This window comes from Pipra filicauda, unplaced genomic scaffold, assembly GCF_003945595.2.
Source record: "Pipra filicauda isolate LSUMZ 115617 unplaced genomic scaffold, ASM394559v2 scaffold524_size386432_pilon, whole genome shotgun sequence".
In the NCBI taxonomy this organism is placed as follows: Eukaryota; Metazoa; Chordata; class Aves; order Passeriformes; family Pipridae; genus Pipra; species Pipra filicauda.
The window spans coordinates 214,227-349,417 of NW_024104670.1; the positions used below are offsets into that span (position 1 = coordinate 214,227).

The following is a 135,191-nucleotide window of genomic DNA, read 5'->3' on the forward strand; positions in this document are numbered from 1 at the left end:
AACCAACCGCCCGGAGAATCCAAGGAAAGCATCCTCGGCCCTGCGCTCTCCAGCCGGAATTTGGGATGCGGGAGCACTGGAAGTCTGAACACTTACTCGCTTTTCTTCTCCCTCCTGGCCAGCAGCCACTCCACGAAGTTCTTCTTGAGCATGTTGTCCATGGTGCGGCTGTAGTCGCTCGCCAGGGTGGCCTCGGAGTAGCGTCTCTGCAGCGGGCGGGCAGCGGGAACCCTCAGGCTAGCACTGGGAGGAGAGCCCGGGGGCAGACACTCTGAGTCCTGCTCTGGGCACAGGGAGTGAGTCCTGCTCTGGGCACAGGGAGTGAGTCCTGCTCTGGGCACACAGGGAGTCCTGCTCTGGGCACACAGGGAGTGAGTCCTGCTCTGGGCACACAGTGAGTGAGTTCTGCTCTGGGGGCACAGGGAGTCCTGCTCTGGGGGCACAGTGAGTCCTGCTCTGGGCACACAGGGAGTCCTGCTCTGGGCACACAGGGAGTGAGTCCTGCTCTGGGCACACAGGGAGTGAGTCCTGCTCTGGGGGCACAGTGAGTCCTGCTCTGGGCACACAGTGAGTCCTGCTCTGGGGCACCGGGAGTCCGGCGCTGGGCACACAGGGAGTCCGAGTCCTGCTCTGGGCACAGTGAGTCCTGCTCTGGGCACACAGGGTCCTGCTCTGGGGGCACAGTCCTGCTCTGGGCACACAGGGAGTCCTGCTCTGGGCACACGGGGAGTCCTGCTCTGAGCAAAGGTGCTCCCGGGGCAGGCTCGGGGTTGGGTCACACACTCCCCACAATCCCCGAGGGTTTGGGGGGCACTTTTACCCTCTCCCCTGGTCCAGGTGGCCGTTCCCACCCCGGGGAGGGGCTGGGACGCCCCTCATCCATTTTTCATCCAATTCCAGCTGGGATTTGACAGCTCAGGAGAACACGAGCTCTGGGCGTTTGCTGCTGCTCTGGAATCAGGGTGGATTTCCCGATTCGCTCCCCTCTGAGCTGAGGCACCGGCTGGGCTCGGGATCCCTCCTCCAGCGGGAAAGTTCCCCCGTGCCCTCGAGGGGCTCCGAGGGAATGGCAGGAGACAGGGATGACCTCGAGACCAGCACGGACAGAGCTGCTGGCCAGCGAGTTAGCAAAGGATTTCAGGGCTGAGCCGTTTTAGAGCCGTTCTCTGGGATTGCAGCAATTCCTGCTGCTCTAAAAAGGAGATTTTTAGGTCTAACAAGGAGGTTTTTTAGATCTTTTTGGGTGATAGTTGGAAATTTTCTATCAGGAGTCAGGGAAAGGGAGGGAAAGTCTTTGTTGTCTACCTGCTTTATGTACCTGGTCACGACTTCAGAGGCTTCCAAGAACTGGGTGCCCTCTGGCCCCACTCATGGGAGGTGATTACATCTTGTTCTTGTTCTCAGACAACCTTTCTCTCCCTGGTTGACTTCCAGCTTGTTCCTCCCAACCCACAGCCATGAAGTTTGTAGGGAAAACATGGGAGTTCCTGGCTCTGGCTCAAAGGCTCAGGGCTTTAGTTTGATCTCCCCCTTATCTCTTGCTCATCTCTGTACCCGGGATGTCTCTGATCCCAGATCCAGGACTCGTGTTCTCACCTACTCACCAAGATGCCAATGGAAAGAGTCCATTTGCCTCCAGAGGAGCTGGAAAAGGCTCAAAACACACCAGGAGCTTTCCAAAACCCTTGGAGAGTGTTACTCACCCCGAGACGTTCTCTTCCATCAAAACAAAGCCCAGGGAGGCGACGAGCAGAGAGAGAACCTTGAAGGACTTGAAGGACATTTTCCTGGCGGGTTTCTCTGTCCCAGAGCAGAGGGAGATCCCGGTGTCCAGCCCCTGGAACACACACGGGGGACAGGGATGAGGGGTGGCTGGGCACGTGCCTGTGCTTGTAAACGTGTCCCCTCAGCCCTCGAGCTTCCAGCAGCCTCCTCCAGCCTCCTCCAGCCTCCTCCAGCCTCCTCCAGCCTCCTCCAGCCTCCCAACCCCTCTCCTGCCCTTCCCAGCCCAATCCCTCTCTCCCTGCCGCCTCTCCTTCCCACCGCGGTGCCTTTGAGCGTCGCTCCCCTAAATTTTATTGTGCCCATCAAATTCCCGGTGGGTCGCACATTCCCGGGGGAAGGGCTTTGTCCTGCCCCATGTTTCCAAGCTGACCCCGTGGGTACCTCACTGTGCTCTCGGGGGCGGCTCAGCCTCGAGCCCGGGAATGGGAACGTCCCTGGATCAGGGAATTCGGCAGCAAGGACACCCTGCTCGTCCCAGCCCGCCCTTCCAGGGAGCCTGATCTAATCCCCGGGGGGGGGTTCTGTTAGGATGGATAATGCCTCGTGTAGGGACTGAGCATCAGTCCTGAAAAACACCCCACGGGCAGTGACAGGAGGAGATTCCAAGATTTATTGGTTTCAAGCTGTTCCTTGTCCTCGTGTCCACAGTCCCACAGCCCTTGGACATCTGAGCTCGTTTAATTGCTATTCCAGCCCTGCCAGTTCCACACAAAAACGGGTTTGGTCCTGGCTTGGGGATGTTTTGGTTGTCCCTCACCTCACCTTTGTTATATTTATTTATGGAGAAGAGGAGCTGCTGTTAACGGGGATAACGACACCGGGAAAGGTCCGGAGCAGAACTCCCGTCTCCCACCCCTCAGCCATTCATTCACACACGGCAGAACTTTATTCCTCTGGGTAGTTGTTTGTTCTCTTCCAACAGCCCAATTACGGTTTTGGAGAGAACAAGAATTTGCAAGTTTGGATGTTGTTGTTGTAATTTCGGCGTTCGTGTTTTTGTTTTTTTTTTTTTTTATCTCTGGAAAAATCGGGACATTTTTACAAATGTTTTCAGCCCTTCCTATTAAGTGAGAAAAACACTAAAGGAGTTACATTATCTTAGATACATCGAGTTCCTCTCAAAAGCAAGGTGTAACACTCTAAACACCGGCAAACCCCCTGATTTCTTAGAGCTAAAGAAACAGAAGACAAGTAGTTATTGAGTAACAAACACTGACCCAGAGCAGAGGTAAATTTGGTTACACAAAAAGCTGAGGGGTATTTTTATAAGAGCAGGGGGAAAAAAATTCATGATTAAATAACTGACGTTTCCCCTCTAATTTTTCTTTTCATTTCACATCTCGGTGATACAACTGAGGGTGTAACGATGGACCTGAAAATATCGAAGTTGTGCCAGAACAGGGCAGTTGTTTATGGAACCAGGAGAGGGAACGTGTGGTAGCCCTGATTTTAGGGAAGGGCAGAACTCCTCCCCTGCAGGATTCACCCAAACATTTCCATAGACTGTTGGAAAACCGTTTGGGGTTAATCTGTGGACACCCCCCTGGAGCAGCCGAGCTCTGCCTGCCCTGCCTGCTGCCAGTTCCCCGGGATCCCTGCCCTGCTTTGACCCCAGGATTTCGTTCCTCCCCAAAAAGAGGGGGATCTTTACAACCCCCAGGTCTCCCAGTCCCCTGTGTGAAACCACCTGCTGTGGGAAAAGCGTCATCCCTGATTTAGCCAGAGCTGGGGGGTCCCCAGAGCGACTCCAAAGCGATTCTTTCTCCCGGTTTCCCTGCGCAGGCACAACCCCCAACCTGTTATTTGCCATTTTCTCCCCCGAAAGAACCGTTTCCCTTTGCAGCCCGACGCACCCAAAGAGAGGCAGACACGGAATTCCTTACCTTCCTCCCTCCGTGGAGCTCCCAGAGGATTCCAGGTGCCGAGGAGAGCCTTTGGGGTGTTTATATCCCCTCAGCTGTGCAGGACCAAACCCACTTCAGGGGGCAAACAGGAAATCCAGCCCCTAATCAGAGCAATTCCGACCCACTTAGAGCTGCTTCATTGGGTCCATTGACCCCCAGAGCAGGGAAATAACCTTTTTAAATATGTTTACATTAATGGCAATTAAACCATCATGTATCACAACCCAGTTATATCACAAAATCAGCACTGGGAGCATAATGCACTGCTTTTAATTCCACGTAGCAACTCCTTCCATGGTAAAACCTCCCTTAATTTCCATCTTTTGCCACAGAGAAATCCAACCTGCTGCTTCTTTTTCTTACAGGAGGGAAGACTTTGCTAAAATCATTGGGTCCCACCATTGTTATTTTTGTCACCGTCAAGCCCAGGGGTCTGAAACTCCCCAAATCCAACATCTGCTCCCCAAAATGTGAGCTCCAAGAGGGGAACACTTGGGATGGAGAGCGGCAGGGAGGAAAGCAGTAGGAACTGGTGAGGCAGCCCTGGGTGACGGGGTGGAGGGTGGTGGGTGAGGGGGAGCAGCTGGACCTGAGCCCCCGGGGGGGTTTTCCTGCCCGGAGTGAGCGATGGAGCTTCCCGGGGGATCCGCAGCTGGGGGGGACACGGGGCAGCAGGGCCACCACCTCCCCCTGCCCCTGCCCAGCTGGATCCAGGGCAGCAGCTGCTCTGCAGATGTGGGTTGTGCCAGCGGAGCACGGGGGGAAATCCACTTCCAGCAGCTCTGCTGGGATTCCCTGCTCGGGAAAACGTTATCCCGGGGTCAGAGCTGGGGAGACAGCCTGGGGTCAGACCTGCCTCGCTCCCCCTGGAGCTCTCTGGGAGGGCTGGACCCATTTTAGCACGTGAGTCCTGGCTTGGGATTGCCACCAGGTGTGTCCCTGCTGCTGTGGGATCCCATCCCATCCCATCCTGCTGCTGAAGGAGCAGGGCAGGATTCCTCGGGTTTGCTCCAGCCTGACCCCCAATCCCGGCTCTGCTCCCGTCGCTCCCGCAGCGAGCGGTGCCCGTGGCTGCCTGTGCTGGCTCCCAGAGCACATCCCCAGCCCCAGCCCTGCTCCTGGAGCAGCCTAAACTTTTGGAGGAGGTTATCCAAGTTACAACCTTCCCCTCGGGTCTGCCAGCCTTGTTTTCCCGGAGCTGCTCGGAGCGTTCACCCCGCGCGCCCGGAGGAGGAGGAGGGATGAGGGATGTGTGGATCCTCCCAGGTTTGTGCTGGCTCAGCTGCATCAGGGATTTGGGTGGGAAAGAAGGATTTCTGCTTGACAGGGCTGAGCAAGAAGCAATTCCTCAGTGGAACTGCACTAATGGTGGCAAAACAAGCGTTGGTGGCTTTGGTGTGGGAGAGGGTTTTGTGGAGACACAACCCCGGTGGATCTTGTCCCGAAATCCAATGGGATGAGGTTCGTGTCTCCACAGAAACTCTACCCACTTTCCACTTTCCTTCTAAAAAGTCAGGGTTTATCTCTTTTGGGACAGAATATCAGACAGAGACTGGTTTCAAGCACTGTATTCCTGCCCCGGGAGAGCTGGGAATGGTCCCCACGCGGCTCTCCCGGCGCTGGCAGAGCCCGGCTCCCCCTGCTCCACAGTTACACAGCTCCCAGCCTCTCCAGCAGAACTCCTGCACCAATATTGCACCCAGATAAAGGCTCAGAAGGATGTTATTAGTGTAGATTAAGAGTCCAGAGCTATTAGGGAGTAATTACTACTTTCACAGCAACTACTTAACCCGTGGCTTAGTCCTTCAGCCACCAGACACGAGCCAGGGGCTGCAAAAGCTTTTCATCCAGGCAGGAACGTCGTGCCTGCAATAAATGGTGCCCTGGAACAGCTACAAGTGACCAATTTGCACTCCTGGCACAATTGCTAATCAATGAAATGGATTATCCTGATATCTTTATTATATGTATTCTGGGTCCTTCCCTCCCAGCCAACCCCCGTATCTGGTTTCTCCGAAGTGCAGCCTGTTTGTTTGCCTCTCATGAAGTGCCTCTGCCGGGTATAAAGTCAACAGGGTGAAAGAAATATCCAGCAGCACTAAATGCTGACCTGGGCTCTGCAGCTGTGGCTGTGCCAGGGCAGCTGCTGGTGCTGGGGCAGCAGCTCCACCCCGAGCAGGAGCTCCAGAGGTTTTGACTTCAGACAAAAAAACCCCAGACAGGCGGAATTTGGTTCCGAAGGCAGGTGTGTGTGTGATTTCCAGGGCTGGATGTCTCAGTGCTGAACCTCCCTGTGCCCCTCCAGCCCTGGGACGTGCAGGGCTGACAAGTGCTGCCCTCAGAAAGGGCCACGTGTCCGTGTCCCCGCTGCCTCCCCCGGGATAACCAGGGGTTCTCCCAGATCCAACCCCTGCTCTCCTCCAGCCTCAGCCCATCCCAGCCACAGCAGCACAACCCTCCTGGCACTGTCTGTGCTCTGCTGCCTTCCCACGTCATTCCCGAGCTTCAGCTGGATCCAGGTGGGACAGGGACACTTTGGTGTCCCCCAGCTCTGGGATTTGTCTCCCTGCCAGTTACCCAGGAGAGCTGGGGCTGCTCCATCCCCCCTCTGAGCCAGCCCTGCTCTCCTCCACACCACACCTGGCTGGGGGAGCTGGTGCTTCAGGAATCTGGGAATGTGTTGGGAAGAGCTCAGCTGTGTCCCTGGAAGGGTCCTTCTGCTCCGCTCTGAGACACCGAAACAAAACATCTCAAGGGCAGCTTTGATTGCAGAGAATTCCAAGTATTGGAAACCTCTGTAATCGTGGAAAATAGGGCTGGAGTGACCTGAGGGGATCATCCATTCCCTTCCCCGCTCTGACGGGACCGAGCTGACCCACTCCCCAGAGTTTTCTGGAATGGGAATGCCGTGACCTTCCCGAGAGATTTCAGAGTTCAGCTCTCACATCCCTCCTCCAGTGGCACCTCTCTCCTATTCCCAGTGGATGTGCTGGGCAGGATTTTCCCCTTCCCTCTGGAGCAGAGAGGGCTCTTCAGCTGCTGCTTTCCCTGGCACTGCTGGGGGCACCTCAGCTCTGCCCGGGAGCTTTGGGCTGATCCGACATTCCCGTCGTATCCAGCTGCACTCGAGCATTTGCTCCTCCAGTCCCAGGGAGAGAGGAAGGAGGGAATTTTAAGCTTTTCTCCCTGGAATCACAGAGGTTGGAGTATCATTCCAGCTCCTGATCCAGCACTGATTCCGTTCTGAACTTTGCTGCTGTCGGAGGCTCAGGGGCTCCAAGCTTTCCCTGGGAGCTCATCCCTCTCCCTGAAATCCCAGGAACGTCTCACAGAGGAGGAAACTCGTCATGTTTTGCTCTCACTTTCCCTGTTACACCTTTCCAGAGCAGAAATCCCAAACATGAGCTTGTTTCCCTCAGACCCTGATCCCACAGCCCGTGTCCAGCTCTCCCCTCCCTTCCCAGGGCTCCGTCCGGGCTCCCGTGTGGAATCTTGTGGCTCTCACACGGCAAAGGGAAGGGAATGATCCCCAGTGCCAGGACTCTGCGAGGGAAAAGCAACACAGGGAGAGCAGCTCTGGCTCCAGCTGAAGGCAGGGAGGGTTTGCCCAGCTCCTCATCCCATTCCCTGTGCTCATCCCATTCCCCGTGCTCATCCCAGCCCAGTATTCCCACTGAGCTGCGCTGGGGACACAAGTGATGCCTGGAGGGATTTCCAGGGATCTTTGGAGCTCCAGACAGCACTTCCACCACTTCATCCTCCCTTCTGGGTTCAGACCTGCTTCCCCCTCCGGTGCTGGTGGGAATGGAACAGGTTTTTTCCCAATGGCAACACCCCAGACATGTTTTTAAATGCCAATCCATCCTTTTTAACTCCAAACAATCCCGAGGGCCTTTTAAAGCTCCAGTGGTTGTTCTCCAGGAATTCAGCTCACTGGGGTGGATGTCTCGGAGCCTTCCTGGTTTCCAGTCCTTTGGGGAGGAAAAAAAAACCCCACAACAACTAAAAATGGGAACCAGAAAACATTGGGAATATGAAATTCTCCTCGCTGCACGCTCTGCTTGTTTGTTTTTCCCCAAATCCTCGTCGTTCCCCCGGGATCAGGGACCTGCAGGAACAGAGAGCACACACCCAGTGCCCACCTGCCTTTGGAGCTGAATTCTACCCCTCTGGGGCTTTTTGTTTGAAACATCCACACGGGGAAGGTTTATTTGGACCATCGGGCTGCGTCCAAAGGTCCCACAACCACAACTTCCAGCTCTGCTGTTGCTGCTTCCAGAGGCTGGAGAGATGATCCAGGTTTGCTCCAGCACTAAAACTACCTGTGCTCTACAGGCTTCACCTCGTGGCAGCTGTTTTAGTGGGGGAAAATATCCTTTATTCTGCCTGGGAGCAGAGGCAGAGGCAGAGGCGAGCAGCTGGAGGGGCAGGAGCTGCAGGGAATAACCAGTTGCTGCTCAGCCCCGAGCCTGCAGCAGCAGGACGAGGATTCCCCATCCCGGTCCATGGCCGGGCGCCCGCCCAAGTGGCTGGGTCAGTAACGTGGAATTATTTCCATCTCGTGCCCTTTCTGCTCTCCAACGTCCCTTTTCTGGCAGCACCAGGGGTTTGGGTCAAGGTTGGGATTGTGAAGTGACCTAAGTGTTTTTTAAAGTGACCCACAACAGAAAGTGTTGCTGTGGAGTTTCCCACCCCCCCGGGACACACTTGTTTTGGGTAGGGAGAATTAGGGAGAAAGGCTGTGGAAGGAGTGGCTGAGCTTTCCCTCACCTCCTGCTCCGGGGAGCTGGAGAAGTGGAGGGATGAAAGCAGAACCCGCCGCTCTCGGGGGGATTTAAACGGCAGCTCGGAATTGTAGGGCCCCCAGATTCCTCCTCGGTGAGCACAGACCTGAGATAAACCCATTTATTCCAATCTGGAGGGACTCTGGTAAAAACACCCCCATCAGCTGGAAGGAAAACGTTTAATCTGGGCTTTGGAAGTGCTGCAAATGTTTGCAGGGGGGTTCAAAGGAGCGGCTCCGACTGGAAACAAGGTCAGGGGGAGTTCAGCAACGGCAGGATCCATCCCCCACGAGGCTTCCCCAACTCTGCTGGCTCAGTTTATCGTCCTACCAAGACCAAACCTTTCCCCCCTCTGCCCCAGCCATCTGTAGGAGAAATGGCAGCTCCAGCTGCTCCTGGGGGGGGTTTGAGGAGGAAAAACCGAATTGACAGGTTTGGAAAGGTCTGTCCTGAGCAGCAGTGGCATCTTCATCCGAGGGAGAAACTCAGAATGGGAGGGATTATCTCAACAACAACTTTTCAGGGCTCCTCCTGATAAGGAATTTCCTTTCCTCACGTTCAGACTTTGCCACTTACACAAAGAAAATCACTGGAAAACAACCCCCACCCTCCCCAAAATGAACCATTTCCATTGTGTGTGGAGGGGGGGGGGGGAAATAAATGTGCTCCAAGCAGCTTTGTTTGGTTGCAGTTTGAACATTTCTGTGCGTGTTCACAACCCCCCCAACGGGGAATTGGTGCTCCAGGAGGTCTGGGAGGCAGGGCTGGGAGGCAGGGCTGGGAGGCAGGGCTGGGAAGCAGGGCTGGGAAGCAGCCCCAGCCCCGGAGCTGGGGGGGCTCAGCTCCCTGCCCTGCCCTGGTGGGAGCCCAGAGAGGAAAAGCAGCGGCTGGAGAGGAGAAGCCAAGGGTTGCTTGGTTGTGGTTTTCTGCTGGGTTTGCCTGAGAGGGATTCCAGGTTTTGGGGGGCAGCAGTGGAGGGTTTCTGGGGGTGGGAGTTGGCTGTGGAGGCAGAGCTGAGGGCAGTGTTTGCTTTGTTTTCCAGCGGAGCACTGACATGTTTGGGGAAGGGGCAGCTCCTGAGCGAGGTCCAGGTTTAACCATTTCCACCTTCCCTCCTCCTGCTCAACTTCCCAGCCCTCGGGAGCCAAAGGGCTCTTCCCGGGGCTCAGCCCCTTCCCTGGGGCTGGGGATGCTCCAGAGCTCCAGCAGAGCAGCATTCCAGCGCCACGGGGATGTTCCAGAGCCAGGGAGAACCAGGAGATTCCCAAGGATCCACCTCCAGCCCTAATTTTGTTTTAAAGCAAACCCAGGCGAGCTTTGCCCCTTGACAAATTTATCAACGCGGGGTTTGACAAACTGGATCTCAGATCTGAGCTGCTTTTTCCAGGCAGGAATATTTTCCACGTCGTAAAAACTGAACAAAAGGTGGTTTAAACTGGGATTCCACTTAAGGAAAGGGAAATATTTCCCAACTGTGACCCTGACTCTTTTTACCCTGTTGAGTTCTCACCTGTGTTTTTAAGGACAGCTTTGCTGCATATTCAGATTATTTCTGCTTGTTGAGATTTGATTGAAACAGGTTCTGTGCGAAGAAAATCCTTATTTTTGTTTTCCCTTGTGACCTGGGTATTTTACTGAGAACTTTCAGCCCTTATTTATTGGGAAACAATTAATAAATATTTTCAAACTTCTGGAAATGAAGATTTTTTTTCCCCAAAGTTTCTGAGGTTTCTGAGTGCATCTTTAATATTGTCCAAATTAAAACCTGGGGGTATGACCAGAGATTAAAAAATAATCACCTCCCCCCCCAAAAAAAAAAAAAATCAAATTAAAGAAAGATTTAAGTGATGACTGGGAGAAAAATAAGAGAATATAATCTGTTCTTGTTTGCAGCTAATCTGTCATAAAAAATGTTTCTGTCTTAGATATATTTTTAGATAAATTCTGCCTCAACCACACTTCAGCAGCCTGCAGGGATTACACATTTTTGTATCAAATCCCCATTTTGGGGAAATCTCAGCTTCACTTTTCACCACCCAGTTTCAACCTTCCCCCTCAAGAAATTCCCCCCAACTCCCAAGTGGCAACAAACCCCTCTCTGAACCCGCAGATAAATTGTGAGAACCCATCAGGACCATTTCTGGCTGACTCAGAGATTTCAACCTCTTTTAAAAAAAAAAAATCCCACTTTCCCCCCAATCGGTTCTGATGTGTTGAACCGTCAGCAGCTTTGTGCTGGTGGGAGAACGGGGCACTCAAACCTCAGCACGTTTCTGAACCCTCGCAGAAATCAACTTTTCCGGGGGGTTTTAACCCCTAAACCCTCGAAGCCCGCCCGGAGAAGCTGCAGGGGGAGGAAGAGGCCCCGGAGGGCTCTCCCGGAGCCAGTGCCCGGGGGCAAACTTGTTGCTCAGGCTCCAGAAATCCCACTGGAATTCTGCTGCAGTGGCTGGAAAGGTTGGGATCGGCCAGGAGGGAAGCGTTTCCTTTGGGGTGGGGAGGGGGCAGCGGGGCAGGGGCACTCCGGGGGGGTTGGGGGCAGCCCCCGAGCCCCAGCGCTGCCCCCCCCGCAGATCAATGATTTGGCCCCGCTGTTCGCATTCCCTGAATGCCTCCCATCTGCAGTCTGGAACGCTCCAGCCAGGGGCAGGGGGGACTGATCGCCCTGCTCGGCTCTCAGCTAAATTGAAGACTTCCCTCTTTGTTTGCACTTCCCCCCCCCCCTTTTTTTTTTTTTTTTTTTTTTTCCTTCGTTTCACCCTCGCCCGGGGTTGTGTCACATGGGGAAGGTACCGAGCAAACCAATGACAGCAACGACAAAAGATTCCTGCTCAGGGTTAGGGATGGATCCGAAGCAGAGAGGGGATCATTTATTTCAGCTCTGGTGGTTTTTTTTTGGGGGGGGGGGGGGCACAGCAGGAAGGTCCCTGCTCAGGTTTTCACTCAGGGAGGGCTTGAAAAACGCACTTTTCTGAGCTGCAGGAAATTCATTTCCCCACTTTCGTCGCTCTCCTCTTTTCACCTGCGAGTTTGGAGCTTGGATTACACCCTGGAAAGCTCAGGAACACGCGCGTGGAAGCAGCAGAGCCCCTCCAAAGGCTGGGTCGGTTTGGTACCTCCAGGGCAGCCGAGCGGTGCAGCTGGAAAGGATGGAAAGGATGGGAACCAAACTTTCCCTGGTGAGCAGCAGCCACGGGGTTTGAAGGCAAAAATCCCGGGATCAGAGAACGAGCCGGCTACAGGAGGGAAAGCTGAAGGCTTTTTTTTGCTTTAAATAACCATTTCCCAGGATTTTTATCATTCCTTTTGATGAGTTTCCGAGGAGGGGGCTGGAGCACAGAGCACACACACACACACAGCTTGGGGTTTTTTTTTTTCCTCCAGGTTTTCCAAAACTTCGGATCCGCGAGTCCCATCAAATTTATTTACTAACAAATTCCCCACGTGGCTCTTCCTCGAAAATAAAAAATAAATAAATAAAAAACCCCCAAAACCCATGCAAATAAAGAAATATTTAGCCGAGAATAAAAACAAGGAACTGCCCCAGGAACCCGGCACATCCCATCTGCGCCGCACCGAGGGAACGACCGGACCTGCGGGGCGTGCGGGGGGTCGCGGCCGCCCCCTCTTCCCCCCGAGAGCCGCCCGGATGCGGGAGGGGGGCGCGGACCCGACCGGTCCCTCCGCGGGCAAAAAAAAAAATAATAAAAAAAAATAAAAATTAAAATAATCGGCTCCTTGGGAATTTTAAAAAACGTTCGACAATTTTTTTGGTGGCGGGCCGGGGGAGGGGGCGAGCGGAGCCCGCGGGCGGCAGCGAGTTTTCCTCGTTAAGAGTTAATTGCGGCGCGGAGGGGCCGCTCCTGCCTCTACTTGCAGCGCGGAGGGAGGGGAGGAGGGTGCGGGGGGAGCCGCGGCCGCCCCCGGCCCTTCCCCGGCCCTTCCCCGCCCCGCAGCATCCCGGCCCGGACCCCCGGGGACAGCGGGGACCCTCCGGACCCTCCGGACCCCCGGGGACTCTCCGGCCGCCCCGTCGGGGAGGGGGGAAGGCGGGGGGGGCGGGCGATGGTGGCAGGGGGGGATCGCTGCTATTTTCGACCCATCGCGAGCCTAAAAATAAAAGTCTCCAGAAAAGGCAGGCGGGGAGGGAAGAAAAAAGGGGGTGGGGTGGGATGGAGGGGGTGGGGGGCAGCGCCGCTTCGAGCCCGTCGGGGAAGGAGCCGACCCTCCTCCAGCGCGGGGCCCTTTTGTGCCGGGAGGAGCCCCCCGCCCCCTCCGGCCCCGGCCCGGGGGCTGCACACGAAGGGCTTAAAACAATGCCGGGGACGAGCCCCCCGCTCCCCGGGCCGGGGGGGTCCCGCAGCCGCCCCGCCGGGCCGGGCCGACCCCCGGGGAAGGGAGGGGGCCCTTCCCCACCCCGGCCCCCCCCAGGCTCCCCCATCCCCGATCCCCTGGCGCCAGGGGACCTCCCGGCCCCTTTGATGCCGAAGTTTTTTACACCCAGAAAAATCCCATTGAGGCACCGGGGGAAAGGGGGTGGGGGAGGGGCGCGGTGGGGGGAGGGGCGCGGTGGGGGCGGGGGGCTGCAGCAGATGGGAAAGTGCCTCCGACGGGACGGGGCCGGGCGGGGGGGGAAGCCCCGAGCGGGACGGGGGGGGACGCGCCCCCCGCTCGGGGAAAGGGCAGGGACGCGGGGGGGGCGTGCGAGGAGGTAAATAACGTAGTATTTAAATTAAAATAAATAAATAAGTGGCGGCCGCCCCCTCCCCCCCGGCCCCTCCCCCCGGGGGCCGGGCCCTCCCGCATCACCACGTGGCTTCCTCCAGCAAACATTTTCACTCATTTTCCAGGTCGGTTTTATTTAGAGGCGGTGCCCCGGCTGCCGAGAGGCGTCCGGTGACACTCCAGTGCCACTCCGCCGACTTGGGGGCCCCGCAGCCGGCGCCACCGCCCTGCCCGCCGCCGCCACCCGCCGGAGCCGCCCCCTCCCCTCGGAACCCCCTCCTCCTTCTCCTCCTCCTCCTCCTCCTCCTCCTCCTCCTCCTCCTCCAGCGGCCGCCGCCCCCTCCCCAACGGCACAAAAATCCACTCCGAGGAAAAAAAAAAAAAAAAAAGGGGGGGAAAAAAAAAAAAGCGCGAGAGAGAGAAAGGCGAAGAGGAGGGAGCGCGGTGGTGCTGCTGGTGCTGGTGGTGGTGGCGGGGGGTGAAGCGGAGCCGCCCAGCCAAGCCCCCGGCCCGGCTCGGGGCGGCAGAGCGCGGCCGGAGCCCGACGGCGCGGGCGACACGGCGGAGCCCCCCCGAGCCCCGGCACCGCCGCCCCCCACCCCCGGCCCGGCCGCCGCCCCCTCGCCGCCACCATGAACAAGCTCTACATCGGCAACCTCAACGAGAACGTGACTCCGGCCGACTTGGAGAAAGTCTTTAACGACCACAAGATCTCCTTCAGCGGGCAGTTCCTCGTCAAGTCGGGCTATGCCTTTGTGGACTGCCCCGACGAGCAGTGGGCCATGAAAGCCATCGAAACTTTTTCGGGTGAGCCGCCTTATCTCGCCTTCCTCCCCCCCCCCCCCGCCCTCTTCCTCCTCTCCCCCTTCCCGCAGAGCTCGCCTCTCCCCCCCCCCCGCCGTGGTTCCCCCCAAAAATCGGGCGCTCCCCGGTCCCGTCGGGCCCCGCTTTTGGCCCCCTCCAAAAAAAGAGGGAAAACCCCCCCAAACCCAAACCTGCGAGCAGCGTGGGGAAAAGGGGAGGGGGAAGAGAAAGAGCGGCCTCCGAACCCACGCGCGCCCCCCCCGTGGGTCCCCCCGCCCTCCCCGCGGGTCGCGGGGGTCCCGTCGCGGCTCGGGAGGGGGGGTCGGGACTTTGGCCATTTTGATTTCGAACTGGGTTTCCTGGGGCATGTGATGTGTGGAGGAGCGCGAAGGTCGCCATGCTGCGAGCAGGGAGAGAGAAAGCTCCCCGGGAAGCGGAGAATTTTGAAAAATATTTGAATTTTGGATATTTCCACCCCCCCCTCCGCTCCTTCGCCCCCCCCCGCCCAGGCTCCTCCCGCCTCCCGCCGGGCTCTTCCCATCTTCTTCCCCCCCTCCGAAAAAAAGATTAAAAATCGTTAGAATAACCCGGCAGCGAGGAAACCCACTCCATTTTCCAAGAGAAATCCATTCCTGCCATGGAGTTACGATTTTTGAGCCTTTTAACGGGGGGGGGGGGGCGTGGGGAAGGAAATCTGCTCCGAGGACTTTCTCGTCGGGTTTAAAGAAGGGGGATTTAAATGAAAGAGAAAAATTGGGCTCAGAATGTTATTCCTCGTTTTCTTTCGCTCCGAGCAGGGTGAACTAAGGAATTAAATATTCCTAAGGAACATTGTCCAGGCTCACCACTCCCTCCCACCGCTTCCCACTTGAAGCCAGGCTTACATTTAATAAAACACACTTGTAAAGGAATCGGGAAACGTGTTTGTGCGTAGTTGGTCGTAATTTGGATTAAATTGGGAGGTTTCACGTGACTGCGTGTTATCCAAAGCTTTCTGCCCACTCCACCCAGATTTTCAAAAACAGGCACATTTTGTTTTTAGGAAAAGTGGAGCTTCATGGAAAACAGCTAGAGATCGAGCACTCAGTCCCTAAAAAGCAAAGGTAATGCAGCGTTTTCATTTGTTTTTATTATTCTTATCGTTTTGGGATTTCTGTCGGGGAGGGCGAAAAAAAAAAAAAATTCACACGATATAATGGAGGCAAAAAAAAAAAAATTATACCTAAATATGTGCATGTAAAATGAAGAGATGGTGGTGGTGGTTTGGGTTCAGAGACGTCCCCAGCGAGGCGAGAGGCAGTTTTAGGGCTCGATGTTTAATTAATTAATTAATTTAGAAGAAAACTTCCTCTGTTAAGTTTTTTTATTAAAAAAAAAAAAATGATTAAATGATTATTCCCCCCCCTCCCCTCGCTCGCCCAAGGTGATGGATGGATGGCTGGGGCGGTTTGGGTTGGGATTTTCAAACTTGTGGCACTGGAAGAATTTCCCAGCCTCTCTTGGCTCCTGTGCTGTGAAAGGGGTGAAACCTTTTTTGGTTTTTTTTTGAAGAAGAGACTGTGTGAAATTTAAAAAAAAAAAAAAAATTTTTTTTTTTTAATTTAAAACAAAGTGAATTTTGCTGAGGTTGGTTGGGGAGGACTTAAAAGAGAAGAATGAAAACAACATGGGGCTGGGCTCGCCGCGCCGTGCTGGGGAGGGATTTAAAGCCTCGGCGGCGCGGGGAGCTGGCCTGGCTCCCGCCACTCGGATTTTGGGGCGAGAACTGCCCCTTTTTGGGGCTTCCCGTCTACCTGCCGGGCGGCCCCTCCCGCCGGCCTTGGCCAGCGCAGCCCCGGCTCCTTTGGCCCTTTGTTGTTGCCGGGCCGGGCGGGACGCGGGGCCCTCCCCGGCTCGGGCTGAGCCGCCGGCGGCTCCGGTGGGTCGGGATGGGGGGTTTATCCCGGGGATTCCCCCCCCCCGGTCCCAGCCCCCCTCCATCCCATCCCCGACCAGTCCACGTTGGATCAGCCCAAACCCGGCGCCACGTGACGAGGCGGCAGCTCCGGGGCGCGGGGAGGAGGCGAAGCCGACCCTCCCTTCCCAAAATTCTGCCTTTCTCCCGAGCCCCCCAGCCCCGAGCCGCCCCCTCCCCAGCCCCACACCCGGAGCCCGTTTCTGGGCTCGGCCCCCTCGGCCTCTCTTCCAAACTTGGCAACCCCCCCCCCGGCAAGGGGCTGATCCCAAAGGCGATCCCAAATCCATGGAATCATCCCCGGGCCGGTATTTGTTGGGATTTGAGGGTTATTATTGATTTTTGGGGGCGCCTCGTGGCCGGGGTCGGTTCCTCGTCGCTCCCAATGAATGGGGGGTGTGTTGGGGAGGCGAGTCCGCCCTGGAGAGCGACACAACAACACTCGAAAAAACCCAAGGAAAACCCCATATTTTGCTTTTATCCCTCGGTGCCGCCGGAAAACCGGGAGGCGGTGGGTGAGGGGGAGCGGATTTTTGTCCTCCCAGGAGCACGTGGGGAGAAATTCGCCGAAAAGGGGAATATTTCCTCGGGTGTCTCCGCTTTGAAGACGTCCCGGGGCGGGGAAACTTTGCGAGGTTTCGGTGGAATCTTGGATTCTTTTTTTTTTTTTTCCCCTCCTGGAGCTTCCTCAGAAACGCCGTGCCTTGAATCCAGCCGGAAAATCCCCTTTTTTGGGGGGGTCGGGGGGTTAAAATGACCCCCCCCCCGTCGGGTGCTGCTCTTAAAGCCGCAGGAGCCGCTTTCGCCTCCCTTCGCCCCGGGGGGTTTCGGGGGGTCCGGGGGGGCCCAGGGGGGTCCCCGCGTCCCTTCGGTCCCACCCTCGGGAAGGGATTTGTGTTTCCCAGCGGCCAAAACGCAACTTTTTGGCAGCTCTGGGTGAACTCGGCAGGTTGGTGGCTCCCGAGGAGTTTTTTGGGGGTAATTCGGGGGCTTTTCGCCCCCTCCCGAGGAGGGTTGAGACGTTGCCTTAAAAACGCCTTTTTTTTTTTTTTTTAAATCTTTCTTTTTGTTTTTTTTCCCCCTCCCCATTTCTGCTTGTTTTCCAGACTGGATTTTCCAGTTTAAAGGCACAGAGAACAGGAAATGGTTAATTAAGGGAGGACAAAATCAGTTGGGGTTGGTGGGATCTAAAGCAAACAACCTCCCCCTCCCTCCCCTCCTCAAACCTGACATTAATTTTTTTTTTTTCCCCCTTTAAAAATGTGGGAAAACAAGTCAGGAGCAAATGTTGCACTTCCCAGTTAATTTCTATTTTTTAAAAAAAGCAAACAAAAAAAAAAGTTGGGTTTTTTGTTTTTGTTTGTTTGTTTTTCCTTCTGGTTGAAGGTGTAAAGGGGGATGTGGAGAAAACCTAATTTGGGTGGGTTTAATTAATCAGTGTGTTTAGGAATTGAGTTTTGTAAGGAAATCTTTCCTTTGCCCTCTTTAAAAATCTCTCCTGTCCCTAAACCCAGCGTAGAAAAATAATTAAAAAAAATACTGAATGGGTTAAAATGGCACCAAAAAAAAAAAAAAAAAAAAAAAAGAAACCGTTGGTTTGTGTGGCTGCAAAAAGAATAAATTGATTTAGTGGTGTTTAATTACAGTAATTCTTCAAATCACACTTAAAGCTACAAATTATGTTCATGACAAGGGGGGACCATTTTAACAAAATAGTGTAGAAGTAAAGAAAAAAATATTGCTAAACGCTGAGAAATGTGTCACTTGAGGAACAAACCCGAGTTTTCGGGTTAGTTTGTATCCGTTTGAAACACGCTGCTGCTGCTGGGGAGCTGTTTGTGCTCCGGTTTTGTTGTCAGAAAAACCGGGAGGAACTTTTTTTTTTTTGAGTTGAAAAAACCAAAAAGCCTCAAAATCGTTTTGTTTTGTCCTTTGAAAGGTTAAAAAAAAAAAAACACAACAAAAAAAAAACAACAAACAAACAAACAAAAAAACCCAACAAAAAATATTTTTGAAGGGAAAAAGATGATTTGTGGGTTTTTTTGGGGTTTTTTGAAGTTTTGGGTTTGGGGGAGGGGGTTGGAACTGGGAATTCGAGGGGGTCAAAGGAATGAATGAAGGAGGGGAAGGGGGAGGAAGGAGGGGGAAAGGAGTGAATCCATCAAGCAGACATTCCAAATATGAGGAATGTGGAAGTGAGTCGAGCAGAGAGAATGAAACCAGAACGAAACCCGGGGATTTGGGGAGGGGAAAAAAAAAAACCAAAAACCCAAAAAAAGAGGGATTTGGGCTGAGAAAGCCCCAGAGAGTGGGAATTCCAGGGGGGGTTGAGCAGGGCTCCTTCCCCAGCAGCTCGGGGGTTAATATTAATTATTTTAATTGTCATTAATGTCGTTGAGGAGTTGGTGTGGTGCAGAAAAGTGGTGGAGGAATTTAAAAGTGGCTTTTTCCCCCCTGGTTTTTGCTTCAAATCAGTGTTTTCCCACCGGAAAAATCTCCTTTCTGCCCGGGCAAAACCCTGCAATTAATTGTTCTTAACGAAATATGGTCAAATTTTGGGGGAGGGTGATTTCTTTATTTGTCACTATTAATCCAAAAATGTGCCTTTTTCCCTCGTGGTGGTCGGATTAGCTGGAAAAGGAACTTAAAAAAGAAGTGGGAGAGTTCTTTTCCACATGAGAGAAAAAGTCTGGGGTGTTGAGATAAAACTTGCTTTTAATCAGGTCTAAAAAATCCCTCTTTTCCCCTTAAAACAAAGTTGGTTTGTGAGTTTTAATATGGTTTAAAAAAATTAACACCCCCCCTGTTTTTAGGGCAGGGCTTGGAAATTGAAATTTTTGGTGAGCGAAAAGGGTCATAAACTCAGGATTCTGAGGAACAAAAAGGGTTGTAAACTTAGAATTTTTCGTTGCTTTATTTCCCTGAGCCCCCCCTTCCGAGCTGCTCCTGGTTTTACACCTCTGGGAACTGGAATCCTTTGGAATTCCGTAGGGTTTGATGATTTCCTGTTAAAAAAGTAGAGGGGGGGGGGAAAAAAAAAGTCATTCAATTAGTCATTGGGAATTTGTCAGCAAATTTCATCCACAGGTTTTAAACCTGAGATAATTAAATCGATTTTAGGATCTCTGGGAGAAAGAATAAATTTATCCCTGTACAGCCTGAAGTGAGCAAAATGCCTTTATTTCCCCTTTTTTTGTGTGGGAAAGATGGCAAATAGGTAGAAAAAAAGCCCAATTTCACCAAAAACTTTGTAGTTTTGAAGCCACAGGAGGAGGAATTTGATTTTTAAATGCAGAAAAGGATAGATAATTTAATTTATCAAACCTCAGTGGCAGCTGCAAGGACTGGACCCACTTCCCCAGTTGAATTTGTTCCGATATTTGCCTTTTTAGGTTAAAAAATAAGCAAACAGAGACCTGGGGGGAGTTGGGGTTAAAGTTCTCGCTTTGAAAATTGAGACCTGCCAGAATTTAAATAAAAAAAAAAAAAATAAAATAAGAAGGAGATTTCTGCCCCCTCCAGCTCAACCCCCCAACTCTGTTAATGTTTTCCAGAGTTTTTGGGAGGGTTTTTATTTTTTTTTTGGGAGGGTTCAGGCCAAGGTTGGACGAGGGGTTTGCAGCTCCTTTTCCAGCTCTTCTTCCCTGCTGGGGTCACCAGTTCCCACCTTTCTGCTGCCCCCTGGAATTGCTGGATTTGGGGACAGGAGGTGCCCCTGATGCAGCAGAAAATGGGGGTTTATTTCTGTTTCTTTTAACGATGCCACTGCTTTTATAGAAGGGTTTTTGTGGGGAGAAATGGCAGAATTTGGCAGGTTTTACCTTAAAGCCCAAGGTGGGGGGAAACCCTTCCCAAAAACTGAGCAGGGGAGTCGGAGAAAACAAAGAATCCAGGAGCTGGAACCTGCAGATTGCAGGTTTCTGTTGGGGGAAAAAAAGCCTTTTAAAGATGTTTACAGAGACTTTTCTGGTTTGGGGGTTTTTTTGTTGATTTTTTTTTTTTTTTGCACCCAAGGGGAGCTTTTGGAGAGTTTTGGGTGAAAATTCTCTGGGATTTAAAAGCTCAGATGAGGCCGTGTGCTCCTAAACCCCCCACTCCTGGGCAGCGCTGGCGTGGGGGGGTTTGTGGGTTCCCAGCTGGGAGACAGATCCCAAAAAACTGGGGGGGGTTGGGAAGGGACTGGGAGGAGAAGGAGTTCCCAAGGTCTGCCCGTCCTCCCTTCCCTGAGTCCTTGTGCCCCTGGGAATTCTCATCCTGCCCACTTGGAGACGTGGAGAGGACCCGGGAGGGTCCAGCACTGAGGAGCTGCAGGAGGGGGAAACCCAATTCCCAGCAAAGTTCAAAAAATCTGGGAAAACGGGTGGCACGGGAGGAAAAGCCCCAGTGAGGGGAGGGGGGATCTGCCCCGTCCTGCTGCCACCCGGGGTGGCTTCGGGCTGCTCCAGGGACAAGCACAGGGAATAATCTGCTCACCAGGGAGGGTTCTTTGCAGAGGAAAAGCTGTGTTTAAGGACAGGAGAAGCCCAGTCCCCTGGGAATGTTATCCCAGCGCCCTCCCAGCCCCTCGGCTCGTTTCCAGGTGGATCCTTCAGGGAATTCAGCTCAGAAACTTTGCTGGGCTTTGCCCCCAGTTTATCCCGGAGGTTTTGGAGCTGGGGGGCTGCAGGGGGCTTGGCTGGAAGGTTTTCCTTGTTTCTGTGACAGCTCTGGGGGGTGTCCGTGGCTCCGTCCGTGGCTCCGTCCGTGGCTCCGTCCGTCTCCTCATCCCTGCGTGTTTCCCGGTGAAGCAGGAGATGTTCTCCCAGATCTGTGTCCCTGGGGTGGGAAGGGGCTGGGGGAGCACTGGGGTTGGCCGAGGTGACCTCGGGAAGTCCCTTCCCAGCCCAGGGCAGGTGTCGGGGGCAGAGCAGGAGGTTTCTCTTCCCTCGGCTCCTCCGCTGGGGTTCCCTGGGAAGTTCTGGGAAAGGGAATTTGAGGTGTTGTTTTAAACTGGTTTCCTTAAACCCGGTGTGTGTTCCCTGGTTTTGATGGAATAACCCACTGGAGTGGGGTGGGAACCAGTCCCACACTGGTTCACATCCCGTGTCGGAGCTGCTCCAGAAGGGGCTGGAAAATCCCCGTGGGTTTGTCTGGAGGTTTAACACGAAAATGGAGGTTTCACTGGAACCCACTTGGTTTTCTCCTCTGGGCAGTGGATGGGGCTTTCTGGGAAGGGTCTTGGGAGGGTTGGGGTCCTGCAGCCCATTGCTGGATCCTGCCAGCCCTTCCCACAGGGAGCAGTGCCTGCCTCATATCCCCATCCCACAGGGAGCAGTGCCTGTCCCATCTCCCATCCCACAGGGAGCAGTGCCTGTCTCATATCCCCATCCCACAGGGAGCAGTGCCTGTCCCATCTCCCATCCCACAGGGAGCAGTGCCTGCCTCATATCCCCATCCCACAGGGAGCAGTGCCTGTCCCGTGTCCCATCCCACAGGGAGCAGTGCCTGTCCCATCTCCCATCCCACAGGGAGCAGTGCCTGTCCCATCTCCCATCCCACAGGGAGCAGTGCCTGTCCCATCTCCCATCCCACAGGGAGCAGTGCCTGTCCCATCTCCCATCCCACAGGGAGCAGTGCCTGCCTCATATCCCCATCCCACAGGGAGCAGTGCCTGTCCCATCTCCCATCCCACAGGGAGCAGTGCCTGTCCCGTGTCCCCATCCCATAGGGAGCAGTGCCTGTCCCATGTCCCATCCCACAGGGAGCAGTGCCTGTCCCATATCCCCATCCCACAGGGAGCAGTGCCTGTCCCATCTCCCATCCCACAGGGAGCAGTGCCTGTCCCATCTCCCATCCCACAGGGAGCAGTGCCTGTCCCATGTCCCCATCCCACAGGGAGCAGTGCCTATCCCATCTCCCATCCCACAGGGAGCAGTGCCTGTCCCATCTCCCATCCCACAGGGAGCAGTGCCTGTCCCGTGTCCCCATCCCACAGGGAGCAGTGCCTGCCTCGTGTCCCCTTCCTTTGGGGTTTGGCTTTGTTTTGGCAGCCTCTGGAGTGAGCCAAGCTGTGTTTTGGGTGCTGGTTCCTGTTCCAAGGGGCAGCTTTGGGGTACCTGGGTGGTTTGTGTGCGTTGGGAAGTGGTTTTGGGCAACCCTTCCTCATCCCTGGGCTGAGTCCAGTCTGGCTCCAGCTGCCTTTACAGCCCCTGCTTGGGAGCTTCCCTAAGGAAACCCATAAAACCTGCGGGGCAGGGAGACACTTTGTTGGGAGATGAGGGGTCAGGAGCTGGGAGCTCAGTGGGGAGGGAGCAGGGAACGTCCATGGGGATGGGATGGGATGGGAGCAACAGCGGAGCAGGAGCATCCCTCCTGCATTCTCAGCTCCCGGTGTGAGAGAGCAGGAGGGCACAGGAGCGAGCAGGAGGGCACAGGAGGGCACAGGAGGACACAGGAGCGAGCAGGAGAGAGCAGGAGAGCCCAGGAGTGAATAGGAGTGAGCAGGAGAGCCCAGCCTTCCTCCTGGGGAGGGAAAAAAAATAGGAGAAACTAAACAAAGCCAAAAACTCTGTGGGTCTCAGAGGAGCCCTCGATCCGTCAGGAAATGGGTCATTTATTTTATTGTAACCGACCCTCGGAGCCCTGACAGGGGCAGGGCTGAAATTTCACACCTTCCCGGCTACTGGAATGATCTGGGCCGTTGGGAGTTTGGGAAAACACCCCCCCGGCCCGTGGGTGTCCCGGCAGAACTCGCTCCACGCGTTGTTTTTCGGGATGCGGCGCCGGGTTGGGTTTGGGATGCTCCGACACGCTCCACCTGCCATCCGGGCGGGAGCGGCGCCGGGAGCTGGCACAGCTCCACGGGCACAGTGGGACCCATCCCGCACGGTCCGGGGGCATGGCCGTGTGTAAACAGCACTTGAGATTCCAGGGAAACGGGTTGGCACAAAAAGGGGGAAGTTTTGACTCCGACCACGAAGGTCCCGCCGCAGTTTCCTTTATTTTTTCCAAGGCTGAGGGAGATCCTGGGGGAGCAGCTTCCCGGATCGGAGCGCGGAGGAGCCGGGGGAATGGTGAGCCAGAGCCAAATCAAAGGGAGCAGCATGAAAAAAACCAACCAGAAAGGCTCCCAGGGCCAGATTTTCACCCCCAGTTGGAGCCGGTTCTTCCCGACTGGGATCGAAGCGTCCAAGTCAAAGCTCGTTTTGCTCTGAGTGCTCCTGGAAAACTCCGGCTGTCGGGATTCCTGCTGGGTCCTGCAGATCTGGGTCTGGCAGCTCACGGGGGGAGGTTTCAGCTGGTCCTGCTCCTGCTGCCCCAGGGAGGGGGGGATGCCAGGGGGGCACAGCCCGGGGGGTCCAGGGCAGTCACTTGTCCCCCACTTTTCCCCTTTGCTGCACCAGGAGTCGTGTTTGGAGCTTGTGATGGGTTTGTCCGACTGTTTGGGGATTTCTGGAGTGCTCAGGGCTGGGACCTGTGGGTGAGGGGCAGAATGAGGGGCAGGAGGGTGAGGGGGGCACTCAGTGAAGCCCGAAATGCTCCGTTCTCCCTTCAGGCTCCACGTTTTCTCTGGAGTTTATCACCTGCAAAGCTCTGGCTTTGCTTCAACTCCCGCACGATCCGAAGGTGTGGGATCAGAGCTTCTGGCTGTGTTGGTGCAGTTAAACAACACCTGTGTTGAGGTATCACAGGCTGGGGCAGCACTTACCTGTGAGGGGCTGGGGAACGGGACCGGGGTGGGATGAACTTTGTGGTTCCAGGACTGTCAATCTTATCCCAATTATTCCGTGGTCATTACTGATCACAGCCAAGCAGACTCAGTCACCTGAGTGGGTGGTCATTTGTGTGTGTATATATATAGATAGATAGATAGATAGATAGATAGATATGAGTGTGTATGTTTACTCTGAAGACATTCAGGTGTGTTTTGGGATCTCCTTTGGGCAGATAAAATCGTCTCCCAGACGGATCAAAGGAGCACTAAATCACTGCAAGGGAGCCCTGATCCCTCCGAGGGGGAAGAGCCCGTGGCTGCTGCAGGTTTTTACAGGGTTGTTTGGGGTGTAATTTCAGGAGGAGCCAAGAATCTCCCATAAATGTTGTGCTTTCGGGCTGGGATTCCCGAGGATTCCCGAGGATTCCCAAGGATGTGCTGGCGGCACCGGGACCGTCCGTCTGGGGCGAGCGGGGCTGCCTGGCTGCTGAAGTGAGGCATGTGCTGAACTGCAGCCTAAATATACAACTTTATGTGGACTTTATATAGTCCTTGTTTGGTGCTCAGTTACAGCTGAGCCAATAATGCACCACGTCCCCCTGACATCCTGCAGCCTCCTCTCCTCTCCCGCTCGGGGCTCCGGCTTTTATGGGTGACACTTGTGGAGGGAGGGAGGAGGTTTGTGACCCTTGAAAAGCTCTGCCTGGGCTGAAGGGCTTCCCCTGTGTCACTCCCGTGTCACTCCTGTGCACCCCCAGCCAGGAATGTTTGCCTGGTGGAAATTTTGTGTTTGGTTTCCTCCGATGCTTCGGAAGCTCCTTTCTCTGCCCTCCGTCTGCACCAGGAAAACTTGGCACTGGGAGGGTCCAGGGAAGGCACACGGGAGGGAGGGCACGGGCACGGCTGAGGGGAATTCCCTGAGGATGGAAAAAAATCGGGATATTTGGGCAGCTTTGGGCTGGATTTCCCTAATGCCGAGTTGAGTTTCTTTGGGGGGTGTTTGGGTTGGTTTTCCGTGTTCCCCGGGTCAGAGCAGTGGTGGCTTTCAATGCCTTTGCTTCATCCCCACTGGTCACTGGCAGTGGAGTAGAAAAGCCCCGTTTTTGCTGTTTTGCAGCTCCTTCCCTGTCCTACCCGAGCCTCAGCCTTTTTCTTCTCTCATTCCTGCCCCCTTTGCTGAAAAGCCCGACCCCAAACTAACAAACGGGGCTTTTGGGAGACTTTGCACCTCCTCTGCTGCTGGTCCAGCTGCTGTGGGATGAAGGGGGTTTGACCCCCTCCCAAAGCTGAGCAGATGCTGAAGGAGGAGCTGTGGGTGTCCTTGGCCAGGCTGTCCAAGGGGGGTTCATTGGCATCTTCCCTCCTGCCCCCCAGGGGTGATTTTTGTGGGCTCAGCGGGAGAAACTTGAATTTCTTGTTTTTCCGTGAAAATGCTCAGTTGTGTCACCTTGGAAGAGTTTTGCTTTGCCCTCGTCTCCTGCTGGAGGGGAAATGGAGAAAACAAGTTTGGCTTCCACCAGATTTGGTGAAGAACTTGGTTTTGCTGTTTAAAATCTGTGCTGGTGTTGCCTGTGACACCAAACCCACTGCCAGCCTGTGCCCACTCCAGGGATGGAAAGGGATTTGGGAGCTCCTGGCTGGGATCTGGGCTGGGGTTGGTGCCTGAAGCGATGGGGACAAGCATCCTGCTCCCAGCCTGAGCTGCTGGGGGGTCTGATCCCCACCCTGCCACCTCCCCAGCCCCCCGGGGAGGACTGGCAGCGGCACCACGGGTTCTAACTTGAGCTTTGGGAAAAGGGTCTCCACCCTGGAATTAAGTTCAGAAGGAGCATAATCAGTGTTGTAACTTCTGGGTTCTCCCTTTATGAGTCTGCTTTTGATCCGGGAGGGTTTGTCTGCCTGTAATCACTGCACTGGTTCAACCTGATCTGGCTTAAAACAGACTTGGTGCTGCTGGTCCTTGTGCATCCCCCTCCTCCCCCTCCTCCTCCCAGCACAGCCCTCCATCAGGAGAACCCTCCAAAGTCACAACCAGTTTTGTTTCCTGTTCCTTGTGCTGGCACCTTGTGCGTGGGAAGCTGTCTGGGGACTTTATCCTGGCAGCTTCCCTTGGATTTAACGATTCCCCCTTAATTTCCCTGCTCCGAGTGCTCCAAACCCACGGGGTTTGTGAGGGACCCCACTGCCCAGGGGGCTGTAAATACAGAATAAAGAGGAGTCTCTGCCCACTTTCTGCCTGCAGAATCACATGAAATATCTCTGAGTGACACCTGCCAGTCACCCTGATAGTGGTGTTTAATTATTGGGAAATCAGGGTGCTGTAGGACCCACCCAAAGGCGTGTGCTGGCGGGGGCTGGGGCTCCACCAGCTCTCTGGGAGCTGCCTGAAGCTCCACTGGCAAAGCCTGGACTTGTCTCAAAGCCACCAGAGCTGCTGGAAACCAGTTAGAAACGTGCCCTGGGCACTGGGGGGAGGGTGGAGGTGGCAGAGAGAAGGGGGTGAGGGGTTCAGGGGTGGCACCTCGTCCCCCTCACCCTGAGGAAGGAGCAGGGGTCTGGGGCGTGGCTGGAGTCGTCCTCTAGGCAAGGGGAGGAGAAAGGTTGTTTGGGAGGTTTCTGTGAGGTTTCTGTGAGGTTTCTGTGAGGTTTCTGTGATAATCATTTGAAGCACCGAGGTGTTGGCTTCTCTCAGGTTGGCACTTTGGGTGGATGTTGTGTGTGCTCCATGCCAGCTCCATCTCCTCAGGATCAGTGGGGAAAATCGGGAATGGAAAGGGCACAGCAGTTTAAAGGAAGGAGGGAATGTGAGGCAGAACATTTTCCTGGCTTTGAGCATCAGCCTGACCCTTCCCTCTGCCCCCGGGATGCAGCAGCTCCTCTGAAAGCAGGGCTGAGTTCCCAAGGGCTTTCCAGGGGATGCTCATGGGCAAGTCCTTCTTGTGAGTCCTGCACAAAACCCTCCTCAGTTCTCAGAAGTGCTGCTCAGAACTGATGCTCAGAGGTGCTGCTCAGTGTGCAGAGCAGTTCTGAGAACGAGCTAATGGGGAGAAACCAATTAGCCAGATTGATTAGCCCCCGATCAGGTTCTGGTTGCCGAGCTGATGGATGGGAAGGATCAATCACGTCCTGCTGCTTTGCCAGGGACGCCCCAGCCCGGGGGAGCTGCTCTGTCTGAGCCCCCTGGGATGGGGCTTCTCCAAAATCCCGTGGCCACTTCGCCCCTGTGTCCCTCCAACTGCAAGAATCCCAAGTCTTTGTTGGCTTGCTGCCCTCAGGAGGGGCCTCCTGGCTCCTTCCTCCCCAGACATGAGCCCGCTTTCCCCCTCTCCTTTCTGCTGCTGCTGCTTTAATCTCATCATTACACACATTTGCATATTCTTTTCTCAGCCTCCTCTTCCCTTGGTTCCACGCCCAACCCTCTCTCCCTCTCTCCCATCAGCCACCCTGCAGCTCTGCCTTTGCTGTCACGGGGGCACTGGGACCCTCCAGACCCCCCCAGTGACCCCCAACCACCGGTGCCGTGGCCGTGGAGCTGTTTCTTTGGGAAGCTTTGGGATACCGTGGAATTCCCGGAATGGTTTGGATCGGGAGGGACCTCAAAGCTCATCTCGTTCCACCTCACACCTTCCACCAGCCCGGGTTGCTCCAAGGCTCCTCCTGTTTGTCCTTGGGCAATCCCAGGGATGGGACCACGGGATGTTTCCAGCAGGTCTCTGGGGATGGAAGGAAGGAGTTTGGCAGCTCAGAATAACCCAGGATGCTTTTCCAGGGGTTTAAGAGCTTGTGGCACTGGTGACGTTGAGCTCTGGTGCCAAAAGGTGTTTTGGAGGCAGGGAGATGATTTTCTGGGAGACCTTTGCTTTTCCTTTACGGGAGATAAGGAAAACTCGTGGTTTAACTGGTGTTTCCTGAGCTGGCTCCATTTTCAGGACTAGAAAAAAGGGACGATCCTCTCTTTTTTCCCGTTCCATCCCTCCCGGATCCTTCTCAACTGTAGCATATTTGGGGGCTTTTTTGGTGGGTTTTTTTTCATTTTTTTCTTGCTCCCTGGGACCTGCCCCCCATGTCACAGCCCAGTTTTTAGCCCAAATTACCTCAATCAGCAGCTTCAGGGGTGAAAACAGGGGTACCAGAGGGACGTGGGAGCTGAGGTGGTCGGACTGGTGATGGGGAGCATGGCCAGGAGAAGGCAGCGGTGACCTGCCAGAAAATCCAGTGCTCTTAAAATGCCCTTAATTTAGGGCTCAGCCCCTGACCTGCAGAAAATTTAAGGCCAGGTCTGCATTTTTTAACTTGTGTGTTTAAACTGAATATTCCTGGTGCTCGTCCTTGAGGTGTTAAAGCTTGAGACAAGACAGCTCCAAATCTCAGAGCTCTGCTTTCGAGCTCTTTGCAAGCTCAGGGGAAGACTCTTCCACGATTTCTCCCCATTCCCTCATGGAGGTTTTTCTTCCAGACCACGAAGGTTCTGGAAGTTCAGCCTGGAGCTCGTGAGGAGCTGAGCCAGGAGCTCTGGATTCAGGGGGAAAAAAATCAGATATTCAAGTATTTCTCTCTGCTTCAGTGTGACTCAAACTTTGGTAACCAGGAGGGAATTCAGTAATTTGAGGAGGGAATTTGGATCCTTGCTCGAGCATCATCTGGTGGATTTGGAATGTGGGGGGTTTTTTCCTGCCTTGATGTTGTGTGAGTGTTTCCAGCGAGGACCTTGTTGGGAATTCCGTGTGTTGGGGGGTTTAACAGCACAAAACTGATGGCAGGGGGATGAGCCAAGGGATGTGTTGGCTCGGAGGGCAAGGAAAAGGTGGCAAGTCGTGGATGAAATGGCAGAGCAGATCCTGTCCAAGTGGGGATCCCGTCCTGGGATCTGGTGACATCCCAGCAGGCACCTCCTCCCTTGTGCTGTTGTTTCCTTGTCAGTGAAGGGAGTTCAGGGATAATATTCCCACCAGCAAATGGAAAGCCTATGAAATTATAGGGGAAAAGCAAGTAATTCCTGCTACAAGTTTCCTCCGGGTCCCCCTGGCAACGTTTGTGTCTTAGCAACCGCCTTTTCCCATTTAAAAATGTTTGAAACATTAAAAAACAACAACAACACAACAACAACAAGGCATTAAGCACAGGATTAAGTGCCTTTCCTGAATCAAAGCCTAACTAGATAAATGAAATGCTGTTAATTGAATCAGGGATGCTCTGTGTTTCCAGCCCCCCAATTTGCATCCCATTTGCATGTGATTGCAGAGCCATCCTTGGTGTTCAGTGGGGGAAGGTCCCCCCTCCCCCTGTCCCTGGTTTTGGGTGTCCTCCCCCTGCCATGGGGTTGGGGGATGAGTCTGGGGAGAGCCCAGGGCTTGGCTCTGCTTGGTCCCTCAGCACCTCGGTGCCTTTGGTCACCTCTGAACACGTGGAGAGGGTGGAGAAGGTCCAGGAGGTGTTGGATAAACGGGAAATGCCAGAGCCAACATCCCACGGGCTGTGCTGGGGGTGTGAGGCTCTGGAGCTGTTCCTGACACCCCAGTGCAGAGCCACGGGGGGCAGAGGACCAGCAGCTCCCTCTGTGGTTCTTTCCCTGTCGGACATTCCCTAAATCAGCTCCTGGCTGAAGAAAAATCCAGTTATCCCAGTAAAACTGGGGCTGATGTGGGAAGAGGAAGGCAACCTGCAGGGATACCTGCTGGGACAGCCACCCACAGGGGGTTGGGCTTCTGGGGTCAGTTGGGGGTTGTTGTTGCTCCCTAAATATGGGCCTTGTGGAGCCCCGTGTGTGGGGAGTGCAGGGGGGGTGGATATTCCCTGTGGATCACAGGGAATTTTGTTTGGGGCTAAAAGCTCCAAAGGCAATAGTTGGGGTGACCTGAGCACCCCAAACCCTCCACCCTGATCCTCCTCCACCCTGATCCTCCTCCACCCTGATCCTCCTCCACCCTGATCCTTCAGCTGCCTCTGCGATGCCGGTGCTGGTGATGCTCCGGGTCAAATCCCACAGGGAAAACAACCCCAATCCCTGAGGGATCCCCTGCCTGCTCCCTGAGGCACATCCCCAGGGTGTGATGGAGAGGCACAGGTTTTATCCTGACCCTGCCAGTGGCATCCAGCTCCTCTCTCCAGCTTTCCAGGCTGGGCAGAGCAGCTCCTGCCTCGTCTGGGATGTGCGGCCAAAGCTTTGTTGGGAAGAGACGATGGGAATTCCCCTGGAGCTCCTCACCGGAGCCAGGGATGTGGGATGGATGAGGGTGGATGAGGGTGGGCTCTGTCCCCACAAAGTGTCACCCTGAGAAGGCCCCGTGGGGCTGGAGCAGAGGGAAGGGAACCCTGTGTGGGTTCGGGATGTGCCGGTGCCGCTTTTCCGTCGGCTCCGGCTCCCGGCGGCCGATCCCGGCCTCCCGCTGGATCCCGGCCAGGCTCCCTGCTCCTGGCGGGCTGGTGCCCCTTTCTTGGGTCCCTGCCACCACCACTGCCGTGCCAGGCCACTCCAGGGAATTACCAGCGGATTCTTAATTAAGTGGGAGGCTCCGGCCACCCTCTGGAAGGCGATCCCGGCGGATGCGTCCAGGGCTGAGGGAAGGGGGGATCCCGAGGGCTGAATCCAGGCTTGGATGTCTCCCAGAGGGACTGAAAAATCAAAATCTGAACCAAAACGAACCCCAGACCCGATTTGGGGTGTTCATGGTGGTTCTGCCTCCCTGGTGATCGGGGTTTCTGTGGAGGTTCCTGTTTGTTGGTCCTGATGTGAGGAGGGTGCTCAGCTCCAGGGATGAGGGCTGGGAGGGCTCTGGGAGCCTCAGGGACATTCCAGCTGCTCCAGGGCTGTCAGACACCAGCAGTGGGAATTCCCTGAACCCACAAACCTCTCCTTTGCTGTCTCTTCCCATTGCACCTCGGTGTCTCCCGTCTGGAAAGGGGGCTCTTCCTCATCCTCCCTGGGTTTGATCCACATGGCACCAACAGGCACAGCCCGGAGGGAGGGGAATCTCCGCAGTTCCCGGGATCTGCAGGATCCCTGGCTGCTCTCCTGGGTTCTCCCTGTTGCTCCAAGTCACTTCACTCCGTCTCTCTTGGCTTTCCCTACAGGGAGGTTTAACCCGGGGGTGTGTCGGGCTCTTTGAAGAGCTGGCTGGAGGGAAATCCGAGGAAAGCCTTGGATGGAGCACATCCTGCTGCTCCCAGAGCTCGGGGATAATGAGGGACTGACCCGAAGGCTCGTCCGTGTGCGGCTCCATGACATGGAACCTGTTGCAGCCTCCTGTTCTCCGGGTGCAGCAGGATGGGGGGGTTTCCCCCTCAGAAAGCCCAGCCCAGGGCCAGGGAGGGTTATGGAGTTCCAGGAGATTCCAAAGGTCTCACTTTGCCTCCCGGTCCTGTGGGAGAACCGCTCGGGGCCGCTGGGTGTGCTGGCAGGTTTTCCAGGCTGAGGGATGGAGGCAGTGGGCTGTTGAAGGGCTGTTATCCCAAACGGCACCGTCAGTGCGGGGCAGGAGGATGGTGACACCGGGATCCATCCCCGGGACACACAATTCCTCTCCCCGTACGTTCCTCCAGCTCTTCACCCTCCCCTTTCCTCCCCCTTTGGTGTTTTTACTCAAAGAGTTGCCGGCACGTGCAGGAACTGCCCACACTGGCAATTGGCAAACAGGCAATTTTTGTACCGGGTCGATCCGTCCGTTCCGGCTCATCCCGAGGACCTGGGAGACTCCCGCCTTTGGTGTGAGGTGAGCAGCACCCAGCAGAGCAGCACCCAGCAGAGCAGCACCCAGCAGAGCTCCCACCTTCTCCCACGAGCTGGGGCTGCTCCGGAGCCGCTGCCCGTGGGAAGGGCACGGGCGCCAGCCCTGGCTGGCAGCCGAGGTCGGGCGAGCGGAGTTCAGCGGGAGGGAGGAGCTCCCGCCTTTGGCACCTCGTGAATAGAAACCCAGGGAATAAAAACCCAGGGAATCGCCGTGGCACGGAGTTATTTACTCGGGGAGCGGCTCCGCTCGGAGCGGGCGGATCCGACGGCGTTCCAAGCCGGCAGGACCCGCTCCTGGCAGAGCAGAGAGCGGAGTTTATTTATTCATGACTTCCTCTGTCATTCCCACCACGGCCGCTCCGGTGGAGCCGGATCCCAGCTCCGGATCCCGGCTCGGCGGAGTGGGAGCTTCCCACCCTCTGTGGGGCAACTCCAGAGCTCCCCAAAGGGTCCTGGATGTGGCCCCGATCCCGCCGTCCCCGTGGCACGATGGGCGCCGCTGGAGCTGGGTCGGGAGCGTTGTCTCATCCCGGGATTCCGTGGGATCCTGCCCCGCTCACCTCGCTGTGCCGATGACAGACCCGGCTCTCCCTCCGCGGGGATTTAACATCCATCAGCCACGGAGGCAAATAATCCCGGTGGAACGGCCCTGATGGGAGGAATTCTGGTTAATTAACATATTAGTGACAGCGCCGTGGCCCCGGCGAGGCGCCCCCGGACCCAGGTGATGCTCTTCCCACACCCATTCCTCTCGGAAAGGGAATTCCGCCGCTTCCCTTAATTCATTTGATTTTTCGGGGGGGGAGCTGCCACCAGCAGAATCGGGGAGGGGGGGATTGGCGAGGCCATAAATGGCTCTTTTCTCTCCATGGCACGCTGGATTCCGGTCACGTCCGTGCCGAGCACGTGCGCTGCCCAGGCAGATGCTCCCAGCAATCCGGAGAAGTTTCCGTGGCAGGGGTGGGCGGTGGGGAGACCTCCAGGGCTTCCTCTGTCACTTCCAATCCCTTTGACCCTCCCTGGGCTCCGACATTCCTCGCATTCTGAATTTCTTAATCTCTCTCTCTGGTGGGGTTTGGGATGGGGATTAGCCTGGAAAGGAGGGATCTGGTTTCAGAGCCTCGTATTCCCCCTTTCCTTCCTGCAGTTCCCTCCCCCCACCCCCGGACATGCTGGGATTTGGAGGGTTGGGTTGGTTTCTTTTTCCTCATCCACCTGGTTTGCATCTGTAGCAACGACAAAATTGGTGTTTCAGAGCCTCCCCTGTGGCTGAGCTGGAAAATCTCTTTTTTTTTGAGCTTTGTTTTGAATTTTAGGGGGGAGAACCCCCCCAGATCCAGCCCTTCCCTCCCTCCGGTCTGAACCTTCGGGAAATCTTCGGTGTCTTGGGGAAATGTCACTTCTGGTTCTGTTGGAAACCAACTGGCCAGGCCTTTTTTGGGGTTTTGATGTGTGAGGAGGTGCTCGAGGCAGCTGCTTTCACCTCAGAGGGTGAGGGGGATGAGGAGGAATCCTTATCCTAAATCACAGGGATGGCTTTGGGCCGTTCCATGCTGGATGATTCCTCCTCATGGACAAGTGAGCTGAGGTTGTGTGATCAGAAAATAATGACCCAGAACCTCATTTTATCCCTTTTCTTTGGATTATTTCCCGTGTTTATTCACCCTTTGGATTCAAAGCTGGGTCTGTGTTGGGGTCTGAGGGTGTTCACCCCACATGGAGCTGCCTGCTGTGGCTGTGACATTTATCTTCCTTTTCTTTAGGCAGCTGAAAAACCAGGAGTTTTGGCTATTCCCCCCCAAAAAAAAAAGAGGCCAGGGAGGGGTAGCAGCCATCCCTGGGGGGCTGGCACTGTTGGCAGCACAAAGCTGCATCTGTGGGCACCTAAAGGGGGGATTTTGGGGGGGATTTGGGGTGTCCAGCGGCACGGCGGGTGCGGGTGCCACGGGATGATCCCACGGGATGATCCCAGGGCTGCTCTCAGCTGTCTCCAGCAGCTGCTCCGAGGGGGGTCAGGGGGGAAACGACACCCCCGGGGCAAACCTGGCACCGGGATTATAAAAAGAGTTTCTATTTTGGGAAAAGCGAGGTTGGGAAGAGCCGAAAATGTGAGTGGAGAAGCAACCTGAGCCCATCCCGGGGGAAGGAGCCAGGTTGTCCATGCCTTGGTTCCCCTCGGAGCCCACCCAGACCCTCAGCTGGGTTTTGGGATGTGGGAGGGATGCTCCCGTTGTCCCAGGGCTCATCCCTCTGCTGAGGGAAGGCACAGCTCCCTGTTTGCCTTCGAATCTTTCTGTTTAATCTGGGAACAGCCTCTGCCTTTCCAACCATTGGGGCTCTTCCCGGTGCCAAAGGTCTGGGGGGGATAGTTGGGAATTTTCTTCTTCTCCAGCACAAACCCATCCCGGGCCGGGCTGGGTGTGACCAGCCCAGAGCCACCAGAATCCCTGGGAATGCAGGGAGACACAAAGCTCGGTCAGATCCACCAGGATGGACACACTTGGGCCCCTAAATCCGCTCCTTAATCACTTCTCCTTCATTTCAGGAGCCGGAAAATCCAAATCCGGAACATCCCCCCCCAGCTGCGATGGGAGGTAAGAGGGGCGAGCGGGCAGGACCGGATCACATTTAGGGCCTAATTCCCCCCCTCCAGGTTTCTGTACTTGGGATTAAAGTCAGTGTTTCCTTTCCTTTGTCATTAATTGGGTCTAATTATACAAGCCCGTTGCTTGTTTCTCTCCCATTACAGGAGTAAAATCGAGGGATAGAAGCGACGTAAGCGACACCACCAAAAATCCCCATTAATACCCGGGTTTTATGATTTATCTATTGTACAGGGAACAAAATGGATCCTTTCTTCCCGCTGCCTGCTGGGACTTTTCCCTGACTCTCTTTTCCCCCCCCGCTGGCTCTGAGGCCCCTTGGTCCAGCATCCTGGGGCAGGCAGGAGCTTCCCTCATCTAATTGCTTGTGAAATCTTAATGACCAGACAGCTGCCTCGTAGGGATGGGCTGCGTCCCCCTGATCAGCCCTGACAATCCCGGGGTAAAGCGGGTCTGTTTTCCCCCCTCTGCCTCTTGCAGGTTTTGGATGGTTTGCTGGCCCAGTACGGCACCGTGGAGAACTGCGAGCAAGGTGAGGCTGCCGGAGGAAAAGCTGAGTCTGGGGGTTTAATTTTTTACCCCGGATCTTTTTCATTTTTTTTTTTTGGGGAGGGGGAGGATGGACACGTGGTTTCCCCTTTGTCAGCAGGCTGAGGATGTCAAGAGGTCTCAGCCTGGTGGCTGAGGCATTTTTTTGTGTGTGTGTGTGTGTGTTCCCTGTTTTCCCAAAGATGAGTCCGTGGGGTGGGTTTGGGGGCAGCACAAGTGGCTGTTCCCACACCGGGCGCTGGGTCAGCACCATTCCCGGCGCTCTGGGAAGGTGCCGGATGCTCTCCCGAGGCACCGGGGGCTCTCTGGCTCTGCTCAGCAGATTTTATCTCAGCCTCTGCCGCTGATCACTCCAGGGAAGAGGTTTAATGTCGCCCCCGGGATGTTTAATGGGAATAGAGTTACCACAACCTGCTTGGAAACGGAAAGGAGGGCTCGGAGGAGCTCCTGGGATTGTCCCCGGGCTCCAGAGAGGGCTGGGGTGGAGTTGGTTTGGTGGCTTTGCCACAGAGCACAGAGGTGGATCAGCATCCTCTGAACAACCAGGAGGGTCTGTGGTGCCCAGGGTGGGGCTGAGCCTCTGGATACAACAACCAGGAGGGTCTGCAGTGCCCAGGGGGGATCAGCATCCTCTGAACAACCAGGAGGGTCTGCAGTGCCCAGGGTGGGGCTGAGCCTCGGGATGCTCCTCTCCTCCTCTCCCCCCAGGGAAAAAACTGTTGGCAAATCCCCCAGAGGGGATTTATCCAAGCAGGGGCTCGTCTGAGGGGTCTCTGAGCTTTTTTGGGAGGGCTCTGGTCCCTGGTTTTGTGCTGCCTCTCCAGCTCCTGCCCCTCTCGCCCGCAGTGAACACGGACAGTGAGACCGCCGTGGTCAACGTCACCTACGCCAACCGGGAGCAGACCAGGCAGTGAGTGCCCCCGTCCCTCGGGAATTCTGCCCTCCCTGCCACAGCTCTGGCCCCTTCCCTGCCTGCAGAAAACCGGACTTCCCGTGCTGTCAACCAGATTACCCCCAGATTCCTAAATTCTGGCTAAAAATGAGGCAAATCTTTGCGGACCCCCCTGTGCTCTGGTTTGTTTTCCTTCACCTTCAGATGGATTTCCAAGTTTTTGGGCTTCTCTTGGAGGTTCAGAGTGTAAAACTGTAACTTTTTGCTCGAGCAAAAGCGGAGATTTCCTTGGGCTTCCGTGATTTCAGGAGTTGTGTCCCCAGAAAAGGCAATGATGAGACCAAACGTCAGATCAGAGACCTGGCAGCACACGTGTTCCCTCTGTCAAAGGGAGGCTCGCAGCTCCCTTCCCTGCTTTTTCCGCCCCCAGGGATGCACGGGCTTCATCCAGCGGCTCTCCCTGGTTCCTTCATGCCCTGCAGGGAAAAATCTCAGTTCAGCAAGTTTTAGGTTTTTTTTTGTTTGTTTGTTTGTTTTTTGTTTTTTTTTTCGGTTAATTTGGGGTGTTTTTTGCAAGAGTTGTGAGTCCCCGACCGCGTTGTGGAGCCGGGGAGGTTTCCCGGAGCTGCGGGAGAGCCGTGACCAAACCAACCCCCGGCCTTGCTCTTGCTGCCAGCCCCATCTACCGACAGCTTTCGGCCCCTGCACCCCCGAATTCCTGCCGGGAGAGGGATTCGAGGCACCAGGCAAAACCCACAACGTGCAGGGGACGTGGGAATCGCCCCTTGCACAGTCCCGTTCTTGCCTCCTTCACCTGGGGGGGGTTTCCCTCGGGATATTTGGGCTCATCCAAAGTCCCTCTGGGTGCCGGGTCCTCCCAGCGCTGGGGGTGTTCCCGCACCAGGGAAGGTTTGGTTTGGGGTTGAGCTCATCCCGGGAGGGACCTGCATCCCAGGGGGGACCTGCAGCCCAGGGGGGACCTGCAGCCCGGGAGGGACCTGCACCCCAGGGGGGACCTGCACCCCAGGGGGGATCTGCAGCCCGGGGAGGGACCTGCAGCCCGGGAGGGACCTGCACCCCAGGGGGGACCTGCAGCCCAGGGAGGGACCTGCAGCCCGGGAGGGACCTGCAGCCCAACCCTTCCTCCCTTCCCAGAGCCATCATGAAGCTGAACGGGCACCAGCTGGAGAACCACGCACTCAAGGTCTCCTACATCCCGGACGAGCAGTCGGTGCCGGGGCCGGAGAACGGGCGCCGGGGGGGGTTTGGGGCCCGAGGGGCCCCCCGACAGGGCTCCCCCGTCTCCGCGGGGGCTCCGGTCAAGCAGCAGCCCGTGGACATCCCCCTGCGGCTGCTGGTGCCCACCCAGTACGTGGGGGCCATCATCGGCAAGGAAGGGGCCACCATCAGGAACATCACCAAGCAGACGCAGTCCAAGTGAGTCCCCTCTCCCACCCTTGTTGCTCTCACAGGGATTAAGGTGCTGGCTTGGGGTTGTTTTTTTTTGGGAAATGGGTTGTTCGGGGCCCAGGGCTGTGTGTCCAGGAGCCACCCCCCTGCTCTCTGCCCCAGCCAGGCTCTCTGGCTGCTCTTCCCTCGGAATCTCCCTCTGCCAGGGCTGGGATGGGGCCCAGCCAGGCTCGTTTAATGGGATTTGTTGAACTCCCCCCCTGTGCTCGAGGGTTTGGCCCCTGAGCTCGTGTTGGCCACGGCTCTGGTCCCCCAAGGAAGGCCTTACCTGGGATGTGGGGTGATGGACAGCCCACCCCGTCCCCAGGCACGTGCCTGTTCCACCCCTTAATCGCTCCTGTGGCTTAAAATAAATAGATGCTGGTGCCTTATTTGGAGTGGGGGGATTGGAGCCCCTGAGCTCTGCATCCACGGGGAATGTCGAGCCAGGATTTGCCCCTCCTGCCTTCCCTGGGTGCAAATGTAACCCCAGAGCGGGGTGTGAGCTCCAGGCTCACAGGGGGAGCGGAGCAGCCGGTGCTCTTGGCCTCGGGAAGCCACGGAGCCGCTTCCCAGCTCCCATCCCGCCCTTCCAGGATCGACGTGCACCGGAAAGAAAACGCGGGGGCCGCAGAAAAAGCCATCAGCATCCACTCCACCCCCGAGGGCTGCTCTGCTGCCTGCAAGATGATCCTGGAGATCATGCAGAAGGAGGCGAAGGACACCAAGACGTAAGGATTTCCCACGTGTGTCCCACCCGGGGCCCTTCCCTGGGCTCTGTGCTGCTCCCACAGGGGCAGGAGCTTTGTCCTGGGGGACTCCAGGCAGCGGGATTCCAGCTTCCCTCATCCCTCTGCACCAAACAAACCCCTCCTCTTCTGGCTGCCCTGGTCCTTCACGTTGGGTTTTCCCCCCGTTCCTCTCCCAAGGGCTGACGAAGTGCCTCTGAAAATCCTGGCCCACAACAACTTCGTGGGGCGCCTGATCGGCAAAGAGGGGCGGAACCTGAAGAAGGTGGAGCAGGACACGGAGACCAAAATCACCATCTCGTCGTAAGGCTCCTGTTCCCTTTGAGGGGGGAACCAGGACAGAACTTCCACAGCCCGGGGCAGGATGGGGAGGACAAGGAGGAGGCAGGGGACGAGTGGGCAGAGATGCTTTAGTGCCCAGAGCTCTCTGGAAAAACCTTGGTGTTATATTTTCTGTATTCCCCTCCCCATCCCTCTGGTGTCCCCTCTGGTGTCCCCTCTCCATCCCTTCAGTGTCTCCTCCCACCCCTTCAGGGCTGTAGAGCTCAACCCAGGCTGGTTTGATGGCCAGGACTGGAGTTTTACTCTTAAATCCCGTTTTTGGGGAAGGCAGAGTGGCCTTCCCAGCACAAACCGCGGTGCTGGGCCCTGCTCTGAGCGTGGCAGTGGCACCCTGTGTCCCCAGCACCTCAGTGGGACCCCTTGGAAGGGCTGGAGGTCCTGATGGAGCAGGGTCTCGGTGCTGACACTCCTTCCCACCAGCTTGCAGGACCTGACCCTGTACAACCCCGAAAGGACCATCACGGTGAAGGGCTCCATCGAGAACTGCTGCAAGGCAGAGCAGGAGATCATGAAGAAAGTGAGGGAAGCCTACGAGAACGACGTGGCTGCCATGAGTGTGAGTGGGCTCCCTCCTGCCCCGGCTGCCAGGAGCCCTCTGGGCTGATGCCCTGACAAAAGTAACACCCTCTTCTCTCCTCAGTTACAATCCCACCTCATCCCTGGCCTTAACCTGGCTGCTGTCGGCCTCTTCCCTGCCTCCTCCAACGCGGTGCCTCCACCACCCAGCAGCGTCTCGGGGGCTGCCCCGTACAGCTCCTTCATGGTAGGTGATCCCTGGGCAGCTCCGACCGCTCCTGCTTCCAGCTCGGGGCTGTCTCCCGCATGGAGAAGAGCTGTGGGATGGCCAGCGAGCCTTCAGCACTCCCTGCTGCCGGCAGCTCCAGCGTGGGAGCGGGGGCTGGACCCTTCATCCCTTGAGAAGGCGCTCGGCCCCCACGGGGTCTGCTGGGGGCTCAGCCAGCCCTGCGCCCTTGGGAGCGCTGTGGGTGTCACTCGGGGCTCGAAGGGTGACACTGAGACCTGGGTGGTGACACCGAGCCCTGGGTGGTGACACCGAGCCCTGGGTGGTGACACCGAGCCCCGGGTGGTGACACTGAACCCCGGGTGGTGACACCGAGCCCCGGGTGGTGACACTGAGCCCCGGGTGGTGACGGTGAGCCCCGGGTGGTGACACTGAGCCCTGAGTGGTGACACTGAGCCCTCCCTGCCATCCCTGCAGCCCCCGGAGCAGGAGACAGTGCACGTGTTCATCCCCGCCCAGGCGGTCGGGGCCATCATCGGCAAGAAGGGCCAGCACATCAAGCAGCTCTCCCGGTTCGCAAGTGCCTCCATCAAGGTAGGGCTGCCCTGGGGGGACCCGCCCTCCGCCACCACCTCCCCAAGAGAGGGAGCATTTCTCCCCGGAAACCCACCCAAACACCTCGGCGGGGCCGGGGGCCGACGCTGCGATGTCACCCCGTGTCTGTCCCTCTCCAGATCGCCCCTCCGGAGACGCCGGACTCCAAAGTGCGCATGGTCGTCATCACGGGCCCTCCAGAAGCCCAGTTCAAGGTTCTCCCCGTGCTGCCAACACCCCGGGGTGTTTGGGGGGTCCCTCTGTGCCACCCTGGGCAGCTGGGAAGGGAGGAGCAGGGTGGTGACCCCGATGTCGAGCCCCCCAGTGTGCAACCGGGTAAACCCGGGATCAGCTCTCCCGGGGGCTGAGCTGGCTGGAAACTCCAAGGAACTGGGATTTTGTGGGATGCTGTCCCAGCCCGGGTCCCGGGGATGGGGCTCACTGAGCTGGGGGGGACAGGCAGGGGTGGGACATTTTTGGGTGGTGCCTGACGCCGTGCTCCACCCCTTCCCCAGGCACAGGGCAGGATTTACGGGAAGCTGAAGGAGGAGAACTTCTTCGGGCCGAAGGAGGAGGTGAAGCTGGAGACGCACATCCGCGTGCCCGCCTCGGCCGCGGGAAGGGTCATCGGCAAAGGCGGCAAGACCGTGAGCTGGGCTGGGGGACGGGACAGCCCGGGACGGAATTCCTGGGGGGATGGCTGGGATTTCACGGAAGGACTCATCCCTTTTTTTTTACCCCTTCCCCGCAGGTCAACGAGCTGCAGAACCTGACGGCAGCCGAGGTGGTGGTGCCGCGGGACCAGATCCCTGACGAGAACGAGCAGGTCATCGTGAAGATCATCGGGCACTTCTACGCCAGCCAGGTACGGCCCCAGAGCCCCGGCCACGGCCCCAGAGCCCCGGCCACGGCCCCAGAGCCCCGGCCACGGCCCCAGAGCCCCGGCCACGGCCCCAGAGACCCGACCACGGCCCCAGAGCCCCGACCACAGCCCCAGAGCCCCGACCACGGCCCCAGAGACCCGACCACGGCCCCAGAGCTCCTGCTCTGCCCTGGGGGCTTCTCCAGCCTGTCCATCCCGGGGCATCCTCCCGTGGGAGTTCTCTCCACGCCTGGCCGGGGGTGTTTGTGGGGGGGTTTGTGGCAGCTGTGCCTTCTGCCACGTGGGATGGTGGGGGAGCAGGGAGAGCTGTGGGAGTGGGAGCACACACAGAGTGTGACCTCCCAAACCCAAATTCTGGGGGGGAAAAAAACCCCTAAAAACAGGACAGGAATGGATTTCCAGGAGCCATTTCCAGGAGCTGTCACCCAGCCCAGCTGAGCACTGTAAATGTTTCCCTCATTCCTGAGGTCTTGGTGCCTCTGGGGTTTTCCCTCCAACTTCCCCCTTTCCTCTCCTGTGAGGAAAATCTGGGAGAATTAGGATTGTTCAGTCTGGAAAAGAGAAGTTTCAGAGTGACCTAATCGTGACCTTCCAGGACCTGAAGGAGCTGACAGAGACCTGGAGAAAGTGGAATGGCTTCAAATTGCCAGAGGGCAGGGATAGATGGGATACTGGGAGGAAATTCTTCCCTGTGAGGGTGGGGAGGGGCTGGAACAGATTTCCCAGAAAAGCTGTGGCTGCCCCATCCCTGGGAGTGTTCCAGGCTGGAACTTGGAGCAACCTGGGCTGGCGAAGGTGCCCCTGCCCGCGGGAGTGACCGATCCCTGGGTCTGCAGCTGTGCCAGGGGAGGTTTAGGTTGGAGATTAGGAAGAATTTCTTTGCAGAGAGGGTGCTCAGCCATTGGAATGGGCTGCCCAGGGAAGGGGTGGATGCTCCATCCCTGGAGGTGTTTAAGGACAGACTGGATGTGGCATCAGTGCCATGGGCTGGGAACCACAGCGGGGTTGGATCAAGGGTTGGACTGGATGATCTCGGAGGTCCCTTCCAACGCAGCTGATCCTGTGATCCCCACGTTGTCGTTCCCAGATGGCTCAGCGCAAGATCCGGGACATCCTGGCCCAGGTGAAGCAGCAGCACCAGAAGGGCCAGAGCGGGCAGACGCAGGCGCGCAGGAAATAGGAGCGGCGGCGCCGGCGGCGCGGGAACGCGGCAGGAGCGGGGCCGGGCTAAGAGTGGCTGGAATCAGTTACCGAGCACAGCCGGGACCTTTTCACTAATCGGGCAGCACTAAAGGCAGTTTGACTGATTGATTGATTGGCTTCCAAGGCAGAGGGGCAGGGAAGGAACCGTCGCAGCCCTTCCGAGCTCCACAGCTACTTAAATGGGCACGAGGGGCTGAGGGGACACAGAGGGGCCGTGCTGGGGACACAGTGGGGACACAGTGGTGGCCAGCGTGGCCACCAGGTCCCCCTCTGGGCCACCGGGTCCCCTCTGGACCACCATGTCCCCCCGTGGGCCACCATGTCCCCCTGTGGGCCAGCAGGTCCCCTGTGGTGGGAGCAGCACTTGCCCCCTCATTTAAGTAGCCTCTGGAGGTCCCGTCCCAGCCGAGCCCTCCCTCCCTCCTTCCCCGGGGCTGGTGGATGTTCCCAGAGCAGCAGAGACCCTTTGGAGCATAGTGCGGTGGGAGTAGGGTGGGGGTGCCTGGCGTATTGTTTGGCTATCGTTGTGCTGTGGGGCGGTAGGGGGGGGGGGCCCCCCCCCGAGGGGGGGAAAAAATAAAAAGGGGGAGGCCCGGGGGGGAGGGCCCGAGGGGGGAGGGGTGCGGCGCGAGGGGGGAGGGCCCGAGGGGTGAAGGGGGGAAGGTTGAGGCCCCGAGGGGGGAGGGGTAGGCGCTGAGGGGGGACGGGGAGGCCGGAGGGTGGAGGTTGAAGGCGAGGTGGGAGGGGGAGTCGCGAGGGGGACGGGTGAGGCCCTAGGGGGGACAGGCTGCAGGGGGAGGGTAAGGGGGAGCCCTATGGTGGGAGTGGGCGACGGGGGGAGGTGGCCCCGAGTTCCTAATTCCCCGACTGCTTTGGTGGTTATGCCCCCCGGGGTAAGTCCCGTGTTGGTTGGGAGTGGCTTCCTATTTTTATTCCCCCCCATTTTTTTATTTGCTCCCCCCCATTTTTTTATTTTCTCCCTATTTTTTTTAATCTTCTTCCCGTTTAAATTTTTTATTTCTCAAAGAGAAAAAATCCCACTGGACTTTTACCAGCCCACCCTGGTAACGAGATCCACAGAAGCCCCCAAAAGCCCCCAAAGGACTGTGATCCCTGGGAGCTCTGCGCCACTCCAGCCTCATTCCCGGTGGGATGGCAGGATCAGGGGATTGTTCCTCCCTCCCCCGGAGTGCAGTGCCTTGGAAAGCCTTCCACGCCACGAGAACACCTCCATTTCCCGGGATTTTGGGTTTTCCCTGAATGTTTCTTTTCAGTTTAGGTTAGTTGAAAGGATTTTTTTTTTTTTTTTTAATTTTTGGAGTTTTTTTGAAGCCTATGAGATAATGGCAGAAATGGGACGTGGGACAGTTTTCCTCCTTCTCCTCCTTTTTTTCCCTGTGGAGGTGAGAACCTGTCCTGGGGAGGAGGCCAGGGAAGGGCTGAGGGAATGGCTTTGGCTTTTCCCTCCTCCCTGCAGGAACAGGAAGAAACCACCACCAAAAAAAAAAAAAAAAAAAAAAAAAAAAAAAGAAAAAAAAAGGCAAAAAAAGTCCCTTTTTGGTAGGAAACGTGGGATTAATCCTCATCTCCTGCGTAATCAGACAGTGGGAGCTCCATGCAGAATGGTCGGGGGGGCCGAGGGGTGCAGAATTCCCCAGGGAATGTTCAATGAGCAACTCACCTGAACGTCCCTGGGGCCACTTATGTCTTCTCCCCCCCCTCCAAATCTCTCCAGGTGGGGTGGAAAACCCTCTTCCTGAAATTGGGCACATTTTTTTATGAGCTGATAAAGATCTATATTTTTTTTCACTATTTAATGATGGTGAATCCCCCCCCCACACCCCCCTCCCTTCTGCAGGAAAAACTGTTCCCACGAGAGAACCCCAAACATAAAAGGAATGTCAGATGGTCGCTGATTCCCGTCACTCTTACCGCGGATTTTCCACCCGAGGGAGGTTTTTAAGGGTCTGGTTTGGATGTGGAGCAGTTTGGGAAGGGTCAGGAGCTGCTGCCGCCTCTCCCGGGCAGGGAAGGTCTCGTCTCCAGCTCCAGCTCCGGGTTTTCTGCGGCAAATCCAGCCAAAAACAGGGATTTTTTTTCCCCCCAGATCGGAGCAGGAGGGTGGGAAAGCAAAAAAAAAATGTTAGGGCTGATTTTGAGGGAGGGGGCGACGCTGGACCCGTGGGATCAACCCCCCTTGGCGGGGGGGGGGCAACTCCAGGCTAAAAAGAGGGAATTTGGAACAAAACTGGCACTGCTGCTTTTGCTGCTGGTTCAGAGGAGACCAGCCCTTCCCAGCAGGTTCCCCGGGAGCATCCCTAAAAAACCACCAAATCAGGAAAGCAGGGGTGGGGAAGGAGGGGTGGCAGCAGTTCCTGTCCCGGGATCCTGCGGGAGGGGGGCAGAGCCAGGGATTGCTGTGCTGTGAGAGATGAGAGAGAGAGAGAAAAAACCCATAAAAAACAAAGAAAGGAAAAAAAAAAAACACAAAAAAAAGAGGAGAAAAGAAAAAAAAAAAGCTACCTCAAGGTATGAAGTTACCTCAGCAATTGATTATTTTTTTTTGTTGTTTTGGTTTGGTTTTGTTTTTGTTTTTTTCTTTTGTTTTGTTTCGTTTTGGTTTTTTTTCGGGGGGCTTGCTGATATTTTATATAAAAGCTGATAGTCTTGAATATTTTATTTTTTTAATGAAAAGAGAAGTTAAGTTTCATAATTTCTTGTGAGCCAGGAGTTATGTGCAGGTAACCAAGTGTTATGAGCTCTCTATGGAGAACGACAGGAATTCCAGACATAGTGGAAAAGATGGCAGCAGCTTCTATATTTGGATATTTTTTGGTTTTGGCCTTTTCAAGCCAGCTGATGAATTCCACCACACCACAAGAGCTGTCAGATGTCGCGACTCTTCGAGACCTCGGGCAAATTGGAGAACCCACCAGTTGGAAAAACTTAATTTCTTTCCTTTTTTTTTTTTTCTCATTTTTTTTTCCTTTTTTTCTTTTTTTTTTTTTTTGTGGGTAATTTAAATTGGAGTTGGGGGGGGGGAAGAGAAAAAAAACAAACAAACAAACAAAAAACCACACAAAAAAAAACCAAAACCCACCAAAGCAAATCCTGCCGCTGGCTGAAAGGCTTTTCTCAAATCCATCTCCAGCGAGAAATCCACGGATCCCAGAGCTCTGGGAACCAGAAATCTTCCACTCCCGGGATGTGAGGGCAGCATTGACTATGCAAAGTGGGGTTACAGGGGTTTTGCTGGTATTTAAACCACACCAGCTCAGGCGAATTATTTTCAAGCTACTCGGAAGCCATATATATATATATGTATTTATATATATATATATATTTCTATATTTATATGTATCCCAGAACCCAAACGACCCGACCTCCCGTGGTTGCCACGGGGGCGGCGTCGAACCATCTTCTCCACTATGATGCTGTGAAAATATTTTACAAAGAGATTTTGCCTCCGTTTTACCGAGGGAAGAAAGAAAAAACAAAAAAACACCACAAAAAAAAAAAAAAAAAAAAAAAAAACAACACAAAAAGAAAAAAAAAAAAACACCAAAAAGAACAAAAAAAGGCGATTTTAATAATTTAAAAAAAAAAGAAAAAGAAAAAAAACCTTTAAAAAAAAAAGAAAAAAAGTGAGAAGGAGAGAGAGAGAGAAATTAATGCATTAGTGGGAGCCAATTTTTTTTTTTCTATAAACGCACATCGAGGGGAGGGAGAGAGAGAGAGAGAGAGGACAAATCCCACCCTGAGGATCGAGGGGGATGAGCCTCTCCCTGCTCCCAAATGTTCACAGGGTGTTTTTTGGTTTTTTTTTTTGTAAAAAAATCCCATTTGCTATTTTTGTTTTTTTTGCTGTACCTGCAGGAAAATTCAATTGCTCCAATGCTGGGGGAGAGGGAAAGAAAAAGAATCCAAAATTCCGTGGTGACAAAGGGAATTTGGTGCTGCTGTTCCCATCCCACCGCCCCTCAGCTCCTCCCCTCCGGAATATTTGGGGTGGGAGGAGCGTGGAACCCCCCAGGGGAAGCCCCGACCCTTTCTTCCCCTCAGTTTGGGGTGAAAGGAGCGGGAATTGGGGCCTGGCAGCTCCCGCCCCTCGGGCCGGTGGGAGAGGGGCTTCCATGGCTTTTCCTCGTTTTCCTTGGATTTTTTTTGATTTTATTTTTTTAGGAAGACTGGCATTTGTCCTAGGGAAAAAACAAACAAAGAAACAAGTGTAACACTTGACCCCTCTGGCTCTCTCCATTCTGTTCCCAGCCTCGCTGGGGCGGCGCCTTCGGACAGCGGCGGGTTGGGAATTCGGGGAATTTGGGGCTTTTCCCACAGCAAAGCGGCTTTTTTTGGGAACCGAGGGACAAAACACAACGAAACAAAAGTCCCACCAGCTCCCCGAGCGATCCCGTCGGATCTGGTGGCTGCAGGGACCCGAAATCTGGCGGTTCAGGGAAACCTTTGGTGCTTTTCCCCCAGCCCCGGCCCGTCCCTGCCGCCGGAACTCGGGAGCGAGCGGCCGGGGCTGTTTGGGTTTTTTTGGGGGGAATCCCGTTGTTTTCCCGAGGGAAGTTGTTTATCTATAAAGTGATTTTGCAGTAAGGAAGAAGCCCCCGAGCATCTCCCGTCTTTCTCTGGAGCCGCAGTGAGCTGGGAAGAGCGAGAGGAGGGATGAAGTGGGATCCCGGGTGGGAGCGAGATGGATCCAGCCTGGAATGAACGAGCGGGGAAAAATTCCCTGGGGAGCCCCAAAAGCAGCAGGAAGGATCCCCAGCCCTGCAGCAGCTCCTCTGTCCTCTCTTTGTGCCAATAGAAGGTAATTTAGGGGAGCCCAGAATTTAGGGATGAGCGGCGCCGCCGGCTCCTTGTTTTTCTCCCGGCAGGAATAATTCGGGTTTATTTTTTTCCTTGGAATTTCCCCCCCCGTGAACCAGGAGCAGCCCCAGCCCTGCCCCCTCCCGGGGGGTCCGTGGGGTGAGGAAGGACGTGGAGCTCTCAGTTTGGGGCAGGTGTTGTGAGGAGGCTCCGGGCAGGAGCGGGAACAGCGCCCGGAATTCCTGCTGGATGCTGGGAGGAGCCGGAGGCAGAGCCGGCGCTTCTGCCACGGGGCAGGAAGGAAAGCAAAGCACTTCGTGCCTCGGTTTCCCCCTTTTTTGGGAAGGACGCTGCTCTCCTAATTCCCAGGGCCGGGACGAGGATGAAGAAATTCCCCCCTTGGAAGCGCTCGGTGCCGTATCCCGGGAGAGCCTTGGATTTGGGGTTCACCTCGGAGTCTCCTCGTGCCATCCAGCTGGAGGAAAAGGAAAGAAAAGGATCCCAAATCCCAGCTGCCATCTCTTCTCTTCCGAGCTCTGCCGCTTTCCCGGGCCCTGAGAACATCCCTGGGTTCAGCAGTGGGATCCTGCTCCCTCCCCTCCCTGGATCCCGGCTGAGAAGCGTGGAATGGTTTCCTGGAATCAAACTAGAGGAAAACCCCTGTAAATATTGCAAAGAAAACTGGCTCCGAGTCACAGCTGGGGTTTCCTGGGCATTATTCGGGTTTGGGTTTATTTTTTTTTTTTTTTTTAGCGCTTAAAAAAACAACCAAAACCAACAGACCCCCGGCAAAAAAGAAAAGCAGTAAAAGTAGTTAATCAGTGCCAGAAAAAAAACCTTTTTCTTTTTTTTTTTTAATTTCTAGCTCCAACTTTGAGTGTTTTTGTTTTTAGACTCCGAGAGAATCCATCAGAAACGCAGACTTGCTCTAAGACAGTTGAAGACATTTCCTTAATTTAATTCCTTTCGGTCTTCCCTCCCTGTCCCTGCTGCTCCTCACAACGTAGGCTTTTGGATATTTTTGGAATTTTCTTATTTTCAGAGGAGGTTGTGGATTTGGGGTTTTTTTTCTGGGGAGGGGGTCTCTGATTTATTTTCTTCAGGTTTTTTTAATTCCTTTTTTTTTTCCCGCCGTAGCTTTTTTTGGTTCTTGTTTGGCTGGACTGGGTGTGATCCTGTGAAACGCGTTTCCTCCCGAGAGGGCACGGAGGGATTTGAGCATCCTCGGGCTGTGCCCTGAGCACAGCCGGGATTTTTCCCGGGATTTGGCTGTGGATTTGCTCTGGGAGCAGCGATGGGGCAGCAGGAGCGAGCGGTGCTTGAGCCTGGGAGGCTGCGGGTGTTGGTTGGTGGGAGCCGGAGCCTGGAATTGGCCTCGGAGCAGTGCTTGGGAATCACTGGGCGAGGCTGGAATTAACTCGGGATGACCATCGGTGGCTCCACATCACCGTGGGGAGGAGGGATCCTCCCCCTTTCGGTCCAGTCAGCCTTTCCTCACGTTTTGGTTTTAATTTATCCCGTTTCACTGCTCGGGGACCGTGGATGAGATTCCAGAGCAGAGCGAGACCGGCCGGAGGCTCTTAAATCCGGAATTTTCTCCTGGAGACCGCGCAGGTGCTGCCAGCTGGACACACACCCGTGCAAAGCACAAACTACCTCAGAGCTGCCGGGGGGCTGGGGATGGCCGGGGGTCCCTCCTCACCCCCAATCCGCAGGGATCCTTCCCAGGCAGGGGGGAGGAATTCCGGCATCCCGGCTTTGGGAATGGCTGCCTGGTGCTGGGAGAGGAGGAGGAGCAGAGCTGAGGAAGGCTCTGCAGGATGCCAGGAGGGCGGCGGGGTGGGACAGTGCCCGAGTTGGACCCCTGGAAAAGTCAGCCCGGGGCTGACTCCGGAGCGTGTTTGATCCCAGCTTCCTGGGCGTGACGGAATCCCTGCAGTTTGTTATTGGAAGGTGGAATTCCTCGGAGGAGGAGCAGGGTGTGGCAGTGGGATCCTCCACCAGACAGTGCTGGGATGCTCTGCTGGAGCATGGCAGGATGTTCTGCCAAAGTCATGGCAGTGGGATGCTTTGGTGGACCGTGGTGGTGGGATATTCCATCGGATCATGGTGGTGGGATATTCCATCAGACCGTGGTGGTGGGATATTCCATCGGACCGTGGTGGTGGGATATTCCATCGGATCATGACGATGGTGGCATGCTGTGCCATCCTCTGCCAGACTGGCGGGCTGTTCTGTGGGCTGGTGGTGGTGGGAAGCTCTGCCATTCCATCCTGGAATGCTCGTCCAGGCCGTGGCAGTGGGATTCTCCGCTGGTGGGATGTTCTGGCAGACCATGGCACTGGGATGTTCCACTGGCCCGTGTCCATGGGATGTTCTGGCAGACCATGGCACTGGGATGTTCCACCGGCCCGTGTCCATGGGATGTTCTGGCAGACCATGGCACTGGGATGTTCCACTGACCCGTGTCCATGGGATGTTCTGGCAGACCATGGCACTGGGATGTTCCACTGGCCCGTGTCCATGGGATGTTCTGGCAGACCATGGCACTGGGATGCTCTGCTGGCCCCCGGCACATCCCGTCCCCTGCGGTTACGAACCACGGGCAGGATTTGGGTGCTGTGGATCAGCACGAGCCAGCTCCCGAAGGGATATTTTCCTTAAAACCGGAATGAATTACAGAATTAACTAATTACAGAATTAGCCTGAGCCCTGGGAGTCGGGATGTGCGACAGCTGAGGCATTTTTTTGGAGCAGTTTGGGAAACGGTCTCTGCGAATCGACACCGGGTCCGGCAGGAGGGAGATTCCCGCTGCTCTGGGGCAGGGAAGGGCTGACCTGGAGCACGGCCCCAGCGCTCCCATCACTCCGTGCACCATCCCGGGAAATCGTTGGGATTGACGGGCACCAGGGCAGGAAGGAATCTCAAATGTCCACCCCTGGCTGAGCGCCCGCTCCCGGCTCGGCGGGGCGGTGGAACCACCTCCGGATCCACCTCGGGATGGAATTCCTGGGCTCCAGGAGGAAACCTGGCCTTAAACCACGACCCCTCCCTGTGCCTCCGTCGGCCTCTGTGGATGAGCTGGAACCAGGCAAACTTTCAGGGTGGCTCCAGGGGAGGGAAACCCGCCGGGAATCCCGGGATGTTCCCAGGGCCCGGAATGCCCTCGGGCTCCGTCCTGGGCCACCACCTTCTGTATAACCAAGTCAGTTTTGTTTATCTACCTCTTAGCCAATAGGGGAACTCTAGGTAGTGGCAACTCCACAGGCTGTAGTTTAGGGGAAAATTAAAAAAAAAAAAAAAAAAAAAAAAAAAAAAAGAAGAAAAATTACTCTCTTTTTCCAAAGAAAAATGTTCTTTAAAAATAGAATTTATGGGCTTTCTTTTCACTTTAAAGTGGCCGTTAGTTGGTAAAGCTCCAGACCTCACCAGTCCCAAATTTTTGGGTTGTGACTGATTTTATGATCTGTATTTTTATTTTTTTTTTAATACTCGATCTTCCATGATATTTTTTTTTTTTTGTCGTTGTCCTTTAGAACTTGGAGATTTCCTTCTTCCCTCTCCAATCCACCTCCATCCTCCTCGCTTTTCCCACCTCCCTGCTTTGGGCTGGGGGGGGAATTGTGGTTGATCATTTTGTCGAGGTTTTATTTTTCCAGTGGGGTTTTATTTTTTTTTGGGGGGTGAGGGGTTTTTTTTGGGGTGATGGGAGGGTGTGGGGGGGCGATGGAGCTGAATTTGGGGTGCTGCATCATCGGCTTGGGGACACCCAGCACCACGTGGGTGCACCCAGGGGTGCTGCTTCTCCAAGACAATTTCAGGCTGTTTAGGTAAAAAAAAAAATAAAATAAAATTGTACTTTCTGTGATATTGTTTTTCCTCTTTTCCACTGATTTTTGCCTTTCCCCCCTCCCTCTCCTCTTGCCTCTTCCAATCCATGTTCCTTCCGTGTTCCCCGGGCAGGAGGGATGTGGAGTTGGGACTGTGGGTAGATCTGGGCTCTGTTTCTTTTCCAACGAGGATGGGTTTGGGTTTTTTTTTTTTTTTTTTTTTTTTTTTTTTTTTTTTTTTTTTTTTTTTTTTTTTGCCACAAACCGCTTTATTTCCACTGTTTCGTTTTTACAAATAAAGAGAAAAAACAGACAGAGAAACAAGCAAAAAAATAATGAAGTGTTTGTGTGGTTTTATGGGGCCTGGGGGGAGGAAAAAGGAGAAAAAGAAAGGGAGGGAATAGAGGAAAATGGAGAAATTAAAGGGAAAACAAAGGGGGGAACTGAGGAAAAATTGAGGGGGAAAGAGAAATAAAGGGGAAAAGGGTAATAGAGGGGAAAAAAGGGAAAGGGGAATAGAGAAAAAAATGATAGAGGGGGAAATAAAGGGGTGAATTGATGGGGAAGTAGGGAAATAAAGGGAAAATGGAGGGAAAATAAATCAAGGGGGAAAGAAATAAAGGGAATAAAGGAAAAATAGGGAAAGAGGGGAAGAGAAAGGTGAATAGAGGGGAAGGAAATGGGGGAATAAAGGAAAAAGGAATAAATAAAGGGAACTGGAGGGGGAAATAAAGTGGGGAAATAGAGGGAAAAAATAAAGGGGAAAAGAAATAATGGAGATAATAGAGGGAAAGTTGATTAAAAAGGGGAATAGGGAATAGAGGGGGGAAAGAAATACAGAGGGGAAATAGAGGAAAATAAGGGGCGAAAATTGGAGAGAAAAAAAATGGGGGGAAGAGGAAAAGACAAATGGGAGAGGAAAAATTGGCGAAATAGAAGAGAAAACTGGGGAGTAGTGGGGGAAAAGAAATAAAGGGGTTGAGCAGGAAAAGGGAGAAATAGAGGACAAATGGAGAAATAAAGGGGAACTAGAGGAGAAAAAGTAAAGGGGAGAATAGGGGGAATAGAGGGGAAAATGAATAAAAAGGGGGAGGTAGGGGAGTTAAATCGAATAGAGGGGAAAATAGAGAAATAAAGAGGAAATAGAGGAAAAATAGACCAAGGGGGAAATAAGCAGAAAAAAAATAAAGGGGAAATAAAAGGAAAAGGTGAACTAAAGGGGGAAATAGAGAAGAAATAGAAGGGGGAAAGAAATAAAGGGGGAGTAGAGAAAAAAGGATAAATAAATGGAAAATAGAGTGGAAAATAAGGTAGGAAATAAGAGGAAAATAGGGAAAAGGAGAAATAAACGGGTACATAGAGAAAGGGAAAATAGAGGAGAAATAGAGGGGAAAAGAGAAATAAGGGGGAAATTGAGGAAAAATGGATAAATATGTGGAAAAATAGAGTGTAAAATAAATAAAGGGGGAAACAGAGGAAAACAGAGACACAAGGAGGGCAAATAAGGAAAAAAAAGAGAGGAGCGAAGCAGGAAATGAGGTGGGAAGAAATAAAGACAGAAATGGGCTCTGAGCGCGGGCGGCAGCTCGGGGACACCCCCGGGACACCCCCGGGACACCTCCGGGGACACCCCCGGGACACCCCCGGGACACCTCCGGGGACACCCCCGGGGACACCCCCGGGACACCCCCGGGGACACCCCCGGGACACCCCCGGGACACCTCCGGGGACACCCCCGGGGACACCCCCGGGACACCCCCGGGACACCCCCGGGACACCCCCGGGATGCTGCGGCGCGTCCCGGGCCGGGCCCGCGGGGTTTGGGGCGCTCGGGACCCCCCAGGCCCGGGCGGAGCGATGGAGAGGGCGCGCGGAGCCTCCCGGTACACCCAGCGGTCCCATGGTGTAATGGTTAGCACTCTGGACTTTGAATCCAGCGATCCGAGTTCAAATCTCGGTGGGACCTCGCTTTGTTTTGTTTTGGGGTTTTTTTTTCTTTTTTGGGGGGGATCCTTTTTTTCTCTTTTCTCCCTTCCCCGTGGCGCGGCGGGAGCGGTGCCTGAGGGGCGACGGGGGCGGCACCGGGAGCGCCGCTCCCGCACGGGCCCCGCCGCGCTCCATTTTGCTCCTGAGCGCCCGGCGCTTCCTTGCGCACTGCATTGCGCAGGAGCTCCGCAGTTTCCCGCCTCTGATTGGCTGCGTTGGCTGTCATTCAGGTAGACCCCGCGTTTCTATTGGTTGATGAGCGCTTCGCCCCGCCTCCCACCTCGGCAGCCAGGAGCCTTCTGGGGAGTTCGTGCCCTCCGTTTCCTATCGCTGATTGGCTAAGAGAGATGTCATTCTAGTAATTATGCGTTTGGGAGCGCGCCTCGCCCCGCCTCTCCCCCCAGCAGCCCTCTTGGTGGGTTCGAGCCTTCAGCGCGCTCTTGTTTTCCTATCGCTGATTGGCTGATACGGATGTCACTCTAGTAATCCTGTGTTTTTACTGGCTGAGAGCGCGCCTCACCCCGCCTCCCCTCAGCAGCTCGGAGCTTTTGTGGTGGGTTCGAGCCGTCACGGGGGGAGTCGCACTCTTCCTTTTTCATCTCTGGCTGAACGAGCTGTCACTCTCGCAATCCCGTGCTGCTATTGGCTGAGAGCGCGCTTCGCCCCGCCTCCCACTTCAGTCGCCCGTAGCTCTCATGACGGCTCGAGACCTCACGGGGTGGGGCTGTCGCACTTTTTTTATCGCTGATTGGCTGTGCGGGCTGTCACTCTGGCAATCCTGCGTTTCTATTGGCAGGGAGCGTGCTTCGTCCCGCCTTTCCCCCTCAGCACCCCCGAGCCCTCGTGGCTGGTTCGAGCCCTCAGGGCTCGTCGCGATCGCTCGTGGGCGCTGAGAGGCCCCTCCTGCTCGTCCTTTAAGCCGCTGCTGCTCCAGTAGCGTCCCGAATCCCTTCAGCAGCGGCTTAGCCGGCTCTGACGCAGGTTTCCAGCCGTTTAGCGTCGATTAACGGGTCAATCCCCTCCGGCCGCGGCCCCATTATCGCCCTGGATTAGGGGCAGCTCAGGCCCCGGTGGATCCGGCCACCTCAGGGCCGTGACAGGAAAGTGCCATTTTCGTACCTAAATAGACTGAAATTGTCTTGGAGCTGCGGTTGGGGGAAGCAGCACCCAAGGGTGCTCCCCAAGTTAATGATGCAGCACCCCAAATTTAGCTTCATCTTCCCCCTCGTGTTACTGCTGTCCTGCCAGCCCCTAAAAAACCCGACAGAAACATTAACTCCATCAACAAACAGGTTCTGCCACCCCTGAGAAAACCCCAAGGAAACCATCAAAAACCAGGATTCTGCCATCCCTTCCCACCCACCCCCCCCCAAAAAAATAAACCCATCAACTCCATCAAAAAACCAGGATTCTTCCACCTCTCCAAAAAAAAAATACCCAATAAACCCATGAACTCCATCAAAAAACAGAATTCTACCGCCCCCAAAAAAAAACCCCAACAAACCCATCAAAAAAATAGAATCTTGCCACCTCAAAAAAAAACGAAAAAAAAAAAAAAATCAAAAAATGTGATTTTTCCACCCCTCCAATACAAAGAAAAAAAAATAAAAATCAACAAACGTATCAAAATTCAGGATTCTTTCACACACACCCCCCAATAAAACCATCAACGCCATCTAAAAGCAGGATTCTACATCCCCAAAAAAAACTCAATAAAAATTGTCAAAACCCAGGATTCTGCCAGCCCCCCCCAAACTCAGTAAAACCATCAAAAAACAGGATTCTGCCACCCCCCAAAAAAACTCCAAGAGAACCATCAAATCCATCAAAACTCGGGATTCCACCCCGCTGCATCAGGGAAGTGGGGAGGATGGAGGTGGAATGCTGAGGGAAGAAGGAAATATCCAGGTTCTAAAGGAAAAAAAAAAAGCCATGGAAGATGGAGCATTAAAAAAACACGACTCATCAGTAACAACCCAACATTTGGGTCCCGATTTAAAGTGAAAAGAAAGCCCATAAATTCTCTTTGTAAAGAGTATTTCCTGCTCCTCGGTGCTGCAAGAAGAGGCAGAGGCTGTGCTCGAGCTGGAGGGTTTATTGAGCGTCTGCAGGAGAAAAACCCCACCTTGGTTTCGGTGGGGTTTTGGCTGGGGAGGGGCAGGGTGGGGCTGTTCTGGCTGCAGGGGAGAGGGGGGAACCCCCTGCCTGAGGAAAATCCGCTTCCTTGTGTCTGTTCTCTGCAGGGACCCCCCTTTGGGGTGGCTGAAGTGCTGAGGGACCCCCTGTGCCTCATTCCCAGCCCCAGAAGGCAGGAAAACGCTGCTCCCAGTGGGATCCAGAGGTATTTCCTCGCAAGAGAACCAGTCCCGGGTCCATCTCCACGCTCTCCTGGAGCCCCAGCAGCAGCTCCCACGTTCCAGCAGACCCACACCCTCCCAAACAGGCAGCAGTGACTCCTGCACCGTCAGCCCTTCCCAAGGAAGAGGAGTGGGAGAGGTTTGCTCCTCTGGCAGGAACGGTCGGCACGAAGCAGGAGCGGGATGGGGACGACCCTGGCAGGGACAGGAGCTGAGGGACTCGGACATTGAAAGAGCTGCTGCTTCTGTTCTGGGGTTGAGGGTCTGGGGAAGATTTGGAGAGTTTTCCCCAAAGATTAAATGTAGCTGTAATGGATTTAAAAAAAAACAAAAAAAACAAAAAAAAAACAAACCCAAACCAATCCCGAACAACAAATCCCACAAACCTTCCCCGCTGAAGGACTCAGCTGTGCCCCAGCGTTTTCCTGTCAAGCAGGGGGTGAAATTTGTCCTGTAAAAATTTGGGAGCAGGAGGATCCAGGCCTGGCATTGCTGTCTTAGGGCTGGAGAATCAATCCTGCCTTGCTCCAGGCGGTCCTGCCGGCTCCAAGCCAATCCCAGCTGCTGATGGGACACGGTGGGATGAGCCCCGGGAGCGGGGTGGAGGTGACACGGTGACACCGGGGCAGCGCTCGGAGCCCCCAGGGTCACAAACTGCCAGGGGGGTTTTCCAGAGGAGGAAGCGAGACTGGGAGGTGGAGGTGGCACCTCGCTCCTTCCCGTGCCCGATCCCCCAGGGATCTCCAGCCCCCGGCTCTCGATGGAAGGGGGCTGAGGGGGGGTGGGCACCGGCTGGGGGATCCTTAGGGATAAACAGGATAAAGCTGCAGACCCCTGGAAGCCTCGGTGCAGCGGGATGGGCTGAGGCAGCCGGGAGGCTCCTCTGGAGCCAGCGGGGCTCGGGGGGGGGTTGGAACCGTGTGAGAGCAGCCCCAGCTCGGTGGTTCCCTCTCCCCTTGCTCTGGAAATGCAGAAGTTGTGCTCGTGGGAAAGCAGAGCTCAGCTGTGGGAGCACGGACAGCGCTGAACCTCAGCCCCGGCGGCAGCGGGGGGGTGAGGGGGGAGGGGTTTTTGGGGGTTTTTTGTCTCTTTTTTTATCTTCTTTTTTTTCCTCTTGCTGTCCTTTAGCTGCACTACACTGTGGTTCTGGGCTCCTCCTCGGTGCCGAGGGCGGACTACGGGGAAAGCAGGTTTCTGACAGTCCTGGGTGGCACACGGGAACATCCCCGTGCCCGGCGGTGCCAGCGGGGCCGGGGGGGGTCAGCTTATTATACAGCCTCCCTTCTCCTTGAAGGGGTTCTTGTCCTCGGGGACCCCTTTCAGCAGCGGGTCCTCGCCCGCCATGGACTCGATGTACTCCTTGAGCTCTTTGCCGGTCTTGGAGACCTGCCAGGGAAGGAGATGTTCCATGTCTGGGATGGGATGGGATGGGATCCTCCCTGCAGAGCCACCCACGGACCCAAAGGGGACTGTGGCCAGGAATGTCCCACCCGGCACGGGGTGTCCCCAGAAGGATTCCCAGGGTGGTATGGACACCTTGTGAGGTGGGAGAAGGGGACCATGGCCAAACATCCCACAAAATGTGAGTGTCCCAAAAGCATCCCCAGGGTGCACTTGCCAGGTGCAGTGGGAGAAGGGAATTATGGCCAAGGACACCCCACACAATGTGAGAGTGTCCCAGGAGCACTCCCAGGGTGTTGTGGACACCTTGCCAGGTGTGGGGTAGGATCTGGGATGTGGGGCTAAGAGGGAATGTTCTCCTGGAGGGGAGAGGTGGAGTGCAGGTGCTTCTGCTGTGTTTGGGGGTTAATTTTAGGGCTTGTGGTCCTTTTCCTTTGCAGCAGGAAAGGAAGTCACCAGCAGGTCAGAGCATTTTGGGTGGGAAACTCACCATTTGCCTCTCGTTCTTCACCTCCTTCTTCAGCTGATCCAGCTCCATCTTCAGCAGCTCCTTCTCTGTCATGTCCTGAGCCATTTTGCCCTGGAACTGCAGGGAAATGGCTCGTTATTGGGATTATTGCTTTGTCCCCACAGTATTGCAAACCCCCCAGTGTCCCACTGCAAAAGGAAACCGAGGCAGGGGCCACCTCTCAATCCCCTTCCTGCCACATCTGCTGTTCCCAGATTTTCCTTTGCTCCTTCCCAGCAGGCACGTGGAGCGAGAGATGCAGCCTGAGGGCAGGGGAGGAGGATCCAGCCTGGTTTTTAAGGAGTTCTTTGCCACTACAGAGACTGTTTCCCCAAGAAACTGGGTGGAGGAGAGAGTGAGCCTGGATGGTCCTGGAGAGGAACCTCTGCCTTGGGGCTGTGGGAGAACCTGGATGCCCAGGTCTGCCAGCTGCACCGGATGGGTGTCCCGTGCCCGGGCAACAACATCTTTGGGGGTTTCCTAAGGAACTAAATGGATTTCACTTTTTGTTTCCTCCCTGTGCCTTTCCCCCAGGGATCTATAACCTGGGTTGTGGCTCCTTCATTGCTCTGAACTTGGCTGTTTTTATGCACTTGCTGCCACTGCAAGTTTTTGGGGGTTGTGTGAGTTGGAGAAGCCCAACCCTTTTCCCACAAAAGCCCCTCCAGGGGTTATGTGAGACACCCCCAGAGCTGACCTGCACTGTGAGATCTATTTTCATGTCCAAACTTGGGTTTTAAAGCCTGGGCAGAACCTTTTCAATCAACACAGAGGAGCTGAAGCTGAGCTGTGCCCTGGCCCTGCTCGGAAGGTGTCGAGCCCGAGCGTTGCTGTGCGGCCGCTCCCGTGGCAAGTGCCCCCCGTGTCCCTCTTCCCACCCATCCCTCGGGACACAACCAGCCCTGGGAGCTGCACCAGGAGCCCAGAGTGGCACAGCCCCCGGGGAAAGTGGCTCCCAAAGCGGGTGGGACCCACCTGGAGCAGCAAAGGCACTTACCTGGGGGGGCAGGGGGGCTGCCCCGCGGCGCGGTGGAGACGCTCAGAGCCCCATCCGAGGGGAGATGCTGCTCTCCTGCTCGGAGCTGGAAGACTCCTCCAGCTCTCTGGGAGGGCAGTGGGAAGCAGATGTCTTTGGCCCTTAAGCTGATAATGGACTCAGGAGAATAAGCTGGTCAGGTGTTGGGAATTAGCCTCAAAGTCCAGGGTAAGCAGCGGGGCTGTGGGGAGGGTGAGGATGGGCAGGAAGGGTGGGTGGGTGACTGGGACACCCGGGAAGTCCTTGAGTCCCTGCCATGGGTGTCTGAGCCTGTGGAGTGTCCAGATCCTGATTTGGGGTGGCAGGACTGACCCCTGGGGGGATCAGGGCAGCTTCCACCCAGTTTAGGAGGGGAACTGGGGCAAGGGGGCTGCCACGGCCTCGTCGGGGCCGGGACCAGCTTGGGAGGCTCTTGGTCCTTCAGGGTGTGAGGAGCTGGGCCGGTGCCGGAGGAAATCCATCATTTCCCTCGTCCTTGTGCCGGAGGAGCCGCAGGCTCAGGAAGGGCCAGGCCCTAACGAGAGGTGTCTCTCCTGCCTGGCTGGTGCAGAGTCACTGGGGCTGAGGATGGGCCCGGGCGGCCCCAAGGAAGCACCTGCGGGTGGAGGAGGAGGAGGAGCCCGAGAGGCCCCAAGGAAGGATCTGTGGGGTGGAGGAGGAGGAGCCCAAGAGGCCCCAAGAAAGGACCTGTGGGGTGGAGGAGAGGGTGGAGGGGGATTTCCAAGCACGGGGAAGTGGGAATTTCCTGCAGCCTCACCCCATGGGGATGTGAAACGTCCTCAGCAGAGCACTGAGCAGGACACGCTGTCCTGGGCAGGGAAAGGACGGGCGCCTCGTGGGGTCACTTGGCACATCCCGCTGTGCCCCGGGTGCAGCCAGGCCCGGGTGACCTGTGTGGGATGCACAGGGGCTTTTCCAGGGAGGGGGACCTGGCAGTGGAATCGCTGCCCTTGGCTGGCCCCCGCGCCTGGCCCATAAAGGCGAGGGGAAGGAAATGTTCCCGATGTGCCTTGGATCCCTGGATGTGCTCGTGCCTGGCTCAGCCCCAGCCAGGAGGGCAGCAGTGGCTCGAGGACGGCGGGCACAGGTTGCAGAGATGGGGGTTGGGATCATTTTGGGGATCATTTTGGGTCACTCCCCCCACCCTGCAGGTTCCCCCCGTGACTCACATCCTTCCCCACTCCCACCCCCTGCCCCGGGCAGGGCAGCCCCCCAGGCGCGTCCCTCGTGGGGCCGGAGCCACGCCGGCTTCCTTCCCCCCCCGGCGGGTGTCCCTCGGGGGGACGGGGACACGGCGGCGCCCGCGGGCCCTGCGTCAGCACCGCCGGCAGCTCCCAAAAGCGGCGGCGGGGCGGCCGCGGGGGAAGTGCGAGCGCAGCCCGGCAGCGATGTCGGAGCTGGAGCGGCTGCGGCAGCGGGACATCCCCGCGGGCCGGCAGGGCCTGCGGGAGCAGCACGGCAACCTGCACAGGGTGGCCGAGTATTGCGAGAGCAACTACCTGCAGGTGGGGGCACGGGGGGCCCGGCCCGGGACGAGCCGCGGGCCGGGGCTGCGGGGATGCTGCGACCACCGGGAGCCCCGGGGCGGTGGGATGGGGGTCCCGGAGGGGGGGTGGAGGGTGGTGGTGAGAGCTGTGCCCTCAGAGCCGGGACCCTCCACTCAGGAGCCTCCACTCACCAGTTCAGGCTTCCACCCGAGCATCTCCTGCCTCGGGCTCGTTTCCCCCTGCCTCAGTTTCCCCTCTTGCTCCACAGCTGCTCTCGCGGTGGGTTTGGGATGAAGGGAGAGTTCCCCAGGGGTTTGGTGCCTCTGGGAGAGGACCAGGGACACCGGGCTGTCCCCAGGGTGTCCGAGGTGTCTCCTGGAGGGCAGAGCTGGGTGCCTGCAGAGAAAGAGTGAAGCTGAAGCTCTGCTGCCATCCTCCTCCTCCTCCTCCTCCTCCTCCTCGTCCTCCCTGCCCGGCCCTCCCTGAGGGAAGGGGGACAGGAGCTTTTGGGATGAAATAGGGATAAAAAGGCTTCTTCTGGTCCTCTTTGCTGCGGGAGGGAGGGGTGTCTCTGCTGGAGGGATCTTTGCCAAACCTGGCTGTGGCCTTGCTGGCTCGAGCCAGACCCCGAGGCTGCTCCCAGGGGGCTGGAGCCACCGGAGCAGAACTGAAGGGGAAATGTGAGGAACTGTTTAGAGAACTGAGAGACCGTCCCCGGCACAGCTGGGGCCCGGCCAGGTGTCCCACGTGTGGCCTCCTGGTGGCATGGCCAGCTGTCCCCAGGGGTGGCGGGAGGCTGAGCCGGGCACTCGGCTCCAGCACCTGCCAAAAACATCCCGGGGAGGATTCCCAGTGGATCCCCAGTGCCGGGATCCACCCCCCTGCCGCGTGTCCGTGTGTCCGGCCGGTGGAGCCGGAGGAAGTTTGATGCATTTGGAAAGCAGAAGAGGCATCTCTGCCAACGTGTGACTCCAGCGTGGAGGGTGGCAGTGCCATGTGGGGTGGGCTCCAGGCTGGTTTCCCCCCCTCCAGGCTGGTTTCCCCCCTCCAGGCTGGTTTCCCCCCCTCCAGGCTGGTTTCCCCCCCCTCCAGGCTGGTTTCCCCCCTCCAGGCTGGTTTCCCCCCCTCCAGGCTGGTTTCCCCCCTCCAGGCTGGTTTCCTCCCTTCCAGGCCAGCGACAAGCGGAAGGCGCTGGAGGAGACGATGGCCCTGAGCACCCAGTCCCTGGCCAGTGTCACCTACCAGGTCAGCAGCCTGGCCACCGCCTTCCTGAGGCTGCTGGACCTGCAGGCGGCCCAGCTGCGCCAGGTGGAGGCCGATGTCACCTGCGTGGCCCAGGTGGGACCGTCCCCCCGCGAGGGCTTTGGGGTGGGCTCTGGGAAGGGGGGTCCGGGCAGCTCCCGGGGGTTGAAGCCCCGCTGGCCCTGCAGGGCTCGGGCTCAGTCCTGGTCCTCCGGGGCATCCCCTCCCTTCCAGGCAGGGACACGGGCTGGGAAGGGTGCTGGGACTCGGAGGGGGCAGCGGGGGGTGGGAGAGGCCGGGGTGGACGGTGGGCACGGCGTCACCTCCGCAGAGGGTGGACATCCACAAGGAGAAGGTGTCCCGCCGGGAGATCGGCTCGCTGACCGTCACCAAGAGGTTCCCGCCCTACCAGAAGATCGTGGCCCCCCCCAGCCCCCCCAGCCTGGAGCCCTACTACAGGAAACCCCTCAACTTCAGCGTCCTGGACGACATCGGCCACGGCATAAAGGTCAGCTGGGGCAGGAGGGGGGCAGGGGGGTCCCACAGGGCTGGGGGGAGGACTCGGGTGGGGGGCCCTGATGTCCCCAGCGCTGCACTGACGGGGGCAAGGGTGGGCTCAGAGCCCTCCTTGGGGAAGAACTGGGGTCTGGCCATGCCCTGCAGCCCCCCTGGGGACTCATCCTGCTGGGACTCAGTGCTCCCAGCCTGGGGAGGGGACACAGGCCATGCACGAGGGACACACTGGGGCACACAGAGGGACACACTGGGGCACACAGAGGGACACACTGGGGCACACAGAGGGACCCTGGGGCACACAGAGGGACCCTGGGGCACACAGAGGGACACACTGGGGCACACAGAGGGACCCTGGGGCACACAGAGGGACACACTGGGGCACACAGAGGGACACACTGGGGCACACAGAGGGACACACTGGGGCACACAGTGCTCAGCAAAGCCCACCTGGGGACAGTCCTTTCCCAACCCAGGAGGGGGTTTGGAGCCCTCCAACCCCCACGGAGCCTTCCCCAGCCCCGGAAGGCGCCCACGGGAGGCTGTTCAGAGGCCTCTGAGGCACGAAGGGAAGTGGTGACACCGGGCCCGCCGTTCCCACGGTGGCTGGTGCCGCGGGGCCGCCCCCGCAGTGCCGGCTCCTTCAGCGGGGCCGCTCCCACGGGGGGCCAGCAGGGACCTGGGGGGGCCAGCAGGGACCTGGGGGGGCTGCCATCCCCCGTCACATCTCCTCGTGTCCCCTGCCCACAGGACCTCAGCACGCAGCTCTCCCGCACCGGCACCCTGGCTCGGAAGGGCACCAAGTCCTCGGCGCAGGCCGTGGGCACCCTGGGGTGAGGATGGGTGTGGGACTGGGGGGTGGGCTCGGCCTGCCCGTGTCCCCCGAGCGGTGTGGCACAGCCAGGACCCCCGTGCCGAGCTGCCAGCCGGACGCTGTGCCCGCAGGAGGAGCGCCCGCGTGCCCGAGCCCGTCCAGCCGCCCGTGGTGCCCGAGGGGAAGCTCTCGGCAGCCTCCTCCACCTCCTCGCTGGCCTCCGTCAGGTACCGGCGCTCTCGGAGTGCCTGGGAAGAGCTGGGAGCTCGGGAGAGCCCCGGGGCAGCCCCTTGTCCTGCTGCTGCTGCTGGGGGAGGCTCTGCCTCGAGGTGGAAGATCGGGGGCTTGGGAGATTCGCTCCCCCTGGCAGGGCTTTGTCTCTAGGGCGAAAATGCCCTCTCCTGGAGAGGGTCCCTGCCGGGGAAACTGAGGCACGGGGTGGGTGGGGAAAGGGTTTGCACCCACAGCCAGGGGCGCCTTGCCCTGGCCTGGGGTGAAGTGTCTGTGCCCAGAGTGGGGGGCAGAGCCGGCTCCCCACCCTCCCCCCGCTGTTCCTCCGTCCCCAGCTCCAGTGGGACCCCGGCAGCTCCTGCTGAAGGAATCCCGGCCCCGCCACCACTGCCCTCCCTGCCGGGACCACCCGCTCCGGGACCACCCCCACCAGGGCCGCCCCCCCTCCCTGGCGCTGCCATCCCCCCGCCGCCCCCTCTCCCCGGGGCTCTGCTCCCGCCGCCCCCCCCCGAGGACTCGGCCGTGCTCCCCCCGGACCTGCCGCCCCCAGGTGAGTGCTCGGGGCTCAGGGGGCTCAGGGGGGCTGCGTGTGACCCCTGCCCCCCCCGAGCCCTTCACCCCTCGACCCTCTGGGGGGTTTTGCAGCCCCCGAGGACCTGGAGCCGCTGCCCCCCCCATCGGCTCTGCCCGACTTGGAGGACTTGGCCCCGCCACCGCCACCCCCCCCCTCAGAGGAGCCTTCCTGGGTCCCAGAGAACTACCTGGAGAAAGGTACTGTGGGCCCCCAGATCCCCTGGATCGATTGGGGCTGATTCCTTGTCCACAGGCACAGCCCTGAGGGCACAACCCTGCCCCACCCGTGATGCCCTGGCTGCTCACGTCCCCCATCCCACCCGTGCCCTGTCCCTCACATCCCCCATCCTGCCCTTCCCAGCTGTGCCCTGTCCCTCATATCCCCCATCCTGCCCTTCCCAATCCTGCCCTTCCCAGCCGTGCCCTGTCCCCGTGGTGCCCTTGCCAGGCTCCAGGTGCCCTCTCTCCCCGCAGTGGTGGCCCTGTATCCCTACACTCGACAGAAGGACAACGAGCTGTCCCTCCAGCCCGGCGCCCTCCTCTTCGTCAGGCGCCGCTACTCTGACGGCTGGTGCGAGGGTGTGCTGGGGCAGGAGCAGGGATTCTTCCCTGGCAATTACGTGGAGCCCTGCTGAGCCCCCGGCCAGGCAGCCCCTGCACCCCTGCACCCCAGCCCCCTGCACCCCAGCCCCCTGCACCCCAGCCCCCTGCACCCCTCCCCGGACCGGCCCCATCCCGCCCTGCTCGGGCCGCGCTTCTCCCTGGAATTCTGGCTTTGCCCGGCTGGGAAGGGGCTCGGGGAGCAGAGGGTGGCACCGCTGGCACTGCTGAGCCCTGGCAGGGCTGCAGCCCCTCTCCCACATCCCTCGGGAACGTTCGGCACCAGGACACTGAGCTGTCCCACATGGAAGCACAGCAGGTCCCGGGGCTGATCCCGGAGCTGCTCCCGACCCCTGGGAAGAGCGAGGCCAGCACAGGATCAGATCCCAGGAACGGGAGACTGGGCTGAGCACCCCCAAGGATGAGGAGGAGAGCTCCAGGAAACCTGCCTGCTGCCCCCTTTGGCTTGAGCCACAGGACCCAGACCCCCACCCAGACCCCAATCCAGAGGGATTCCCTGCTGGTATTCCCATTCCCTGACTTCCACCAGCCCAAGGAAGAGAAACAACATTTCAGTGCAACTCAGAGCTGTTTCACACCCAGGTTTATGTCCTGGACACAACCAACTTTGTGTCTGCAATATAGAGCTCTGTCTCTGTACATATACATGTAGCTTTAATTCCATGGCTTTGAGTTCCACACAGTCGAACGGGGTCCGGAGGAGGAAGAACAAAGAGGAGGGGGTGAAATAAGAGGAGGAACAACTCAGGGCTGCTTTGGTTATTTCCTTACTGCTGGGGTTTGCTGTCAGGGATCCCAGGGTTTGGAGGAGTCACGAGCCACCCTCGGGGGCCGGTAAGGCTGTGGATAAATCCAGGAGAAGCCAACACCGGAGAGCAGCGGATCCTGGAGGTCCCCCCTGCAGAGTGCAATTAGAAGGGGTAATTAATACTGCAGTGGGGGGGGGGACACAGGAAAGGGGGGGGGTTTGGCCTCTGGGGACCCGGTGCCAGAAGTGCCACAGCACCACGAAACCTCCCCTGGGGAGGTTGGGCACCTCTCCACCAGGTCAGGAGGGGAATTGGCCCCTCCCTGGGGGAAGAGGGGAGTCACACGATCCAGCAAGCACAGGGACACGACTGGAAATGGCTCAGGGCAAGGAGGAACCTGTCAGGGACACAGGGACACTCCACCCTGGGAGCAGGAGCAGAGGATGGAGGTGGAAGGCAAGGACAGCTCCTCCTCCCCTGGGCAGGGAGCGGGGCCGGGCTGGGGAGGTTCATTCCAAGCTGCCACCTCTCCAAAAGCTTTCCTGGTCCTCACGTCATGTTTTTCTCAGAGAATAAAGTCCCGAGGGACAATTAACCCCATCCCAAGGCTCAGCAGCTGGGCCTGGAGCTGCCCTGCCTGGGTGGGATGTGGAGGAGCCAGGGAGCATGAATTTCCTGGATTACATTCCCAGCGGGCTCACAAAGAGGGAAGGAGCCCTCGAGCACGAGCAGGCAGCTCCTCGTGTGGCCGGGAGGGGGAGGATGGCAGGAGGAAGGATGTTCCCAGCCCGCAGGGAACTGGCTTCTGGATTTTCAGGAATTCCCTCATGAAGCCAAAAGGGAAAAGAAAAACATGACCCAAACTGATCCCCAACAACGTTGGCAAAGGCCCCCGGGGGGCCCAGGAGTCCGAGCTGCAGGGACGGCTCCATCTCACCATGGCAGGGGCGGGACAGGGGCCTGGAGAAAGTGCTTTATTCACCGGGGAGGGAGCTCGGGAAGGCAGGAAAACACCCCGGGAGCGGGGACAGGCAGGGGCACAGGACGTGACCACCCCAGGCCTCTCTTTATCCCGGCCACTCGCAGGACACTCCGGAGCCTCCCTCAGCATTTCCTCTTGAGGAGCTCCTGGAGGTACCGGGCGACCTCCGCGGCCGATTCCCACGGGACAACGGTGGCCTGGAAGGCCCCGGGCTGCTTCTGCTCCATCTCCTGGGTCATCCTGTGCATGGGGAAGCCCTTCCGTGGGAAAGCCACGTCCGCCGAAGTCAAAGCCACGGAAGGGCAGAAATCGTTGGCGCCGTCTCCCACGTAGAAGACCCGCTCGAACTCCACCTCCTCCTGCGCCCTCTCCGCCAGGTATTCCGTCAGGATCTTCCTCTTGCACATGTTGGCCGGGCAGTCAAGGCACTTGTGGCTGTGGTAGGGCCCCAGGGTGAGGTAGCCCCTCTTGTCGAAGCTGGACGGGTTGCTGAAGATCTTCCTGAAGAGCGAGTGGACGCCGGCCGCCCTCAGCTTGGCCTCGATGCCGAACATGTTGGCGTCGGAGATGAGGATGAGCTCGAAGAGCTCGTGGTTCTTGGAGAGGAACTGGAAGAGCTCCGGCATGCCCGGGCTCAGCGGGATGTTCTCGTAGAGGGCCTTGAAGTCTGCGGGGCGCACGCCCTGGTCGCCCAGGAAGGCGAGGACGCGCCGCATGTACTCGTTGTAGGAGCCCTGGCGCTGGCTCTGCCGCAGCGGCTCCGGCAGCGCCTGCCCCGGCGCCAGGCGCAGCACCGAGTCGTCGCTGTTCTCGGCCACGATGGTCTCGTCGAAGTCGAACACCAGCAGGAACCGGGGGGGCCGGGGGGTGGCCATGCCCACGCCCTGCAACGAGCACAACGCCCGGGGCGTGGCGGCGGCGCCGAGCACGGCACCGGGCAACCGTGCAGCACCCCTGGGCCACCTCCCCTGGGCCGCCTCCCCTGGGCCACCTCCCCTGAACCACCTCCCCTGAACCACCTCCCCTGGGCCACCTCCCCTGAACCACCTCCCCTGGGCCACCTCCCCTGGGCCACCTCCCCTGAACCACCTCCCCTGAACCACCTCCCCTGAACCACCTCCCCTGGGCCACCTCCCCTGGGCCGCCTCGGGGGTTAATCCCCGCTGACACCCCCTGTGACATCCCTGAGGGGGTTAATCCCCGCTGACACCCCCTGTGACATCCCTGAGGGGGTTATCCTGCCCCTGAAGGGATCATTCTGTCACCGCTAATCCCGCTGTTCCTGCCCTCAAGGAGGTCACTGTGTCGCACCCCGGACGGCCCCCCCGGGGGGTCTCATTAGATCAGGGAGTTAATAGGGCTGGAAAAAGTCTCTGAGAGCGCTGACCATTAACCCAGGACACCTCTAACCCAGGACACCTCGGGGTGTGTCGCTGGATCAGGGAATTATTAGGGCTGGAAAAGGTCTCTGAGATGGTCGAGCCCAGCCCCTGACCCAGCACAGCTTGGCCTCGTGCAGGGAGGGCCCTGGGCTGGGGGGTCACTCCCCAGCCTGCTCCTGTCCCACCCCTGGCACAGGGATTTGTGTCCCTGCAGATGGCCAGGAGGGGTCTGGCTCTTCCCAACATCCTGCAGGTTGGTTTTTGCTCCATCACCCGTCGTAGTTCCCCCCCCAGGTTGGGCTCTGCAGCCACCCCAGGGAGAAGAGCAGGGACAGGACCCAGGGAACGGCTGGAGCTGTGCCAGGGGAGGGTTAGGCTGGATTTTGGGAAAGGTTCTTCCCCCAGAGGCTGGTTGGGCACTGCCCAGGCTCCCCAGGGCAGTGGGCACAGCCCCAAGGCTGCCAGAGCTCCAGGAGGGTTTGGAAAACGCTCTGAGGGACAGGGCGGGATTGTTGGGGTGTCTGTGCAGGGCCAGGGGTTGGGCTGGATGGTCCTTGGGGGTCCCTCCCAGCTCAGGATGTTCCATGAACTCAGAGCTGCCTCCTGCCCTGCTCTAAACCCAAAATTAACCCCCTCTGCCCACCCGGGGCAGAGCTGGTGCCCCCCAGCCCGGCCTCCCCAGTCCCCCCTCTCCCCTTGGCTCTTCCCTTGGCTCTCCGGGGGGGGGGTTTGCAGGGTGGGGACCCAGTTCCTGCTCTCCCCGAGCAAAGGAGGGACGGGCAGGTGACAGCGGCACTGACCTTAAACAGGCATGGCAGCCCCACGCCCTGGCAGCACCTTCTCATGGTGGGACCATCCCGGGGCGCCAGCGGGGGCTGCAAAGCACAGAAAACGGGAGCCCGGTGAACAATTTGGGCTCCCCCGGCTGCCACCTTCGGGCCCCGCTGGGCACGGCCGGGCTCGTGTCCCGCCGCGACCTCCCGAGCCCGGGCACCTTTTGTACCGGGAGGGGGGAATTAAGGGAGAGCAGCCGGAGCCTGTTTAATGCCTCTGATCCCTCGTAATTCCCGCCGGGCGCACGTGAAGGCAGCCAGCGGAGCAGCCAGAGCCCCCCGGCAGCGCGTGCCCTGCTCCCAAATTCCCCTGATTTCCTCGCCGCGTAATTAGCTCGGGTGTTCCGCGGCCGGAGCGGCAGCGCGGGCGGGACGTGCCAAGGCAGAGCCCGGCTCCCATCCCTCCCAGCCCCGCAATTCTGCCGACCTCTTGTGGTCCGAAGCGGTGGGAAACCTCCAAAAATCAGCCAAAACCCGGCTGCAAATTCAGGGATGACCCACCGGGTTGTTTTAACTGGGCACCGGGAGCTTGGCTGAGCCGGGGCAGGGAGGATTCCAGCGATTTGTCATCGGCACGACAACGGAAGAGTTTTGCAGCTGAAGGTGATTTGTGGGGGATTTGGCTGGATTGAAGCCCAGCATCCAACTATTTTGGGCACAAACACGATTCATGACTCTGCTGAAATAATAAACCACGGCTGCACCTCGGTGCTGGTGCCCAAAAATGAAACCTTGGCTTGGAATCTTGTAAAAGCCACTTTTTTTTTTTTTTTTGGTGGCACCTTGGACCAAACCCTGGTTGTTTCTTTGCAGGAATCAAAACTTCATGTTTATTCACAGGCATGGTTTGAAGCCCAATAATGCCAGAGCCAGGCTGGCAGTGGGAGCAGCCACTGTGGTTTTCAGGTCCAAACCAAGGCAGAGAGGGGAAAAAAAAAAGGGATTAAACATGAAAGAGGAATTGTAATTTTAGCCCCTGTGTTCTAAAGAGCTGCCAGCAGTGACAAAGTAATTTGGGGCTAAGCCTTAAGGAGGCTTTGTGGTGCCCAGGGAAAGAGCCCTGGAATGGCTGGGGAAGGCTGGGAGCAGCACCATCCACCTGGATCTCACATTATTCCCCTCAGCAGAGCTCCCTGCAGCTCTTCCCACCTCCCTGGACACTTGGGACAAATCCAGCTGCTCCAAAGTGCTGGAAAACAAAACCTGTTGCTGTCTGAGTCTCCCTGTCCCCGTGTCCCTGAGCTCCCCCTGCTCAGGGGGGGAGAGAGGCCACCGGGCTGTTTTCTGTGGAATTTCTGAGGAAAATGACAATCCATGAAGTCAGCTGGGACAATTCCAGCCCCATCTGCCCCCTGGGGACTGGAGAATCCCTGGGATGCTGCTGCAGGAGCTTCTTCTGCTCCCAGGCGGCCCCAAACCCGAGATTAATTGTGTCAAAATGCGCATTAAAATCCGAGCCAGCGTTATTTAGGGAATAAAGGTCCTGGATGGGGTTTCCTACTGCCGACCTCTGAGGGCTCTGGGGCAAAGCACATCCAACAAAATCCACATCGAGTGCTGTTTTCCCCTTGGGATACAGCAGTGGGAGATCCCAGTGCAGGAATGGCTCAGTAATGCAGAGCTAGCCCAGCTGAGGAGGGGCCGAGCTGTGGGGTCTGGAGTTCCCTCCTCCAACCCTGATCCTGCTCCCACAGGAGGGGAGGGATGGGAAAAAATCCCTCGGAAGTGTCCCAGCCCTGAACCACCCGTTAAACCCAGGCAGGAGCTGGTGGTGCCCACGGACACATCACTGGGGGGTGGGATGGACCCGTGTGGGGCAGCGAGAGCTGAAATCCCAGCGGGATCCCAGCAAATCCAGCAGGGAATGGAGTCCGTCCGTCCACTTTCCACAAAAAAGGGGCTCCCTCACAAGGCAAAGCAAAGCAAAGCGTCCCCGTCCCCCGGTAATGCCCAGCCCGAGTGTCGGGACAGGAACCGGGCGGGGGCGGTTTGGGGGACCCAGACGCGGTTTGGGGGATCCAGACGCGGGTCCCGCATCCAGAGCTGGATCCAGAGCGGCGGCACCGGGACGGCTCCGCAGCCGGTCCCGGCACAGCCCGTGGCGGGTCCCGCCGGGGCCGCAGCGGGGCTGACTCATGCCCGGAGCGTTCCGGCACCTCCGGGGGTCCCTCCCGGTGGGGACCCCCCGGTACCGGCAGCATCCGCCCCGGCACCTGCGGGACCCTACGGGATCGGCGTCCCCGGTACCGGCAGCGTCCCCGCCGGTATCAGCGGGGTCCGGAGACCCTCCGGTACCGGCACCATCCTCCCGGAACCCGCAGGGTCCTGCAGGACCGGCATCTCCCGGTCCCGGCAGGGTCCTACGGGATCAGCATCCCCGGTACCGGCTGCAGCCGCGGCGGATCAGAACCTCCGGTACCGGCACCACCCGCCCCGCTCCCCGCGGGGTCCCAGCGGCTCCGCACCCCCGGGACCGACACCTCCCTGCGGCGGCCGCCGGACGCGTCCTTACCGGGCGGGGCCGTGCCGGGAGCGCCGCCGGTGCCGGAGCCCGAGCCGGTGTCCGAGCCGGTGGCGGGGCCGGTGCCGCGGCCGCCGCGAGCGCGGCCCCTTTAAGGCGACGCCACCGGGGCCGCGCGGAGCCGCCGCAGTGCGCTGACGTCACCGCCCGCGCAGCCAATGGTGGCGCCGCCTGGGCGCCGCGGAGGGGCGTGGCCATGCCTGACCACGCCCCTTTCCCGAGGGGAGGGGGGAGGAGGCGCCGCGCAGGTCCCGCCGCCCGCCCGCCCCCGCGCCGAGCCCCAAAGTTGCCAAATCGGGAAAAAAACCAACAAATCCCCCTTTCCCTCCCACGCCCCTCGGTAATAACCCACCGGGCCGCGTTGGGATTGAGCCGTTCGGGGAGGATTTTGCCCCAGAACAATCCGCAAAGCTCAGGAAGGCACTGGCTGAGGAAAACGTAGGAATTGTCCCCAAAATACACCCGGGGGAGGGGGGGGGGGGGAGTCGGGACCTCCCGCACTGCGGGGCCACCGTGCCCACCCCGCCCTGGGGGGAGGGCGGTCCCCCGGCTAATTTTGAGGTCCCCGGGTTAATTTTGGGAGCTGGCGCAGCCCCGCAGCCCCAATTGCAGGGTGACCCTGCCAGGGCTGTGCCCGCACCCCAAAATACCCGCCCGGGCTCCAGGGCGGGGCTCCCGCGGTATCTCTGGCTCTGCAGGAGCCCTGCAGGCGCCGGCGATAAAAATACAAGGGCAGCTTGTCCAAAGGGAGCGGCTCGGCCCTGAAAGCACATCGGGAGACCATCGGAGGCTGTTCCGTCCTGCTCTTTAATTAAAAGTGTCCAAGAGTGGAAGGGCACAAACAGAGCTCAGAAGCTCTGCAAAACCCACAGTTTGTGCTGGGCTGGGCCAGGGCGGCTGCCCCGGCAATGCCACGTTGTCCTGGTGCTCTAAACTGTCCTTCTTTTGGCACAATTGTGCCCCAGAGCAGAGCTCAGGGTATTGCTGAGACCTTCCTGAGCAGCCCTTGTTCCCCAGAGCCAAAGGAACCGACCCTTCCCCCCGAGGGCACCCGGAGCCACCTGGAAAGAGCCTCAGGGTCAGGGAAATGTTGGGTATGTTTTTATCAGCTCTTCAGTCCGAGCCCTTTGGGCTCTTTGCTGCAGGGCACACCCTGTTTCCTTGGCACAGCCCGGCCTTTGCTGTCCCTCCTCTGGCATTTCCCCCCCCTTTGGAGCTGCACCAGCTCCCCCTCAGGCCGTGGGGACAAGTGGGAGACTCCAAAGGGCAAAGTGTGCCTCCTTCCCTCTGCAAGGCAGTGGGGCAAAGATCATTCCAGAAACATCCCGGCCGGAGGACTTTGGCAGGGGGTGATCCTGGATCCCAGTGATTTTCCACTGCTGGAAAACCCTGGGGAGCAAGTGAGGACAGTGCCCTGGGCTGACAGTCCTGGCAGCCCCTGAATAGCCAAGGCAACCTCTTCCCAACACATGGATTCACATGGATTCCCCACAATGGGTGGAACATCCTCGTGCTCCATGTTCCTGTCCAAGTTTGTCCTGGTTTTTCACCAAGGAGGGGAATTGCATCAGCCCAGAGCAGCCCCAAGGCCACGGTGGCCACGTCGCCGCCTCTGCCTGTCCCTCCCTCGCCGCTTTTCCATCCCAAAGAATCCCAAAGTTTGGGTAAGACCAGCTCAGCAGCCCCCGGGAACTCAGCCTGTGGCAGACAGATGTATTTTGGGGGAGTTCTTGAGTAAAAGTGAGGCTTCCCTTTCCTGCCCAGGGGAGCTGATCCCTCCCTACAGCTCAGTTTTCCAGGCACATGGATGAGGAAACTCCAACTGCAGCCGCTCATCTCCTGCCTCCACACAACCAGCAGCTCCAGCAAACAGGATTTCCTTCACAGCAAGACATTTTTGGGGGCTGAATAATATTTAGATGGTCAAATCAGGGAAAAACCCCTCAAAAAGTAACAAACAACAAGAGAGCAAACCCCACTGCTGCATCTTCCCTGTGGGATGAAGTTCCCAGGTGTCTATTCCCGGGAGGCTCCCCCAGGGCAGCAGCGGGGACGTGGCAAAGGGGCCAGCTCTGCTCAGTGGGGGGAGCTGAGTCCTCCCCACATTTCCCCCTGGACACGGGGTTCAGTTTGGCTTTGATGCCAAAAGGCACCAAGGAGGGAACAAGAGGGGAGGGGAAATCACAGCCCATCAGGAGTCATGGGATCAGCCAGAATCATGGAAAGGTTTGGGCTGGAAAGGACCTTAAAGCCCACCCAGTTCCACGCAGGGACACCTTCCACTGTCCCAGGGTGCTCCAGCCTGGCCCTGGACACTCCCAGGGATGGGGCAGCCACAGCTCCTCTGGGAAATCCATCCCAGCCTCTCCCCACCCTCGAAGGGAGGAATTTCTCCCCAGTCCCTCAAATTTCCCTGGGGGTGGCACTGGAAGGGCTTCAAGGTCCCTTCCCGCCCAACCCATCCCGGGGGTCTGTAATTAGCAATTAATGAGGAACAGGTTCCAACAGGGATCCCGTCGGAGCCGCCTCCCTCCATCCCCTCCATCCCCGCAGGACGAGCTCCACTGCCACCTCCTGGCTCAGCCTCCCCAAACCCTGCCCGGGTTAAGTCCCAGCCCCTGGGGAAGGATTTCTCTGCAGGGTGGGAAAAGCCACGAGCTGTGACAGCCCCAGAGCCCAGGTCACATCTGCTGGAATTCACTCAAACCACCGGTTCATCTGCTGGGACAATCCCATGGTATTCCTGGAGGTTTATTTTCCCTGAACAGCAGGCAGTGGATGGATTATGGAACGTGCTTCAAGTGAGTCAATTAAAATCCACGAGCATCATAAAATCCTGTTGTTTTCTGGGAGTAACAAAGGGCTTCAGTTTTCACGGAGCACGACACAAGCTTTCGGGCCAAGTGGGAATTTTCCTATGGATTAGCAACTCTTACATTCCCAAACATTTGCTTCCTAAGAGCAAGGGGCACTCAGGGTGCCCTGGTGTGTTCTGCCACACTCCCAGGTTTCCTTTGGGAATCGTTTCCCAGCACAAACCTGCGCCTGGAAGGGGCAGTTCCACACCACCAACGCGCTTCCCGGGCGCTCCCTCTTCCCAAGGCTCGGGATCTCCTCTCCCCTGGCCCTTGGGAACGGGGTCAGGGTGCAGCTCATCCCAAATCCGGCCTCCCTGGGCTGCCACTGGAGCGTTTTCCTCCCTCCAGGTGCTGTGGGAAAGGGCACAGAGGGAACTTCCCCCGAGGAGTCCCAGGGACACAAGACCCAGGTTTGGAGACCTTTGCACTATCAGTGACATCCAAGGCTCAGGAGAAATCTGACCCCTCCGTGCCTGGGCTGCCTCGGGGGGAGTCCTTTTTCAGGCTGAACTAATTTTATGTCTCAGGATCCCGGGATATCTCCAGGGGGACTCTGTCCACACCATTCCCTGCGCGGCCGAAACCGCCGGGAACGCAGGGAAGATTTCCCAAGGGATATTGGTGGAAGATTTCCCAAGGGATATTGGTGGAATTCCCTGCTTTTTGTAGCTTCAGCTGAACCACAAGGAGGTGCCTGATTCTCATCTCCTTTATTGGAGTATTTGCCATCCACTGACTGAAAAACCTCGGGGAGGAAATTGGGCAGAAAATGTAAAAGGAAGTGAAAAGGGAATTGATGATCCTGGATCGGGAATGACCCGGAGCTCCCTTCCACAGTTCCAGGCAGGGCTCTCAGTTCCACATCTCCAGAACAAGGATATTTACTGATCTGACCATAATACACTGAATTTAATCACAGGGCAGCTCAAGGAACCACCACTGGAAAGCCTTTAAACAGCGAGTTCTCCTTCACAACAGCCCTTTTCTAACGAATTTCCTGCTCTATCCCAGTTGTTTACCTGGTAATTAAGGCATTAAATAATTCTCCCAGGCTGCAGGAGAGGTTTAAACAGGGAGATGAAAACATTCCAGTGTTTTCCTTTATAGGGAAAGTCCACAAACACTTCAATTCACGGCCCTGCTTCGGGTCGCTCGGGGAAAAGGTTCCTTTGAGTTGAGCTTTTCCTCTGGAAAAGCAAAAACTTGGGAAGTGTTTTGCAATCTGTTGTCTCAGCCTCTGGTTTTGCAAGCCCTGAGCTGTGCCAGTGCCCAGCCCTGGGACTGTTCTGCAAGGCACAAACACGGCACATCCCAGAGTTTTTAACTCCCAGTTTCCCCTGGAACCTGCAGGACAAACGAGGACAAAGAGACCTCCCGCCAGGAGCTGCCCCTGGACTGCCCTTCCCAGGCAATCTCAAGGGAAAATTGCAAAATTAGGCAGTGAACAGCAGCAAACCCCACTTTTGTCCAGGTCAAACCAGCAGAAAGTGCCACAAAAGCCACGACTGCAGCTCCTCCCGGGTTCCAGCTCAGGGTCACGGGGGTTGGCCCAGTTTGGCTGCTCGGGGGGTCCCTCTGTCCATTCCTTGGATTTCTGGCTGCACCAGCCCTCAGGAGAAAGGAATTTAAAAAAGCAGAAAGTGGGAAAACGTGAGCTGCCCCCCCCCTGCCCACCCTTCCCCCTTCTCCTGAGGGCCTTTGCCTGCTTTTTTAGAACATCTTTCTCCAAAGCAGCGTTTTAGTGACAAAACCCAACCCTTTAAGTCACTGAATCCTGCAAAGCTGCCCCAAACCATCCCCTTTGGTTTGTCAGCCCGGGCAGGGAGGAGGGAACACGTTCCTGAGCACATTCCTTGGCGGTGCCCAAGGTGTGCAAGGATGCAAATTTGGGAATGAAGAAGCCACAGCAAATCCCAGCCTGGAATTCCCTGCCTTTCCTAGCACCCATTTTCCTTTCCTTGCTGGAATATGTCCCTTAGGAGAGACCACACTGCACAATCCCAGCTTTCAGGGGTGTCCCAGAGGACCAGGAGGAGCTGCTGCCATCGTGTCACATCGTGCCAGACTGGGAAGAGGCTTGGACAGTTTAATCTTCTGCCACAGAAATGAAGTTCATAATTCTCAGAAGGAAAAAAAAAACAACAACAAAACCCAAGTTATATCATGACCATGGACTGAAGAATAGAAAACAAACTGTCCCAGATGTTAGAATTCTGAATAGCAGCCTAATACTGTAAATTTATTGAGAAGAAAATCATTTTGCAAAACTGGAATACAATTGATTTACCAAGATTTTTTTTTTGTTTGTTTGTTTTGTTTTGTTTTGTTTTTTTAAGCATTTAAAAATCATTTAATAACAGGCCTGACCATAAAATAGTGGCACAACAGAAATGCAGGTTGCATATGTGATGTGGAATGCACAGAACCCCCAGGGTGGACCAGGCACAGGAAACACAACAATTTAAATCAGCAGTGGAAATTCAAAACTCACTCTCATAATTGGCTTTTTCTTCTAGAGGGTAAGAGGGGTGGGTATAAATATTATAGAGAAAATGTTTAAAAAGCATTGTTTCATTATTCTTTTCCTTTCAGAAATGCTGGGAGGGGTTTCAGCTCAGTCAAAAATGAGTTGGTTGGGCCCAAACTGCCCTTCCTGGTTCCTGAAGTTTCCTATGTCATGGAAAACCCAACGTGAGCGGTAGAAAATGGTGAAAAACCATCAACCGAGGAGCTGTTTCTCAGCAGAGCATTCGGTGTCTCAAACACAGTCCCTGGGGAAGAATTCCACCATCCCTGCTCTCCTGGAGAACAATCCCCTCAGGCACAACCCCGAGGTTGTCCCTCCCCCTCTGCCCAAGGGGATCTCTGGGTGTGGGAAAAGCAGCACAAAGAGGGGGAATTTCAAGGAAAAGGGGACTTACAGCACAGTGCTTGGGCCTCTGCCTGCATGGAGAGGGAGCAGCCCCTGGACTGCAGGGATGAGCTCCTGGACTGCAGGGATGAGCTCCTGGACTGCAGGGATGAGCTCCTGGACTGCAGGGATGAGCTCCTGGACTGCAGGGATGAGCTCCCTGGATGGCAGGGATGAGCTCCCTGGACTGCAGGGATGAGCTCCTGGACTGCAGGGATGAGCTCCTGGACTGCAGGGATGAGCTACACTTGGGTCTGGCTGGGGAGGAACCCAGAGCTGGGGAGCAGCAGCTGCCCCCTGATCCTGCCCTGGGCCTGGCACCCTTCCCACTCCTGTCCTCCCAGATTATCAAACAGGGATCCAGTTCCCAACCCTAAAACTCAACATTTGCCAAAAACGTGCCTCTGACCCTCGGGGACCATCCCGGTTTTCCTGCAGGTGAGGATGGGAGGGAGGGTGGGAGGATGGGCAGGAGGATGGCAGGGAGGATGGGAGGGAGGAGGAGGGAGGATGGGGGGAGGAGGGTGGGGGGAGCGGGTGCAGAGGGAGGATGGGAGGATGGAGGGAGGATGGGAGGGAGGGAGGATGGGAGGATGGCAGGGAGGGAGGGTGGGAGGGAGGATGGGAGGGAGGATGGCAGGGAGGGAGGGTGGGAGGATGGCAGGGAGGATGGCAGGGAGGGAGGGTGGGAGGATGGCAGGGAGGGTGGCAGGGAGGGCGGGAGGAGCCCCATCCTCACCCCAACTCCTGCTCTCCCTGTCCCCCCACCCCGGCAGGAACAGGGCTGTGATCCCACCTCCTCCCCTCTCCTGGCACTGCAGGAATTCCACAAGCCCCTTGTCTGAAGAGCAGCATTTGATGTGATCCCCACCTTGACTCAGCCCACGGAAAGCCCCTGACTCCGGGGATCCTTGGCTCACCCGAGAGACTCCATCTCCTCCCTGCTGTCACATCCCTCACTCTGGTGACTTCCTATTCCCAAATTAACAGGTCCCTCCGTGCCAGGATCCCCCTTCCCAACCCACCTCACACCCCCCACTCCAACCCAGCTAAAGCAAACCTGTGGAGCAGGAATGTTGTATCCCAACATCCTCATCCCAGCAGCTTGAGGGAAACCGTGAGAAGGGAAACAAGGTTAAAAAAACCCCAACAACAACAACGACAACAAAAAAAAAAAAGCCCTGTCAAAATAAATTACGTAAAGTTCTGAAATCAAACATCATTTTTCGAGGCAACTTTTCCAGAGACCTCTTGGTTTCCTTTCTTCTCTGAAGCACCTTTAAGTCGTGTGGTTGTAAGAATAACTTTAACTATAGAAGCTATAAGCATCTTTTTTTTTTTTAAGAATCACATTTTTCGATGATTATAAAAATTTATCTATTATACAACATAGGTCCAGCTACACTGAAAAAATTACACCGCTTATTGAAATACAATTTTCGTTTTTAGAAACAGACTACTAAATAGGTCTATACAAAAAACTCTAAAATAATTTCTGTAGTAAAATAAAGAGTGTGTTAGGAGAGCTACACAAAACAAGGAGGGGTTTTTTTTTGCCTTTCTTTATAATGCTCCAATATACCGTGATACCAGAAGCTGAAAGGAATCCGTTACATACACAGTGATACAATTAATGCTCTGTATTAATCTCACAGCCTTTCCGATTAGTACAAAGAAAACCAGGCCTGTCTCCTCTTTGAGGAGAAGTCCGGGATATAAAAGCAAGCATACCTCATCAGCTGATATGAAATTATAAAATTCCACGAGTCTCAGTGTCTGAAATTCATAAAAGTCACCGGGAGGAGGGGGGGAAAAAGAAACCACGACCCAGGTGGGGGTTTTTCCCTCGGTCCTGTTGGTCCCCGGGTTCAGAAACGGGCGCCGACCAAAACCGGGGTGTTTTGTTTCTCCTCGTTGAGTGATTCTGGGGAATTGGGGAGCCAGGCCAGAGATCCCCCGTGCCCCCCGTGCCCCCCGTGCCCCCGGAGCGCGGGCGCCGCGGGGCCGTCAGTGGTGCTGGGCCGGGCTGTTCTTCTCCAGGTGCCGCAGGAAGGGCTCCTCGCCCTGCCCGCGGTGGTTCAGGGGCTCGCTCTTGAACAGGGCCGGGGGGGGAGGCAGGTGGGGCACGGGGGGCACGGGCAGGTGGTGGGGGTGGTGGGCGTGGGGGTGCAGGTGGAGGTGCGAGTAGGGGTGCGGGACGGGCCGGGGGGGAGCGGCGCCCACGGGGCTCAGGGGCACGGGCGGGGCGGGGGCCGAGGGGGGCCCGGGCACGGCGGGCACGGCGGCGGGGGAGGAGGAGGAGGAGAGCAGGATGGGCACGGCCGCGGGCACGGTGACGGGGCTGGTGACGCGGAAACACTTCTCCTTGTGCGCCTTGAGCATGTTGGAGAAGCGGAAGCGCTGCCCGCACACGTCGCACGGGTACGGCTTCTCCCCCGTGTGCGTCCGCCGGTGCCGCTTCATGTTGGGCCGGCTGGTGAAGCTCTTCCCGCAGATCTCGCAGATGAAGGGCTTCTCTCCTGCCCCACACACACACACGGGTCAGCCACGGCCTGGGCAACCCCAGAGTCACTGCACACCCGGCCTGGGCACCCCCAGAATCACTGCACACCCCCAAAATCACTGCACACCCCCAAAATCACTGCACACCCCCAAAATCACTGCACACCCCCAAAATCACTGCACACCCCCAGAATCACTGCACAGCCCCAGAGTCACTGCACACCCGGCCTGGACAGCCCCAAAATCACTGCACACCCGGCCTGGACAGCCCCAAAATCACTGCACACCCCCAAAATCACTGCACACCCCCAGAGTCACTGCACACCCACCCTGAACACCCCCCAGAATCACTGCACACCCACCCTGAACACCCCCCAGAATCACTGCACACCCCACAAACTGACTGAACGGGGCTGCTCCACCCATGGCAAATGCTCCACAGGAGCTGCAGACTTTGGGAATTCCTCAGACTGTGGGAATTCCACCCTCACCTTGGGATTTTGATGCCTGAAACAACCCTTTTTAAGGGCATTGGCAAGGGGCTCCTTCAGGCCAAAATCCCAGGTCTGACCTCTCCCTTTCCTCACAGTGAGTCCCAGCCCTACAGATTTCACCTTTAAGGGGGTGTATTAACCTCTCCTGTCTGATTTTCCAGTCGGATAACCCCAAATCCCAAGGAAGGGAAGTGTTTTGCCAAGGTACTCGTGGCTTCTCCTTCGACAAGCTCTTACCAGTGTGTGTTTTCATGTGCTCATCAAAGTACTGCTTCATGTTGAAGTCTTTGCCACACCACTGGCACATGAACTGCTTGTGCCCAATGTGGATGCTCATGTGGGAGCGCAGCTGGTACTTGTACTGGAACCTCTCATCACAGTTCTGCAAGAGAAAGAACAGCAGCAGTGGGATCCAGGCACAGGAGACACTGCAGGGGACTCTGGGGAGGAGTGAAGGACACCTGGGCTAGGACACACAAACTGCAGAATTCGAATGATTTAGTGGGAATTTACTGAGCAGGATTTGGGCTGTACTAAAGGTCTGCTGGCACAGGAGCTTTGGAAGGGTCAGAACGTTCAGCTGGCACTGCAATCCTGGCAGAGACTCGGTTATTCCAGCACTGCTGGTGGCTCGAGGCACCCAGGGAGGGTTTGCAGCCACTAGAGGACTCTGCTCCACACCAGACAGCACAGCTCCACACCGGCCTTTCCCAGCTGCTTTTTATTGCTATGAGGTGATTTATTTCCCTACAAGTCTTATCCCCGAGCTGTTCTACCACCATTCCTACTCCATGTCCCCTGTGGGAACAGGAAGGGCTCTGCATCCCCTCTGTCCCCATCCTGTGACCCCCCCAAACAGCCCCACCAGTGACTGAGGCGTTCCCTGCTCCACACACACCACTGTCAGTCTGTCCCACGCCATCCCCTTCCCGAGGCAGGCAGGAAATCCCAACCCCAAACTCCTGGGAGTGTGGCAGGGAGATCCTCTGCCCCATGCCACCACACACACACTGATTAATGAACCCAAACTCAGAGCACGGGCTCAGATCTCCAGGAGGACCTGTTTGGAGCACAATCATTTATCCCACACGTGAAAATCAAGCAGTAATTTGATTATTTCCACTGTGGCCACTTCTATCTGTTCCAAGTTACTGGGTAAGACAGGGAGGATTTCTGGAGTTTGAATTAGGCTTTGCTATGAAGGGAAAACTGGGATTCAAATCCTGCTCCAGCGAGAGAAAAAACACAGCCAACCACACCCAGCTCTGGGTCACCCCCAGGTGCTCCTGCCGTGCTCCCCACGGGGAGAAGAACTTCCCCAAAACTTTCATGAACCTGCCCCTCGTTTCTAGGTGAACTCAGCTCCCCTGGCACTGCCCCTGGCACTGCCATGCCCTGCTCTCTCCCCCTGAGCAGGAGCTCTCTCACCTCACAGCGGAAGGGTTTCTCCCCCGAGTGCTGCAGGGAATGGACCTTGAGGGACATGCTGCGCTTGAAGGACTTCCCACAGGTCTCACATGTAAATGGCATGTCCTTGGTGTGTGCTGCAACACAACAGGCCGTCAGAGGGGGCAGGGGAACACAAACAGCTCCTGAAGCAACCTCTCCCTCCCATTCTGAGCAGGAAGGGGATCCCAGCTGGCAGCTCCCAGACACTGTGCAAACATTCCCATCTTCCTGCTGCCCAGCACCACAGGTCTGATCTCTGTGCTGAGCACAAAGCTCAGACAACTCAGTTTGTCTTGTTTTCATGGAATCACAGAATGGTTTGGGGTGGAAGGACCTTAAAACTCATCCAGTTCCACCCCCTGTGCCACGGGCAGGGACACCTTCCACCAGCCCAGGCTGCTCCAAGTTCCAGCCTGGCCTTGGACACTTCCAGGGATCCAGGGGCAGCCACAGCTTCTCTGGGAAATCCATCCCAGCCCCTCCCCACCCTCACAGGGAGGGATTCCTTCCCAATATCCCATCTATCCCTGCCCTCTGGCAGTGGGAAGCCATTCCCTGTGGCCTGTCCCTCCATCCCTTGTCCCCAGTCCCTCTCCAGCTCTCCTGGAGCCCCTTCAGGCTCTGGAAGGGGCTCTCAGGTCCCCCTGGAGCTTCTCTTCTCCAGGTGATCACCCCCCAGCTCTCCCAGCCTCATTATTTTTCTTTTGCCAAGACCCACAAGGAGACCCCCCCGGACCCCCTGGAGGCTCCACCACCAACTCACCAACCATGTGTTTCCGCACGTGGGCCATGGTGTAGAACTTCTTCTCACAGATCTCACAGGAGAACTTCTTCTCTGCATATCCATGGACAATCTTGATGTGTTCATGGAGGGACCAGAGCTTCTTGAAGGATTTGTTACAGGAAACACACTGGGGTGGGACAGAGAAGGAAGTGGGAATTAGGGAGGTTCGGCGATTCCAGCCGGTGCAGTCAAGCCACAAAAAGAAGCCCAGAACAAGTCAAAATGCTGCCTCAGACTGCACATTTCTTGGGTTAACACCTGAAACAACTACTCTAAGAAAAGCCAGATCAAGCAGGAGGAGAGAGGATGTTAAAACAAGCACTTTGGTGCCACCTGAAAACTTAGAATTCCAAAACTCAACACAGGAGCTAAACCAGAGACAACTTCACAGGCACTGATGCTGCTGGTGAGGGGAGAATCCAAACCCTTGGTGTGGGGAGAATCCAAACCCTTGGTGTGAGAGGAGAATCCAAACCCTTGGTGAGGGGAGAATCCAAACCCTTGGTGTGAGAGGAGAATCCAAACCCTTGGTGTGAGAGGAGAATCCAAACCCTTGGTGTGAGAGGAGAATCCAAACCCTTGGTGTGAGAGGAGAATCCAAACCCTTGGTGTGAGGGGAGAATCCAAACCCTTGGTGAGGGGAGAATCCAAACCCTTGGTGTGAGAGGAGAATCCAAACCCTTGGTGTGAGAGGAGAATCCAAACCCTTGGTGTGAGGGGAGAATCCAAACCCTTGGTGTGAGAGGAGAATCCAAACCCTTGGTGTGAGAGGAGAATCCAAACCCTTGGTGTGAGGGGAGAATCCAACAGAGGTGGAAGAGACCAATCCCACCAAGTTGCCTTGAATCCATGTGCACATCCAGCCCTTTGGAAGCAGCACTGTGACCCCACCCAAATCCCAGGTTTAATTAGCCAAAACTCTCTGATCCTTCTGGTTCTCCAGGGAAAGCAGCTCCCATCCTGCAGCTCTGGATGTGGATTCTGGGACTCAGAGAGCAGAGCAAGGTGTCCCCTCCATCCCTTGTGTTCTGGTTCTTCATTTGTTGAAGGTCTCAGCAGCTCTGCAGGTCCCAGAAGTGACAACAGGCAAGAAATGTGTGAGTTCCTGGGAAATGTCCATGAAATCAGCAATGGGCAGGACACTCATGGGCTTTCAAACACCTCTTTCTTTTCCCAAGTTAGTTCTTCCTAAAGACTTGACCAAAAGATCCTTGTAGAATTTTGAACATTCCAGAACAGTTGTAAAACTTGCTGGCAGACACGTGAGGAAACCAAGACATCTCTGGAGTGAGGAGGAAGGAACTGTGGCTCACTTTTGGTGGTTGTTGGGGTTTTTGGGGCATCTCCCCATTTTCTGCCTCTCAATCACCCCCTTCCCTCCCAGTGAGAAGGGCTGGGTGCTGTTCAGTCAGCAAATATTGATGAATTCTGCCAGGCTGGGGTGGTTCTTCTCTGCACAGACAAGTTTTGCTGCTCCCACAGCGTTTGGATCTCTGCAGGCTTGGGAATTCTGGTCCATTCCCTGAGGAAACACCTCCAAAACACCTCCCTGGAGGCACGTGGGGAACAAACTGCAGCCCTTGAGGGGAAAAAACCACCCTAAAGAGCAAAGCAGTGGTGTGAAATGATCATAAATACTGTGATATAAAGTTAAGCCAGGCCTTGAAGAGGTCAGACTACAACTTAATTAGATTAGAACACTAATACTGAGAGTGACTACCCAGAGCTTCAGGTGACAACAGGAACTGCTGATCTGGAGAGGAGGAAAATCAGAAATCACCTGGAAAAACAGACATATCCCATCACTTGGATGAAAAATAGAGAGGAGCCCACTGTGTTTTATCAGTTCAATTACCACTCACACATTAAACCATCCCTTTTCCTACACAAAGCTCCATATCCCCCTTGACATATCCAACCCTGAAGCACAATTTTTGCCAGGAGGAATAAAAACACATTAGCAGGAAGCTGTAAAACACATTCCAAGGGTCAGCACAGAGGAATAACTGTTGGATGTACGCTCAGATATTGAGAATTTGAAGATGACTCGCAGTGCTTCTGGCACTGGAAATATCTGGGGGAGCTTCTGGATATAAAACATAATTTGGACAATTTTTTTCTCCTTTTCCTACCCCCTTTTTGGACATAGGAATTTATCCCCTCAGAACACACACTTCCTTATTCTATACCATGTGTTTAAACTATTCATGAATTCCTGTTTAAAGTGAAAAGGTTTAATGCTGTGAAAGAGCCACCTGGATGCTGGGACATTCCTTAAATTTACATTTCAATGTTCTCTGCTGCACTGAACTTTTGAAGTATTTCTTTCAAAAGCTGCAAGGACACACTGAAATGTTTCTGTATTTTATTAACTAAGCTCAAGACTCATTATCTTATTTTATAGTCCTTCCTTCAGTCTTCCTCCTATGAGCTGAAACACAAGGAAAACCAGCACAGAGTTACCCAGAGCTGCAGGTCAGGCTTAGGAAAGAGAAACTGCAATGAATTATTTCATGTCTCCCACACAGTGGGGACTGAATTCCAACTCGGTTCAGCGTTTAAGCAAGAAAACAAACAAACAAAAAGCCATTAAATCATCCTGGTGAAACCCTGGCTGGGCAGACAGGAAACCTGCTGCCCTCCAAACCCCAAACCCTTCAGCTGCCCCGGCTGAGCTGCTCGGCAGCGGGGTCACTGCACAGGGAGGGGGCAACCCTGAGCAGGGTTGAACGAGGCAGGAAAGGCAGGGCTGAGCTGCCACATAAACCAGCTGCATGAGAACAGAGGTGCCCACGAGCAAAGCCCAAACCACACATGAACCACAAACTCTGGAGCTCCTTCCACGACCTCGAGCTTGCAAAGGGTTCTGTTCCAGCACAGCCTCCCACTGCTGGGGGACAGGGCAGAGCTGCAAAGCTGCTGGTGAGAAAGAGCAGAGGTTTCTGTGTCATCAGGGGGATTTACTGGGCTTTTGGCTCTGGGAAAGGGCAGGCTCACGGGTTGGGCACTGAATTCATAACACTTTTACCCCCAGCTGGGAGCACTTACTGTAAATCGCCTCTGGATCATCATCCCAGCAGGATTTTTAAACTCCGCTTTAACCCAAGTTCAAATCCTGACTCCACTGGTGTCTTTCTCACCTGCTTGCCTCTCTGGGATTGCCCAAATTTCTGATTCCAGTACCAGCCAAGTCCTGCAGTGAGACCTCCCCTGGGACCACTCTGTGCCCGTCCGGACACCGAACACCAGCGAGAGCTGCCGGGGCTCAGCACCGAGGGAGGAGGGTTCCTCCCGTCCAAGAGCTTCACTGCAAACTGTTCTCAGCCCAGTCTGACACTGTTAGAGTGGCTCTGTGTGCTCCCCAACTCGTAGTTCACTACCAGAGTAACTGCCAGAGCAGCTGGACACTCCTCTCCCAGCAATCCTGGAAGGCACCGAAGTGTCGCTGCGCAGAGACAAGGCCTCGGTCAGAACCTGGGCTGTGCAAAAGATTTCCCCCTCTGAAGTGTCCACCACTGTGTCCAGGGCACGACAGAAGGTGTGGAAATCTGGCAAGCAGGTGAGCAAACCTACCTGGATATTTTTTTCACAGTCAGTTTGCTGGTGAAGGGACAGCTCACTTTCTAGCACAAATTTCTTCCCACATTTGTCGCAGATCTGCATTCGCCTGTGAGTGACGTTCATGTGCTTCTCCAGGTACCAGCGTGTGTTAAACACCCTGGGGCACTTCTCACAGGTTAAAGTCTCCTTCTCTTCACACTTTGATTTCTGCACAGGTGCCTTGGGCTCCTTTGCAGTTTTCTTCTTACGCTTGGGGGGCTCCACACTCTTTCTACGACCCCTTGTAGTTCTGGGTGGTGGGGAGGTGGTGGCTGCTGCAGCAGAGGCAGCTCTCCTCGTTCTCCTTTGTGCAACACTAACTTTTTCCACTCTTTTCTCTTTTTTCTTCTGCCTCTCATTTTCCTCATAATCATTACTGTCTTCAGTGGCCTCTTCCCCACTGTCACCCTCCTCTTCCTCACTGCTGGTCTTAAGAACAGCAGTCTCTTTGGACTGGGAGGGGACACCCTTCTCCCCTTTTGATACATTTAAGGTTTGGTTGTTAAGGTTTACCTCTACTATAATCTGCTCCCTTTTGTAAGTCACTTCATCTTCCTCCTCCTCTTCCTCCTCAGAGTCGTCAGAGTTTTCTCTGTCTTCTTTCACAGCCCGGACCTCTCCTACCGCTCTGTTCTCCCTGAAATAAGGCTGCTCCTCTCTCTCGTGGAGGTGGGGCTTGCTCATTTTGCTGTCCACCAGCACAGAGTAGGGGCTCCCTGACTCCCTCTTGTACACCTTGGTGGACAGGTCGAGCTCCTGGCTGGCCCCGTGGTAGAAGGTGGGTGGCACTTGCCCGCGGCGACCGTCCTCCTGTGCCATCCCCGCCACGGGCGCCGGGCAGTTCTCAACCAGCTGCTGGCAGGAATTGGCCGTTTGACTCATTTGGGGGGCCCTGGTTCATGGAGCACCTTCAATCCCAGAGAAACCAAGGCAGCAGCAGCAGCTTGAGGTGGGGGGGGGTCCTCCAGCCCGGCGCCTGGTCCATGGACACGGGGCGGACAAACGGGGGCTGAGGGGAGGGCACGGGATTCCAGGGTTATGGTAAGAGCAGGGCTGGGATTGTTCTTCTGGGGAAAGGTGCCAACGAACCCTTGAACATTTTATCTAGAAGAGACAACAGAGAGAACAAAGTCAATTAAAAGAACAGCAAACCCCCTCAAATTAGTAAAATCGCAGCAAATTCCTCTGGGTTTGTCCAGCTGGAGGGAAGCACAGGGCTGGTCAGCTCTGGGCTGCTGGGGGGTGTCTCAAGGAAAAAAAGGGAGTTACAAACACCCTCTGGGGGGTAGGAGATTCCTAAGATATGGAAATCAAGGCAATGAATATTCCCCACCCACCAAAGATCAGCTCCAGGGATGCAGAGCTGTGTCTCTCCTGGACTTTGGGGAGCACTGATGGCCCCAAAACGCTGCTCTGCCCCCACACCCCTACCCAAAAATCCCTCTGCTTCTCCTGTACCTCCCAAAGGGAGCCCATCCTCATCCAGGGGACGTTTCACACAGCCCCACACTAATGGAGACGGGGATGAAGAATTCCAAGGGAGGCATTTCCGACCTGCAGCCCCAAACCAGACTGAGAACACCCCAGTCCCTGTTTGCTTCCACCTCACACATCCCTCCCACAGCCCCTTGATTTAAGGCAACTACTCCTTTGTCTCATTCTCCCTTCCCCCCAGCTATTTAATCCTCAAAGCAGAAGCCAAACAATATCACATTTGCCCATCCACATTTCCCTGCAGTCATTCCAAGTTGGAATTTGACCAGGACACTGCTACTTCCTCTTGCAAAAAATAAATAAATAAATAAAAAGCCACGTGATCCCTCCTGAATACAAGTAATCAATCCCTCCCCTCTCTCTCTCAGCAGGACAATCAACATTTGGGTAGCACAGGGTTGCAGCAGCAAGCCAGGATTTTTGGCTGCACAGATGGAATGGGAAAGACTCTGGAAGCCCCGAGCAAAGGGGATTCCTGGAGCTACATCTGGGACCAGAGAGGGCAGGAAAGGAGAATTCAGGACTGAGACATCCCAGGATGAGAGGACAGAGAAGGACCCAACAGAATGGATGGACTGAGCAGTTAAATGTGAAGAAAACGGGATCTCCACTCTTGGAATGTGAGAATTCCCTGGAGGGAACTGCTCCCACCAGCAGTTTCTCCCCCTCTGAAGTGAGTTTAATTGAACAGGAGAGGAACCCACCAATGCCTGAATCCTGAAGACTGAAGTGCCCTCTCGTGTCCGGGAAGTGCCACCCTGGGGACAGGCCAGGCCACTGATGAGTCTGAGCATCAGTTTAATTAAAACAGATCCCTGAACGCTTCTCCAGGATTTCCAAACGGCTCCAAGAGGGCCCCCAAGGTGCCTGGCAGTGCCCTGCAGACTCAGCACCACCACAGCAGGGTCCATTCCTGCTGCTCTGCCTTCCCAGCTCCAAAGGAAATCAGGAAGGAGAGCACCAAGCCCTGGGCCAGGAAATCCCTGGAGATGGGCTGGGAGCACTGGCTTGGGGTCACAACCCACGTCCAGATGGAAAAGCCAGTACATTAGAGCATAAACTGGCTGGGATTGCAAGCCAAAATTAACACCCCTACACCCAGGGAGGCCCTTGGAAAGCCCTGGGAAGGATGGAACCCAATTTGGCTTTTCCTTTCCCTCAGTTCAGTGAATATTCAGAAGCTCAGAAAAATCCCTGTGTCAGGTATAAAACCATCCCTGACTATTTCCAAGGCGACATCAAGCATCTCCAGCAGGAGGGAACCAGGAAGGCCACTGGAATGTTGCTGCTGGAGAGCCAAGAAAGCACAAAACTCGCCAGGAAAAGGAAGGTTCACCTTCCCCCCCTCCCATTTTACTGAACACCCAAACGTTGGTGCCATCACTGAGGGGACGTTCTGCCCAACAAACCCCTTCACATCCCCACGGAGCCACTTCAAACACACACAACAGAAGGGGGGTTATTCCGAGTTATCAGGAGTCAGCTGGTGTTAAAACCACCTCGCTCTGCAGCCTCAGCAACCTGCTTTCCCTCTGAACCCACCCCTGGCACCCCCAGGGACCCCCAGCTCTGGAACAACGTCACTGAGCGGCCAAAGAGCTGCCCAAGGTCCCCTCGGACCTTCATCACCAGCAAACTGCTGATTTCAGGGCCCCAAACACGCTCAGAGAACGTTTGCATTGCCCCCTCCAAGTTTTCTAACCCCAAACGTACTGAGCAGCATCGGGGTGGTTTGAGCTTCGTCCCTCTTGAAAGGTGAGTTCACTTTTACCAAAAGAACCCCCAGCTTTTCACAGAATGAGTCGCAGATCCGGGCTCTGATTAAGAAGTAAAGAGGAAACGGGGGTTTCAAAGCAGTTTTTGAAGATGCTTATCAGGACACAGAGCAAAGCCACGAGGTGCCTGCACCAGGGTAACCAAAGATCAGGCAAGGTTTGCAAGTCTGCAAACATTAAAAAGCTCAAACCCAGAAAAGAAAAGGGCAACTGGCAGCCCAAGGTGTGGGTGGAGGAAGCAACCCCTCACCCCCTCACTGGGGCTTTCACTGCTTCGGAAGCAAACCCACATTCCTGCCCCTTCTCCACTAAACCAGAGAGATTTGGGATCCCGGGGGCTCAGGGGGTGCTGTCACCGACCTGCCCCGGGTCTGCCCCCAGAGGGACCAGCCTGGCACCTCTGCTGGTGCAGGGAATGGGATCTGGCTCCTGGCAGGGATCCAGCAGCAGCAGACACTGCTGGCAGGGACAACAGGGCTGCTGCCAGCTCTGTGCCAAGGGGAGGCAGCACAGCCTGCACCCCAAACTTCCTGGATCCTGAACCTCCTGGGATCCCAAACAGCCAGAGCCCATCCAGGAAGGCAGCACAGCCTGCACCCCAAACTTCCTGGATCCTGAACCTCCTGGGATCCCAAACAGCCAGAGCCCATCCAGGAAGGCAGCACAGCCTGCACCCCAAACTTCCTGGATCCTGAACCTCCTGGGATCCCAAACAGCCAGAGCCCATCCAGGAAGGCAGCACAGCCTGCACCCCAACTTCCCTGGATCCTGAACCTCCTGGGATCCCAAACAGCCAGAGCCCATCCAGGAAGGCAGCACAGCCTGCACCCCAACTTCCCTGGATCCTGAACCTCCTGGGATCCCAAACAGCCGGAGCCCATCCAGGATTTCCACGTTCCCTTTACGACACAGGACCTGTCATTTCCCCCAGTCAACCCCCAAAACTTCATTTTCTCAGCAAATCTCAGCTTAGCAGCAGCTTTTCAATGGCTGCAATCAAGAGGCACTGCAAGGAAGGACCAGGTTTATTTAGGGATAAATCAATATGGATCTCATGCTCATCAGGGATGATGACCCCTGCACACAGACCCAGGGCCAGGAGAAAGTCTCAGCACCCTGAAAACTGATATTTTTTTTTTAATAGAAAACAAGACTTTTCTCAAAACACAGCTCGGAAAAAAACCCCAAAACCCAAACAATTCTACCCGTGTTACAATTAAAGGCAAAGCCATTTTGCATCCTCGTTAACGACCCGAGGCTTTGAAGGGGGTTGGAAGCACCGATCCAGCGGCTCCAGTAAGTCCTGGGGCAACCAGATTTGCAGCCAGTGGTGAAACAACCACAGAGCATAAATAAATAATCTGCATTGGTGAAGATAATGCACCGATTTCAAACCAGCTGAGTGGCTGCTGAAGGAGTCAGGCACTGGCTGGAGGTTGGGGGATTCATTAAAACTGCTCCAACACTCCACCAGACAAACAGAATTCCAATATTCCACCAAACCTGGGACAGGCTTTAACCTGGTTCCCACCCAAATTTCTAACCCAAACTGGGTTCTAACCCAAACTCTGCTTCCTCTTAACTCATTTCTAGTACAGGTAAAACCCCATGTGGACTCAACCCTTAATAAACACCCAGTGTCATTTTAAGTTAAACACTTTCATACTGAATAAATCACATTATTTGGCTCCAGGAGAATCAGAACCATGATACAACTGGCACGTGTTTATTTTTGAAGGGTGGCAAAAACCCGCAAGATTCAGGTAAATATAAACATATTTATATATAAATATACATATATTTATAAATACATACATACATACATATATATATATATATAAGAATGTGATTTTTCACTTTGCTTCTGTTAATATTCAGTGTCACCCATCAATCAGCTTCAATCTCAGCAGCAGCAGGACAGAAACACAGGAAAATGGCCAAGAAAAATGTGATTTTCATTCCACAGGTACAACCTGGCTTTAGGGCCAATCCCCAACCCAAAGTTCTGCTGCAAAAATAAGAAGCATGAATGTTTCCTCGCTGGGACTCTGCTCTGAAATGCTCAGAAATGTGAATTCTCCGAAGGAAATAAGCGAGGAATAACCAGAGGTTGCAATGTGGAAATGAAAAGTGATGCCTAAAATGACCCGGGGGGGTTTGGGGTGTCCTGGGCAGCACCAGGAGTTGGACTCGATGATCCTGGTGGGTCCCTTCCAGCTCAGGGTATTCCAGGATCCTACAAACTGGTCCAGCCGCCTGCAGCTGAACCCACGAGCCCTGCAGAGCACATCAAACCCCCAATTCCTGTCCCAGGTGGAGGAACAGGTGCCTGAAACAGGCCCAGCAATTCCCAGGCAGTGGGAAAACACATCTGGCCCAAGTTCCAGGAGTCAGGGAGAGGAACCAGGGCTGGAACACAGGAGGGAATTATTTCTATCAGGGCACAATCGCTCCTTTCCTGTGCATCTCGGCTGCTTCATGTGCAACCCCCTGAAATCTGTTCTGAGGCGGGTCAGAGGCAGCACATCCCACTGCTCCTGCATTCCCATGGAAGTGCTCATGGAAATGCAAACTGAAGAGCCTGAGTGCTGCTAACGGCCTGTTCCCAAACATCCACCCATTCCCAAACATCCACCCATTCCCAGACTCCTGACACCCGCCCCAGAGCCGGAGGGTTCCCTCAGCACAGCCCCAGAGGGAGCAATAATCCCATTTTCTGCCTCAGTTTTGCTGCTGACACAGTCTGGGGGACACGGGGTAAGGCAGCAAAGAGGATGTTCGGGAACAACATTCCCAGTTCCCGGGAAAAGGGAAGAAACCGGGACCCTGCGAGCTCTGGATTCCCGGTGAATTCCCAGGAGCAGCTTCTCCCCCCCAGGGCTCAGCTGGGAATGCTGTGGGAATGGTGTGGGGTTCGAGTTCTAGGGCAATTAAAGCCACACATTTGGGCACCTCTGTCTCAGGATTAGTCTGGGGACAACCAAACAAACCCAGCACGCACATCCCAAAATCCAGCACGTCCCAAAATGCAGCACGTCCCAAAATGCAGCACGTCCCAAAATCCAGCACGTCCCAAAATCCAGCACGTCCCAAAATCCAGCACGTCCCAAAATCCAGCACGTCCCAAAATCCAGCACGTCCCAAAATCCAGCACGTCCCAAAATCCAGCACGTCCCAAAATGCAGCACGTCCCAAAATGCAGCACGTCCCAAAATGCAGCACGTCCCAAAATCCAGCACATCCCAAAATGCAGCACATCCCAAAATCCAGCCAGGCTGGCAGGGCCCCCAGAGCGGGGCGGAGGAGCCTGGGCAGGGCCCCAGGAGCCTGGAGAAGGGATAAATCCTGTCCCACTCCGGGATTCCCGCGCTGGGGTGGCCCAGGACAGCCCGGAGGGGCAGCACTGCACCAGCCCGTCCCTATCCCAGGGTTTTTTGGGACCATTCCTGAAATCAGCAGCGATGGGGATTTGCTGACTCAGCAGGTGACACGTTTCCCCTGGCCTTGGCCACTTGCCTGTGACTGTTGAACAGGCTGGTGGAAAACGAAGCAGAACCTATTCCCAGTTCCAGAACAAGCCCTTCTGTCCCACCCTGCCACCGACACAAATCACCCCCCTCCCAAACCTTCAGGCCTTTTCCGCCTCTCCAGCTGAACTATCCCGGCTGGATCCAGAAACCCGCGCTGGGACACAAAGCCTGTGTCAAACCAGTGATTTCCAGCGCCGGGAATCTGGACTGTTTTCAAGCATTATCTCCCCAGAAAACAGCTCCAGAGGTTGCCATTTCGGAATTCCACAGCATTGTAATCCCTCAGCTTTTGCAACCGGCCGAAGGGTTTCCACTGCCTGGGAAGGAATTTGAGATCCAACAGCCACAAACCTCGACATTCTTCTCCGAGTAGGCAAAACCACCTCGAAACAAGTTCTAATGCACCAGGACACACACTCAGATTAAATCCACACCCTCCCTGCTACCTCCAATAATCAAAATGAAGCACCTGAGAGCGAATTAGGAACTTCCTTACATTCAGGTCTCTCGCTGTGTCTCATTTACACCTTTCCACGAGCAGGATTAAAACCCAACCAGGCGTTTCCCACCCCACAGCAGCACCTCTGTCATTCACCTTTTACTTTTATAACTTTTCTGCCATTGTTTGACGACTTGGAGACACAAATGAAGCCAAGACAAGCTTTATATGACCACATGAACAGGTACCTGACCCTTGCAACCTGTAAACTCATCAGAAGAGCTGCCAAAAACCCAAACCTCCCACGCTAAAGGCGACTGTTTCACCCACCAGAGCCCAATTCTTTGTTCCAAATCCCTTTGGAGTGCCTGGCTTTCCTCTGGTTCACTGCTAAGATTCCTTTTTGCCTTCAAAACTCTTCATCACATGTCTTCAAAACTGCACTTTTAGGGATTTTACCCCCCCTTGTTTTCTCACACCCCAGTGATGACACCTATCGAGCCCCACAACTTTACTCTGAGCTCCCCAGTGGTGGCTTTTAAGTCACTCACAAAGGCACAGGAACACTAAAAGGAAATCTGTCATCAAGATCTGCTTCCCAAAATTAGCATTTCCCCCTCCCAGGGCGGCCCAGAGGCCCTGGATGTGGATCTGTGCTTCTGAATATGCAGGTGGGAGCTGGGAGGTGTAAATTGGGTGTAAATGGGTCTGTCCCAGGGGAAAGCCCCAGGTACAAATCCTACCTGGACATTTATTCCCGGGAAAGGTGTTTTGCCTCCCTGCTGACAGCACTGACTTGGCAAGAAACAATAAACTCGAACCCCCGGGATGAATCTGCCTCCTGAAGGACACCTTGGCCACGTGCAGGATGGACACAGGATGGACACAGGGACCAAATTCCGTGCTTTTCACAGTGATTTGGTTCAGCTTTTTGCACAGCCTGTGCTCCACACCCCTGCACCTCCCGTGCCCCTGGACCACTTCTGCTTTCCAACAACAAAACGTTTAAACCAATCCCAGCCGGGCTGACAGCACGTTCCACACACACTTGGGAGTCTCGCAGTCAATCTAATGGAGTTTCTAAAAACCGTTTGGACTCATTTCCAGTCTACCAGTTTATCTTAAAACCCTGCTGAATGTTTTGGAACGTTGCTGAGAGTGGTATGTAGCAGGGGGAAAAAAAAAAAAAAGAAGATTTAAACAGCAAAATCTTCTTTGGCTTCACCAAAGTGTGAATTCGAGCCCTCCAAAATAAAGTTTGTTCTTCTCACATCATTGGAATGTGCTTAGGGGATGAGTTTAAAATCCTCTCCATTTTTCACCCAGAGCTCTTTACACACTAAATAATTTTGATTTTGGAGTTTGTCAAAGCCTCCATAGCAACACAAAGGCTGGAGGCAGCTGCCCTGGGCAGTGGCAGATGCTCCTGTTGGGAGTGACTCACCACTCCTGGAAAATGCTGGGGGAAAGAATGAGCACCACAGTTCAGCCTTCCCCTCTTCTCCCTCACCTGGGCTTCTCTTCCCACCTCCCCCTTTGACACAGAAACACCTGCAGGGGTTCAGTTTTATACCTAAAGTGGTGTTTTAGCTGCTGGGTCCCCCAACACCCCTCGGTGCTGACAGTGAGCACCAGAGCTCACAGCTCCCTTCTCTTCCTTACCTGGACTTCTCTCACCATCTCCCCCTTTAAACCACCCACAAAACCCACCTGCAGAGCTGCAGTTTCACAGCTGACTGTGGTGCTGGAACTGCTGGGTCCCCAAACACCCCTCAGTGCTGATGGAGAATTAGCACCAGGAGCTTTCCCTCCTTTCCTGAGCTGGGCTTCTCTTGGGATCTCCTTCAAACCCCCCCAAACCCACCTGCAGAGCTGCAGTGTTATAAATCCCAGTGGCATTTGTTATTTGTTATAAATCCCAGTGGCATTTGAACTGCTGGAGCCCCAGACCCCCCTGTGGTCACACAGGGATGATTTGGTGTCCCCACCACGGCACCACCTCAGTGTGGTGCTGACAGACCTCCCTGTGCCAGCCCCAACCCCAGCTCTCTGTGCCCTGTGCCCCGTGTGCCCAGGCTCCTGTGGGCCCTGCAGAACCCTCTGGGCTGGGCATCTGCCCCAGCTCCTGCCTGCTTTTGGGGCACTGCATCTCCTGAGCCGCCTCCACCCCCTTTGTTTTGGGTGCACAACGTAAACTTTGGGGAAAACAGCCCGCCTGGCTTTCAAATATTGACATAATTTAGCCCAGCCCGAGGAACACCACCCACACACACTTATCAGCCAGCCAGGGGATGATCCCTCAACAAAACTCCTCTCCTGCACACGTCTGACCTCGGAGAGTAGGAGCCACATTCCTGCTCTCCCTGAAGCTGGACATGGGGACACAAAACTCTCTGGCAGGTCCATGAGTGACCAAAACCAACCTGCCCAGGCATGAATCCTCTTCCCACTGATACACTGGGAAAATAGGATTTTACTTAGTTTATTCTTATTTATTTTATTCCCCTTCCTCCCCCCCCTTTAAATCCTTATGGAGCCATGGACACCTTATCCCACTTTGTATTTAAATTTCCTCCTGGGGACAATTATCAGTTAAAGCCAAAGTTACTTGTTTGTTTTAATCTGATCTAAGTGGGTTTGGCTGCCAAAAGGAGGCAAGGCATTCCTTCCCTATTTATATGCCAACACTGGCATTCTTCTGGTGGCAAGGTGAGATGCCTTGGGAAATGGGTCTGCCTGGAAAAGAACCATTCCCTGGGATGAATTTCCAGCCTCTGGATCAGTTCTCTGGACCAGCTCAATGTGCAGCTTCATCTGACCAGTACAAGGTGCTGCTTCCTGAAATAATCAGTATTTCCAGAATGTCACAGTGACAATATTTTCAGGTGTCACAGTGACTTGAACACCCCCATAAATCCCTCAAAGTGACACGAAGTTCAAACAAGGGAAAGCCAAGCACAGTCAGTGTCACTTCACAGGGGATGTGGAGAATTTACCACAGGGAGAAAGCACCAAAACCACTGAGGAACGTGGCCCTGTGTGAGCAACACCTCCAATCTGCTAACCTGAGAGAGGAAAAAAAAAGGAAATTGCTGGAATTAAAAAGCTCCCATCACTGCAGAAAGTTTGTTGGGATGGATGGAAGCAGAAAACCCACACAAATACAAGCAAGGAGAGCTGCTCCTTTAAAACCTGTGTGGCAGAAAACACCTGCCTTGATCAGAAAACACGAATCCTCCTGGTCAGCAAACGTCCCCAAATGCTCCAGGGACACAGCTGGCTGCCAGGACACACTCCAGGGACACACAGCTGGCTGCCAGGACACACTCCAGGGACACAGCTGGCTCCCAGGACACACAGCTGGCTCCCAGGACACACAACTGGCTGCCAGGACACTGGGAGCAATCAGACTTTGAATTAGGAATAATCAGCCTGCTGCCACTAACCCCCCAGCTGTCCCCCGTGTGAGCTGCCTGCAGACTGGCAGGGCACGTTCCACAGTTCCCTTTCCATCCCAGGAGCCAAAAGGGCTTCAAACAAGCCCGACCTGCAGCAACGGGGCAGCTCAGAGCAGGGTTTCACTGCCTTCCCCAGGAGCAGCAAAGTCCTGCAAGGTTCCCCTGGGCTCCAGCTCAGAACTCCCTAACTCTCTGCTCGTAGGAAAAAAAAGGAGAGAAAATGTAATTTCTACTTATTCCCACTGGATCTCTGCAGTGGGAGCACGAATATTGCTCCTTGGGAGGGGAGGGATGCCCTGGAATCCCTGGAAGTGCTCAAGGTCAGGTTGGATTGGAGCAGCCTGGGCCAGTGGAAGGTGTCCCATGGAAAAGCTTTATGGTCCCTTCCAATCCAGGCCGCTCTCCGATCCCACATCCCTCCAAAATTCCAGCTGGAAACCTTCTGCTCACTTGTATTTGTATTCACTACCCGGGGCAGGCTGAACTGGAAACCAAAGCACTGGATTTTGCCTCAGACTGAGCGGGATCCCAGCTCAGCACACCCTCACTGCCCCTCCTCAAACCCAAAAACCCCCTTCCCACCGGCAGGGCCCAAGCTCCCGAAGCTCCACGCACAGAGGGCAGAGCAGGCCAGCAGAAGGTGCTGGCAGTTGTTTTCAGCAGGGCTGAACAGTCCCTCTGGAGAGAAAACTCCTCATCTGAAACCTCCCGGGGGCAGGGTGTCGGGCAGGGCCGGGGAAGCTCCTCGTGCCAACGAGAGTGAGCTGCTGGCACCGGGGCTCTGCCAGAGCTTCACTCCCCGGGCAATTGTTTGGCAGGAGGGAGGAGCCACCTAAAAACCAAAAAAAAAAAATCAATCTCCAGTTTGAGATGGCTTGGAAAAATCCAGGTGGTTTGGCAGCTGGAGTTTGGGTGAGGAGGGAATTCCGCCCCCGAAAAGGAGGGTCCTGCAGAGCACCAGGGTGGGACTGACCGAACTCCTTTCTGGGTTTGAACAGTTGGCAACTTGAGGGAGGAATTATCTCTTCAGGAAAATGTTCTTTAAAGGCACAAACCCCATCATTTCTACACAGGCAGTGCCTTTGTGTCCCCTTTTATCAGCAGGTTCCTTCAGTTCTGCCGCAGTTTGGATGATTCCAGGACAATCTGGATGGCTCCAGGAGTCACAAATCCAAGGTAAGTTGGTCTTGGATTTACAGTGGGAGCAGCTGGAAGTTGGGAATTTGGATGCACAGAAAGGACAGGTTCAAAACGCCACATTCCTGTTGGGAAACACTGTCTGGAATAATCTTCTTGGCTTGAGGAAGCTCAAGACAGAACAGGGGGAAGTCAACTGGAACCACTATCTGCTCGTGGGCTGCATTAATATTTAAAGGGCACAATTTCAGGAGAATAAAATGCCCTCTGCATAAAAAAATTGTATTTTTACGTTCCAAGATTCTGGCAAAGAGAATAAAAGCAGAATATCCCAGTATCTGTATTTTTTCCTAAGTTTGGTGGGGGAAAAAAAAACCCCAACTTTTGGAATGATGAGATTCTGAAAAGACAAGTAGCACATATTTAGCAAAATGTAAACTAGAATTGTTTGAGAAAGTAAAATCACCTTCTTTAGAGCTTCCTTCACCTCCCATTTAGAAGCCAAGGGCTGGATCCTGCAGGGAGAGAACTGATCTCAGCTGCACACACTGAGCTGTTCTGTGCTGGAGGAACTGAACCCGGGGCATGGGCAGAAAATATTTTAATGCAATAATTACCCACGGAATCAGGTGGTCAGAGAACATATCAATCTCCTTAATTGGTTGGTGCTTCCTTCCAATTATATCTCTCTCTTTTTTTTTTTGGTGGGGTCAGAAATAACTTTCTTCTGCGATCAGGCACATTTTGTGACACAGAAATAGGTCACTGATGACACGGGAGTTTTGTAACCACCTTAAATATACCTGTGCCTCTCTCAGAGATTGGCACATCCCTCCTCCAGCAGGCACTGATGGCATCTTGTTTACTGACAAGGTCTGTTCCGTGCAGCTGGAGGAGCTCAGAGGAGTTTTCCCAGGCCATTCCTGCACGGACACCTCACGCTCCAGGTGCTCTGACCCACAAGCAATTCCTTGTACACAGAAAGACTTCCAACCTTTGGATGAAATTGCTCCTCTCAGCCTGAAATTTCCACCTTCCAAGGTTCTGCCAGAGGGAACAAAATCAGAACATCCCAATAGTTTGCACTTATAAAAACCCCTGACAAACTACTTTTATAATTTATTTTTAGAATTTATAATTTAGCCCCTCTGTGGACTAACCCCTAACCCTTCATCCAGAATTGCTGAAGAATTAACTCTCCAGAAACCATCAGTGAAAGGCTTCCTGCATCACTACTAAACAAGAAACAGTGACATAGTCAAATAAGTCCTTTAAAACAAACTCACAATAGTTTAAGATGCCAAAGTCCCTTTTGATCATACAGGTATTTGAAAGGCATTTTTACAAATACACAATATAAGCCACAGATCATTTAGTGATGGTCCCAAACCTCAATTACTGCAACTACAGATACGAGTCACCACACAGCAGATAAAATTATAAATAAAACCTTAACTCTCTGGCAGCCTATTAAATGCAATTGCTTAGTCAGAAAAATAAAAAGCCTTCATGATTTTGCACTTTTCTTTCAAACACACCCTCCTCTGGCAGAGCCCTCAGAATCTCTGTCCCTCCACTGCACATTTCCACGGCGAGTTTGGATCACAACTTTATTATCACACCTGAATTTAAGGGGCAGGGATGGGGCTCTTCATTCATCCAGCACCACCAGACTGCAAGTGCCTGATTAACCTCTACAAAGCAGGGGGGGAATGCACCTTGCACACAGGTAGGAAGAGATAAAGGGGTTTCAAACAGCAGAGTAAAATAAATTATCAGACACCACAAACACCAGCTCCTTTTAAATTGACATTTGGCGACTCCACAGCCCTTTTAACACCCCCCAGAAAAGGCGCGTTGTTCCCACACACCAGAGACACAGCGAACACAACTGCAAAGGGGAGCGATCCCGGATCCAAAGGGGAACGATCCCGGGTCCTGCCCCCGGTCCTGCCCAAAGCAGGGCTCGCACATCCCCTCCGGCCCCCTCCCGAGCCCCCGCTGCCACCCCCACAACCACCCGGGCCGGGCCAGCCCCCGAGAGCGCCCCAAAAACGCACATTCCTCAGAAACGCACATTCCTCGCATCCCTCGCTCCTTCCACGGCTCTGCCCCAAAGCCACTTCCACGCGCGAGATGCCCGAACTCAGCTGTGATTAAAGGTACTTATGTAACGCTGGTAAGCCCAGGGAGATGCCCGGTTCCTCTCCCAACAATACCCGCGCCGGGACACCCCCGACGTGAACGGGAGGCGGCCAAAAAAATCGAACCCCCCGGGGCGAACACGCAGCACGGCCCGTCCCGGGAGCGAAGGGAAGGGGGAAACACCCCAAGGAAAAGGGCCGAGGATGAGAGAAGACACCTGATTTTCCATCCGAACCCGCGCCAGGTGACACATTTCAGTCCCTTCGCCTCCTCACCGACAGCCCCCGCCCCAAAGAGCCGGCGGGGTGACAGGGCCGGCGGTGCCCCCGGGACCCCCGGGCACGGCGGAGCAGCGGGGGCAGAGGGTCCGGCACGGGGAATCCTTTAGGAACGGGAGCGTGTTCCCCTGCCCTGCCCTCCCCGGGCAGGTGGCACCGCGCCGAGCACGGGCAGGGACCCCGCGGCCCTCGGGGCATCGCGCCGGTGCCGGGGCAGCCCCCGAGCCCGGGCAGAGCCCGGACCGCGGGGCAGCCCCCGATCGGGGGGAGCCCCCGCGCCATCCCCGCCCCTCCTCCCGCACGGGGGGTCCCCCCGCGTGTCCCCGCACCCGGGGGTGCCCTGCCCGCCCCCCCGTCCCCTCCCAGCCGGGCCCCGCCGTCCCTCCACCGCCCACCCCCAGGCCGGGCCTAGCGCGGCTCGGCCCCGCCGCCAGGCCCGGCCAGGACGGTGGAGCGGCCGCGAGCTCTGCCCTCCCCGCCCCGCACACCCCGCACGCCCCCGGCCCGCACTCACCCAGGCCGGTGCCCCCGGGGCCGCCCCCGCCGCCGTCCATGCCGGGCGGCCGCGGGGAGGGGGCCGCGGGCGCGGCGGAGGGCGGAGGGCAGGGCGGCCGGGGGGCCCTCCCTCCCTCGCTCCCTCCCCCGCTCCGCTCCGCTCGCCGCTCCCGCTCGGCCCCCGCGCTCCGAGCGGCCGCCTCGGGGGGGCCGGGGCCCGGCGCTCGGGCCCAGGCGCTGCCGCCGCCGCGGCCCCCGAGCTCCCCCCTCCTCCTCCTCCTCCTCCTCCTTCTCCCCGGCCGGGGCCGCCGCCGCCGCAGCGCTACGTGGCCGCCGCCGCAGCCGCCGCCGGTCTCGCGGGGGCGCGCGCGCGCGCTCGCTCCCGGTGGCGGGGACGCGCTCGCTCGCTCGTACCGGTGTTTTTCCGGGGGGGGCGAGGGGGGAAGCGCGGCGGGAGCGCGCGCGGGGAGGCGGTTGCCACGGGGGGGGGGGCGGGCGCGCGCCCGTGCGGGGACGCGCGCGCGCGCAGGGCCGGCGGGGCCGAGGGGGCCGGTGAAGGGGGAAATCTGCGAGTGCGCGTGTGCGGGAGCGCGCGCGGGGCGGGGAGAGACGGAGCGAGCCGGGGGGGGGGACGCGGGGGAAAGGACGAAACCGACAGACAGACACTCGTGACACCCCCTTCCGAGGGCTGAGGGCAGCGGGCGGGCGCCCGTGGGGCGTCGGCGCGAGGGTGAGTGTTCACGGGCGGGGACGCGGGGGACACGCGCGCGCGGGCCGGCCCCGGGCTGAGGGGAGCGGGAGCGCGCACGGCGGGGGGGGGTCACACGCACGGGAGCCGGGGGGCGGCGCTGTGCGCATGCGCCGCCGGGGGCCGTTACGGCGCTCCCGCCCCTTTTCCCGCCGCGGCTTCACCTGCGGGGCGCAGGTGAGGCGGGGGGTGCGCAGTGCGCATGCGCAGGGGCGTGAGGGGGTGAGAGGGGGGCCCTTACCCCGCGCGAGTAATTAGCGAGCGCACCCTAATTATGGCGCTCAGATGAGCCGGGGGGTGTGAGGTGAGGGGTATGAGGGCGAGGGGAGAGTGAGGTGGCGGGGGGGGCGTCGACTCCCCTCAGCGCGGCCGCCCGCCCGTTACTCCGCGCAGGTAATTAGCGAGCCCGCCTAATTACCTGAGTCAGGTGAGCCGGGCAGGCTGCGGCCGCGCTGCGGTAACCCCGGCCCACGCCTCGCCGGGCTCCGGGGAGGGGCCGGGCCGGTGCCCTCGGGGACGGCCCTTGGCTCGGGGGTGCCCTGTGGGGTCCCAGCGCTGCCCCTCGGGAGCCGGGTCAGACCCTAAAGCTCCAACGGTAGCAACGGGAGTCTGTCCCAGCTGTTCTTGTGCCAAACCCCAGCTCCCGCTCCTTCAAACCTCCCTCTCGCCTCTAAAACACCAATAACTATTTAACTCCAGCCTGTGGTTTCGTGATTGCACCCTGATGGATGAGGGAGATGTGACAAGAAGGAGCACCCCTGCAGCCGGCCGGTGACCGCTGTGGGGCTCGGGGTGTGGGGGGATTCGGGGCCGCTGCTCCCCGGGCTGGCACAGCCTTTCCCAGCCGTGCCACCTCTCCCGGGAGGCAGCAGAGCCCCGTCCCCAGCCCCAAAACCGCTGTGTAGGAGGGGACAGCGCTGCTGTGGTTTGGGTTTGGCAGCGGTAAAAGGAATTAGTGAGAGCAGCACAAACGGGGAGAGGGGGAAGGGCACCGGCCCCTTTGGCTGTGTTGCTGTTTCCCAGGGACTTAGGGATCCCTCTGGCCGCTCAGGTTTGTGTTCCTGCTCTAGTCTCCTTTTCTAAATCCTTTAGTCCACAATCTCTTCTCTACATGTGGTTTGCTTCCTTGCCTGCTGCAAGTGCCCTCCCTCCCCAACAGTGTAGGGCACTTGATTTGAGGTTCTGCCAAAAAATCTCTGTGCCCTCACTCCCCTGCAGTTCAACATTACACACCAGAGTGTTTTATTTACTCTGGATTATTGAGCATAAAGCTCAGATTTGAGCTCCCATGGGAGCTGTTACTGCCTGACCTGGCTCAGAGCAGGCCCCAGGCTGTCCCAGTCTCTGCTGGGACCTGGGAAGAGCTTGGGCTTGGAGTGCATGGACACTGCTCCATCCTTACCCAACACCTTTGAGCAGTGCAGCTTCTTCAGGAAAAGCAGGGAGGGAATTTCAGGAGATGTGGTGCTGCTGTTGGATAACTGTGGATGTGAAGGATGCCGTGTAGTACAATTTCCTGCCTTGGAAAGAAAAGGAAGAAGAGTGAGGGGGACCTTTTTCTTGGGAGGTGAATGTACAAGTCAGCAGTGACAGACCCCTCTTCCAAATGTGGGGTTCCAGCAGAGGGACCTGGGAAGCAGCAGGTGCTCGTGTCCAGAGGAGCACAGATGAGGAATAAACTGTTCAACAGCCACAAAGGCAGCCACAGACAAATATCCTTGGACTCCTGGCATGAGGAAACCAAACTGGCCCTCCCATCCCTGCCTGTGTCCCAGCAGCGTCCGTGGTGGCCCAGGGGAGGGACAGCTGGAGGGAGAGGGGACTGGTTTGGCTGCCCGGGCCCCCAGCAGGGCCCCCAGCAGGGCACGCTGTCCCCCCTGGCTGGGGTGCTAGTGGGGGTGACAGCTCCTCGTGCTGTTCCCAGGGAGGGATCCAGCTGTGCTGCTCAGCCCTGTTCCCACAGGGAAGCCTGTTCCAGCTCCTTCCAGCCCTCCCTTTGATCTGGGTTTGACGTGAGGAGACATGTCAGGCAGGTAGAGGGAAGCAAACACAAAGCTGGCACAGGAGCTCTGAGCACACACCTGCCTCGAGCCACAGATCCTTATCAGCCCCCATTTCCTTTCTCTCCACGCTGCTCTGGAGCTGCTCTGGAGCTTCTCGAGGCAGCTCTGCAGCTCCTGCCCTGCTCAGCCACGTGCTGTGCTGCCGTGCCCCTCTCCCTGGCATTTCCCTTCTCTCCAGGCAGAACCAGGCTGGGAAATGCCCTCCTGTGCCCCGAGGACAGGGGATGCAGAGCTGCAGTTCCTCCCCGAGCTGCTGCAGCGTGCCAGCTGTTTGCAGGAGCAGCAGCAGTGGGTGACAGGGTCCCTCCCTCAGAACCAGGGGGTTTTGGCTGAGCAGCTTAGGAGCTTTGAGGGTGAAAAGCACAACAAAAGTGGGAGAATGTGCTGGGCCAGGGCAGCAGACGCAGCAGAACACGGTGTCACCCACCTGTGGGTGTTGGAGAGCACTGGATGTTCTGGACCTGCTGAGGGAGCAAATGTAACAAGAGTATTGTTGAGATGCAGCGAGCTCTGTCCCGGGGGGCACCTCTGCACCAGCTGCAGGATGGTGTGGGGAGGAGAAAACCGAACAGAGGGGAACTCCTGCCTTTGGCAGCTGTGGGTTTTCCTGTGCTGTGGGCAGGCTCCTCGGGTTTTCCCAGCTGGGTGCTCCTGGGCCATCTGCTCTGGTTGTTTTACACGGCTCTCAGGGCTGGAATCCTCTGGTGGGACAGACCCTGCCCAGCCCTGCAGCCCCCCGGGAGCTGTGCTGCTGGGATGGGGCCCGGGTTACAGAGCTCTTGGCTTTACCCAGGCACTGATGGATGTGCTTCATCCGGACTCCTGCTGGGAGGATTCCTGGGAAGCTCGTCAGCCCTCCCAGCCCTCTGTCTTCCCACAGCCACCGGGAGACAGGGCTGCCCTCCTGCTGTCCCACCTGCCTCCTCTGTGGTGGGAGGTGACTCGTGGTGTGCCAGGGCTGGCCCTGGGCAGGGCCCTGGGGAGCAGCACTCACCCTTCCCCCCGTGCCTGGGGCTGTGCTGAGGCCTCCACATTGTGACACTTGTGCCTTAGGGACACCCTGAGCCAGGCCCGACGTGGCACTTGTGGAAATGCAGCTGGGACGATTTCTTCTTCCCCAAGGGAGCTTGGGGTGCTGCTCAAGGGCCCTGGAGAGAACAGGCCCTGCCCCGCTGGGAAAACAATCCAAGGGTGGCAGAGGAAGCGAGGCACAGCCGGGGTGCTGACACCTCCCTGCCACCTCCCTGCCTGGGGCTGGACCCGACTCTCAGACTAACACTTTATCTTTTAGATATCCTGCTCTGTCCTGCAGGGTTCAGGATCCTCTGAAGCAATGGGAAAGGAAGCAAAAGGAAAACAAAGGGGTTTTCCTGCTAGCTTTGGTCACAGGAAGCCCTGTGCTGTGTGAGGGAACCACCAGCCCCCAGAGCTGAGGCGCTGGGCTCTGAGGCCGGCTCAGAGCAAAGCAGAAGTTCAGGCAGAGGAAATTCCCATTCCCATTCTCCTCCTTTCTTAGTTCAGTGTAAAGCCACAATTAAAGATTAATTGCCCCCAAGTAACATAGCAGAGCTCACACCCACCAGCATCTCCTTGTGCCCGAGATCAGACCTCTGGAGCAGCTCCCTGTGGGGGTTATTAACTTCCTTTGGGGTCCTGGGGTAGCATGACTGTGCTGTGAGAACCATCAGCCTCTGCACAAAAACCGTGCCACCAAAAAAAATAAAACTTCTCTTTGGGTGGCCTTGGTTTTGTGCTTTTTGGTTTTTTAAAAAAGGAAGATACAGCCTGTGGGATCCAGCAGTTGGCCAGGAGCGGGATGGGAGTGAGGGAGGCTCAGAGAACCAGGGGATTTTACTCTTGGTTGTTTGTTTAATCAGCTTTGGTGGTGTGCTGTAATCTCTCAGGTGTCACATAAAGGAAGTTCTAGAGTTTGTGCTGGAGTAATTATTCACTGGAGATGTCCCCAGAGGAGGCTGTTGGACATTTCTGTTCCTGGGTTAAAGACACCTCTGCTCCCCTCACCATCACCCTGACAAAGCAGTGCAAGAAGGGTCCCTGTACCTTTGCTGGGCAGGAACAAACTGGTTTGACTGGAGTCCTTCCCTGCACACCTGGGCTTCCAGCTGCCTCTGAGCCTCCCACCGGCTCAGGCAGGACATGCTGGGCTGGAGTCAGCTCAGGCCTGATGGAAAACAGGCACACGAGGAACGTCCCAGCCCCAGTGCCAGGCGAGGAACAGTGAAACCAAATTTGGCCCTGAGGATTGCTGCCCTTCTCCCAGCTGAGCTGAGCTCCAGCCTGGCTGGGGACATTATTTCCTCCTCGCTTCTCCAGGTGCTTCCTCCCCCCACACCCTCTGTTTTTCAGGACAGGCATTTTCTGCTGGATCCCCTCAGATATGAACAGCACCACGGAAGCAATGAGGGAACTCCTCCCCACCTCTTGCTCTGCCCACTTCAGACACCTGCCAGTTTGCTGCCAGTTTGCTGCAGGGCACGAGCTATCCCAGCCTGGGGACCTCCCTTACCTGGGGAGGGGCTGCAGGAGTGCCAGGTGCCTGTTCCAGAGCCCAGCCCAGCTGCACATCCCGACTGCTCCATCCATGGGGGGCTTTCCACATCCTCTTCCCGAGGCAGGTAGGCTGGTTATCTGTTAAACAGGGAAAGAGCAGGCTCAGGAGAGGGGGAACACAGAGGAAATGAGGCAGTTTCCTGTTTGTTTATCCTGACCAAAAGCCTGTTGGGCTGCTCTGGCCCGGCTGCTGCAGAGCTCTCTCTGCCACTGGTATGAAAAGAAGGAAGGAAAAGTCTCCCAGGAAGTAAAAAACCAGTCAGTGCTGCCATCAATCACTCTGAAGCCACAAGGCTCCAGGGCTTTAGGTTAAAAACTGCCAGGCTTTTACCAACACTGGGCCCTCCAGCATGGATTTATCACAGTAATGTCCTGGACCCAAAAATTCAGGGCTGTCTTAACACCAAGCTAAACCAATTCACACCTCTGAGGCCATTCCCACACACTCCCGCTGTTCCTGTGCCCCCTGGAGCAGTTCCATAAACACAGGGATGGTGGGGAAGGAGGAATGAATGCTCTGGGGGCTGCACAGCTGAGCCACCCTGGAGCAGGGTTAGGGAGGGACAGGCATTTGCACCTTTCCATGTGCTGCCTTGGGCTGGAGGGGCTAAAACCTGGAGCTGGAGAGTGGAAAGGGCACCAGAGGTTTACTGGACAGGCTGGCACAGGGACTGAACCCTCAGTGACACTGCCAGGCAGCTCTTGTGCCAGCCTGGGCTCTTCCTTCCTCACCTGGAGCCTGGGTTTGCCCTTGTCCATGTCCTTGTCCCCGTCCTCTGCCCTGCCCGGGGTGACCTCCAGCTCTGCTGTCCCCAGGGGAGCCCGAGGGACACCTTTGGTCCCCGTGACCCTCCCCAGGCAGATTTGCTGCTGCCACCTGGTGGGAACCAGCAGGGAAAGGCCTTGCTGCTCCTCTGCAAAGGGGGACCTCTTCCCGTCCTTCCTCCTGCCACCGTGAGCAGCACAGCCCCAGCCTCCATCACTCAGCCACACAACACCCCCAGCCCCGAGAGCCTGGTGCTAAATGTGACAATCTGTTGGAAAATCACGGAATCCCAGGAAAGTTCAGGCTGGAGGGAACCTCTGGAGATCATCTAGGCAGGGTCCCCTACAAACCAGGTGGGAAAGGGGAAGATCCAGGAGTACCTGGGTGAGGGATTAAAAGTTGTCAAATACACTAAATTCAAAGTGTTTTGTGCAAACAGGTGACAAAAATGAAGAAACACTGAGCAGAGAAAACATTGCCCTCCCCAGAGCAAATCCTGTAGTGTGGCTGCAGTCCCTGAGGAGCCCCCACACAGCAGAGAACCGGTAAAACTGCCCAAAACACGAAATTCTTCCATGCAGACAGTGGGAATCCAGCTGGGACAGCCAGGCCAGGGGCCACTGGCTTTTCTGGTCACAGGTTTCTCCACCTCCCCTCAGGGGGCACCATTTGGGACAACACTCTGTCCCGGTGTCCTGTGCAGGGCCAGGAGTTGGACTCTGATCCTCATGAGTCTCTCCCAGCTCAGGATATTCCACGATTCCCATCTGGAGCCAGGTCTCTGAGCACCAATAAACACAGTATAAACAAGGGGTTCATTGAACACACTCCAAACCAGGCCTAACACACCCCAAACAGCCCCAGTTCAGGAGCAGCTTTGAAGTGGGATGAGTTCGTGGCAGCTTTAGGCATTCAGGGAGGCAGGGACAGGGTCAAGGAGCAGCTTAACACACAGGGAACGTTTGCAGAAGGAATTACACCCAAAAGCAAAGGAAAGAGTGATTAATCAGACCCAGGGGACACCGACAGAGCCTCAGACACCTCCTCCAGAGAGGCAACAGCAGGAAACACTCCACACTCCCCTGGAACCTCTGAACTGGAGGGAGAGGGAACGCAGAGCCCCGGGAGCTGAGCAGGGATTTCAGCCCCACTGCTTGGAGCCCAACACCTGGAGTGTGAAACTAAAGCAGGAAACACTTTAAAAGGTGCCTTGGGAGAACAGTGGAAGCTTCCCCACAAGTGTCTGAAGCAGTAAAGCAGAAGAATAAAGAACAAGAGCACCGGAGGGGGAAGAGATCTGGAAGTTATTTGGGAGTTCCTCGGCTGCCTGAAACACTTTGCAAGCTCAGGCACCTCATCACTGCAGGAGCATTCCCTGCCCAGCAGAAAAGGCAGGAAAGACTTTCCATGTCACCAGAAGTGAGGGCAATAAGTGCAAGGGGCTGAAAGGAGCCCACCATCCCCAGCAGGTTCCACAGGAACCCCCAGGGCAGCAGTGACACCCACCCGAGGCTGTTGCTGAGGGATAACAGATCCAACCTGCAGGGTCAACAGGCTGGAACTGTGCAGGGAGAGCAGTAAAAGCCCTCACAGAAACAAGACACTCTTGTTAAAGGTATTACCTTGTTGCAGGAATTCAGACTCATGTTCCAAGCTTCTAATTCCTCAGGATCAAGCCCCATTTACCTGTGCCAGGTGACTCTCATCCCGATAATCCAGCACAAGCAGGACGTGTCTTGCCCCACTGACCCAACCTTCGTTCTTCTGAGACAGCAGAAAATAAAGCAACGACCCGCACTGCCACCCTCGGGCTGTGACATTTATTGAAGGCTGGTTACACAATCTCCCCCATCACATCTCCTCACAACTCGGCCTCCCGAAATAAAAAAGAGCGTCGATGTAACAGAGAATTCTGCCCCCCCCCGACTGCCTGAGCCAGAGCACCGAGTGACCCCTCCCTGTGCCAGGGCTGGCCCGGGAGAGCACCCCACGGGGCAGGAGGAACAGAGCAGGGGGCAGCAGCAGGGGGAAGAGAGGTCCCGATTGCAGCAGGATTCCCTGCAGAGGAGCCACCTTCCCCTCCGTGCCTGGAATCCATGCACTGCACAGGGGAATCTCCTCACCCAGCACGGAGCTGTGCCTCCAGCTGCCAGGGCTGTGCTTCCCACAGGCACAGCAGAGCCACTGCCCCAAGCTGAGGAGTCCTTTTGCTCTCAGGTGACCCTGGAAAAGGACTGGCTGGCTGGAGGGTGAGCCCTGTCCCACAGTCCAGGCCCTGCCGGGCCGTAGCGGCCTGAAGGCACTGATGGATCCGGCACAGGGAGTCACCCGGGCTACCTGCTCATCCCAGGAGGGAGGAGACGGGAAACTCTGCTCCCAGTGCTCAGACTGCCTGAAAAGGGGCAATTCTCAAACCTCGAGTGGTCGGTGAAGCCACAGCTCTGCCGCCCGTGGGAGGAGACGCAGCTCTGGTGTCAACGCGCGTTGGCTTTTATTGGATTACCAATTCGAGAGAGGGGTCGATTTCCGTTTCCTCTGCTTTTACCAACGAGGAAACCGCGATGATTCGGTTTTGGAGAGGGCTGAGCCGGCAGGGCAGAGGCCGCCGGGCTCACTGAGGCAGCTGGAGGAGCACGGACTGTCCGGAGGGCAGGTAGGTGATGTTGCGGGAGCGCGAGAGCTGGTACGCGATGTCCTCGGCCGCCTCCAGCTTGCGCAGCTCGATCAGCCCGTCCCCGGCCGTGGCCAGGGAGTTGGCAATGAGCTCTGCTGCCTTGGAGTCCCCCTCAGCAGAGATCACAGCTGCCTTCTTCTGCTGCTCGGCCTGCAAGCGAAGGGAGAGGGTGAAGGGGTGATTTCCTGCGGAGGAAACGAGCAAACCAAAGGCCGGTGCTGTTCTTGGGTTGGAAACCCCAGTCCCACCTCCCCGCCCTCCTGTTCTCTCCCTCAGGCAGAAAGTCAAGGTAAGTTCACTTTTTACTGTTTTTCTGCCTACTATGGGGGAAAAAAAGCAATTCCAAGATGATTTTCAACCTCAGGAAACATTAATCCACCTGAGGGTGGAAAATTGTCTAGGAGGGATTGGAGAACTTCAGCAAGAGAGTTCAAACCAGGTCAGAGCAACTGTTTAATCACCCTGGCTGATGACATGCATCTTGCTGCACTCAACAGGCACAGAACAGCTGAGAACACCTGTATTGAACATGGAATTGTCTCTGCAGGTGCTCCCTGAGATCCTGGCTTGATCCAAGATTACCTGTCAGTAACATTCCCAGCACACAGGTCCCTGTGCCCGTGGTATCAAACACCCTGCAAAGCTCTGACCCTCTCCAAATTCCACAAACAGCAACCAATTGGTTGCAAATCTCATCCTTGGACCCCATTTCTAACTGGCTTTTCCTCCCTCCTCCACACAGGCATTTCCAGGAACACTGACTGGGACAGGATATGAAAAAAGGACCCCCAAACCCACCCTGGGGCTTTACCCAGGGCCATCTCAGCACTGTGACCCTCAGGGACTCTGTCCTTCACCTGCCCAGGCTCTGAGCAGCTGAGCAAGATGTTCACTGGAAGCTGGAGTGGGAAGGAGACACCAGGAACCAATTCCAAGTTTCTGAGAAGGACAAGTTACCTTTTCCACAATGAATCTGGCTCTCTCTGCTTCCTGCTGGGCCACCTGCTTCATTTCCACCGCCTCTGTGAACTCCTTGCCGAAGGTCAGGTGGGTCTGGAGGGCACAAACCAAGCCAAGTCCACAACACTGACAGTTCTCAGCAGCTCTGCTGTGACCCTGCCTGGCCCAGGGACACTGGAATGGGGGGGGAAAGCCAGGATCCCAAAAAGAACAGCAACTGGGACAAGGGGACCTCCCCATCCCACAGCCATCCCCACCCTCAGCCCGGGCTGCCCGGACAGCTGAGAGCTCCTGGGATGGGACAGGGGAAAGCTCAGCTTCCCTCAGGAGTGTGCTCAGGGGAAAAGCCCAGAAACAAAGTGTCAAAAATGACATTTTGCAGAAACAAAGTCACCTCCCTGCAAACCCTTCCCCTGTGTCCCTTCTCCTGTGTTCTGAGGGAAGCCCCAGGTGGATGCACAGGCCAGACTACAACACCTTTCATTTACAGAGGGAGAAACTGAACTTGTGGAGGCAGATGGGAGGGCAGAGCTCCCTCCCTGGATAGGCCTGGAAGAGGAGAACCAGGAGAACACTTAATGCTTTGCAGAAAAAGCTGCTCTCACAGTGGGTATTTTCACCCCTCCTCATCCCTGGTGCTTCCTTGGGGTGCCTGTGGAACAGCTGCCAAATGCAGAGCCAGGTGCAGCCCAATCCATCCCCCAGGGAAGGATTTGCTCCTCACTGGAGCTACAAAAGCCCTGCACAGAGAGGGCTGTGGACACACCAAGGGCTGCCCAAGGTCAGCGGGACAAAGGCAGAGGAGCTGACAGGAGCTGGGAGCACAACACCCTTCCAGAGGCACAGACACACACCCAGGCCACACACCCAACCCCCCCCATCCCACTGACTGCAGAGAGGGCAATGGCAAAGGCAGAACTCCTACCAAGGACACGTCGTCCAGGATGAGCCCGAAGGTCGCCGCTCTCTCCGTGAGGTCCTCGCTCACCTGCCTGGAGACCAGCTCCCTCTGGGTGATCAGCTCTCCAGCATCAAAGCGAGCCTGGAACAGGGAATTCCTTCAGGGAGAGGGCGGCCAGGCACTGGCAGGGGCTGCCCAGGGAGGTGGGGGAAGAACATCCCTGGAGGTGTCCAAGGGAGGACTGGATGTGGCACTCAGAGCTCTGGCCTGGGGGACAAGGTGGGTGGACTCGATGCTCTTGGAGGTTTTTTCCAACCTCAAGGATTCTGGGATTCCGTGAAAGCTCCCAGGCTTAGGTGGGATTTTAGGGAAAAAATTCCTCCCTGTGAGAGTGGTGAGGGGCTGGAACGGATTTCCCGGGGAAGCTGTGGCTGCCCCATCCCTGGAAGTGTCCAAGGCCAGGCTGGATGGGGCTTGGACCAACCTGGGTTGGAACTGGATGAGCTTTAAGTTTCCCTCCAACCCAAACCGTTCTGGGATTCTACTCCTCCAAGGCACGACACATTCCACGCTCCAGCGAGTCCCTCGTTGGCAGGAGAGGGAAGAGAGAGCCCAGCAGCTCCTGGGCCGCCCTTACCACGACAGACTTGAGGATCTCGGTGGTGATGGAGGGCAGGACCCGCTCGTCGTAGTCCTCGCCGATGGAGGTGAAGATGCGCGGCAGCTGCGCCGTCACGGGCCGGAACAGGATCCGCAGCGTGATGTTCACGTTCTGCAGGTCTGGGGAGAGCAGCCACCACTGACTGGGCTGCCCTCCCCAGCCCTCTTGGCTTTGTGCCACAAAATGAGCTGGTTTTCCTGCCCCTCTCAGCCCGGGAAGCTGTGAGCCTCAGTCTGTTTGTGGTGCCCCAAGGACAGGCTTTCTGTGCAAAGGGATCATTTCCATGCAGATGATAAACATACAAATGTCCCCAAGGGGTGCCAGGGTGGTGCCAGACTCTGCCCAGTGGTGCCCAGGGACAGGACAAGCACAAACTAAAACACCACAAGGGCCACCTCAACTTGAGGAAGAACTTTCTCCCTGGAGGTGGCAGAGCACTGGGACGGGGGAGGCTCTGCAGTCTCCCTCTCTGGAGACATCCCAAACACACTTGGACGAGCTCCTGTGTCACCTGCTCCAGGTCACCCTGTCCTGGGTGATCTCCACAGGCCCCTCCAACCCCAGCTCTTCTGGGATTCTGGGATTTATGGGACCAAAGGAAGAGCCCTTTGACCTGTTCTTCAGTTAAAGAGTCACATCAAACCAGTCCCGACTGTGCCGACCCGGGACAGGTGGGGTCTGCACAGAATCCCAGAACAGCTGGGGTTGGAAGGAACCTCTGGAGATCACCCAGTGCCACCCCAGGGGCAGCTGGAGCAGGTGACACGGGTGTGTTTGGGATGTCTCCAGAGAGGGAGACTCCCTGAGGTGAGCCTCCCTGCTCACCTCTCCAGTGCTCTGCCACCGCCGTGGAAATAATTTCTCCCTCACACTGAGGTGGAACTTGTGGCTCAGTTTATGGCCGTTGCTTTAGGGCCCCATCTCCACTCCCAGCAGGAGGGATCAAAGCCAGGGAAGCCCCTGTCCCGCCGTTGCCCACCCCGGGGCTCACCTTTGCTGCCGGTGATGACGGGGATGTTGCGGGGGCGGGAGCGGCAGTCGAAGATGATGGGCTTCTGCACCCAGGGGATCAGGAAGTGGGTCCCTTCCCCCACCACCACGTCCTGCACCCCTCGGAACCGGTCGAAGATCACGGCCCTGTGTCCTGCATCCACTGGGGAGGGAAACAGCACGTCAGGGAATCCCAAAAACCACCCCTGGGAACGGGCTGGGCTCCCCACGGAGCAGCTCCGTGACAGCTCCTGGAGAAAGGACCTCCCAGCCCTCCTGATTGTGCAAAGCTCGAGGTATAAACCAGCCCAGCAAGGCCTGGGGACTCTCTTTATTTGGCAATAAAAGCCCAAAGAAGCCAAAACACTGACAAAACCATAAAATAAAGTGGCCTGAAGCGCCCAGCTCGTCCCACTCACCGTTGTACAGAGCAGAATTCACAACTCCACCTGCAACAGCCAAGCCCAGGCCGAGCTTCCCGATGCTCTCAAACACCTTCGCAGCCATTTCACCCCTGCAGCTCCAGCCCCCGTTGGAATTCCCTCCTGCAAACACCCCCCGGGACCGTCAAAACCTCGCCCAGCAAGGTCGGGGGGGGGTGTCCATGGAGCTGGGGATCGACCCCTTCCCAAAACCCCAGCAGCTCCTTCTCCCCCACCCAGACACCTCAGCCCTTGGGGTCCCCCCAGCCCCGGGGGTCTCCTCCCCCCGCGACCCCTCCTGGGCTCGGACCCCGCAGCACCCCGGGCACCCCCCAAAGCCCACTCCCCCCATCCGCTCCTTACACTCCCACCCCGACCCCCCTCCCCGTTCCCTCCTAGGCCGTTCGCCCCCAGGACGAGCACCCCGTGACTCAAAGCCTCGCTCTCTCGCTCCCTCCCGCCCTCAGGGCGCGGCTCGGCTCGCTCTGGGCTCCCCCCCGGCCCCGGCAACCTCCAGGACCCCGCGGGACCCCCGGACCCACCGCCGCCCTCCCGCCCCGCCGCTCCCCTGACCTCCACATGAGGCCGCGGCCGCCCGCCCCCAGCGCGCCTGCGCGCCGCGCCAACACGCCCGCTGCTCATTGGCTCGCGCCTCCCGGGGCATTCTGGGATGTGTAGCTCGAGGCAGCGCTGACGGCCTGGGGTGCCTACAGCTCCCGGCGTGCACCGCGGCGCCCCGCTGGCTGAGCAAGGCCGCGTGTTATGGGCTGGAGCTGCGCGCAAGGGCTCTTGGGAGGTGTAGTCCCGAGGCGGGAGGGCACGTGGGGACCGCACCGGGGACAGGGGGGTACGGGGACAGGGCTGAGGGGGACAGGGGTGAGGGGGACAGGGCTGAGGGGGACAGGGGTGAGGGGGACAGGGCTGAGGGGGACAGGGCTGAGGGGGACAGAGGGCTGAGGGGAACAGGGGTGAGGGGGACAAGGGTGAGGGGGACAGGGTGAGGGTGACAAAGGGTTGAGGGGACAGGGCTGAGGGGGACAGGAGGTGACGTGAGGGGGACAAGGGTGAGGGGGACAGGGGTGAGGGGACAGGACAGGGCTGAGGGGGAACCGGGCTGAGGGGGACAGGGCTGAGGGGACTGAGGGGTGAGGGGGAGGGGACAAGGGGGACAGGGGTGAGGGGGACAGGGCTGAGGGGACAAGGGTGAGGGGGACAGGGGTGAGGGGGACAAGGGTGAGGGGGACAAGGGTGAGGGGGACAGGGCTGAGGGGGACAGGGGATGAGGGGGACAGAGGGCTGAGGGGATGGGGGAGCGGCCGCAAGGAGCAGGGAAGGTGGGCGGTCTCTCCAGACAGGGAGACATCCCAAACACACCTCTATCATCTCCAGGTGACCCTGCCCTGGATATCTCCAGAGGTTCCTTCCAACCCCAGCTGTTCTGGGATTCTGTGCAGACCCCACCTGTCCCGGGTCGGCACAGTCGGGACTGGTTTGATGTGACTCTTTAACTGAAGAACAGGTCAAAGGGCTCTTCCTTTGGTCCCGTAAATCCCAGAATCCCAGAAGAGCTGGGGTTGGAGGGGCCTGTGGAGATCACCCAGGACAGGGTGACCTGGAGCAGGTGACACAGGAGCTCGTCCAAGTGTGTTTGGGATGTCTCCAGAGAGGGAGACTGCAGAGCCTCCCCCGTCCCAGTGCTCTGCCACCTCCAGGGAGAAAGTTCTTCCTCAAGTTGAGGTGGCCCTTGTGGTGTTTTAGTTTGTGCTTGTCCTGTCCCTGGGCACCACTGGGCAGAGTCTGGCACCACCCTGGCACCCCTTGGGAGATATTTCTATGGATTGATGAGATCTCCTCTCAGCCTTCTCCGCTCCAGACTGACCAGGCTCGGCTCCCGCAGTCTCTCTTCATCAGAGAGATGCTCCACACCCCAAATCATCTCGCCCCTGCAGACAAAGGCCCCTTATTCCGTCTCCCTGGGAATCGGCGCCCCCGATGCCGCTAGAGGGAAGCAGCGCTCTCCCTTCGGAGAAAAAGGGAAAAAAGAGAGGGAAGGAAAAAAGCCACCAACCCTCTGCCCGGAGAGTGTTTCCCTCGGATGCGACACCGCTGGGCACGGGGGACTTTGTTACCCACCCCGGCAGCATTTTGGGATGACAACAGAGCTGAACCCCCTCCTTTAGGGCCCAGAGGATCCCAGGAATTGTCAGGGATTCTCACCCTGTCCCTCCTGTGAGCTCAGAGAGTTCACAGGCTGAGGCTCAGCATTCCAGGGCCGGAGGCTCCTGTGCTGCCCTGGCAGTGGGGTGATGGGTGGGGACCCCAAAAGCAAGGGCAGGTCCCTGCTGATGCCCCCCGTGCCTCCAACCCTGGGGTGGCTCCTGCCCGGGAATGTCACCCCCTCCCGGGTCCCCTCTGGCACTTGGGGGTCCCCCCGGGCCCCCAGCCCAGCTGTGCAGACAGATGTGCACTGGAAGCCCCGGCCTGTGTTTTGCAACCCTCCTTGTGAGGCCCCCAAAACTCTTCTGTGCTGGGAAGCGGCTGCTGAGGAGGATGAGGCTGAGGGGAAGGGGTTGGGATGTGGCTGGAACTGCCAGGGACCCCCCAAAGCCCAGCTGGAATGGGGGGCCCAGGGAGCCACGGCCCAGCCCTAAGAGCTGCCCTGAGCAGATCCTGACCCTGCCTGGGATCATCACTCCAACACCCCAAGGGGTTTGGGAGCCCAATCCTGGAGACCCTGGGAGGTGGGAAGGGTGCAGCTGGATTTTGGGTGCTCCCACACCCACGTGCCTCCCTCCAGGGACACCCCAGGGAGCATCCAGCTCTGCCCCGGCCCAGCTGGCAGGACCAGCCCCCACATCCCACCCCATCCCAGCGGATCCCCTCCAGGGCTTTTCCCCCCGGGATGACTTTGCCCCGGGAGGTTTTTATCTCTTTGCCTCTGATCCAATAAAAACATCCTAATTGGTGACAAAGCCACAGCCACGGACGCCCAGGGATTTATTCCCTTTCTGACACCCAACTCAGCTGTTAAATTTGGGATTTAGGGAGCTGGGGGACAGGGATTTTCCCAGCACCACCCTGAGCTTCTGCATCTCCCTCGCTGCCAGGTCTGTGCAGCCCCTTCCCTTCCCCTTTCCATGGAAAATGAGAGGTTCCCATTCATGCAGAACAGGGAAAAAGGCTCGTGGCAATGGGGATTTTTGGTCCAGGGCCCAGGTTTTGGGATGGGAGCTGTGGGAGCCGCCGGGTCGGAGCCGGTGCCACCCTCCCCAGGGAGCGGGAGGAAAATGGGGCCTTTGTGCTGGGAATGTCTGGAGGGTGATTCAGCCCGGGGTGACGCCGCTGACACGGGCTGGGGGGGCCTGGGGGGTCCCACTGTGGCCCCCCGACATCCAGAGAGCCCCTCCCGGGCCTTGTGGGCTGGGGGATGTGGCACAAGGGCTCGTGACCCGGGGGGTTTGGGATGGAGACGAGGGGCTGGAGCAGCCAGGAGTGTCCTGGGCCCTTGGGAAGGGGCTGAGGGGGGCCATGGAGGGGGGCACCCCAAAACAGGGCTGGGCTGGGACCCCACTGTCAGTGAGGGTGGACCCCAAAACAGGGCTGAGCCCCCACTCCTGGTTATGGCAGGGACTGAATCCTGAAATGGTGCTGGGACCCCCCTGTCAGTGATGGCTGGGGAGCTGCACCCCAAAATAGCACTGGGACCCCATTTTTGGTGAGGGTAGTGAAGGTGACCCCCAAACCAGCACTGGGACCCCACTGGTGGCAGTGGCAGGAGTTGGACCCCTCCCTTGCCTCTCTCCCCGAGGCTGCCCCCCGTTTTTGGGGGACGTTTTGGGGGACATTCCTGCCCGGGGCCGAGGAACCGCAGCAAGAAGCGGCTCATTGTGCTCGGCCAGCCCTGCCCGGCCGAACAAAAACCCTCCTCTTCTCCCTCCTCGGCCCCGCCAGCGCTGCCCCCGGACAATCCCCGGCCCCGAATCGCCGAGTGCGGAGCAGCCAAGCCCGGCCCGGCCCCAGCCCGCGCAGGGAAGGAGGTTTTTCCAACCCAAAAAGCCGTGCGGTGGGTTCCCCGTTCCCACCCAGCCGGCCCTGCCCGGGGGTCCCGGCCCTGCCCCCGGCCCCAAACCCGGTTAAGGCTCAACGAGCGTCCCAATTGAATTAGTTAAACTGCATTAAAGCCCTGCGAGGACACGGTTCAGAGTGGAAACGGCCCTAATGTGATTTCAGCCCAGTTCCCTGCCGCGATTTGCAAGTCAGAGAAATCGAATTAGGGGCTGTTTTCATTCTGAACTCTGTCCACACAGGCCAGTAATGCAGCTTAATTAATCTGCTTTAAAATTGAGCCTGTCTTTCATTCTGGCTTCACCTGACTCACCCCCGAGGAGCAAAAACCCGCCGGCAAGGAGGGCTGGGACCTCTGGGTTTAGATTTGGGGATGGAAAGTCCTGGAGGGTCTAGAGAAAACCAGGATTATCCCTAATCCCATCAGGGAATAATCTGGGGTGGAGCCCCGAGCTGCAGCCCCGGCTCTGGGGCTCCCCAGTGCCCGCGGAGCTGGAATTGGAGCTTCCCGGCTGCTTCCCGGCTGCTTCCCGGCGTTCCAGTGGCTCCACGGGCTCCAGGGTGGGGGTTTCCCGCTTCCCCTCGGTGGTTATCGCCCCTTAACAACGTTCCCTCCTCCGTGGAAGCGAGCGGGCAGCTGGAACCGGCGGCATTAAGGCCCGGGAGGGCTGGGAATTGTCATCCAGCAGCTCCAAGGAAGCCGGGGCTGGGCCAGGGAAAACCTCAGTCCCCCCAAAACCCACTGCCCCTTTATGTCCCACGCACCCTCCGGCTGCTCCCCATCCTCTTCCCAGGTCCCTTTTTCCCATTTCCTTCCCTGTTCCCTTTTGCCCATCCCAAATTTGCAGAGGGAAGGGGCTGGGGGGGGGTCTGGGCATCAAAACACGACCCCTGGGGGGATCTGGGGACACCTCCAAGGGGGGGGATCTCTCCCACCCTCCCAGCGCTCCTGTTTTCTCCGCACAGGTAAAACGGCATCGCCATAACGGGGCTGCAATTAAAAGGGAGTTAATGACTTAATGAATCATCACAAATTAACACGCGACCCGCTGACCCGCTCTGGTTGTGGCCACCGCCTTTGGAATTGCGGATCCTTTCATTTCCCTCCGGCAAATTGGCTGCTCATTTGGTGTCTGTGGGAGGGCGGGGGGGAGGAGAAAAGGGGGGTCTGCAGGGCAGGAAAAGCCCCGCCCGGAGGGGGTGACCCCCCCCAATCCCCCCCCCCAGCCTGACCCGCAGCCCGAGCCCCGGCACGGCCAGAAACTGCCCCGTCAGCTCCTCCTCGGCCGAGGATCTGCAGCGCTGCAGAAAATTCAGCCTTAAATTAATTTACGACAAATTAAATTACGGTTTTTCGGGGCGCCGAGAGCTGAGCACGTGCCCGAGGTTTGTGCGCTGGTGAAGCATCTCCATCGCCCCCCGCCCGTCCCAGAACCCCCGCGAGCGTCCGGGGGGGCTGATGGGGCCGGACCGTCCCGCTCATTAACTCATTAACGCTCATTAACTGCCCCTCGTGGGCTCTCCCTGCCCCACGCCCCGGCCGTGCCCACCCAGGGACCCCCGTGGCTGAATTCTCTGCCGAGCCCCTCCTCACCCCCCGGCTCTGGGGGGGTCCTGCCGTCCCCAAAATCCCACCCTGCCCTTCCCCGGCCGTTCCCCCTCTCCCGTTCCCGGCCCGGGCCCCCCTTCCCGCGGCGTTCGTGCCCCCCCCGAGGGCGGTGGGTGCTCCGGGGTGGGCGCTGAGCCGGGATCGATGTCTCCATGTGCTGGTGACGTTGGATTCATGTCTGGCTGCTCCAGCCCCGCTCCCCCCGTGCCCGGGGGGCTCTAAAAGCATTTCCATGCGGCGGCTGCGTTCCAGGAAGCTCTGGAAGGAGCCCAGCCTGTGCCGGAACGGTGGCACGGCCTGGAAAGGGGGGAATTCACCCTGGAATGGTGGAGTTTGGGGGTCCGGGAAGCGCTGGGACCACCGTGGAGCCGGGGGCAGCTGCAGATTTCTGTGCCACTGCACTTGCTGGAAGGGCAGGAACAGCCTCTGCCTCGTCTGCAGGGGGAAAAAAGAGCAAAATTCTGGGGTGATGTGGCCAGGATTCCAGGGGAGCTCTTCGCTGCCGGGGTTCCCACGGGGGGAAGAACCCTCTTGGGGGGTGGGTCTGGGGGGTGCACCAGCCGAGACCATCACAGCCCCCCAGCCCCCAGCTGGGATCAGCCCAGGGGAGTGTTCCCGGCTCTGTGTGCACTGCATCCCACTCCCAGGATAAATCCTGTCCTCTCCCGGGATAAATCCTGTCCTCTCCCGACATAAATCCTGTCCTCTCCCGACATAAATCCTGTCCTCTCCCGAGATAAATCCTGTCCTCTCCCGGGATAAATCCTGCCCGCTCCCGGGATAAATCCTGTCCTCTCCCGGGATAAATCCTGTCCTCTCCCGAGATAAATCCTGTCCTCTCCCGAGATAAATCCTGCCCGCTCCCGGGATAAATCCTGTCCTCTCCCGAGATAAATCCTGTCCTCTCCCGACATAAATCCTGTCCTCTCCCGGGATAAATCCTGTCCTCTCCCGAGATAAATCCTGTCCTCTCCCGGGATAAATCCTGTCCTCTCCCGAGATAAATCCTGTCCTCTCCCGAGATAAATCCTGCCCGCTCCCAGGATAAATCCTGTCCTCTCCCGACATAAATCCTGCCCGCTCCCGGGATAAATCCTGTCCTCTCCCGACATAAATCCTGCCCGCTCCCGGGATAAATCCTGTCCTCTCCCGGGATAAATCCTGCCCGCTCCCGGCCCCGGACAATGGCACCTCAGTGTCCCCTCGCCGCCAGCAGCTGCCCCAGTGGCCACAGCCCGAGGCCCCGCGGCCCTTCCGCCGCCGGGGGGGCTCCGCTGTCCCCCCATCCCGCCGGGAACAGCCGGGAGCATCCCCGTTTCCAGGGGAACCGCGAGCGGGTCAGGGAGAGGTCTGGGATGTTTTAGCTTTCCTGTAAGGGCCGTAATTGCTCATTTATGTCGTGCAATTAGTCCCAGGTGCTCGTTCACGTCTGGGTGACCCCGGCGGGTCGCCCCCCCCGCCCGTTCCAAGCCGTGGGATCGATATCGGCTCCTGGCGAAGCACCGAGTCCCCTCCGGCGCTGGGCACGTTCCCATCCCTCGCCCTTGACCTTGGCCCTGTCCCTGTCCCTGCCCAGCTCGGCTCATCCCGAATATGGGATCGGGTGGGGGCCCCCGAAATGCGGCCCCTCAGAGGAGCAGAACCATCCTCATCCCAAACCCAGGGACAGTCCAGGCTGAGCGATGCTATCCCTGGAAAAGCCTCCCCCCGCTTCCCAGGGTCTGGGAGGAGGCAGGGGAGGGGGCAGGGGAGGGGGCAGGAGCGCGGCCGGAGCCGGGGGGGAACAATCCAGGGCTTTGTGGGAAGGGACCGTCCCGAACGGCGGCGGGGTCAGGCCCTGCTGCCTTTTGTCCCCGGGCAGAGCCCTCGGGGGGGACACGGACTGAGGGGTCCCTGCGCTGGGAACAGCGGCGGGAATCGGCAGCTGGAGGAGGGAACGAGGGGGAGGAGGGGGCACAGGAATAGGGGGGGTCACAGGGATTGGGGGGGGTCACAGGGCTGGGGGGGGTCACAGGGATTGGGGGGGTTCACTGGCATTGGGGCATCACAGGGATTGGGGGGTCCCCAGGAGTTTGGAGGGTTCCCAGGAATTGGGGGGTTCCCAGGCACTGGGAGGGGGTCACTGACATTGGGGGGTTCCCAGGAATTGGGGGATTCCCAGGCATGGGAGGGCTCACGGGTATTGGGGGAGTTCACAGACATTGGGGGTATCCCAGGAATTGGGGGAGGGGTCCCAAGCATAGAGGGGTTCTCAGGATCACGGGGGGTTACCCAGCCCTTTCTTTTTGCCCTCCAGCACAACCTGTCCCCCCTCTGGCTTTAAGAGCCCGTCCAGGTGGCCCGGGGGGGGTTTGGTGGCCCGGGGGGGGGGGGTTTGGTTGTCCCTCAGGGGGGTTTAGGAGCCCCCCCATCCTGTCTGATCGCCCCATGGCCCCCAGCCCTCCCCTTTAACTCGTGCAGAGTCTGAAAGGCCGGGGGCTGTCTGTGCCAAATGCATCTCCAGGGCTCCCCAGGCACCACTTCCCTCATGGCTCCCTCCCAGAGTTTTCATTCCCTGGCACCGGGACCATTCCGGGTTTAAACCTTTCTGCTGCCTCTTTCTCCCTCCCCCCCATTTCAGAGCACTTTAACTGCCCGAATTCCCAGCTGGCACGGGAGTGTTCGGTTCGGGGGAGTGGGAAGGAGGCAGGACGGATCCATTCTGAACTCAGGGCACGGAGAACAGAGGGGAAGGTGCTGAGGGAGCCACTCTGGGGGCTTGGGGGGTTCCCCCTGGGGCATCACTCCCAGGGATGCGGCCTGGGAGCAGCAGGATTCCATTCCAGCCGGGATGGAGCGGCTGGAGGAGATGCCCAGGGAAGGATTCCCTGGAGGGGAACGTGCCTGAGCTGCTCCAGGAGACGTGGGGGAGTCAGGGGAGACCTTTCCTGCGGGATCCGGGATCGTGCAGAGGGTGGGGAGAGACCAGGGCTGGGCCCTCCCTGCTCCAACCCCACTGCTCCAGGGGCTGCTCCAGGTGGGAACACCCACATCCAGGGGCTGATCCACGAGGGAACACCCACATCCAGGGGCTGATCCAGGTGGGAGCACCCACATCCAGGGGCTGATCCAGGTGGGAACACCCACATCCAGGGGCTGATCCAGGTGGGAGCACCCACAGCCACCGGAGCCGAGGGAGCCCTGTCCCTCCTCACACAGACAGTGACAGGATTCCAACAAAAGCTGTTAAATAACCAATAAAGCCCCCCAAAAACCACTGCAGGGAATTTCTGCCCTCACAGGACCTTCCCCCTCCCCCAGCTCCCCCCTAAGCTTCTCCCGAGCCTCCCTGCCGGGGGGTCGTTTCCCTGGATGATGCCTCGGAAGTCTGAGCTGCTCCGGGTTTGCTCCCCGGGGCCCTGGAATGGAGCTTTTAGGAGGGATAATAAACGCGGAGGGTGGGGCTGCTCCATTTGCCGCCCGCCAGCGCCTCCTGGGGGCGGTGGGGCCGCCTGGGGAGGGGGTTTGGGGTCCCTACGGGGCCTCCGAGGGTCGTGTGTGCCTCGGTGAATCCATGAGCCCCCCTGGATGTGCCCCTTCTCCCTGCTGCTCTCACCCGGGTGTCATGGGGAGGTTCCTTCCTCCCTCCTGCACCCCAAAAACCTGCTGCTGGGACAGAGCCTGGGGGCACCGGCAGGGCCAGAGCAGCTCCTCGGGGGGGGACAGGAGTGGTTGGGATGAACTGGAGCCCCCGGAGCTCCCCCACCCCCGATCCCACCCCCTCCTTTTCCCGCTGGGGTGGGGGGAGATTCCCTTTCCAGAGGAACCCGGAGCGAAGCTGCTGCTCCCCCCGATCCCCCTCCGGGCGTTAAAACCTTCGGGAAGTGGCAGCAGATTGTCCAGCCCCCCATTCCCAGCTCTCCCCGGGGAGCTCCGGGAGTGCCTGGCAGGGGGAGGCCCCTCCCGGGAGTGAGGGCTGAGCCCTCTCAGGTTCCTTCGCTTCCAACGTGTTCCCAACCCCTTTTCCCAAGGTTTCCTCTTTTACTGCAACCCCCCCATCCACCTCCCCGAGCCCCAAAACCTGAGGGGGTGCAGGTGAGTCCCTGGGTGGCACCAGGGTGGGAATCTCAGCCTCGGAGGAGCCCCAACAGGGATGGGAATGCCCAGGGAAGGATTTCTTTGGGAAGTGCCTCAGAGGGAGCTTCTCCAAGGGGTCTGTTGGAGCCAGGGAGAGCAATTCCCTCTGGACCCCAAAGTTTCTGTGCAGAGTGAGCCCCCAAAGCTCCACAGAGTGGGAATTATTGCACAAAGCCCCTTTTTATCTTAATAATTAAACACAATTTGGGGGGTGAAAATCCCGCAGGATGGTTTGTTTTCACTTCAACACCCTCTGGAGGGGCTGGGAATGGGATTTCCAGGAGGGGGGGTGCTGACCCCGTGGGATGGGTGTCATCCCCAGCACCTCACCCTGGTCCCTGCAGCCTCCCCACCCAAAGTGGGAGCTGCTCCCACTGGGGCAACTGGGGTGTCCAGAGCCAGGGAAGGGCACAGGGGCTGGGAGGGTGCCAGGGGGGATGTCTGGGGGGCACAGGAGCAGACAGACAGACAGACAGACGGACGGACAGCAACCCTTCCAGCCCCTCGGCACCGTTCCCCTGCTCCGAGTGTCCCAAGGAAAGCTCTGCTGAGCTGCAGCCTCGGGAGAGCTCCCACGGCTCCTCCGGCCCAGGATAACCCACGGAACCATCCCCACAAACCTCCCAGGGCTGCCAAACAGCAGGGACAGACAGAGCCAGGGCAGGGACAGACAGACCCGGCCCAGGGACAGACAGACCCAGCCCACGGACAGACAGAGCCAGGGCAGGGACAGACAGAGCCAGCCCACGGACAGACAGAGCCGGGGCAGGGACAGACAGACCCAGCCCAGGGGACAGACAGACCCAGCCCAGGGACAGACAGACCCAGCCCACGGACAGACAGAGCCAGGGCAGGGGACAGACAGACCCAGCCCAGGGACAGACAGACCCGGCCCAGGGGACAGACAGACCCGGCCCAGGGACAGACAGACCCAGCCCAGGGACAGACAGACCCAGCCCAGGGACAGACAGACCCGGCCCAGGGACAGACAGACCCAGCCCAGGGACAGACAGACCCGGCCCAGGGACAGACAGACCCGGCCCAGGGACAGCAGTGGACAGTGTGGAACAATCCAGCCCATTCCTGCAGGGACAGGACCCCACACTCGGGATCCCATTCCCGGCCCCGGCAGAGCCCTCTGGCCCGAGCTGCCCGGGAGCCCTGGGCTGTGGGGTCAAGCAGAGGGCAGGGCTTTAGTTTTGCTTATTATTATTTTTTTTAATACATCTCCTGGAAAGGGAGAGGATGCCACAGGAAAAGCTGTTTCCCAGTGGAGCGCCCCGTTAACCCGCTGGGATCCCAGGGATTGGGGGTGGAGGAGCCTGGGGGAGCCCCATGCCAGGCCCCAGCCATCCCAACACCATCCCAACACCATCCCAGCTCCCCTGCTAACATCTCCTGCTCCCTGGAGCCGTTGGGCTGCAGCTGATGCCCCGTGGGATGGGCAGAGGAAGGAAGTGGGATGCTCTGTAATTAGATCCCTGACGCTCCAAATGCCCCATCCACGTACTTTTTTACGGTGCCCACTCGGAGCAGGGCAGGCTGGCACCCGGCTCACCCCGTTCCCGGGAGGAGCGGCCCCAAAGAGCTCCCTGTGGTTTCTTTTCGGAGCCAAATGTCAGCACTGAGGGACCTCCAGGGCGAAAACCACCCCCGGAGCTCGACCTGGAGAGCTGCTCCCTCTGGGAGCACCCAGCTGGAGCCTCCAGGGGCTGGGAATGCCCTGCACCCCCAGCGGGACACTCGGGAACCTTCCCCAAGCAAAACAAGTGTGGGAGGAGCTGCTTTTCCCCAGGATCCTTCCTTTTTCCTCGGGAAACCACTCATGGAAGAGCTTGGGGCTCCAGCTCCCCGAGGGGTTTGCTGGGGGTTGGGCAGCAAAGGGCAGGGTTTGGGCACCCTCTGTGCCCTGGAAAACCCGGCTCAGGCAGGGCAGGGAAGGTGGGGGAGGGCACAGCCACATCCTCCCCTTGAGTGCCCGGAGCACTCGTCTGCCTTTGGATCCCTCGGAAGGGATGGAGATGCCACTCTGTCCCTGGGCAGTGATTCAGCCCTTCTGAGGCATAAATTGTCCCCAGAAGGTTCCTGTCCCTCTGCATTGACTGGAAGGAGAGCAGAGCAGCTCCATTATTCATAAAAGCATCTCAGGCTGCCCCGGGCTCGGCTGTAGCTCACAGGGAGCACCCTCAGCTCACACCGAGCTCACACAGAGCTCACACAGAGCACCCTCACTGCAGCTTCCAGCCCCGAAAGGCCACCCAGAGACACCAAATCCGGGTCCACCTCCCTGCACCACCTGGATGGGGTCCTTCCCTGCCCCCTCCCTGCATTCCCAGCCCCTCTGGGGATCCAGTCCCCCCACAGCTCCCCCGGGACTGCAGGCAGTGGGATCAGGGGGTGTCCCCAGATTGAACAGGGGAAGGCTCCAGCAACCAGGATATGTAAGGAAAACTCCGTCCCAAATTTCCTGGAAGGCTCCAGGTCTCTCCCAAAGCCTCCCTTGGCAGGAGACACAGGATGGATGAATGAGCAGAGGGTGAATGAGGCTCCTGGCAGAGGAGCTGCTCCCTGTCTCCAGACCTGGCTCTGCTGGTCAGGGCTGGTTGAATGACTGCAGAGCATCTCCCAGCACTGGAGAGAGAACAGTGATCCCACCCTGCTCCCCAGCTGCCTCTGGAGCAGGTTGCACATGGAGAGAGAAGGGAGAAGGGAGAAGGGAGACAGGCAGCACTGCTCCAGGCCATAAATTACCCTCAAGGTTTCCTAATGGGACCCTGATTTATCTCCTGCCTCTGTCTGAACTAATTGAGTTCATTCCACTCGGTGATTCATGCCATGGAAATGGGTTCCAGAGAAAATGGGACCTCAAGCGGCTTCAGCAAATCCCTCCCGTTATTGGCCAGGGAGCCAGAATGCTTTTAAAGCAGCAGCTCTGCAGGAGCAGGAGCCACCCCCAGCCATCAGTCACTGCCAGGGCCACGGCTCGGCTTTCAGCAGGGCTGCACATCCAGCTGGGGCTGCTGGATCCATCCCTTCCTGAACTGGGGCTGCTGGATCCATCCCTTCCTCAGCTGGGGCTGCTGGATCCATCCCTTCCTGAACTGGGACTGCTGGATCCATTCCTTCCTGAACTGGGGCTGCTGGATCCATCCCTATCCCAACTGGGGCTGCTGGATCCATCCCTTCCCCAGCTGGGGCTGCTGGATCCATCCCTATCCCAACTGGGGCTGCTGGATCCATCCCTTCCTCAACTGGGGCTGCTGGATCCATCCCTTCCTGAACTGGGGCTGCTGGATCCATCCCTTCCTGAACTGGGGCTGCTGGATCCATCCCTATCCCAACTGGGGCTGCTGGATCCATCCCTTCCTGAACTGGGGCTGCTGGATCCATCCCTTCCCCAGCTGGGGCTGCTGGATCCATCCCTTCCCCAGCTGGGGCTGCTGGATCCATCCCTTCCCCAGCTGGGGCTGCTGGATCCATCCCTTCCTCAACTGGGGCTGCTGGATCCATCCCTTCCTGAACTGGGGCTGCTGGATCCATCCCTTCCTGAACTGGGGCTGCTGGATCCATCCCTTCCCCAGCTGGGGCTGCTGGATCCATCCCTTCCCCAGCTGGGGCTGCTGGATCCATCCCTTCCTCAACTGGGGCTGCTGGATCCATCCCTTCCCCAGCTGGGGCTGCTGGATCCATCCCTTCCCCAACTGGGGCTGCTGGATCCATCCCTATCCCAACTGGGGCTGCTGGATCCATCCCTTCCTGAACTGGGGCTGCTGGATCCATCCCTATCCCAGCTGGGGCTGCTGGATCCATCCCTTCCTCAGCTGGGGCTCCAAATCCATCCCTTCCCCAGCCAGGGCTCCCAGGAGGACCCAGAGGGCACAATCAGGGGTTTGCAGCCTGGGGTTGGGCCTGGTTTGTGGCTGGGGGTGGGGTGGAGGTGATTTGGGGCTCAGCACCCCAGGACAGTGGCAGTGGGTCTGTCCTTCACATCCCAGGGGAGGGGGGTGGGTGAGGGAAAACCCCCCACGAGCTGCTCTTTCCACCCTCTGATCAGCACAAGAGGGGAATTGGGAGTTCAGCTCCCAACTCCCACCCATCTCAGCCAAAATCCCCATTCCTGGGCTCATCCCTGCCCTGGGAGCTGCCATCACACCCTCCTCCTCCTCCTCCTCCTCTCCATCCTGCCGGCTTTCAGGGCATCTCCCCAAACCTCCCTGTTTTCCCACACTCCACTTGGCCAATTCCAGCAGAAATCCAGTGAGGGGGCAGTGGCCACCCGGCCCTTCACCCCCCTCCCCCGGCGACAGGAACGGCCCGATAATGGTTTGTTTGCTTTCAGGTTTGTTTGCTTTCAGCTCGTCTCGGGTGTCCCCGGGGAGTCTGAGGGCTCGGCCCCTGCTCCTGCTCCTGCTCCCGCTCCTGCTCCTCCGGAGCGCTGGGGACGGGGCTCTGCAGCTCTTGGAGACCTTGAAGCAAAGCTCCTGTGGATTATAAACTCCTTAAAGCCTCCTGCACCCGCATTTCCACACCCCCTGGGGCTGGCAGAGCATCCCCTGGGGCTGGCAGAGCTCCCCAGCCCAGCGTGGGACCTCCCCAAGTCACCAGACCTTGGGGATCCATCTGCACGTCCATCCGGAGCTGGGACCCCTCCAAATCATCCCCGGACTCTCCAGGTCACCAGCCCTGTGTGCACACCTTGAGGGACCCACCTCCATGTGCATCTCGAGCTGGGACCCCTCTAAATCATCCCCGGACTCTCCAGGTCACCAAACCTGTGAGATCCCAGGATCTCTGGGTCACCAGCCCTGTGCTCACACCTTGAGGGGTTGGAAGGACCCACCCCCAGGTCCATCCCGAGCCGTGTCCATCCCCTTTTAACCCCTCCCAGGCCTGGCTGCCTTGGCCCCCCCCAGCCCAGGAGATGCTGATCCCAGAGCCCTCCCAGCTGGATTTGCTGCTCCCCCTCTCCTGCAAACAGCAGCTGCCTTTCCACATCCCTGGCGTGTTCTGGACCTCGTTACAAACCCTTCTGGAAGGCAGAATAAAATTGCTTTTCCCAATTTCCTCCCCGTCCTTGTCCTTGTTTACTGACTGAGGGGAGAATTCCAGCAGGTCTGGGAGGCGCAGGGACAGCTGCTCATCCCAATCTGATTATCCTGATCCAATTGATCTTCCTCTCCCCGGCCTTTGGGAAACTCTCACCTGATTTTCAAAGCAGAGGGTTTGCAGTGAACCCTCCCCATCCTTAGCTCTGCTCTATATGGGCAGGTGACTTCCCAAAAAACCCACCAAACCTCCCATTTCCCGCCGTGTTTCCCACTGGGAAACAGTTAATTTACCCCCCTCCCCATAAGTATAAATAGATATAATTGAATAAGGCAGTATAATTATAAATAAATATAAGCTATGGAAAAGAATATAAATAAATATAAATAAAATACTATCTTTGTAAAAGACGGTAATGTAATTATAAAAATAACTATAATTGGATTTATTAACTGTAATTTGATTCATTATGATAATGGTTTGATTGAAGTGCAGGGGCAGGAGCTGGGTTGGATCAGCCAGGGAAGGAGTGTGGGAGTCACACACACGGATACCTGTGGATGTCGTATGGATGCACCAGTCAGGGAATGATCCCAGCAGCTCCCACCGGGAGTGGGAGGGCAGGGCAGCTCCCAGCTCCGCTCCCAGCCCGTTCCTGCAGATGCTCCGGGCTTTGTTCCGAGGGCCGGTGGCTGATTTGCATAAGGAACGAAGGCAGTAATTAGTTCCCTCATCATCTCAGCGCGCTGGGAAATGAGCTCCCTCCCGAGCCAGGCACGGGGGCTGGGAAGAGGCTCTGGAGACGCGGGGGGAGGTGAAAAATCCCACCCAGGGGAGGTGAAAAATCCCACCCAGGGAGGTGAAAATCCCACGGCCCCGCTCCAGAGGCACCATCCCAGTCTGCCCAGTCCACACCAGTGCCCCGCTCTCCCCTGCTGCAGCAGAGCCCCATTCCAGGCTCATTCCTTCCCCATCCCACGTGCCCGAGGTACAGGAGGCCTCAACCCCCTCTTTCCATGTGGCAGCAGCCGCCCCGGCCCCGCCCGGCCCTTCCCGGGATCGCAGCTCCTGCTGCCCCGGGACCAGCACAAGGGTTTGCCCGCGGCCTCCCCCTGCCTGGGCAGGGAGCAGTGATTCTCCTGGAGGATTTATTCCCCGCAGGAATATTAACGAGCCTGGAGGGCAGGGAGAAGCCCCTCTCCCGTTATTCCCGGGAGTCTGACCCCGCTGAGCGCAGTGGGGTGATGGATGGAAATGCACTTCTCCCAACCACATCCATCCAGCTGAGCTCCGGGAAGGACCCACCACGGCTCCGAGGCTCCACCTTCCCACTTTCCCCAGGGCAGAGTCAGGAGCCTGGGGGTTCTCTGGACCCGGAACAGCTCTGGGGTTCCTCTGGGGTGCCCTCCCAGAGGGATGGGATGGGATGGGATGAATGGAATGGGATGGGATGGGATGAATGGAATGGGATGGGATGGGATGGGATGGGATGGGATGGGATGGGATGGGATGGGATGGGATGAATGGAATGGGATGGGATGGGATGGGATGGGATGGGATGGGATGGGATGGGATGGGATGGGATGGAATGGGATGGGATGGAGGGAGGGATGGAATGGGATGGGCCGTTTCATCCTCCCTGAGCCCCCTCAGGGGAAGATTTCCCGGGAGCAAATGGAACGGAGCACGTGGGGGCTGCCTGGGGAGGTGGGAATTAAAGGGGCTGGAGCAGCCGCCCGGCACATCCCACCCTGCACATCCCACCCTGCACATCCCGCCCGGCACATCCCAGCAGCTTCCAACCATCCCCCCGGCGCTGCTGGAGCTGCTCCCACCTGGATCAGCCTCCCAGAAATCCCGGCACGCTCCAGGAAGGGGCCAGGACCCCCCTGCCACCCCTGCCAGCGCTGCCGGGAAGGGGAAATGAGGGTGATTTAAAGCCCCCCGAGCCTCGGGGGGAGGTGGGGGAGGTCACATCCATGGGGGAGGTCACATCCATGGATCTTGCTGTCGGAAAAAGGCCGGGATGGGGCCGGGCCGTGGGAAGCAGCCGGTGCAAAGGGCAGGTGGGGCAGCAGCCGATGCTCCTGACCCTGGGGGGCTCTGGGAGCCGAGAGAACTTCCCCCCTGTGATCCCTGGGGGACCCTCCCAGCTCAGGATATTCCCTGATTTATCCATAAACTGTGTCCCGGTGTCTCCGAACACTCGGCGAATAAACACCTTGTTTTCCCAGGTACTGGGGAATTATTTCCAGGTGTTACAGGGATCAGCTTCCCTGCTCACACGGGGGGAAACTGAGGCCCAGCAGGTGGAATTTCCAGCACAGCCACCGACAACGTCCCTGCTTGGTGTGGCCCAGTTGCTGGGAAAAGGGAAAAAGGAGCCAAAGAATCCCATTGGATCCTGTCTGGGCTGCACACACTCCAAACCTGCTGGAAAAATACCCCACAGTGGGATTAGATGGTTGTTTTATGTCCCTTCCAACTGAACGAGTCTGTTATTTTCTATTTGTCTCTATTACATTCTGTCTTATTCTGTTCTATTTATCTCAATTCTATTGTATTCTGTTTATCCTCGTCTTATTCTATCAGCTTCTTTTATCTTATTTTATCCTGCCTAAGCACTGGAGCAATTAAAATAAATCTCCATCCCTGAATTAAAAACAAAAACCAGCAAAAAGCCAAGGGAAAAGAATCCCCTCCTCCCCAGTGCTGCTTCCCCCCCAGCCCCTGCCCTGCTCCTGCCACGACAGGTTTGACATTCATTTCCTCCCAGCAGCAGAATTCTTGATCCATCAGCAACAAAACTGAATCAATCACTTCCCAAAAGCCAGGCTGGTGAGAAGAAAGCCGGCCCTGCCCCTGGCGTGTGGAATCAATCGATACCTTAAGCAGGAAAATATTGATAATGTTGCTACCGCCGACATATTTATGTCCTTTGTGATCTGGGCCACGAGGAGGGGGTTTTCTCTCCCCCCTTCCCCTGCCGGGCCCTGCCAGGGTCGTTTCAGACTGTTCAAACCCTGGCTCCTCTCTGGGGGCGGCGGGGGCTGGTTCTGCCACCTCCATCCCGAGGAGGGATCGAGTTTCCCGGACAGCGCCGGAGGTTCCTTCGCTCGGCCCTTATAAGGCCCCAGGGCTTGGTCCGTGAATCCCCCCTGGCGCTGGCAGGGCGATGGAGCTGGGAGAAAGGGAAGAGGGAAGGGAAGAGGGAAGGGAGGGACGCCGGGGGCTGTCGGGCTGGAGAGCAGCAGGGGAAGGGGAGGGGGATGGAGGGAGGCGTCGGGAGGAATCGGGCGTGGAAATCAAGGAGTGTAACCCAAAGCAGATCAGGACGCTTTGGTAGGAGTGGAAATCAGGGGGGTTTTGGTGAGGTTGGGGAGTGCTGGCTCCTTCCTACCCCGGAGCTGTGCTTTGGGGAGCTTTGAGTCTCCCCCAGCAGCGATTTCGGGCCACGGCCAAGTGACATCTGTGCTCAGGAGCCCCCAGACAGCACTGGGGTGGCCCCAACCCACGTGTCCCACGTGTCCCACGTGTCCCTGAGCCCTGCAGTCCCCCCCATTGGGATTCATCCTGCCCTGATCCACCTGCAGTGCCAGCACCGGCCGTTGTGTCCATCCGGGTGTGTCCAAAGGGCTGGAGATGCCAGCGTGGGAATGGGGTCATCTCCCACCCCGAGCCAGGAGGGAAACACCTGAACCACCTGGTTTGGATGCCATGCTCCAGCTGAGCCCTATTCCCATGGGAATAACTGAGCCCCATCCTTGTGGGAATAACTGAACCCCATCCCCATGGGAATAACTGAGCCCCATCCCTGCGGGAATAACTGAGCCCCATCCTTGTGGGAATAACTGAGCCCAATCCATGTGGGAATAACTGAGCCCCATTCCTGCAGGAAATAACTGAACCCCATCCCCATGGGAATAACTGAGCCCCATTCCTGCAGGAAATAACTGAACCCCATCCCCATGGGAATAACTGAGCCCAATCCATGTGGGAATAACTGAACCCCATCCCCATGGGAATAACTGAGCCCAATCCATGTGGAAATAACTGAGCCCAACTCCCTGTGGGAATAACCCCCCGATTTTCCCCAGCACCCCCGTTTCCCTCCGGCTGCATCCCAGGCCCAGCCGGGATGAGCGGGATGAGCGGGCACAGGGGGAAGGGAGGAGTGGGAGGGGTCAGGGACGGTCCCTCCCTGCGGGAATCCAGGGAACAGTTTTCCCTGAATGGTAAAACTCCTCCGTGGGCGGCCGGGCCAGACTCTGCCGGCGTTGGTTCCCCTCCAGCCGGGGAGGATTTCCAGCAGCTCTGGAACTGCAGCTCCAGGAGCAGCTGATCTTCCCATCCCTCTGGAACTGCAGCTCCAGGAGCAGCTGATCTTCCCATCCCTCCATCCCGGGTTTGGAGCTGGCAGGGACACGGAGCAGGGGTGGGAGCACCGGACGTGCCCCTTGCCTGGCCTTGTCCTCCAGCCTGACAGGCTTTAAGTGCCCGAATCCCATCGATCCCAAGGAGAACCAGAGGATTGGGGACCACGGGAACCCTCAATTCCTGCTCTCCAGACACGGGCTGGGCTCTTGCCCAGTGGCCCAAGGTGCAGATTTCCCGGCCAAGCTGGGCTGGAGAGTTCAAACCAAATGATTTTTCCTCTTCCTTTTTTTTTCCCCCCCTTGAAAAGATATTATGGATTATCCAAAAGGTGCCTTCTTGCCACGAATCCCTCTGCATCCCACAGAGACTGTCCCACACTCCGATGGCTCCCAGTGAAGTGAGATAACCCAGAGCCTGATTTCCACCCTGAATTTCCTCCCTTTCCCCCTCAGAAGGGATTTTTCCCCCCAAGACCTGGGCAGTGCAGGGTCCCCTTCCCCTGGAGCAGACGGGGATCAGGACCCATCCCCTGCTCCCAGGGCCCTTCTGCTCCCCCTGGGCCCTTCTCTGTGCTCCCAACCCTGGCTGTGAAGAGCAGGAGGACAATTTCCCACCGTGTATTATTTATTCATCGTTATTTATAACTTCCCATTACTGGTCTGTCTCTCTGTCGGGAAGGTAATTACCTCTGCTTTGGAGTAAAAGCAGTAAAAACTTGGAGCTGGCACCGAGTGTTTAACTCCTGCTCTGTCTGGGGGTGGCAGGAGCGGGGAGAGGCATCACCTGGCTTTGCCTGGGCACCTCTGGAAGTGGTTGTGGGAAGGCCTGGCTGAGCCTGGAGGAGGATAACGAGGGGGTGAGAGTCATCCTGAGGATGCTGCTCTGGAGAGGGACGTGGCCCAGGATTTCACCGAGCTGCAAATGGGGTTTTGCTCATTAAACCTGCCCTGTTCGGGCACAACCGGCTCCATCCCAGGCAGCCCAGCAGGTGGGAGCCTCTCCAGTGGGGGAACCCCTCCATGCACGACCCCCCCAGCCCGGAGGGAGGGTGGGAGCCAACAACAAAAAAAAATCAATGGAAGCTTCTTTTTGTTCTTATGAGCACAAACCCTCTCCCTGACCCGCTCTCGGCTCTGCCAGTGCCTGTGGCATCGTCCCACCGTGGCACAGTGGCAATGGCAGCATCACTGGGACCCAATTTTGGGCCACCTTGGTGGCCACGAGCTTCCCTGGGGGCGTGAGCGGCCCCGCTCGGAGCCAAGGGCAGGTGGAGGTGGTTTTTGGTGGATCCGAGGAATTGCAGCACTCCGAGAGCTTCATCCCCCCCAGCAGCCCAGAGGATGCTCCCCCAGCAAATAAACCCCTGGAGCCTTTGGGCTGAATTCCAAGCAGACTTTTAATGGGCTCTTTGTCGCCTCGTGGAGCCGGGGAAGGGCCACAGCCTTTTTTGGGAAGGGGGGAAGTGCCGGGTGTGTGATTTGACGGGGAGCCCCCTCAGCAAAGGAGCCGCGGGGGGGGCCGGGGGTGGGAGCAGAAGTTTTCACTTACCTTGGCTGGCTGCCGGCCCAGCACGTGGAGCACAGCTGAGCTCCAGGACCGGCTTTTTCCAGGGATGATTCCCACGCTGGCACCAGGCTTGGGGAGCGAGGCTCGGGGGCTGCTCCCCCAGGGAAGTGTCCCCAGCACGTGCTCTCCCCGTGGATCCACAGCCCCGAACCCTGCGGGAGGGAGGGGGAAGGACAGGAGGGATTTGTCCAAGGAAAACAGCTGGATTTGCCACTCGCTGTGGCAAATGAATTGTGGGATCCCTCGGCTGCTCCCCCGCTGGGCCAGCCCTGCCCTGTGTCCCATTCCCGCCCAGCCAGGAGTGGGATGCTCGGCCTCTCGCTGCCCATCCCGACCCCGACGTGGGCATCCCGACCCCCCAACCCCCCCGGCACATCCTGCCCCCGGCCCCCCCGGCCCCAGCGTGGCTTTTTGGCTGGGAATCCCTTCCCCATGTGGCTCCCACATGTGCTCCTGCCTGTCCGTGCCGGAGAACAAACGGCAGCTTTGGCTCCGGTTCAGTCTCATGGAAAAGCTCAGGGAACTCCTTAAAGCCCTTCCCTGACAGGGCAGCACGGGCTGGGTGGGGGCAGCCAACCTCCTGCACCTTGGAGAGTCAGTAAGTGGCTTTTCCAGAGGAAATCCAGCTGAGCTGGGATGAGCCCGGGGTGCTTTGCTGCCTGGACGGGGAGCTGTGACCCAGGGGAGGATCCCGGGGGGTCACGGGGAGCTGGGGGGGCTCCAGTGGCTGCAGTGCTGGGAATGCTGGAGCTGAACATCGCTCTGGGGACCCCAAAAGCACCTGCAGAGCCCGGGGGGTGAGGAAGCACCTGTGTTAGAGGGACACGAGGCCAAACCCAGAGTCAGACAGGGAAGGTCTCTCCTCTGTCCCCCCCCTGGAGCCTCCCCGGGAGCAGTGACAGTGTGACAGGGCCATCCCCAGCCACCCTCCTTGGCCAGGGCCACCAGCAAACCCCCTGCATTGTTCCAGGGAGCCCCACAAGGAGCACTCCTGGTGCTGACACAGCAAGGCAGGACGAGGGACGAGCCCTGACATCTCCAGCTTCCATCTCCGTGGGGTCTGGGATGGCAGGGACAGCGGGCAGAGCCATCCCAGGGAAGCTGGAAGCTCCAGGACAAAGGAGAGGGCACACAGGGAGAGTTTTAGGAGCCAAAGGATGTCAATATGGATATTTTTTTTTTTTTGGTCCAAAGGGGAACTTTGGATCCCACTGGGAGCTTCTCTGTGTCACCCGGATGGCTGGGACAGACCTTGGGATCTGAGTCCTGGGGATGTCCCCAATCCAGGGGGGTTATTCCTTGTCCCAGCAGCTGGACACCCCAGCCCAGGCACGGAGCATCTCCCCGGGGCTGCACTGTCACCAAAGAACCCACCACGGGGACGGGGACCGGCGGACAGGGACAGACGGACGGACGTGGGCGTTGGGGGGGGACGGAGAGCTGGACGGACGGACGGACAGACAGCAGGGGAGGGTGAATGGAGACAGAGGGAAGGGCGTGAACAACCTGAACGGCCGAGAGGCTGCAGAGCCGCGGCCGGACAGAGCCGAGCGCGCCCCGAGAGCGCTTTGTGGGGGGCGGCGGGGCCGGGGGGGCTCGGGGGGGCCCTGCTTTGTGTGGCGGCGGAGGAGGTGCGGGCTCGGCCGCTCGCCGTGATGCTCCGGGGGCGGAGAGGAGGAGGAGGAGGAGGAGGGACTTGCAGCCTTTTCTCGCTGCCGCCGAGGCGGCGGCGGCAGAGGGAGGGCAGGGGCAGCCCGGCCGCGCACCGGCTTTTGGGGGGAGGTCGCGGCCCCGCAGCCGCTCTCGGGTGGGGGGTCCCCGCTGCCCCCGCGCACCATGGCCGGGCTCCTGCCGCTGCTGCTGCTCCTGCTGCCGGCGGTGAGTGCGGGAGCGGCGTCCCGGGGGGAGCGCCCACAGTCCCCGCAGGCACCCGCGGGGGTGGGATGGAGGGTCCCGGGGTACCGGGATGGAGGATCCTCGAGGCATCAGGCGGGGGTGGGATGGAGGGTCCCGGAGGCACCACTGGGGGTGGGATGGAGGGTCCCGGCGGTACCGGGATGGGGGGTCCCCGAGGTATCAGGCGGGGGTGGATTGGAGGGTCCCGGAGGTACCGGGAGCAGCATCTCGGGGACAGCGCGGAGGGTCCCGGAGGCACCAGGCGGGGCTGGGATGAAGGGTCCCGGGGGTCCCACAGGGATGGGAAGCCCCGGGGGTACGGGGCGGGAGGTCCCGGGGGCAGCGGGAAGGCAGCGGCAGTGCCAGGTGGAGTTCTTGGGATGAGGAGGGAGGGGGTGCGGGGAGGTGGCTGGTGATGGGGGTCCCACAGCCCCTCTGACCCCGCTGCACAGGGCTCTGCCAGCCCTTCTACCCGGGGAGAAAAGGAAGGCAGAGCCCTCGGTCAGCGGGGGAGAAGCCACCCGCCCCCCAGTGCCTTCATGTCCCGCCATCCCACGGCCCCCCCGATCTGTCCTAGACTTTCCCGGCTCCGAACTCTCCCAGAGCAAAGGGTGAGACCCCCTTCCTCCCGCCGGAGCCCTGCGATGGGCACAGCCTCGGCGTGTGCCGCAGGCAGAAAACTTCGGGGCACGGGGGGGGCCTGGAGAGAGGGGAGTGCCCGGAGTGGGGCGGCCGGGTGGGCACGGGGGGCTGGACCCCCCTTCTGGGGCAGGAACAGGGCTTTTGTTGGGGGAGGGTTTGAGGGGGGTCCCGGGGGATTCGTTCGGCAGCCGGACACCCCTCGGGCAGGATATTAAAGCCGGAGCTTTGGCGGCTTCACGCGGAGACTGAGGAGGGGAGAGAGCTTGGCCGGAGGGTCTCCTTCCCCCGGGACGCTCGTGGCAGGAAAGACAAGGAGGGATTCTTGTCCAGCCATATGGAGTCAAAGGATTTGCCCCCAGGGAATGACCCGCCTCGCAGCCCCCCCCCATCAGCTGCTGCAGGGCCGGGTTTTGTGTCCCCCAAACCTCCCCGGCCACTGCCCTGGCTCAGGGCTGAGCTCAGCCATCGCCCCCGGCATTACACCTGCTGAGACCCCGCGATCC

General features: G+C 57.4%; 8 protein-coding genes, 1 long non-coding RNA gene and 1 other non-coding gene across 17 annotated transcripts in view; 4 read left to right on the top strand and 6 right to left on the bottom strand.

Annotated features, from left to right (window-relative positions):
• LOC113996520 (gastric inhibitory polypeptide) overlaps positions 1 to 1,783 on the bottom strand; it is a 4,334-nt gene extending 2,551 nt beyond the window's left edge. Inside the window, exons 1-2 of the mRNA XM_027737628.2 lie at positions 1,704 to 1,783; positions 97 to 243 (exon numbers count right to left, since the gene is read on the bottom strand). Coding sequence (XP_027593429.2) covers positions 97 to 243; positions 1,704 to 1,783 — 227 coding nt within the window. The remainder of the gene's footprint in view (positions 1 to 96; positions 244 to 1,703) is intronic.
• Positions 1,784 to 13,736: 11,953 nt separating this feature from the next.
• IGF2BP1 (insulin like growth factor 2 mRNA binding protein 1) lies at positions 13,737 to 41,358 on the top strand. 4 transcript variants are annotated; one of them, XM_027737631.1, is made up of 15 exons: positions 13,737 to 14,005; positions 15,045 to 15,105; positions 33,921 to 33,969; positions 34,459 to 34,510; positions 35,374 to 35,437; positions 36,575 to 36,856; positions 37,465 to 37,599; positions 37,798 to 37,920; positions 38,380 to 38,515; positions 38,600 to 38,722; positions 39,179 to 39,295; positions 39,436 to 39,510; positions 39,811 to 39,942; positions 40,047 to 40,160; positions 41,266 to 41,358. In XM_027737631.1, exons 1-15 carry the CDS (start codon positions 13,831 to 13,833, stop codon positions 41,356 to 41,358), a joined length of 1,731 nt encoding a protein of 576 aa, XP_027593432.1. In that variant the 5' UTR covers positions 13,737 to 13,830. The 4 variants fall into 4 exon arrangements, with proteins under 4 accessions (XP_027593432.1, XP_027593431.1, XP_027593433.1 ...); XM_027737630.1 differs by having other exon boundaries at positions 13,831 to 14,005; positions 39,158 to 39,295; XM_027737632.1 differs by having other exon boundaries at positions 13,831 to 14,005; positions 38,600 to 38,706; positions 39,145 to 39,295.
• Positions 41,359 to 51,924: 10,566 nt separating this feature from the next.
• Positions 51,925 to 51,996, top strand: TRNAQ-UUG. Its single transcript has one exon. It is a non-coding gene; the product is annotated as a tRNA-Gln (tRNA).
• Positions 51,997 to 55,386: 3,390 nt separating this feature from the next.
• On the bottom strand, positions 55,387 to 57,355 carry GNGT2 (G protein subunit gamma transducin 2). The gene is made up of 3 exons (XM_027737660.2): positions 57,280 to 57,355; positions 56,265 to 56,360; positions 55,387 to 55,759 (listed from the first exon to the last, which is right to left on the bottom strand). The coding sequence occupies exons 2-3, from the start codon at positions 56,346 to 56,348 to the stop codon at positions 55,634 to 55,636; spliced, it is 210 nt and encodes a 69-aa protein (XP_027593461.1). The 5' UTR covers positions 56,349 to 56,360; positions 57,280 to 57,355; the 3' UTR covers positions 55,387 to 55,633.
• A 1,342-nt stretch (positions 57,356 to 58,697) lies between these two features.
• ABI3 (ABI family member 3) lies at positions 58,698 to 62,866 on the top strand. The gene is made up of 8 exons (XM_027737659.2): positions 58,698 to 58,823; positions 59,976 to 60,143; positions 60,379 to 60,555; positions 61,311 to 61,393; positions 61,506 to 61,601; positions 61,941 to 62,155; positions 62,251 to 62,376; positions 62,653 to 62,866. The coding sequence occupies exons 1-8, from the start codon at positions 58,707 to 58,709 to the stop codon at positions 62,811 to 62,813; spliced, it is 1,143 nt and encodes a 380-aa protein (XP_027593460.2). The 5' UTR covers positions 58,698 to 58,706; the 3' UTR covers positions 62,814 to 62,866.
• A 500-nt stretch (positions 62,867 to 63,366) lies between these two features.
• PHOSPHO1 (phosphoethanolamine/phosphocholine phosphatase 1) lies at positions 63,367 to 69,322 on the bottom strand. 2 transcript variants are annotated; one of them, XR_005565719.1, is made up of 4 exons: positions 69,258 to 69,322; positions 66,713 to 66,787; positions 64,486 to 65,414; positions 63,367 to 63,697 (listed from the first exon to the last, which is right to left on the bottom strand). XR_005565719.1 is itself a non-coding variant. In XM_027737656.2 (3 exons), the coding sequence occupies exons 2-3, from the start codon at positions 66,755 to 66,757 to the stop codon at positions 64,653 to 64,655; spliced, it is 807 nt and encodes a 268-aa protein (XP_027593457.1). In that variant the 5' UTR covers positions 66,758 to 66,787; positions 69,258 to 69,322; the 3' UTR covers positions 63,367 to 64,652. The 2 variants fall into 2 exon arrangements, 1 of the variants encoding a protein (XP_027593457.1); XM_027737656.2 differs by having other exon boundaries at positions 63,367 to 65,414.
• Positions 69,323 to 74,327: 5,005 nt separating this feature from the next.
• Positions 74,328 to 75,529, bottom strand: LOC113996516. The gene is made up of 2 exons (XR_005565720.1): positions 75,282 to 75,529; positions 74,328 to 75,195 (listed from the first exon to the last, which is right to left on the bottom strand). It is a non-coding gene; the product is annotated as an uncharacterized LOC113996516 (long non-coding RNA).
• An 858-nt stretch (positions 75,530 to 76,387) lies between these two features.
• Positions 76,388 to 98,891, bottom strand: ZNF652 (zinc finger protein 652). Of its 3 annotated transcripts, XM_039387037.1 has the most exons (7): positions 98,635 to 98,891; positions 83,838 to 84,968; positions 80,244 to 80,391; positions 79,460 to 79,575; positions 78,269 to 78,413; positions 77,042 to 77,554; positions 76,388 to 77,008 (listed from the first exon to the last, which is right to left on the bottom strand). In XM_039387037.1, the coding sequence occupies exons 2-6, from the start codon at positions 84,744 to 84,746 to the stop codon at positions 77,043 to 77,045; spliced, it is 1,830 nt and encodes a 609-aa protein (XP_039242971.1). In that variant the 5' UTR covers positions 84,747 to 84,968; positions 98,635 to 98,891; the 3' UTR covers positions 76,388 to 77,008; position 77,042. The 3 variants fall into 3 exon arrangements, with proteins under 3 accessions (XP_039242971.1, XP_027593422.1, XP_039242970.1); XM_027737621.2 differs by having other exon boundaries at positions 76,388 to 77,554; XM_039387036.1 differs by lacking the exon at positions 98,635 to 98,891 and adding an exon at positions 87,072 to 87,616 and having other exon boundaries at positions 76,388 to 77,554.
• A 7,670-nt stretch (positions 98,892 to 106,561) lies between these two features.
• On the bottom strand, positions 106,562 to 111,966 carry PHB (prohibitin). The gene is made up of 7 exons (XM_027737624.2): positions 111,945 to 111,966; positions 111,369 to 111,494; positions 110,951 to 111,112; positions 109,936 to 110,078; positions 109,323 to 109,439; positions 108,395 to 108,490; positions 106,562 to 107,587 (listed from the first exon to the last, which is right to left on the bottom strand). Exons 2-7 carry the CDS (start codon positions 111,454 to 111,456, stop codon positions 107,375 to 107,377), a joined length of 819 nt encoding a protein of 272 aa, XP_027593425.1. The 5' UTR covers positions 111,457 to 111,494; positions 111,945 to 111,966; the 3' UTR covers positions 106,562 to 107,374.
• A 21,934-nt stretch (positions 111,967 to 133,900) lies between these two features.
• NGFR (nerve growth factor receptor) overlaps positions 133,901 to 135,191 on the top strand; it is a 15,095-nt gene continuing 13,804 nt past the window's right edge. For both annotated transcript variants that reach the window (XM_039387040.1, XM_027737645.2), the window contains exon 1: positions 133,901 to 134,028. In XM_039387040.1, the coding sequence (XP_039242974.1) occupies positions 133,987 to 134,028 (42 nt within the window). In that variant the 5' untranslated portion in view covers positions 133,901 to 133,986. The remainder of the gene's footprint in view (positions 134,029 to 135,191) is intronic.

Coding starts and splice junctions, on each gene's coding strand:
- PHOSPHO1 (XM_027737656.2), bottom strand. CDS start 66,757: ATGAGAAGGTGCTGCCAGGGCGTGGGGCTGCCATGCCTGTTTAAG. Junction 65,415..66,712: donor GGCTGCCATGCCTGTTTAAG/GTCAGTGCCGCT, acceptor TGCTCGTTGCAG/GGCGTGGGCATGGCCACCCC.
- ZNF652 (XM_039387037.1), bottom strand. CDS start 84,746: ATGAGTCAAACGGCCAATTCCTGCCAGCAGCTGGTTGAGAACTGCCCG. Junction 79,576..80,243: donor CGTGCGGAAACACATGGTTG/GTGAGTTGGTGG, acceptor GTTGTGTTGCAG/CACACACCAAGGACATGCCA. Junction 77,555..78,268: donor GCACATGAAAACACACACTG/GTAAGAGCTTGT, acceptor TGTGTGGGGCAG/GAGAGAAGCCCTTCATCTGC.
- GNGT2 (XM_027737660.2), bottom strand. CDS start 56,348: ATGGCTCAGGACATGACAGAGAAGGAGCTGCTGAAGATGGAGCTGGAT. Junction 55,760..56,264: donor TGAAGAACGAGAGGCAAATG/GTGAGTTTCCCA, acceptor CTTCCCTGGCAG/GTCTCCAAGACCGGCAAAGA.
- ABI3 (XM_027737659.2), top strand. CDS start 58,707: ATGTCGGAGCTGGAGCGGCTGCGGCAGCGGGACATCCCCGCGGGCCGG. Junction 62,156..62,250: donor CCCGGACCTGCCGCCCCCAG/GTGAGTGCTCGG, acceptor GGGGTTTTGCAG/CCCCCGAGGACCTGGAGCCG. Junction 62,377..62,652: donor AGAGAACTACCTGGAGAAAG/GTACTGTGGGCC, acceptor CTCTCCCCGCAG/TGGTGGCCCTGTATCCCTAC.
- IGF2BP1 (XM_027737630.1), top strand. CDS start 13,831: ATGAACAAGCTCTACATCGGCAACCTCAACGAGAACGTGACTCCGGCC. Junction 37,600..37,797: donor GAGGCGAAGGACACCAAGAC/GTAAGGATTTCC, acceptor TCCTCTCCCAAG/GGCTGACGAAGTGCCTCTGA. Junction 38,723..39,157: donor CCCCGTACAGCTCCTTCATG/GTAGGTGATCCC, acceptor GGTGACACTGAG/CCCTCCCTGCCATCCCTGCA.
- PHB (XM_027737624.2), bottom strand. CDS start 111,456: ATGGCTGCGAAGGTGTTTGAGAGCATCGGGAAGCTCGGCCTGGGCTTG. Junction 111,113..111,368: donor GAATTCTGCTCTGTACAACG/GTGAGTGGGACG, acceptor TTCCCTCCCCAG/TGGATGCAGGACACAGGGCC. Junction 107,588..108,394: donor CCAGATTCATTGTGGAAAAG/GTAACTTGTCCT, acceptor CTTCGCTTGCAG/GCCGAGCAGCAGAAGAAGGC.